General features: G+C 39.2%; 2 protein-coding genes across 5 annotated transcripts; one reads left to right on the top strand and one right to left on the bottom strand.

Annotated features, from left to right (window-relative positions):
* Positions 1-10,704: 10,704 nt before the first annotated feature.
* LOC131069599 (uncharacterized) lies at positions 10,705-92,569 on the bottom strand. 4 transcript variants are annotated; one of them, XM_058005121.2, is made up of 5 exons: positions 92,547-92,569; positions 92,397-92,418; positions 73,868-73,950; positions 53,785-54,107; positions 10,705-11,777 (listed from the first exon to the last, which is right to left on the bottom strand). In XM_058005121.2, exons 1-5 carry the CDS (start codon positions 92,552-92,554, stop codon positions 10,792-10,794), a joined length of 1,422 nt encoding a protein of 473 aa, XP_057861104.1. In that variant the 5' UTR covers positions 92,555-92,569; the 3' UTR covers positions 10,705-10,791. The 4 variants fall into 4 exon arrangements, with proteins under 4 accessions (XP_057861104.1, XP_057861107.1, XP_057861105.1 ...); XM_058005124.2 differs by lacking the exon at positions 92,547-92,569 and having other exon boundaries at positions 73,856-73,950; positions 92,306-92,479; XM_058005122.2 differs by lacking the exon at positions 92,547-92,569 and having other exon boundaries at positions 10,752-11,777; positions 92,306-92,484.
* On the top strand, positions 81,397-83,484 carry LOC131874677 (uncharacterized). Its single transcript, XM_059218579.1, has 4 exons — positions 81,397-81,638; positions 81,731-82,131; positions 82,245-82,653; positions 82,753-83,484. Exons 2-4 carry the CDS (start codon positions 81,742-81,744, stop codon positions 83,349-83,351), a joined length of 1,398 nt encoding a protein of 465 aa, XP_059074562.1. The 5' UTR covers positions 81,397-81,638; positions 81,731-81,741; the 3' UTR covers positions 83,352-83,484.
* Positions 92,570-126,263: the final 33,694 nt, after the last annotated feature.

Genomic DNA, 126,263 nt, shown 5'->3' with positions numbered 1-126,263 from the left:
GAATTGCATAAATTTTTCCAAAATATGTATCTATTGCAACTCATATTGCATTTCATCAAAGCCAACAAGTGCATTTCTCATTACAACCAACAAATGATGCTTTCTACTTAGTGCACCAGCCACCACATCAAACTTACCACTCATGTCTTGCACAACAAAGGAATAAGCCTACAAAAATGAAGCCCACTTTGCATATTTGTGGGACAACCTGCTCTAAGAATTAATGTACTTCAAAGCTTCATTATCAATAATCAAAATGAATTCCCTATGTAGAAGATAATGCCTCCAATATTTTAATGCTTGAACAACAACATAGAATTATTTATCATAAGTAGTAAACTTCTTTTTGGCATCATTTAACTTCTCACTAAAAAGGCTACAGGCTTAACTTCTTGGCTCAACACTCCACTGATTGTTGTTCTTAAAGCATCACACTCAACTATAAAAGGTTTCTCAAATTTTGGTATGGCAAGAATTGGAGCCTCGGTTATCTTTCTCTTGAGTTGTTCAAAACTCTAGCCAATTGCGTTGGTCCAACTAACTAGGCCTTTCCCCTTGTGCAATCAATAATAGGTGCACTTATTCCACTAAAATTCCTAATGAATCTCTTATACAAATTCATTATTTCATGGAAGCTTCTCACCTCCATGATTCTTTAATGAGGATGTCACTCAAGAACGGCCTTAACTTTTTCATGATCCATGCTCATTCCATTAGCTGAAATAACACTAACCAAGAAAACCAACTCATTTTTGCAAAATTCACTATTTTCAAGGTTGATGAACAGCCTTTCTGCTCAAAGTGTATCAAGCACCAACCTTAAATGTTCTACATGTTCTTCCTTGTTTTTACTGTAAATCAAAATAGACTAACAAATTTTCCAATGTATAGTCTAAATACCCGATTCACTGTTTGCATGGAGGTAGCTAGGACATTTGACAACCCAAATAGAATCACTACCCACTCATACAACTCATCCTTGGTTTTGAAGGCGGTCTTTCATTCATCTCCTTCGTGAACCCGAACCTAATGGTATTTGCTTCATAGGTCAATTTTGGAGAAGATTTTGGCATCCTCTAGGCAATCTAACAAGTCATCCATTCTTGGCAATGGATACTGGTATTTCACAATGATTTTGTTAACAACTCTAGAATCCATACATAACCTCCATTTCCCCCTTTCTTGGGTGAGAGTAAAGCAAGTGTAGCACATGGGCTCATGCTTTCCCTTATAAATCCTTTTCCTAATAACTCAATATTTTGTCTTCTCACTTCCTCATTTTCTAGAGGATTCATTCTTGAAGCAACCTAGTTTAGAAGTCTAGCACCCGAAATAAGATCAATTTAGTGGGCAATGCCTCTAGAAAGAGGTCGGCCTGTTGGTAGCTCTACTAGCATCAAGTTTGAATATTGGCTCAATATTTCTTGCACTTTGATTGGAACAACTTGTTGATTAGATTTTTATTTCCCTCTAGGGTATAATAGGTAGCGAATCTCATTTTTAGACTCCTTAAAAAAATCTCCCCAATTCATTGTAGACAACGATAGGGTTGTCATTCCAATTGAGCCTTCTTTGAGTGGTTTCAGAATATGGATTTTACGCCCATGTCGTAACTCATAGGTATTCTCCATGAACTACATGCATGTCATAGTACCAAGGTCTTCCCAATAATAAATGGCAAGCATCCATAGGTACACCATTATATAACACCTTATCTTCATAGGGCCTAATATTAAAGGTAACCAACCAATATTTATCAACCAACACACTTTGATCTTTCTTCAACCAAGAGATATACAGATCAAACTTTGGAATACAAAAAAGATTTAATTTTTGCACCATTTCAGTACTTACCAGGTTATCTATTGAACCACCATCAACGATTACTTTACATACCTTTCCTTGACACTTGCATCTAGTTCAGAAGACATTTTTTCTCTTCCAATCCTCATCTGCAGATTGTTTGTTCCCAACTACCAAAGTTTTTCAAAACATCATATTTTCTCCACATTTAGCTTCCAACTCCACCGCTTGAGCTCTTCCTCTACCATCATAGCTCAATTTGCAGACCTGGGATTGAGTGGGCAGTCTTGAGCTTTATGAGCTTCAAGTTACATATGAAACATCTTAAGGGTTTCCAATTCTCAAAATATTGTTGTCCACGTCCCCTTCCTCTAAACCCTCCTTTTCCATAGAAGTCAAGCTTCACACTTTCTTCAAGTTCTTCCCTTTTGGTAGATTTGGAGGAACTCCCTTTTCCTTAATCTGGGTTATTGTCACCCCTTTTACTCATCAACTTGTTTTTTGTTGCAATTTATCTTCTGCTTTTAAGGCATATCCATATGCTTCATCCACTATAAGTAACTTAACTAAGGATAGCTCATCTTGTAGTTGAAACCTTAATCCATTTAAATAGTGAGCAACAACTTGTTCTTCATCCTCTTGAATATCAGTTTGAATTTGAGGCCTCATAAATTATCCAGTATAAACTTGAACAAACTACTCTCTTTGTCTTAGATTTTGGAATTCTCTAAACAACTTTTGCTGATAGACAGAAGGCAGGAATCGATCTCATAAGTGCTTCATCATCTTGGGCCCATAGTCTGATTTTGTCCTTTACCTGTCTTCTTCTAGAACTTTATAAATTTTCCCACCATAAAGTAGCATGGAACTTTAACTTGGACACTACAATTTTTACTCTTTATAATTATCATCCTCAATATTCTCCGTCTCAAAATAACACTCCAACTCCTTAACCAAGTCTAAGAACAAATCTAGATTGAGTTCGCCTTTAAATTCTAAGATATCAACTTTCACCTTGGAGCCTTGTTTGGATATGGCTTCAATGAACCTTTCCATAGGGTCTGTTGCCCTAGCTACATTTTTTAAATGCTCTAGTTCCTCTTCAAAATCATCCAGATGCAGCTTGTCCTCAATGACTTCTAATCTTTTAAGCCAATCACCCTCATTTTTCCTTCGAAGACCAGCATTTCTCTTGCCTCTTCTTCCCTAATGCATATGGATCCCCCTCTAGGCCATTGAAGTTTGCTCTAATACTGAACTGATGCAAATTATCGTCATATTCTACAATTTGGTAATCTCTACTGTGTATGAACCAGAAAATAAGAAAATTGGAAACATAATAGAAACAAAAATTAACTAGAATATTGGGTTGTAATGTCCTACAAACTCTACTCTGTATTCTAACTAGAATCTGAAAAATTACAACATCCCCAAGCTGACTAATAAATTAACAACCATCCCTTGTATTTTAGTAAACAAGCCTAAAAGCCCTTTGACGTAGACTACTACCAGTTACAATTGATAAATTGGAAAATCATCTCCTTATTTAACTCCTACATGGACTGGAAATCAACACCTAATTTAACTCGGTCCACACCTAAATTAGCTCCTAAAGTTACTACTATGAGATAGTTGACCTCTATGTAGACTGTAAAGCCACAGCAGTTAAGACATTGTTGCATCAAAATTCCTTTGAGTAAATACCCAAATTCCATATGGAAGGTGATTAGTGCATGACCCTTCCATGATTATACATTATTATATTGAACATGATCTTGCATCCATGACAGCCCAAGCATTTATTTTCACTTTCTAATAAAGTTGGTAGTCAATGTTCGTACTCATAGCATTTAACAAGTTGATGATCTCAGTACTAACAAATTTCATACATTCGTTACTTTATTAACTTCTTAGTATAGATGATATTGATTGTACACAAAGTTGTTGTTGGTAGCATAAATTCCTCTTTAATTCATGGTTTGGTTTGATGATCTGTTTTCCAATCCACTTTAGGTTTTTTATGGCAATGTCTCTTGATATGAGATTTGTACATCTTTCACACATGCCTTCTACGTAGGGTCTCATATGTGGAGTCAAAGAGGACGATTGAATTGTGTGTACATATTGAATTGCATAATCAAGTGGGTAGGACAAAGCATCTTTCACACATGCCTTCTATGTAAAGTCTCATATGCGGAGTCAAGGGGTGGTTGAATTGTGTGTAAATATTGATTTGCATAATCACTTCAGCAAGACAACGCATCTTTCACACATGCCTTCTATGTAAGATCTTGTATGTGGAGTTGAAGGGAGTAGCTAAACTATGTGTACATATTGATTTACATAATCACTCAGGTGGGACAAAGCATCTTTCACACAGTCCTTCTATGTAAGGTCTCATATGTGGAGTCAAAGGGGGCGATTGAACACGGTACCTATTGATTTGCATAATTACGTGGGCAGGTCAAAGCATAGGTTCACTCGAGAATACTAAAAGGACCATTCTTGTGAGGTTCTTTTGAGCCATTGCTCATAAAAAATGAGTCAATGAGACAGATTTGGAAATTATGTAGTTGAAATTAGTTCATTCTAGTTCAATATTTACCACCATAGATAAACCAAGTTGTGGTTGGCTTTCTATAAATGGATAACTTGTGTATTCTTTATTTTGAGATTTCTCTAGGGTCTAAAATCTTAAAATTTAATTTTTTAGTTCTATGTGCATATTTATGTTGTAATTATTTAAGAAATTAGTGTCATCACATGCAAGTTACTTCTAGAGATTTATGCTTATCTATGATTCTTCTTTTGATATTATGTATGTCATATGTGATAATTTTCTTCTCATAAAGACTCTAAAATCCTTTTGAATCTTTCTAATGTAGTATTTTAACTATAATATAAAAAAATTCATGTTTTAGTTCAAAGATTATTAAGAATTTTATATTTCCAATGTTGTTATGAATTGGTAATGCATTTAACAAATATACAACCAAGCTTACATGAGTTTGAATGTTAAGACTAACGCTTTATTTATTTATGTAGACATCCAAAACTTACTATTAACTAGTCATTCTAACTATTTATTAACTAATCATCTTAATATTAATTGCATTATCATAATAATAATAATTTATTGACTAGCCATACTAACAATTTATTAACTAGTCTAAAGGATCTAGAGCTTCAATGTTCACCTCTTTTTTCTAGCCCACTGAAATGATAGGCAACATAATGATCTTCAAATATTACTACTCTGTATATCAAAGTAACATTATGCAACTCTTCTCTCATCACATCATTAATAATCAAATTCCCTAGCCTAATTGTTAGCACAACTAGACCCTATTCCAACATAGATCTATTTCTTATACCCCTCAAACCATAAGGGTAAATTCATATTACAAGCTTCTTTTCTACCATAGGAGCTACACCAACCTTGGATGTTAAAGGAGTTTCTAGATGAAGTGCTTTGATTCCTCCTAGTGTATCCTAGCATGGCCTTCAATATAATACCCCTACCTAGATAGTTTGACAGCTTAACAAATTTTCAATGTCAATATATAAATTCGAACACTTTTTTATAATTGAGATCTAAGGATGAGGAAGGTGATAGCATGCAATAGCTAGAAGGGAAACAATAATCAAATTTATTCCATTTACTTATAGCAAGTTGCATGGTTGTACAATCCATGCAATGGCAAATTATGAAGGATATGTGGGTAATGTCAGCAAATCCTTCCAAACACCAACTCAAATATAATATCAATAGAATAGCAATTTAGAACTAATAAAAACAATTCAAGTGTTGTTATCAAAAAATTGAAACTAGAAACTATAGAAGTCCTTTAATATTTAGTTGAATGATAATGAATACGAAAAACTTATAGCATACAACCCAAAATATTATCAAATATGAAAACAAAAACAAAAATCAAACAAGGAAACTCAAAGAAGTCAACCTCAATAGGTAGCAATTGATGGTTGGAGTGTTCAAACCCTACCAAAGGCTACACAAAATGCCACACCCAACAAATATGAATGTTACATGTCTAAAAGGTCCTCACAATGTATGATATGGATCACAATAGAAATCAACACCTCTAAAGATAGTACAACAAATAGAGATAGTTGTTATCGGTTGCAGGAGCCCTTTTAAAACCTGTTTTGTATAGGGTTTCGGGTCCCTTAAAAACCTGGTTTTACTTAATCAAAAACAAATAGGGATAGTTGTGAAGGAAGGTTTAGTAGGCTACAACAAGGTGGGAATGATATATTCTCTCTAGCTCCATGGCAACTTATTAAGGATTTAGTTTTGTTTTCTCTTCCATCATAGTTTTATCCATGCCTCAAGATCTTTTTGAAAATATTGCAAAGTTTGCATCATCTCTTATATGGATTCCTAAAATGTCTTCGTTTTTCTCTCTTCCATACTAACATGCACATAGAATGTAATCTATATCAAAAGTTAGCTTTCCTTATAGGGTGACAGAATCACAACTCTAATACCATTGTAATGTCTCAAACAAGGTATTTTGACAGCTTAACAAATTTTTAACATTAATGCACGAATCCCAACACTTCATAATTAGATCTTAGGATGGGAAAAATGTTAGCATACAATAGCTAGAATTCAAAAAATAATCAAATTTATTTTATTTAATTACAAGCTAGACAATTACAGTGAAAATTATGAAAGATTTGTGGACCTTGGTGGCAAAGCCTTCTAGACACCAAATCAAATACAATATCAATGTCCAAAACAATTTAGATCTAGATAACCACTATAATATTGTTCTCAAAATACTAAAACTAGAAATTGTAGAAATCCTTCAATATTTAGCTAAATGTAACGAATATTGAAAACTTATAGCATGCATCCCAATATATTGACAAATGTCAAAACAAGGAATCAATTATGAACGAGGAAAATTAGACAAATCAACCTTATTAGGTAATGGTTGGAGTGTTCAAACCTTGCCAAAGGTTGCATTGAATACCACACCCAATAGATATGAATGGTATGGCAAGTCTAAAAGGTCCTCACAAGGCTATGATTCTAAATCACAAAAGTAATTATCACCTCCAAAGATGATACAACGAACAAAGATTGTTGTGAAGGAAGGTTCAACAGGTTGTAACAAGCTTGGAATAATAATTGTGTCACTTTTCCGCAAACCCAATGGTGTGATGATCTCAAACTACGTGCAACAATGCTTTTGTATACTAATCCTTGACAAAAAATAGTGATGTGACTTTTGTATGTCACAAAACTCACCAAATAGTACAAAAGAAAACTAATCCTCTAATATTGACCTATGATAATAATAAGTGCACAAAAGACTTCTATAATGGTACAATAAGTTTCCAAATATAATTATGATAATAATTGGTGGTTGCAAGTGAAAGGATATAATATTGAAACACTTAAACAAATAAATTTAGAAACTTATAACAACGCTCTTCCAATATGCAATAAGCAATATTGATATTTTATTGAAAACATTACACACATCAAACATAATCCTTCTTCAAGCAAAATGCAATTGAAACCCTTTTTGAAATAAATAGATAACCTTTACCAACTATAAATCTACAAACCAAAACCCCCATTAATGGGGCCAGGAAAGTTGATGTTCATTCCAACCCCGTGAGAGAGTCAAGTGGGTTGCTCCTGCCCTAGGTTTGCTTAAAATAAATTTTGATGGTGCCTAAAAGGGCAACCCTAGTGTGAGTAGTGTTGGATGTATTGTCAAAGATCAACTGGGAAGGATCTCGGCCTAGGATTCAGTTAGTCAATTTAGGGTTGCTTTGATCGGTTTGGAGTGTGGTCGAGACCTTAATATCTTAAATGTGCACTTGGAGGGCGATTCTTTGGTTACAATTGCGTTTGGTTACAATCAACGCAATTAGGCAGAAACATGCCCCCAATTAGAGACTGCAGAAATGGATACGCTTGGTTTGGGATGTTGTGGGAAGCTTTGAAACTTATAGAATATCGCATGCATACAAGGAAGGTAGTATGGAGGTGAATGAGTTGGCCAATTTGGCCACGGTCACTCCCTAAGATGTTGACGTGGCTAATAGTGGCAGGGATTCGATGATGTTGGAGCATGATATGCTAAAATGGGACAGGCTCGCATGGCCATTATGCATGCATTTGGTGGTTTCGAGGTGGGACGCTACCTCACCAGATTTGACATCCCCATTTCCGAATTAACTGTGGACAAGTGATGGTTTTACGGGATCAATGATGAAATTAAAGCACATTTGAAAGACGGATGTTTGTATTTGGCCTAGGCGACGGCAATGCGAATTGGGAAATGGTCCTTAATGGACAATGCTATTTATGATTTGGGAGATTGGGGAATGATATATTCTCATGGTTATGTTCTAGGATTAAATTGTTGTCGTTGCTCAGGACTGCAAGAAATCAATGGTATTCATGTTTCAACTTTTAAATGGGAATTACAACTTGCCATTCTCAACATTTTGAATTCTGCTTTGCCTGACGATAGTGGTGCTAGGTGGGAATGAGCAGCAGATGGCCTCTCAGTGAGATTTCTGAGAGGAGGCCTAACGGTGTAATCAGATCGAACCACGACTTTGGTCGTCCATGCAATTAAAATGGTGTTATCTGATGAATTTCTCGTGACAAACCACCGCTATTGAGCTGACACTAATATTTTCTCCATGTTCTTGGCCTCCCTGCTCAACACGACTGAGACTACGGAGATGGTCAACTCAATTTGCCAAGATGTTATAAGCAAGCAATTTTGGGGAGAAATTGGAGATGCCATGGAGAATGTGGTAAATGAAAAAGAAATTCCACTTTCAAGGGATTTCTATGTGGTGTGGTGACAGAGCCGTGAGGTCAAGAAATTCCCGTTGATTTCCTCTATGAATCCTACCTCACTCTCGCAAGAGGCTTGCGATGGAAAGAAGTATTATATTTCTGAAGCAACTGTTGGACCTAGTCCCGAAGAAGGGCGATGGGTGGTTTCATAAATATTTGATGGATGAAAGATTGATAGAGCATGGTGTGGACAAAGATGTTTGCGGGGAGGTGACTAGCGAACCTGTGAATGTGAGCACCTTAAAAGAAGACTTCGAGGAGTTGGAGATGCATGCAGATTGTGAACCCTCATGCCCAATGAAAGTGAGGTTTGCGACCAAATCTGAGAAGCAGATGGGATAGCCAGTTACTGCACATTTCTATCTTTTTGATAGTATGGTTACGTAATTAGGTTTGGTCAATAGCATTGGTATATGTTGGGTATCGAATGTCTGTAAATGTATGGACTATAGATAATAGTATGTCTCCAACTGAATTATGAGGCATTTGTGTAGGGTATGTTTAGGGTTGGTTTTGTCAATAGGATTTTCGAAGACAGCCATGATTGGTGATACAATATACATGTAAAGATTTTTAATATTTTAATATAAATGGATGTAGCCCCTAAGCTGTTTTTTATTGATAAAAAAAAACTACAAACTAACAAAAATATGCAACTATTGTAGCGTGAAACTGTAGCAATACAAATTAATATAGCAATAGTACAAATCGCTATAGCTGAAAAATAGATTACTATAGAAAATTCACATCCGGAATTGGAACTCCTTCAAACTTTTCACAATTTAATAAATTATCTTTTTTCTGCACAACATTACTTTTATAGATTTATTCTCTCTTTCTCTTTTCCTTCCGGAGCTTCGAGAAAATTCTTAAAAAAAGCTTTTAATAAACCATTACTTTTGGTCCCCTTTCTTAATGACACTTACTAAGTCCACTTTTTAGCACTACATTGGACCTTTCCTTTTAAATAAAATAATATTAATTTATCTTTTTATAAAATAAAGTCACTTGTACATATGAAGATGCTATTTTAATTATTTCCTTAGCCTGATCAAAAAGGGGACATGACATTCCAAACTTAGATACCTGATGAGCATCGTCTCTTACAAAGACCAATGATGGCTTAGACAGCTCCTCCATTTCAGATATGAACAGGGATATTTGATGAGATTTCCTTCCAGCCTTTATTGGCACATACTTTTAGAGCTCTTTCACCCTTCATAGCCATTTGTATTGTTATTTGTTAGTGGTACAGTACTTTATCTTGTTGAATGTACTTTTATTGTTTTGGTTCTAGGATTCTCTCTTCCTCGACCTTTTAATTGTGAACTGCTGTAACCACTAGTCCCACTAGTCCCATTGACCTACCTTTGGTCATCTACAGACATCAGTATAATTGATTTCTTTCTTACAACTGTAAATATATTTCAACCTGCATTTCAATCAATTAAGTGGCCTATTAAATTACCAGTAACTAATTCAATTAGATATTGAATAGGACATATTAGCGCATTCTCATTATGTGAAAATTATTTGTAACCCACAATGAAAACACTTACATGTATATGTTATTGGAAAATACTTGAATTCTTGCTTATATAACACAGCCATTCTCACTGACATGGCAAATATCATCGATCCATTTAGTTTTACTACACTGAATTCTACTTGTTCTTGTCATCTTCTACTAGACCCTCTGCACTTCTCCACTTGTTAGTGCCACTAGGGGGTCACTAACACAGCCATTCTCACTGACATGGCAAATATCATCGGTCCATTTAGTTTTACTACACTGAATTCTACTTGTTCTTGTCATCTTCTACTAGAGCCTCTGCAATTCTCCACTTGTTAGTGCCACTAGGGGGTCACTCCATGACTTTCTAGCAATGAAAATAAATAATATATGGCGATAAACACAGAACTACTATAATTATTTAACATAATCCTAAAATTATCGTAAAAAAATAAAGATGCTAAAAGACAAGACTATAATTATTCAATATAACACTAAAAATCAAACTCTACCTGATGGAGAATGCAAAAACTAAAAAATATTAAACAATCCTAAAAAATATGTAATATTCGAAAGACAAGAAAAAACAATCGCTGGATTTCAGGACTATTAATAAGAACTAAATTGGACTATATACTGATACACAACTTGCATCTGACATAGGAATTTTGGGTTTCCAGATATGCAGTGCTTTGTCATAAAATGAGCAAGTAGCAACCAATGACTGTATTGTTCTTTGATGTGCACTATCTACGTTGGACGGCCAATTGGAATTTTCTCCAATCGTGCACTCATTCAAAGCAATACTTTGATCATCACATTGCCCAGAAGTTATAGATGAACGCTTTGTGTTGCTAAACTTGGAATCTCCACCATGCTGAAGGTGCTCTTCCTGGCCCAATCCATTCATACCACGTCTTATTTCTGGCACACATATCCCACATCTGTCTTTCTTAGATAAATCACCTTTGAACCAATCAGCACCATATGCCAGCGAATCATGTCCCTTGTATTCATCAACAATTTTCATACCATCATTTGTAAGCCTCACAACTGCAAAACCATTGTGCATGCATGCAGCCAAAACCAAGTTTCCAATAGAAGGATGGAATTTAAGCTTCCAAACTCCTCCACCTAAACCAATTGATTCCTGCATTACAGGTCTCTCCATCAGTCTGAGATCCCATAACCTCAAACATTCATCATAGCTCCCAGTGATGATAGAATTTTCCCACTGTTGACTCTTCTGAATGCTACAGACTCCCATCCGATGGCTCTTTGTATTTCTAAATACCGGATGATCAGTACTTTCTCGCAAGTCCCAACCACAGAAGTTACAATCATCAGCACCACTATACAACACATCTGGCCGGCAAGAGTCATAAGAAACAGACCAAACCTCAAACCCATGAGCTTGCCAAGTATGATCTGTTTGCATCTGTGCTTCTCCCAGTCTGACAACTGAGACCAAACCCTCTGAAAGACCTACTGCAATATTTGAAGACAAACCAAGATTTGCCTGATCCCAGTCCACTGTAAGGCACATGGAAGAGCAGCTAATGTTCACACTCACAAGTTCCTTTATCACCACTTCATCTTCCTGCACTGTATAACAATGTGAACTATAGATTATGCACCACAAAAACAAAGAAATGTCAGTAGTAACAATTTTGATCTTAAGGAAAGTAGCCTGTACGGTTGATTGATCGGTCAGATTTGACACTCCTCTTTCATTCAAAGTATTTTATCTCAAAAGATGAAAGAGGTGATCCTTGTATATTACAAATGGAAGTTTTTCTATTGTTTATTTTAAGCAAATAAGTTCAGCTTCCAAATTCGTAATAGCAAACCTGCCAATATTGATATTAGTAAAGCTTTTAAGTTTTTGTAACCAAAACTTTACCTGGAAAAGCTATAAATAAATATTCATTCAATTAAACTATGCAACCAATAGAAATTGGCACAATTTAGATGACATGTTGACTATCTAAAGAAAATGGGAACCATAAAGAACCTCAATCACTTTCACACTTATAACATATTTCAAGATAGAGGCCTTCGTAACAAAATGCTCAACTTCTGTAAGTTCTACCATTATCACACGTAATGTAACTTCCCTTGAGCCAATAAATGCATTGTTCCACGGCCGTTGGGGACGGGGAGACGGGGGGACGCGGGGACGGGCTTCATGGACGGGAGGATAAAGGGAAAAAGTTTCGGGGATGGGTTTCAAGGACGAGGGGGACTTGGGCTTGAGGGGGGGAAATGCGTTTCCGTGGAACACTGCTAATAAATGTTATAATCTCTCAAGACAAATTTCAATGGAACATTGCAGTTAGGCACATAAACAATAGACACGTACAGTGAATGTGTTACTTAGGAAAACTAAATAGATATAGAGGTATCTGCCATAATAAATGAGAATAAGTACATGAACTACTGGATGACCACCGAAGTCAGAGCAATAATTCACACTGTAATGAGAACATCAACCTCAAATGGGGAGCCTCTCATGCTAGTATGAGTTTCTCATGCGACTAAAAGAGTTTTAAGTAACCATTCTCCTAATACTCACAATCACTAGTCAAAGAGTTCATAATCATAGTGATATGGATATTAAACTGACATCATTCACAGCAATGATAGCATCACAAGAAGACTTGACTTTAATATTAAATGGGTCCATAGGGCATCCTCAATCCCATGCCTTGTTTCCCAAGGATGGCAAGATGGGAACGTGTTGACGTGCATTTTGTGACCACGCACAACACAAAATAAAGATTTCCAATGGTCACTTTACTCTCTCTTGATCAAAGTTCAATTGTATGCTAAGATTGAAATAAGTTCAAACAATTGACTCCAAGGTTCAAATTATGCAATGGATGTGACTCAGTTGGCTTGATGTGATATGTTGGTAATCCAAGGGGACTTACATTTGGATCATTCTTTCACTTCTTTGCTGTGGCTGGAACTTCGTCATCGGACATAGCAATTCTGTGATGCTTCTACTTCGAATAAATTGAACTAGAATGGACTGAAATTAAAGGGGAAAGGGTTAGAAGGATCTAGATCTACTCCTAAGGGCGGTGATATCAATAAATAATGCTCTAATGGGCGAATTCCAAATAAACCAAGTTCAACTTCGCCAAGATTAACTACAACTCCACAAGAACTGGTGCAATCTTCCATGGATGTAGAAGGATTTTCACATCGAGAAAGTGCATTTGAATACCCAAAACGGCGCAATCCAAACGACTATCCACAATCAAACTTAGCACAAATTTAGTGGCTCAGGCTAACTTTACAACTTATAATCAACAAGATGCAAAAAGTATGAACCATGGAAGTTCATCAAACACCATTACATTCTCCATTGAAATCAAAGCACTACTCTACTTCTACTCTTAAGTGAGGAAGGTGAAACCATGCAAGTTTTAAAAAATAACTTAAGTGGACACCATTAGAGAACAATGTTTCACTGTTATTATCTCGTACAAATCTCCCTGCTTTACAAATGAAGGGGTCACCCCCTTATATAGGCCTCTAGCCTTGATTACATGCAAACCCTAATTAGTGTTTGACCCAAAAGATTCCACACACATGATGCAACAAGGTAGGAATAAAAAATATTAAATGCCCATCATGCTCATTTACAATAAATTCTTTCTTGCCCAAAATGGCGTCCACTATGCATTAAATGCACTTCTTTCAAATTTGCCCTATGTGTAATAAATGCACCATCACCTCCAAAGCTGGTTACATGCAAAAGATGCTCCACCATTGCATTAAGTATGACGGCTGCCATGTAATGAATTAGCCGCCACCTTGATCAACTATTCTAGTTTTGAATGCGCCACTATGCCTTCATGTACTCAATAGACTCTCGCCTTGCAAATGGACCCCGCCGTCATTTATAATTTTCCTGGTTGTGCTTCATTAATACGGAATATCTCTTTGCATGTCGCCAACTCATCCTTTACAAGAATCTTTCCATTCCGAGCTCACAAAAGACATTTTGGAAGATTTTCCTACCTTAGAAGAATTTTAACAAATTCATCCACTCCTGCAAGAATCCTGCACATCTAGAATTCTCAGAGAGAGAAAATTCTTGAAGAGAGAATTTTCATCTTGAAGGAATTTTTCGCATTTTTGTGCCTATCTCGTTCTGAAGGGGATTTTTGACCAATCAATCACTTTTCCTATTTTTTAGGAATTTTTTGATTTTGAGCTCTAGAATGTTTACCTCACTGGGTAAACAGGAAGAATACAGAAACCGAACAGCAATGCACAATGCAATCACAAAGGAAGTACCAGAATAAGCTTGCCATTAATGTCAAAGGATGTTCATATTATAATCTGTCGTCCACCTTACATCTGACACTACTAACATGATCCCACTTCGAAGAAAAGGTACACAATATATAATACCCGAAGGGGTGCGACACAACCGTCGCGACTCCAACTACCTACCCGTCGGCCAACTAACTGACCGCCGTAACTCATTATTACTGACGACAACATAAACATAATATAATAACATAACATAATGATTATTCCCGTCAACATCATCCCCCCCAAGAAAAGAAGTCGACTCCGACGACTTAATACAAAATAGAGATGAACGACAGGAACTACTGACGCCAGTCGGGCCCGGATCTTATACACTTGCTGCGTCCTCGCCTGAAAACCCTTTTCTGCTACCATCTGATGCTCAAGTGCGGATTTCACCAATATTGCTTCCTTTGCCATCACAGTTCTCCTGGGCCTAACCCAAACTTGTCTGCAAAACACGTTTTTCAGTCTCAGCTTCCACCAACTGCTACTCAAATGATTCTGTCTCCCTAGCCAATTTGTCCTCGATAGCCACCCGTGCTGCTCTCTCGGCATCCAACTCCTGGGTACGCTGAACTAAGTCTCACGCGACTATTGCCTCCAACCTGGTGGTCAGCTCCTCCCGAGCCCTCTGTGCATCCACCAAGGCAACCTCACGTCCAGCCGAGACATACTCCGAGTTCCTCAAAGCGTACCAGTCATGCCTGGAGGTGGCCACAATCCGTTGGCACAAATGCTAGGAGCCACCTCAAATCCTCCATCACACTCCCCAAAGGCTAAAAACTGAACTGAATAACTCCCTGGTGTCATACAACTGCGCGGACCTGCAATGCCTTCCCTCAAACTCTGTTTGTTCGCAACCTCCAAATCCGTCTCCCTCTACGGCATATGGCTTCCCTGCCAATGCTTAGCTGTGGGCTTCTTTCGCACAATACGGACAACCACAACACTTCCCGTGGTCTTTTGTAGCTCAAAATAAACTGGGGGTCTGGGGGCAGCGCCCCAGCGGGGTCGAGGGGCAGCGCCCCCGCCGCCAACACCAATTTACAACCTTCAGAACCCCACGAAAGTCCATGGCGCGCATCATTTCTGTGATATTTTATGATGTCAAAACCCTTCTTCTACACTCCAAGGCTCCAGATGTCAGCAAATCATTTTAAATCTGGCCGTCGTTTTTTTTTGTTTTTTTTTTAAGGGCACTGTAATGTCCCCGATGGCTACCCGGCCATACAACCTCCCTATACGGTCAACAACAGCATTGGCACCTCCGATCGTGCGGCTGCTTGGTCTACCTGTGGCGGTCGGCCCATGCTTTACCCTTCGCATCACGTGGTGGCGTGCTGGTGCGGTGTTCGGCGTCTTCTTCCCTTTACCCCTTGCTGTGCGGTGATGGCGGTGTGCGGGGTTGTTTTGTTCTTCGTCGCGATGGTGTTGTGCGGCGTCTTTGATGTCTTGGCTTGGTGACCGCCTTCGGTGGCTCCCACCGCACGGTGTGACCACCGCACGATGGTGCCACCGTTGGTGGTTCCACCACACGGTGGTGTCACCGTCGGTGGTTCCACCGCACGATGGTGCCACTGCACGGTGGTGCCACCGTCGGTGCTTCCACCGCACGGTGGTGCACCGTCCACCGCACGGTGGTGTCACCTTGTCACCTTGGTCCCACCGTACGGTGGCCATTTTCCCCTTCTTTTTCTTTTTTTTTGACCGTACGGTCGCTGTCGTACGACCGTGCGATTTTTTTTTTTGAAGTTGTCTAGAGAGTCTTCGGCTCGGGTCCCCTGTCTCTGGGATCGCCCTTCATTCTTCTCGGTTTTTCTCGCCCAAAAGTCTCCTGCTTTTGTCCTGTGCCTCTCAAGTCGCTTGCCCGGCCTCTTAGGTCCCCTTCCATCCTCTTGGGTCCCCCTTCGGGCTCTCGGGTGTCTGTCCGGCCTCTCGGGTCCCCTGCGCGCTTCGCGTGATAGGGTTTCAATTTAAACCTATTGGTGGCAAGTTTATTTTCCATGGCCATCCGAAGACCTGGAACCACAAATTCTATAGGGACCACAGTCTCCTTCCCGTACATAAGAAGAAGGATAATAAAGATTTTGAAGGCTACGGCCTTCCACACAGGGTTCCAATCGTTGAAGACACTCTTCGGATTATTTACGTCGCCAAGGTTTGGGGCGTCTCCCTTCCAATATTCTCTGTATTCTGGAGGATATTGATCTGGCTCCTCTCCTTTGACGCTTAATACGTTACAGGAGGGTGAGAACATCTCATAGTCCTCCTGCTGCCAATGGAACAATCCATTTAGTGAATCTGTGTCATCCTCCGAACAGCAACCTCCGATTTTTAATATGCCTTCGGCATCTGGGTCCATCCCCTCTCTCCCTTCGTCTCGTGGGTCATTTTCCCTCTCGGATTCAGATCCCGAGGAAGAGGCAAGTTCCTCGCCCACCAACTGCGTCCGGAGATCAATAGTGAATTTCTTGCCTCCGCTCTCCATCGAGAGTGTATTTCGTTTCCAGTTGTGGTTTGCTTTCGCTGCCACCAACCATCCTCTTCCAAGTATGGCGTCATACCCTTTCTGTTTCAATGGAATGACCACGAAGTCGAGTACAAAAGGTTGTGCACCCACGGTGACTTGCTGTGCCATCAACATGCCGAGGGGTTTAATCCCGTGCTGGTCTGCACCTAGCAGATTAAACGTAGGTGGCCACAGAGTGGGCTTTCCTAGCTTTTTCCATGTGTCCTCCGAAAGGACATTTACTCCGGAACCACCGTCTACTATAGTATCTGTTAGGATGGTGCCTAGGATGCCCATCTCCACCACGGCTGGGTGTCGGCCATTGTTGACGGTAAGTACAACTGGATTTGTTGCCGAGCTTCCTAGTATGGGAGTGTCCATGTCTCTCGGTTTGGGTTTATCAACCTTTGTGCCCAACAACACTGTCCCCAATTGCGGTACGGTGTGTAGGAGGTCTTCCAGTTTCACAAGTACCTCCATTTGGAGCATCTGTCGTACAATGTTCCTCTCCGCGTCTGTGCAGTAGGGTCCAGATGACTCGTGTGTCTCTCCCCGTTGGGCTTTCATGGCCCTTTCTATTTCTTCCCTTGCCTCCGTCATTCTCTGCTTCTCGGTGCGGGGATGGGGGTATCGGGCTTCCTTTGCCTGCCCTCGGGTAAGAGCAAGGATGGCTTCTTTACCTCGTGTGTTGCCTTCGATATCAATCAGATTGGCCCCTACGCCAGACTTCGGACAATCGGCATCTTCATGGTCACCGGGGCCACACCACCGACATAGCTTTTGAGCGGTGTCATTGTTATTACACTCTCGTGCGTAATGACCCCATTGATTGCAAGCCCTACATTGAATCATCGGGCGTCCCTTCGCGTCGTATTGGACCCTGTTTCTGGTGGAATTATTATTATTCCCCCGTCCGCCTCGTTGGTTTCCTCGGTAGCCTCCGGAAGATGCATTATTGTTTGAATCCGATGTGGAGGGCTGCTCATGTGCAAAGAGCACTTGCTGGTTACATGCCTTCAGATTGTATGGGCATTCCTTCGTAGAATGTCCCATGATCTGGCAGATGTCATAGAATGCCTTCTTGGGACAGACACCCTTTGTGTGGCCGCTCTCCTTACAATCTGTGCACCACAGTTCATCATCCTTGCTTGTGGTCCCCTTCATTGTCTTAAACTCTTTTAACATCCATTCCATATCCTTCTGAAGGGCCGTGACTTTCTTCTTCGGCTTCTCATCACTGCTACTCTCTTCTTCCGACGTATCATCTTCAGAGGATGACGAAGATCTATTCTTCTTCTTTTTGGCCGTCTTATTTTCACTTTCCAAGTCCATGGCCCGGTTGTATGCATCATCGTAGGATGTCGGAGGCACAATTTTCATCTTTCGTCGTAGCTTAGGGTTCAGACCCTCGACAAACCACCGCTTCTTTAAGCCATTAGCCGGTTGGCTTTCCATCTTTCCGACTAATTCCTTTAGCCGACGGCCATATGCCCGTATGGTCTCCTTCTTTCCTTGCTTTGTTCCATAGATTTCCGAGACTATCTCATTATCATCTCGGAGAAGCCGAAATTCCTTCTCGAATGCTTTCTTCAATTCATCCCACGTAGTTACCCCGGTTTTATCCAAGTCTGAATACCAGTCAATAGCCACTCCTCTCAGTGTGGCGGGGAACTGCTTCATCCATTCATCCTGGTCAGTCACCCCGTTGGCTGTCCAGATGGTTTCGCAAGTACGGCAATGTCGTGCGGGATCATCCTTGCTATCCCCGTTGAATTTGGGCAACTTCTGTTTGGTTGCCATTGATGGAAGTCGTCCACTTGGAGGCGGTTGTGGCCGTGTCTGCCCTCCGACACTGCTCCCTCCGATGCCGCTGATGTCTCTTGTGGTGGTGACCAAAGGTACAGTGTTCTGCCTTGTACCTACCGTGCGGTTAGCTTCCCCTTCGCCGTCACCCGTGCCCGGCTCCCTTCGGTGATCCTCCCTTTGTGGCGTGAGAGCGACTACCGTGCGGTTAGCTTCCCCTTCGCCGGTGCCCGGCTCCCTTCGGTGATCCTCCCTTTGTGGCGTGAGAGCGACTACCGTGCGGTTAGCTCCCCCTTCGCCGTCACCTGTGCCCGGCTCCCTTCGGTGATCCTCCCTTTGTGGCGTGAGAGCGACTACCGTGCAGTTAGCTTCCCCTTCGCCGGTGCCCGGCTCCCTTCGGTGATCCTCCCTTCGGTGATCCTCCCTTTGTGGCGTGAGAGCGACTACCGTGCGGTTAGCTCCCCCTTCGCCGTCACCTGTGCCCGGCTCCCTTCGGTGATCCTCCCTTTGTGGCGTGAGAGATAAGTTTTTGAACCGATCTCGAGTCTCTTCAACTAGTTCTCTCCGTAACCTAGTTTCCTCCAGAAACTCTTCGAGGCTTCTTGCTCTACAGTAGTCCGACGACGCGTAGAAATTCCCCTCGGCTTCTGCACCTTCCGTGACACCTCCTTGGTTCCCTTCGGGCAACCCTTCGGCAGGTCGTCCTTCGGCAAGTTGCCTCAGCCTCCATCTACGTTCTACACGTTGTTCCAGAATCAAAACCTTTTGCGCAGCCTCCCACTCGTCGGTTTCTAATTTCTTATTTCTGTCTTTATTCAATAAATTGGGCATTAATTGTGGTACAATTTCATGTTTCACAACACATAAACCAAAACACAACAGTCTTTATTAATTCATTCTTTTGTATACAATCAACATAATTCTTCGCTTCCAACAGTGTTCTTTATTTCTCTCCCTTCACAATTTAAGGATTATTTGTCCGTCGTCGGTCCTCTCTACGTCCGTCATCCTGGCGCTCATGAAATTCTCGTAAGATGTGCTGTCGTCGGTTCTCACGGTAGGTGTCTTCTCTGCGGTTTTGAAGAGCCAAAAATGCTTGAGCCAGAAGGTTAGGCAAATTGCTCATTAACCGATTCACCGCCGGGCTTACACCAAGCGCGCTCCACACAGCATCCTCTGGAATAGCCTCAATGGTGGCTTCCCTCCGTACGTGTGTTTCGATGGCCGCTTGAAGGATGCAAGAGAAATCTTTTGTGAGTGCTCGTTCTCCTTCGAACAGTTCTTGGTGATCCTCGTCAGGTTTACTGCTCGTCCCCTCGGGCAATGGTTGTCCCATTATCCCTGTGCCATGTAGTATATTCCCGTCCCTCCCGAAATAATTTCGGCAACGGCGCCAAATGTTTACCTCACTGGGTAAACAGGAAGAATACAGAAACCGAACAGCAATGCACAATGCAATCACAAAGTAAGTACCAAAATAAGCTTGCCATTAATGTCAAAGGATGTTCATATTATAATCTGTCGTCCACCTTACATCTGACACTACTAACATGATCCCACTTCGAAGAAAAGGTACACAATATATAATACCCGAAGGGGTGCGACACAACCGTCGCGACTCCAACTACCTACCCGTCGGCCAACTAACTGACCGCCGTAACTCATTATTACCGACGACAACATAAACATAATATAACAACATAACATAATGATTATTCCCGTCAACATAGAATTCAAGAGAGAGAGAATTCTATTCCTTGGCAAATTTTTTCTTTGCCTTGAAATTTTTTCCTCTTTAGGCGAATTTCTACCTTGAGAGAGGAATTTTGATTTTCTTCCTTGACTTAATTTCCATGACCCTCTTCCAATACCAATTTCATCACGTGGAGGAATTCTTCACCCGAAAGGGAATTCCTTCCTTACCCCCGTCCAACGCTCCTCTCCTAAACTGGGCACCAATTTCACCCACCCTGAGCTAAGAAAATTGCACTTGAGGAAAAATTCCTCCACCTAGTTTTGGCACTTACCATTCTTCCTTTTCTAGGGCACATTTTCTCCATGGTGAAGGAATTTTCGATGTGGGGGATAAATTCCTCCTTAACCTCGTTTTGGTGCCCAATCTTGACCTTGGTTCTACTTTACCCTTGAGGAAGGAATTTCTTCAATCCTCAGCCAAATTTCACATTTTCTAATAACTTTGCCCTAAAGGAAGAAATTTCCAACACTCAATCAATTTTTTACTTTCCTGGAATTTTGTCCTGAAGGAAGGAATTTCCAACACTTAGTCAATTTTTTACTTTCCTGGAATTTTGTCCTGAAGGAAGGAATTTCCAACACTTAGTCAATTTTTCACTTTCCTGGAATTTAGTCAATTTTTCACTTTCCTAGAATTTTGTCTTGAAGGAAGGAATTTCCAACACTCAGTCAATTTTTTCACTATCCTAGAATTTTGTCTTGAAGGAAGGAATTTCTAACACTTAGTCAATTTTTCACTTTCCTGGAATTTTGTACTGAAGGAAGGAATTTCCAACACTCAATTTTTCACTTTTTTGGAGTTTCTTCACCTTGGGTGTAATTTTCTCCTTGGGAAGAAATTCTTGTTTTCTTCCTTGCCACGAATTCCAACTCATCCTTGGGCACAATTCTCATGTCATGGAGGAATTCTCCTTGGAAGGAAAATTCCTTCCCGACCCCTACCTAGCGCTCTTCACCTTGTTTGAGTGCTAATCTTGCCTTGTGGAGGATTCTTGTCCTAGCCTTACTTTCCTCCACTACCCTCATACAACACTCTATACCCCTAACTAGGCGCTAATTCCATGCCTTAAAGGAATTTCACTTTATCAACTTTTCCTTCCCACCTTCATTCTAGTGCCCTGAATTTGATTTGGGCGTAGATTTACCATGTGGAGGAAATTTCCTTGGGAGAAGAAAATCCTCCATCACCGTGTTCTAGCACTCCACACCATTCTTAGGCCCTATTTCACTACCTTGGAAGAATTTTGGTCAAGGAGGAAAATTCCTCCCGACCCTTAGTTTGGCGCTCATCACCTAACCTAGGCGCTGATTGCATGGTGTGCAAGAATTTGAGGGGTGGAAGAAAATTCCTCCACAACCCCACTTTGGCACCCATCCTTTGACTTGGGCGTTAAATCACTATGGTTGAGGAATTATGGTCAAGGAGGAAAATTCCTCCATGACCTCACTTTGGCGCTCCCTATCTTGACTTGGGCATGGATCATACCATGTGGAGGATTTTTCATTCTCTTGCTTTTCCTCCATGAGGTCACTTTAGCACCCAACCCATTCTTGGAATTCCTTCCACTTGGGGTGAAGGATTCTTGCTTTTCACCTTTCCAAACTTGGAATGCCATTTTTGGACTTTGAAGTGGATTCCTCTGCCCTAGGAGATTTTCATGCCTTTCCACTTCAAGAATGAATTCCACAGTCATTTTTTCGATCAATTGCCTGTGTTTATTGGCTTTCCGGATTTAGCCATGGATTTTCAAGAATGTTCAGTTTTCAGTGTCAAGACCCCCACCCGTGAAGAACCTGCCAAAAATAGACTTACTAAAAATAGTGAGTACTTCAAAACGTCAAACTTAGGGCAAACCAAGGCAAGATGAAACTAAAAATAGAAACTTACTAAAATAGAAAGTTCGATTTTTTGGCAAAATAAAGACAATCCGTAAGGCAATGAAATTCCCTAGAAAATAAGAACTTTCTCAGAAATCGCTCAAATTTCACTAGTAGCTTCGTTGGTCCTGATTCCAATGCAATGTTCAGCTTTTTCAAAACCCTAAGGAAAAAACCTCAAACCTAAATCTGAAGGGCAAAACCCTAAAATAGGCAAAACATGTTCCAAACTTAGCCAAATTTGCTCAAACAACTCACAGACTTGATCAAATTTCATCAAAACACTTGCAAACCGGGGAGACCAGAGAGATCGTTGCGGAAAGACCCAAAGAACCTATGTTACCCCGAGTTTTGGGGATGGGGGGATGGGGAAACGGGTTTCTGAGACGTTTTTTTTTTTTTTGCCTAGAACAAGGGATGACAAGGGACGGCTAGCTATATATATATATATATATGAATGATGAAATTTAATAATAGCAAGTAGCAACATAATAACATTTATAAATTAGAGTCTTGATTCTAATTCTAATTATTTGCAGATGATGTTTGATTTCAATGTTTTCAAAAAGATTTTCATTCATCAGCAAATTAAGTTAACTATTCTCACTTAGATGAATGATTAAGACTAAGCTATGAACATTCAGATCTAAGAACAGAGTGCACATGTTACAAATGAAACGCAGACTTTAATAATGGTAGAAGTTCATTGATTGATAACAATAATTCATGGCATCCATATATGATAGTTACAATATTAAAATCTCTTCCAGCATACATGGAAATAATTGCAGAGAAATCTGACCTTAATATTGAGCAGATAACAACATACCCAGTGCAGCAAATGAATGAAGAAATACTCAGATTTATGCATAGGTACTCAGAATGTGAACAGCAACAACAAGAATCTTATATCTGCTCAAAAAAAAAATTTAAAAAAAAATTATTGTTGTATGAGTCGGAAACGGCTAGCCATCCCCAGGACGGCTAGGGGACAGCTTGGGCATCCCCTGCCATCCCGAAGAGGGTTAATAGTCCCTAGGAAAAATGTTGACCATCCCCGAGTTTTCGGGACGGTTTCCGAAAATTTTCAGGGATCAGGGACGGCTGGGAAACGTTTTTGATCGTCCCTAAGTCTCCGAAACCGGAATGGTTTCCGAAACAGGTGCCTTGAAGCCGGAAATGTGTTTCCAGGTAACATAGCAAAGAACCAAAACCAAAAGACCAAGGGGACCTAAAAAGTAGGGGTCCCCATTTGCAATGGGGCGACATGTAAAAACATCACAACAAAACGAAACACACACTATCCTCATCGCCATGCCCAAGCCCTAACATGGGACACCCCACCATCCCCAAGAAGATCCAAGGAACATCCAAGCACCCCTTGACCATCTCTAGGATGTAGGGTGTTCCTATCATCTGAGGAAAAAAAAACATTTTAAAAAGAAAAAGATAAAGAACATGTTACTAAACCATAAAGCGTTCCCAAGTCACACTATCAATTCCAAAGAAAAAGAATAAAAGGAAGAAGAAAAAGAACATCACCACCAGCAACTCTTTGAAGCATGTTTCTGATTCCCCATTCATCATCCATCCTCCTATTTTCTCCTTCAAACTTCATCATTCATAAAGCTGTTTTACTCCTCTCTTTTTTAATTAATATTAGACAATGCTACCTCCCACTAATGGGGTAATTGATAAATCTTTAAGCAACTTTTATCCTCCTAGATATTGCTTAAAAGTGATTGTTATAAAATGAATTTCAATGGTGCAACTTGAGGAAACTTTGGGCTAGTGGAAGCAAGCGTAGTATTTTATTAATTTTCTAGTTTATTTGTGAAAGGGGTGTCTTTCTTTTTAGGTTACAAATCTAACAATCAAGCAAAAGCTTTGGCTGCTCTATAAGAAAAAAAAATAGTTACTGTGTGGGTTTAAAAATTGCAAGTTAAAGGTATTAGATTAATGCAGCTTCAACATTATAATGATACCTACAATGATTAGTTTTTTTTAGCATTATAAAGGCGTACATTTTTACATTGGTTATGTTTGTGCCCTCGTTAGCACATTGTTGTACGTAGAGGTTCACTTGTTATGAAGTTGCTCTACAAATTGTGTCCTCATTTCTAAGATATTAAATAATATCTTAAACATAGATACAAGACTCACCCGAACTTGGCAACTCCCAAGGTGGATAGCACAAAACAATTCCCAAAGACTCGAAACTCAAGCACCCAGAAAATCAAGTGAGACTCACCGAATCCAAATCCCATTGCTGAGACTTAACAAGTGTGAAATTAAGGAAAAGAATTGTTTAAAATGGAGAACACTCAAATATAAAAGCATGAAAGTCAAGAAATTTTTGAAGATTTGGAGGAATTTTGGAGGTTAGTTAAAAGCAATAAAACTATAAAAAAATTGCATGCACCATGAAGGTCTATGTGATCTCAAAGGCTTTAATTTAGTGATGGTGGTGGGGGCTCAACCCCTCAACCTTAACCTATATCACAACAAGAAGCACACCAAGACACTGACCCTCAACCTCACTAGGGCTGTGTTGACGTGTCTGAAATCGCATTGCTGCAAACTTCATACGGCCAACGCAGAATAGAATAGACTCACTGAGTATCCTACCCTCTCTTGAAATAAGGGAATCCCTAATGCTATTTTCTACGTTTTGATCAATGGGGATAACCTCAAGGTTTCTTTTGTCAGGTCTTGACTGCGGGATCTCTCAGTGGCTTGATGTGTTTTTGCTGGAAACACAAGGGGGCTTACGTTTGATTAGTAATTTCATATACGAATTCCCAGGGACCTCTTTTGGTTTTCTTTCAGGTGATGTTGGTTAATTTGAAGCTGATTTAGCAAGACTGCAGATTTCTAAAAAAAGAGGGGAATAAGATTGGGAGGAAAGAAAGGAAGGGTAGGGAGAAAGAGAATGGTAAATGTTAACTAGGACAACAGATTTACCCAAGCAGACAGACACCTCCGGGAAACCAAATTAAGCATCATCAGTCATTCAGACACAATGTTTGCATAAACTCAGTGCAATCTTCAAAGGAGAAACCAGATTTTCATATTATCAAATACAATATTAGAACTTCTACATTCATGATATGTGTACATTTGATAATCGAACTGAATCATAAAATAGCCCAGATTAACCATGCAGAAAGGAAAAAAGCAATCAGCTATCCTCTAATGGTATGGACTGTGAAGATTCTATCAGATGCTTGGTAAGAACTGCTGTGTAAAATGAACAGACATAATTTAAAAGCTTTCTAATTTAAATGAAGAAGGAGACCATGCACTCACAAGGAAATTTGAAGGTAATTTCAATCCATTGTATTAATTCCTGCAAAATTTCTTCAGAGCTTTCGCAACAATTCAAGAACTTCCTCCTAAATGAGGGAAAACCAGTCCCCTTAAATAGGTTTCAAAACTGGATGAACGGCCAAGATCTAATCTAAACTAGTGGCCTAGATTCATCCTTACAAAAAGAGGGACCCACACTCATAAATAGGGGGATAAATATCTACAACTACCCCAAAAGGAGCAATAACTACCAAAGGATAATTACAACTTTTGAAATAATCCAAAAAAGGGAGGTGCACCAAAAAACTTTACAATATGTTGACCAAAAGTCAACTGTCACCTTTTTGGGACAAAAGTGCACTTTTTAAGACTTGGAGGGAAAAAGGCATTTTTGAGAAACTACTTTCTCTATCCTGGTTTCACATTCCTTTTGCAGAAACTGGTCTTCGCCATGCAGGTACTCTCGCCATAAATCACGACCTGCTGCTCGTTCCTCGCGGACATATTCCTGAAACTTGATGCATAATTGGAAGAGGGGATTAAAAGGCGGCATGGGAGGGTGGCGAATTTTGTATTGCATGCCTTCGAGATACTGGTCCACGTGCCTTAAACCGTCCTTCCAGCTGGAGCGATTACGCTTGAAGCATAATATGTCTGAATGGAACTGACCACCAAAACTCAAGTCTTCAATGGAATAAGAAGCCTTATCTGCTCCCAATCTTTCCTCCCAATCCGGCCGGATTACACTGTCGAACTGGTCATTTATCCACCCCGAAACCATTGATCGGAGGATGGTCTTGCCTAGTTCTTGCATGTTCCCCAGAATTGCCTCACATGCGTCATTTTCTTTGTCAATAATTTCCTGGGCGTCGTTCTTCATGGTGACGGTCCAATACCATTCCTTGAGAACACTGATGCTATGGGGATTCAAGATGTCAGGCAGTGTGGGAATTTGTGTATGTGTCCAGAAAAGAGCTCTTAGGAGGGGAAGGGTAGAGGCCGCTACTTCATGCATGTGAAGGGATTCTCTCTTTACTTCCAACAGCCTGACTAGAGTGAGCTCTCGATGGAGAGCCATTTCTTTTACTTCTTTAAGGATCTGTTCTCCCTTTTTCTTGATGTCTTGCACCCATTCCTTAACGGCCTTTGCGGTATCCCGGATTCCTTCGAATTCAGTTGTGGTCCTCTGCGCCAATGCCATTGGGGGAATATGGGATTCAGAGGGGTTGTGTAGTGGCCGTAGGAGCTTATCGATGTATCCCTCGGCTTGTTCAGCACGGGCCCGATACATGTCCTTTTCAGCCGTGATTTCCTCGAGCTGTCTGAGTATGTTCTGCACTGAGTCCTTAAATTCCTCCTTTTCTTGCTCTTTTGTAGCTCGTCCGATGGGGACAGTCGTAATGCTATAATCTGCCAGGGTTATTTGATCTGCTAGCTTGTTTACGGGCGGGGTAGCAATATGAAGAGTGCGGTTCCTTTGCCCATCCTTGGTTATCTTAGAGTATGTTCTCGGTTTCTTCTTCCCTTTTGCTTTTGCTTGATCCATTCGTGAGAAGATGTCCTCTAGATCGATGGGTGCCTTGGTGGCGGCCCTGCGCTGAGCTCTGGCGATCAGCAACTCTTGAGGCACTGTCTGGGTTGAGGATAGGGTTAAGTTAGCACCTTGTGCTCCCATGCTTCCAACTGGCTGATCACAAATTAACAGCTGTCCCGCCATCGGAGGGGTGGAAGAAGGAGGAAGCTCTTTGTTTGCATCTGAGTTCTCCCCTATCTCACTGAATAATTGTCTGACATCTTCCTGTGATGGTGGCTCCTTGGTTCCCTCGAGCTCATGGATCTCGTCTGTTCTTTGTTCCCCTTCGACGGTTGAGTCGTCCTTGGCTGCATGGAGGAGTAGTAATTCATGGCGGCTCTGTTGGGTAGGTTCATGCACTTCGATCCCCTGGGTGGATGGGATTTCTCCTTCCTCTATCTGGTCACCCGGCTTAGTCGGATTGGGGCCCTTTTGCTCGGTGTCCGGCATATCTGGAGCAGGAGGATCATTGGCTTGGAATGCCTCTATGTCGCTCTGGGAAGGCGGAGCAGGTATGCAATCCAAATCTATGGCATCATCGGACGAACTGGGGTCTGAAGATGAAGCGGTCTCTGGCCTTCTTATGGGAATCTTCTCCCTTCTTGTTCTTTTGGACGTCCGAGTCCCTCTACAAGCCTTAGTTTTCTTCCTTTTCTCTGGTTTTTCAGCTGATGTCCTTTCATCTTCGGAAGACTGAGAGTCGAAATTGCCCATCAGATGGTAAGTAAACTGGACCCCTTCATGGACTAGCCTCTCGATCTGGTGTTGTAACCACTGATCTGTGTATCTTGCCGGGGCTGCCATGACTGCTTCGAAATCCGTGATTGGGTCTTGAGACCAATCAACGCCTGGCAAGAGATGCCTTACTGCTTCGAATTCCCGGACTTGGAGACAGTTCCCCGAGTCTGTGAGCTGATCCGGGACCCGATGGTACTCAAAGAGTCGCATTTGCTGCACACTCAATCTAGAATATTCCCGTCGCCTGACTTCGTAGTCATCGGAGCAATTTTTCCAGTAATCTTCAATTGACTCCTTTGCTCTGTAGCGCCTACCGTAAGCTCTCTTTGCCAAATTGTCATGATCAAAACATTTTCTCGGAAAATGTTCCTGTAGGCCATAGGAGGCTAGCTCTGCAAGGGACTCTTCTGCTAGGGTGGGAGTTCTCAATTGGACATCATGGTTGCCTATGATCATTGGAAATGCGAATCCAGCTTGCTTGCTCTCTCGTAACAATATGCCGGCAGGGCGTGATTGTCTCGCCACCTCCATGAGGACTACTTTATCGGTTGGATACCGCGGAAGTCGAAGGGGGGCACCTTCAAAGCCAGCAATTCGGAGGTAGGAGAATCTTGGGAACTGAATAAACCAGGCCCCATACCTCTGCACCAAAATGGTAGCTTGCTCTGAGAGCCTTATGTGTAACCCTCCTTGCATTAGCCTGACTAGGCGCATTGTGAAGGCGTCGTTGACACGTTCGTACTGTCCAACCGCGTAAGCCGGGCTGCTCTTTCCCCTTTGAGCTATATCCTGGTAGTGCAGCTGCGGGTAGCAATCATAAACTTTTACCTGACCAGGCCCATTCCCGATCTCACCTTTCATTATTAATCCTGGCAGTGGCTGGTTCTTTGCGAACATATAGACCAAATAGGAGGTCATGGTGAAATACTTCTTTGTCTCAAGCTCAATCAGCTGAGCGTGGGCCCAGTCAAACTTAGACTTTCCGGCAAAGACCTGTTCTGTAAAATAGAACATCCATTCTTCAAAGTAGTTGGACTTAGGAAGTCCCATGACTCGGCTAAGTAAGGTGACCATATCGCCATGTTCATTATGAAAGTCACTTCTGGGGGTCTTTTTCACAATCCTGGTGCTTGAAGGCCTTTTTTCTTTGAACCATTCTTCGTTAATCAATGCCCTGCATCGGGCTGGGTTCATATCATATGCCCCCTGTGCCTCATCCATTGTTGTAGCTATGGGATTATTTGGAAAGGGGATATCAAATGCATCACCGATAGCCTCCGGGGAGAAGTCGGCAATAGTGATATCTTCCAGAAGCACTAATCTGGACTTTGGCTCATAATGCCGAGCAGCTTCCACTACTAATTCATAGTTCTGGATTGCTGGAGGAAAACCTGCTGCTTGGGCGATGCCACTTTCTAGCATTTGCCTAGGCCTGCCATATGCATTGGGTGAGAAGACCCGATCCCTGAAATCCTGAATATCAATATGGCCAAGGTCGGTGTCACCAATGTTGTCCCAGATGCTCTGGACCTTTGACTCTCTTAACCCTCCTCTCTGATACTGATACTTCATTCTTTCAACTTTCCATGGGACGTCTGATTTGGATGCTCGTGAGGTTTCTGCTGCAGCGGGTGTTCTTGATGATTCTGCCGCTGATTTAGGCATTTATCCTGCACAGCCAGACACGGATTACAAGGTGATACGAGAATGACGATGCGGGTTAGATAATAACAGAAGTGTTTCAACAGACCGAGATTAGTTTAAATATCATTCTGGGCTAACAATCTGATTAACTTCAACAGCATCATATTCCTGAAGATTTATGACTAAGCGTTCTCACTTTCGAATTTTTTGATTAATTTTAACAAAGACAAAACATGAGAATTTTGAAAAGAGATGCAGTTTTCGGCCAAACTTCGGGAATAAGTCCTAAATTTTGGATGCTCGAATGATGGAGATGCAGACTCTAAGCATTTCAAATTTTGCGTATTTGCATATTTGATCCACACATTTTAAATGACCGTACGCGATAAGGCGTACTTACCTGATCGGAGCGAATGATGGGTGATTGCTCGACCTTGCGGTGGGGCGAGCGGATGACCCTGCAAAATTTGAATCCCAACGGTTATCCTTCCTGTTTAAATTTTCGCAGTTTGGAAGATGAAAGAGGATTTGTCAATTTCACATGGTTCTGTGCCTAGCAACCTGAATTTTAAATGGTTGATGGGAGGATGATGCAGTGTCTTACCTCCTTATTTTCGGATTTAAGAGTTCCTTTCGAATTTTGAATTGGAGGTTTTCGAATCTAACCTTCGCGGGTGTGCTCGTCCTGACCTCCGCGTTACACACTGTGTCTTCTGCGTTTAATGTTTTGCTTGCTTGTTGGACTTCGTTTTTACTTTCACCTTGGAATTTCGGATGCTTAGGGTCCGAAAACGCTGCTTGCCCGACCTTGTTGAAGCTCGAACGCAGGGGCTCGAAGTGCGTTTTGTAATGTGTTTTCTTTTGAAACCTTACTTCGCCCTTTTCATTCGGAGCTTGGGGTCCGAAGCATGCATTTCGATGTGTTTTTAAAACCTACACTTCGCCCTTGGTCATTCGGACGCGGGGGTCAGAAACGTCGTTTTTGATATGTTTTAAAAAACTTTAACTGTCCCTTTTCATTCGGAGCTTAGGGTCCGAAGTGTGTTTGATATGCGTTTTTTAAAAACTTACCTTTCGCCCTTGGTCATTCGGATGCGGGGGTCCGAAACGTTGTTTTTGATGTTGCTTTTAAAAACTTTAACTTCGCCCTTTTCGGAGCTTAGGGTCCGAAGTATGCATTTCGTATGTTTTTAAAACTTTAACTTCGCCCTTTTCGGAGCTTAGGGTCCGAAGCATGCATTTCGTATGTTTTTAAAACTTTAACTTCGCCCTTTTCGGAGCTTAGGGTCCGAAGTATGCATTTCGTATGTTTTTAAAACTTTAACTTCGCCCTTTTCGGAGCTTAGGGTCCGAAGTATGCATTTGATATGTTTTTAAAACTTTAACTTCGCCCTTTTCGGAGCTTAGGGTCCGAAGTATGCATTTCGTATGTTTTTAAAACTTTAACTTCGCCCTTTTCGGAGCTTAGGGTCCGAAGTATGCATTTTGCGCTACGTTTTAAATTTAACAGCTTGTGCTGTTCGGACACGGGGGGTCCGAAGTATGCTATTGCACTGTGTTTTAAACTTAACTTTCACTAAAGTTCGGACCTAAGGTCCGAAAACGTTGTTGGGCAGTGTTATGTTTTAAAATTTTAACTTTTTGGAAATTTCGGACCTAGGGTCCGGAATGCGATTGCCACCTTATGCTTTCAAATTTTGAATTTTCACCTTCGGACGCTTACATCCAAAAAGGGGGGGAGCGCATAACGTTTTAAACTTAACAGCTCAACTTGACTTTCGCCAAGTTCGGACCTGGAGTCCGAAAAAAAAATGCTTGCATTGCGTTAGGCTTTGGAATTTTGGAACAAACTTTCGGCATTTACGCCCGAAAGCCAAATCAGTCAAGAGGACTCATTGGTTCATTACTCCAACGTCGATCAGCTTACGAACTGATCACGAACTCGCTCGAGGAGACACGAGAAACTCTGCTTCGATTCTCGGGATGACGATCAAAAAACTCAAAACTGGAAAGGGGGACCCTGTCGGCGACAGGGGGCGTGTGCAACGCACAACAGGCTGCCACCCAAAACCTCCACTCTAGTTTTTAAACTAGAATAAAAAAGATTTAAAAAAAACATTTTGGGCCATGTCAGATGGAAAAGCAACATCTTTTTCATTCTTTCAATTTTTTCCAATTAAATCCCAACTAAATGAATTACATTTATATTGTTGGTTTGCTGAGTCAATCCCTATTCTAAGGAATGCTCCTATGGCTGTGGCAATGTTGCAAACTTGCTTGATGGCAACACTATCTGACCTAAGCAGCAATCCTAAGCTCATGGATGTACTAGCAAGGCAAGTAAGTCTAAAGCTTGCATTTATCCCAAAAGAAAAAGAACCCGAGGAAGATAGTAAGGGGAAAGGGATTAAGATAAGAAGGATACCAGAAAAATCAGCCATGATAAGGGAAACTCTCCCAAGAGCACAAGAAGAGAAGAGAACAAGATTTCAAATAAATATCAAGGGGAATAGAGAAGAGCTTAATAGCTATGAACCAGGTAGATGACCAACCCCTGAGTCAGATTCTGAAGGGTTTCATGTTGGTTTCCCTATCATAGAAAAACTTATTCAAAATAATAAGGGGCCAAGGTTTCAAGATTTAGACACACCCCCTCATCATGTGTTGTCCTTAACCCCTAAGGTCCAAAGAAGGAAACTATCTGTAGTAAGTAAACTTGGTTACAGATCCAGAGGGGTACATTCTTGAACAACCAGTAAATGATGATTCTTGCAAAAGTCTTCTTAGAAGAAGTCATTCTAAGGCTCGAAATTTAGGTAATATTCCAAGTTCAATTAACAAACCATATATTGACTATAATCCTGAAGAAGCCTCTACCTCATGTACATAATATCCCTTTAAACGACAACTCTCTCTTAGAAAATCCTTAAATCCTTATCCATCTAAGTCTTCTATGGCAACACTATTTGACCTGAGCAGCAATCTTAAGCTCATGGATGTACTAGCAAGGCAAGTAAGTCTAAAGCTTGCATTAACCCCAAAAGAAAAAGAACCTGAGGAAGATAGTAAGGGGAAAGGGATTAAGATAAGAAGGATTCCAGAAAAAACAACCATGATAAGGGAAACTCTCCCAAGAGCACAAGAAGAGAAGAGAACAAGATTTCAAATAAATATCAACGGGAATAGAGAAGAGCTTACTAGCTATGAACCAGGTAGATGGCCAACCCCTGAGTCATTCACCATAATTAATGAAGATTTTGAACTTTGGGGTAGATATGAGTCTAGGTTGCACACAAAAACTGGTCAACCACAGAAGAACTCTGAGGCTCAAAGAAATTGGCTTGCCCAATGGAACATATCAGTACAAGAAAATATTGATGACATAGCTCTTGATGTTTATAGGAATTTACAAATTTCTGAAAGCAACCATACTCAAATAAGTGCTATGTATGCAGAGTTTTCTTCAATACCCCATAGCCAACAAAGGACTGAACAAGACATATCAGAACATAAAGCATTGGTGGATTTAGTCTCCAGAAAGATAGATCAAATTAGAGCCTATGTCAAAAAGATCAAAGTAACTCAAGCCAAATATGATAGTTCTGAAGAAGAAGATAACAAGAAACCTCAAACTAAACCCCCAAGGAAAGTTATCATATAGAGAAGGAAAGGGCTTTCTGATGATGATGAACCTTAAAAGGTTCTTAGGTCCCATAACACAAAGGAACATACTAGTGCTATGGTAGAAATAGATTGGTTACAAGAAAATGGGATAACTGAACAAATTAGTGAACTTGTGTATGCTGAACAAGATAAAGATTTTGAAACAGATTCTATTCAAGAAACGACAGTAGAAATAGACATTACTGACGAAGATGCTTCGGATCCAGCATCAGAAAAAGAACCAATCATAGAACTCCAATCAGAAGATGAAGAATGGGAACAATTTGCGAAAATAATGCACTCAGCCCTATTACCCAGAATACCCATCCTGAACAACTAAGGCCACAAGCTACAAATGGGTATATATTGAATATTGATGAATTGATTGATCAGTATGATGCAATTGCAGAATGGTGTGACTTCTTAGAAAATTTCTTTGATACGAGGACTTCCTAAACAGAATCTCAAAAGTAGCATATGCAGTAAGACTATTTTCCGGGAAATTACGAGATTGGTCGGAAGGATTGCCAGATGAAGGACCTGTAGATGCTATAGGCAATCAAACTGAAGATTTTGAGGAAGCTCTTGTAAAAGATCTAAATCTTGGAAAACAAGATAAAATGACTGTTGGGTTTCCACAATTAAAATTTAAAAATGATTGATGAATTATGTATAGCCACCAAAAATAAGGCCAGGCAAAGCTACAAGGATCTTATATACATTAAAATTAAGAAATTTAAGCTTTGCTACATAGATATAATTTGGTCTTTGAAAAGTATCTTTTTCAAGCTCGCCTACAAAATAATAAATCAGCCAAAAGACATTATCTAAACTCTTTGCCTTGTCAATTGGGAAGTTGGGCAAAAGATTATGTGATGAACAAGAACGGTTTTCAAGTACAAAACTACACATTTGCTGAGCTAACAAGTTACAAAAACACTGTCTCCTAAAAGCAATTAAACAGAATGATAATGAGTTTAATTCTACATGTAATCTTAAAGAATTCTGCAATAAGCCTCCACATAAGGATTTCAAAGAGTTTGCTTTAGTTAAAGAATTTAAAAAGAAATGTTCATGCAATAAGCCTAAGAAGAAATCTTATTTTGCTCCTGACTTGTACTATACTGGTGAGATGAAATCTTTTCCTCGTCGTCGAAGAAAATATAGAGTTTCTCCAATCAAAAGAAATCAATTTAAAAGAAAAAAGGTTTAAACCTCCATCATATATGCTTAGAAGGAAGATTGCATCAAGAAAGGCTCCAAAACAGGTTAAATGCTTCAATTGTAATGGACCTCATTATGCAACGGATTGCAAAAGGAAATTGAGTGTAGCAGCTAAAGTATATGTAGTATTCCAACAACAAAATTCAGAATGGGATGTTATTCCAGGATATCAAGGATTTCTTGAGGAAGATGATTATTTTGAACTTCTCCCCACAGGACTAGAAACATATAATATGGTGAAAGAAAAAGGAAAACAAAAACTGATATATTCTGAAGAAAGCTCTTCTAATGAAGAAAAACAAGACTATGTAGTCAGCCTTCTGAGAGAAAAATTGAGTGAAACTTGGAAAAGATATGATACAAAAAAAAGTAGAGATCCATATAGAGAGACTGAATCTAGAGAAGAAAGAAGGTTTGCAGGAAGAAGACATTTAAAGAAATTAAATGATCTCAAAGAAGAAATGAAACATATAAATGAGGAATTATCAGCATATGGTAAGAAAATGGCTGGTTACAAAATTCCGCTATGGCAGTGGGAACATCAGAATAAGAAAAAGAACAGTACTAGCAAGTTTGTTGAACATGACAAAGATTCAAACTCGGAAGAAGAATCTGGTCCAAGGAATAGAATGATATTTAAAAAACAGAATAATGACCAAATTGTTGTCTTCAAAAAGCTAGATCTAATAAGAAATGATGTGGAAGAGATAGCCAGGTTGGTGAAGGAACAGAAAAAACAAATAAGAACACTCAATCAGTCTGTGGGAGAAATTAGAGATCTTATGCTCGAGGCTGAAATAAATAAAACCTACACAAAACCCGAAGGGAAAAAAAAAAAAATCTTCTATTGTTATGCTCTTAGCAAATAATATTGTATATATTAGAATTTCTTTATGTTTTGAAGGATACAAGCCCATTAAATTTGATGCATTCATTGACTCAGGATTAGCAAGGTCTTTTGCCAAAATAAAAGCAATTCCAAAAAAATTTTGGAAGCCAAAACCATAATTACCAAAAGGACATTCTATCATAGGAGAAAAATTGAAATGGGGTAGGTACGCACAAGATGTTCATATCAAGATTCATGGTAAAAAAAATTATTACAGATTTTGTAGAATTCAAAGATATGGATAGTGATATTTTACTAGGATATTTGTTCCTGGTCAAATATGAACCCTTCATTCTTAGAACACAAATCTCTTTACATCATAAAGATGAAGAAGTTAAAATTCCAATTCTGAAGGTAGTTACTTATAGATTGGAAGGACTAGGGAAGAATTCTACAAAAGAATGGGCAAAAGAGGTTTCAAAAGATAAGAATGAAAAAGAACTAGATGAAATTAGAGAAAGATTTGAGAAAGATTGTTGTAGCATGAACCCTCTAGAATTTTGGTTTGCAGAGCAAGAAGAATGTGAAATTAAGATAGACCAAAATGCATGTCCATCATACCCCATAAGCCTGCATATTTACTAAGCCCCATTAAAGTCAAAGAAATGGATGAACATCTAAATGAGTTACTAGAAGGAAATTTCATAAGAGAAAGTAAAAGTCCATTTGCATGCCCTACATTTTTAGTAAATAAAAGAGCTGAAAGAGAAAGAGGTACAAACAGATTTTGTATTAACTATAAAACTCTTAATGACATATTACCATTCAATTATCCTATACCATTCAGTTCAGACTTGATTAGAAGAGCAGCAAATAAACAGATTTTTTCGAAGTTTGACTGCAAAACAGGATTTTGGCAAATCAAGGTCAAGGAAGAAGACAGGTATAAAACAGCATTTTCAGTACAACAAGGTTTATTTGAATGGAATGTTATGCCATTTGGTTTATGTACTGAAACAGCATATTTTCAAAGAAGAATGGACCAAGCTCTCAAGCCCCTCAAAGATTTTTGTGCTATCTACATTGATGATATAATTGTTTTTTCCGATAATGTTTCTGACCATATTGAGCATTTGAGAAAATTGTATACAGCAATAAAGAAAAATGGAATTTTCGTATCAGCAAAGAAAATGGTGATTGGTCAAACAGAAATAGACTTTCTTGGGTTACACTTAGATAAGGGAGAGATAAAAACTCCAGCCTCATGTTCTTAAAAGGATCCAAGAATTTCCAGATGTATTGACAGATAAAAAACAAATTCAGAAGTTTCTTGGGTGTTTAAACTATGTAGCGCCATTCTATAAGGAATTGGCAAAAGACAAGAAAAGGATCCAAGATCAACTAAAGGAATCATCTTCTGGATGGAATCCCCAAACTACAAAGGCAGTTCAGCAAATCAAGACCAAATGCCAAAGCCTACCTAGTCTTCAGATTCTAGCCCCGAGTAATCCACTAATTTTATATACTAATGCTTCTGACACAACATGGTCTGCTTTTCTAATACAGGAATTTCCAGATAAAAGGACGGAGATTTGTGGCTACAAGTCTGGAACATTTATAGATACAGAATCTCAATATCACATTTATGAAAAAGAGATTCTTACTGTTAAAAAAGGAATTGAGAAATTCAAAATATTTCTCAAACCAAAGCATTTTCTAGTGAGGATAGACAGCCAAGCTATAAGGAGCCTTATGAAGAAAAAATCCAACAAAGATATTGCACAAGGGAAAATTGCCCGATGGTATTTTGAATTTCTTGGATATGATTTTGATATTGAATGGATAAAAGGGGAAAATAATCCACTTGACGATTCATTAACCAGAGAACTAGCAGCAACTATTCAGATTCAGGTTAGTAATTCAATACCCCAATGGGAATTATCAGATAGGAGAATTATAGAACTTCCACAATTTCCACTACAAATTATTACTTCGCTTGTCGAAGTATGGATTTTAGATAAATGCTGCGAGATCTCAGAAGACTCTTCCTAGAATATCATGACCAAAGGATTCATTCTCCAGAAGAAGAAGAAAAGTTCTTAGAAACATTTGGTTTATCATATGCTCCAATTGCTTTCACTTGCAGGAACCATTGTTCTATGGATATACACATTACAAGGTTTCAATCCTTATGGAGGACCAATCCAACAAAAATGAATTTCCTTAAATGTTGTAAGTTTGGATTTATTAATAGTATCACTCTCCTACAAAGTGAGTTTGAAGACTATGCAGATAATTTTACTCCAAACTTCCCACCTGATATGAGACAATTCTTTAATCTCATACACAGAAATTTGTTTCATGCCATTTTCGAAGGAATGGTTGATTATTTAGTTTCACCAGGAGGATATTGTCTCCTAAGGATTGGATTCTATCACCTCACATATCCATGGTTTCTAGAAGTAATGATTGAGGACAAAATGGGACGTTGTAAGAGGCGAAGAACAAGTCAGAATCATCCATGCTTTCCATCAGGGACCGGAAGATTGGGATGATGTTTTTGAACCTCTTCCAAATAATCTTTTACCACCTGGAGACCATCTCGACTAGCACAAGGGTTTGTCTGTGCCGTGAAGTCAGCCACGTTAAGATCTAACAGCAGGATGCAACCCTGTTTAAAAAAGCCATGATGTCGGTCATGTGAAGCCTGACAACGGGATGCAAAACTTGTGTAAAAAGCAAGATCCCTGTAGCCACTTATGGGTGTTAAGTGAACCGCTCTCACTTTTCGGGTATGCAAAAAGTGATAGTAAATAAATTAGTAAATAGTGGGTCAGTAGGAAAGTTGTAGAAATGATTAAATAAATTGTAAAGGGGCCTATATGAGCTTGCACATTGCAAAGTACGTACTCCACTATGATGAGATTCCATAGTACATACCACCACCTACCACTCCACTTCCACCACGCTCCAAAAGTTCCTCCTACTTTTTATCTACTTTTCTCATCTACCACTTACATCTACTAGTACAACTATCTACCACTTTCTCCATCTACCACCTACATCTTCCGGTTAAATCAATCTACTACTCACACCTACCGATCAAATCCATCTACCCCTTGGCCTCCAACTACTATAAATAGAGGCCTTGTGAGCTCATTGGAGGCACCGAGTCTACGAGTCTTAGATTGAATCTTGGTGTCCAAGTATTGAGTCTTGTGTGAAGTTAGAGTGTGGTGTGAAGAGTCTAATAGGAGCAAGTTGGAAGTATCCTCTACCCTTGCGCTTCCATGCGATCTGGGGATTATGAGAAACTGACTAGCATAGGTTAAGAAGTTTGTCTCATGTAATGAAGTCATCTCATGTAATGCAATCTTATGTAATGAAGTTTTATTAATGGAACGTTGACTCTAGCTTTGATGTTATGCAAAGGTTTTTACTCTCTTGAACATCAAAGGTTTGACCATGTAGATGATAACTGATTAAGTTCAATGAATCAATCGTGCCTTTACCATCCATACAGTATGAAATAGAACATCCATAGTTGGAAGCTTTAGAACTTGAATCCCATGAAAAAAACATAAATTGTGAATTGTCACTTGACAGCTTATGAAAATAGGCACAATAATCTTTGAGGTGCTTGAGAGCTTGGTCCATTCTTCTTTGAAAATACGCTGGTGCAGTACATAAACCGAATGGCATAACATTCCATATATATATAATGTTATGCCATTCGGTTTATGTACTGCACTAGCATATTTTCAAAGAAGAGTGGACCAAACTCTCAAGCACCTCAAAGATTATTGTGCTATCTACATTGACGAGAAAGAGAATTCCATAGAGAGAGAGAGAGAGAGCAATATTAGGCTAAGTGATAGAAGCTCCTCTCTACCATAGTTTAGGACTCCATATTGTGATTTTACTTTTTGATGCCACGGATATCATAATCCATGATTTTGTACGCCTAAAACATTAGACAATATTTGTATTTAAAAATGTTGTCATTTACCTAAAATCCACTTTGTAATCATATAAATAATGTATACTTGCATGTGATCAAAGTATGTTGAAACTTAGTAGCTTCGGTAAGATAAATGATTGAATGAGAGACTTCATTTATCTCTCATTCAATCATCTACCTTATCGATATAACTACAGTCTAAATGTAGACCTCATGATTAAAATAAATGAACTTGTTATAATCATCTTATATGCATAATCGTTCATACTATAATCATATTACTCATGCTGTGATTGTAATAAAATCATACCAATAATCATATTACTCATGTTGTGATTGTAATAAAATCATACCAGACTTATGATAACTATCAAAGCTATCATATGATAGCATCGATTGATGCTATCATATGATAACTATAATAGTTATCATCTTAATCTCACATTATATCGATTGGTTATCTGATGATTATATTATTTGACATAACCTGATTGTTTATCGGGTGATTATATTACTTGACGTGACCCGATTGTTTATCGGTGAATTATACTATTTGACGTGACCCGATTGGTAATCAATTTATTATGTTAAATGACGTAAACCGATAGTTATCGATATAACACTCAAATGAAGCGGTGCCTATGCACCGATCAAGACATGTCTTGATCAGGCATGTCAAAAGACATGTTCGGTCAAGGCATGCCTTGATCGGTGGGCATTGCCTATAAATATATATGTCAATGAAATGTTGTAGGGGCATAGAAATAATTAATGTTATCTTCAGCAACCTGACATAAGAAGCAACAAAAAATATCAGTAAAAGAATAACAATATTATACAACTTTAGACTTGAACATAAATTTGAATATCATTTACATGGTATCAGAGCCACGTTGATTGAACCTGAGGCATTCAAATTTGAGAAGTTCAAACAGAAGATATAAACATCATATTTCCCATGGCTAATGCTATTAGATTTGAGGACAAACTTGAAGGAGGCGACAATTTCTCAACATGGAAGTTTAGAATTAAAATGATTCTAAAAGAAAATAAAGTTGAATCATTCGTAAGAGTTGAATCTAAAGAACCAGAGAATGAACCTGACAAATCGACATGGATTGAGGGAAATGAAAAGGCCATGAAGATCATAGTCGATGGAGTGAGAAATCACATCATGCCAATAGTAACAAAGCATGAGACTGCTTACCATATGTTCAAAGCACTCGAAAGTGCATTTGAGATATACAATGCAAGTAAAACCCTGGCTCTAAAAAGGGAAATAAATCATATAAGTATGAACAAAGGAGAGTCAATCAATGCATACTTTATGCGGATATCAGCCCTAAGGGATGAACTGGCAACGCTTGGATATGAGATCCAGAGAAAAGAGCTAACGCTCATTGCTCTAGATGGGTTGCCTAGTACATGGGAAACATTCGTCCAAGGCATTAGTGCAAGAGCTAAATATCCAAAATTTGATAGGCTAAGAGCAGATTGTCTTCAAGAGGAGTCAAGGCTAAATAAGAAGGGGATCAAACAAAAGAACATAGATGAAGATCTCCATGTTCTGAATACCAACTCCAACAAAAAAAACAAAAAGAAACATTTCAAGAAGAGAAAGAACCGACATGAGAAAAGGTCATCTAAAAGAGACAACTCTCACATTCAGTGCTTTAGGTGTGATCAATATGGACACTATGCAGCAAGATGTCCGGATAGAATCAAACAACAAGCTACATTTGCAAAAGTTAAAAGGGAAGAATATGACTCTGAGAAGCATGTATTCTACTCTGCCCTCTCCAGTCAAGTATCCAATAAATCTAACACCTGGATCATTGACAGTGGGTCTTCAAGACACATCACTGGGTATAGAGAATTATTGGATTCCATGTTAGAAGAAACTGATGAGGAAATAACCATTGGTGATGACTCTACACATCCAGTGAAAGGCGTCGGTACCTGCACCATTAAGCTGAAGATAGGCATGTCTCTTCAACTCACCGGAGTTCTATTCGTTCTTGGCATCAAGAGGAACTTAATCTCCATATCTGCACTTGAAGATGATGGGTACAACTACAGAATAACATTCATGAATGGTAAAGTCCTAGTATGGTCACAAAACTCTTCCATCAAGAAGGCTACAACCCTAGGACATAGAAAAGGCTATTTATATGAGGTATGTACTGAATCTAACCTAGCCCTACTTCATGAGATTACAGATTCAAATGAAATTTGGCATAGAAGATTAGGTCATTTAAACTTTCGTGCTTTATGTTCAATGGAAAAATTAGTAATTGGTTTGCCTAAGTTAAAACAATACCACTCTGGTACATGTAAGGGGTGTGCCCTAGGCAAAATACTAAGAGTTCCTTTCAGAATAGTTCTAGGAAAACAAGCAATGTTTTAGAACTAGTTCACTCTGACCTATGTGGGCCAATGTTTGTACCATCATTAGGGGGGTTCCTTTACTATGTAATATTCATTGATGACTTCTCCAGGAAGACCTGGATCTATTTCCTTAAACATAAAGAATCTGAAGAGACTCTCAAGAGATTTAAGGAATTCAAATCTCTCTCTGAAAACTCTTCTGGAAGGAAAATAAAAACCTTAAGGATTGATAATGGGAGGGAATACACCTCAGACATTTTTAGGGAATTTTGTAAAGATGTTGGGATTAAGAGGGAGTTCATTGTCCCTTACAACCCCCAACAAAATGGGGTTGTTGAGAGGAAAAATAGAACCATTATAGAGGCAGCCAAAGCCATGCTTCTTGACCAAAACTTAGAAACTCATCTTTGGGCAGAAGCCTCCAACACTGTTGTATACATACAAAATAGATGCCCTCACTCCCACATTGAAGATAAAACTCTTGAAGAAGTTTTCACAAGTATAAAACCTGATATCACTCACTTTAGGATATTTGGATGCCCTGTCTACTTTCATATACCTAAAAAGAAAAGAACAAAACTAGAACCCTCTGGAAGAAAAGGAATCTTTGTTGGATATAGTGAAACCTCTAAAGCCTACAAAATATTTGTGCCTGGACATAGCAATATTGAACTTATCAGAGATGTAATATTTGAAGAAGACATAGCCTTCAAAAGAGCCAAATACTCTATCGAGTCAGAAGTCTATGTTCCATCTTCAAACATAGAAGAGGATTCCACTCCTGAGATTCAGAGGGAGTGCTCAGAAGAAAATGAAGAACAAATTCCTCCCCAAGAAATCGCTAAAAAAAGACCTCTGTGGGTTCACAAAACAATGGAATATGCAAGCGATTTTGCAGCTCCTTCAGGGACTTTTAGAGAAAGTAAGAGGCCCCGAAGATTCACTAGCTATGTAGCTCTAATGAATGATCTCTCTAAATCAGAACCTTCTAGTGTACCAAAAGCTCTTAAACATCAAGTTTGGAAAGATGCCATATTAGAAGAATATAAATCCATCCTCAACAATGATGTATGGGAAATTGTTCCTAGGCCAAAAGGGGAATCCGTTGTCTCATCCAAGTGGCTATTCAAAATCAAACATGCTACAGATGGTGGCATAGAGAAACATAAAGCCAGATTTGTTGCCCGAGGGTTCTCACAGAAAGAAGGAATAGACTATGATGAGACATTTGCTCCAATTGCTAGATACACCTCTGTCAAAACAATACTGGCCATTGCAGCAGCCAAAGGTTGGAAAGTCCATCAAATTGATGTGAAAACCGCTTTCTTGAATGGTGAGGAGGAAGTCTACTTAGAACAACCAGAAGGGTTTGAAATCCACAATACAGAGACACGTGTGCAGATTAAAGAAAGCTCTATGTGGTCTAAAACAGGCTCCCAGGGCCTGGTATGAAAGAATTGACAGCTATCTGCTAGGATTGGGATTCTCAAAGAATGATGCAGATCCAAATCTTTACTTCAAGAAAGTCAAAAGTGACATGTTGATATTGATCTTATATGTTGATGATCTTCTGATTACAAGAGAAGATCACCTTATTGGTCAATGTAAGAAAGACCTTGAAAAGAAGTTTGATATGAAGGATTTAGGCCTTCTACATTACTTCCTTGGATTAGAAGTTTGGCAAAACTCTAACAGCAATATACTTAATCAAGGAAAATACACCTTAGACATATTGAAGAGATTTGGTATGATGAACTGCAGGCCCATGACTTCTCCCATGGAAACTAATCTTCACAAACTGAAGGAGGCAGCAACTGAGTCCCCATTGGTAGATCCTACGCTCTACAAACAGTGATTGGATCATGAATGTACCTGGTCAATACTAGACCTGATATCTGTTATCCAGTAAATGCCTTGAGTCAATTCATGTGTGAACCTAAGGAGATTCATCTTATGGCAGTAAAACATATAATGAGATACCTTCAAGGCACTCTCAACTATGGACTCAAGTATGAGAATATTGATTTGAATCTTCACGGGTTCACTGATTCAGATTGGGCTGGAAGTGTGACTGACAAGAAAAGCACCTCAAGGTGCTGCTTCAGCTTGGGTTCAGCCATGATTTCTTGGATTAGCAGGAAACAGTCTTCAGTAGCTCAAAGCTCTACTGAAGCCGAATATATCGTAGCTTCCATGGCTGCACGAGAAGTTGTATGGCTGCACGAGAAGCTGTATGGCTACGGAAGCTACTTGTGGGATTATTCGGATAACCAATGAAGCCTACTATAATTCATTGTGACAATTAGAGTTGTATAAAACTCTCTGTGAACCCTGTATTTCATGATAGATCCAAACACATTGAGATCCCTTATCAACATGTGAGAGATATGGTGGATAGGAACGTGATTCAGTTGCAATATATCAGTACAGGAGACCAGACAGCAGACATACTGACCAAACCTCTAGCCAGAGTGAAAGTTGAACACTTTAGAAAAGGTCTTGGTATGATTGAGTTAGAATCGGTTTTGTACTTTGTACTAATATATGAAATGTTTAATGTGTAAACTTCTTTTGTCGTGTTATGACTTTATGGGCTCCACCCCCTGTGTACATTTCTAAAAGGTGACGATCTTTTAGACTATGAACACTTGTATTATACATTATGAGGTGACAATCTTGTAATGTTGATATCATGCTGACTTGATATCACTCTGACTCATGGATGTGCCATGATATGTTATGGTAGACATTATGTGACGTAATGTCAGAGCACATACCATAACCTAGAAATAAGGGAATTCAACATTCTCAAGTATTTTATATCCAAGGTATCGCGTGTTATGCGATACTGATATCACGTGTTATGTGATATCTATATCACGAGATGATGTGATATATTCCTGTGTCACTCATTACGTGATGCATCATGTCACGAGCATATGTGATATGATCCTTTGCATTACAAAGTCGTGCAACACATTTTATTATGAGAAATATGATGCTTATTTTTACATAGGTCTCCAGTTATCTTCCCTAGCTAAGAGGGAGTGTTGAAACTTAGTAGCTTCGGTAAGATAAATGATTGAATGAGAGACTTCATTTATCTCTCATTCAATCATCTACCTTATCGAAATAACTACAGTCTAAATGTAGACCTCATGATTAAAATAAATGAACTTGTAATAATCATCTTATATGCATAATCGATCATACTATAATCATATTACTCATGCTATGATTGTAATAAAATCAGACCAGACTTATGATAACCATCATAGCTATCATATGATAGAATCGATTGATGCTATCATATGATAACTATAATAGTTATCATCTTAATCTCACATTATATCGATCGGTTATATGATGATTATATTATTTGACATAAACCGATTGTTTATCGGGTGATTATATTACTTGACATGACCCGATTGTTAATCGGTTAATTATACTATTTGACGTGACCCGATTGGTAATCGGTTTATTATGTTAAATGACGTAAACCGATAGTTATCGGTATAACACTCAAATGAAGCGGTGCCTATGCACCGATCAAGACATGTCTTGATCGGGCATGTCAAAAGACATGTCCGGTCAAGGCATGCCTTGATCGGTGGGCATTGCCTATAAATATATATGTCAATGAAATGCTGTAGGGGCATAGAAATAATTAATGTTATCTTCAGCAACCTGTGACATAAGAAGCAACAGAAAATATCAGTAAAAGAATAACAATATTATACAACTTTAGACTTGAACATAAATTTGAATATCATTTACAAAGTAGATTCTATTCTATTATTGTATTGTGTTTTTAAAGTTTATTTAATGAAGGGTGCACAATAAAGCTTTAAATCCTAACATATATCTATATTTCATGGTTTTTTCAATTTTCCAAGTCTTGGCTTCGAGTCAAGTCAATTATCAACTTGCCGAATCTAAGCTGAGTCTGAGTCTTACACTGAATTCACATGAATCTTGGCTCTTGTTTAAACATTTTGATTTGGTTATTTTTGGTTAATGCTATCAGGAATGCAATAGGTTCATTGATGCATTGGCTAACACTAGTGTAGGCCAATCTACCTTCTCAACCAAGTTTGGTGATAATCTAGAGGAGTGAAACTAAGTCATGGCATGTGTTGGAAAAAGATTCCATGCATGGGAAAGAAATCATTTTTTCCAACTTTTTATCTTCCCCTAGATTTTAGCATCCGCAGATTAATCACACTTTGTGACAGCCAGTAGATGGGATAAAAGACTTGACTTGTTCAAGCTTGTCCTATGTGATATTTTGCACCTACATACACATAGCTCTCTTCACTCATGTCCCCCTTCGCATTTAATCCCAGCTTTGTTCCCTTTCTTCAAAGAAATCTAGATTTTGTCTCTTTTAATGGGAATTCTCTACATTCTTTTCTACAATGAAATCTAGGTTTCATTGTTTTCTCTATGTAGATTCTATTGGTTAGATTCTCTACTTTCTTATACATATATTGTCTCTCTCTTCCACTTAAGCACGACGTTCAATATTTTAGAATATAGATATCACAATCCTAAGTTGGCAGGGGAAGATGTGATTGCTAATTTAGGTGTTGTTGGAACTAGCACATCTATCACTAAGGATTTCGTCCAAGTCCAAGTGTTGATCAGATGGCTAGAGAATGGATTCTCAGTAATGTCATAATAGATGATGATTTCATTATGTTGTGAGACAATTTGAGGATAATAGCCATGTTGATCCTATTGGGTCAGCTCACCTCCAATAGGATGTGGAGCAATTGCAAGTGCTAGCGTAGGCCTTATTGAATTAGAATCCAAATTTGGCTTTGTATAGTCAAGACTTGGCATTATGTTTAGAAAATTTGCATGTGGTGATGTGTGTGGGAAGTCCAAAAATTTGTTGTTCCTACCACCTTGTGACTATTCCAAAAAATGGGATGTATTTAGCTATTCATAATTTCATAGATCTTCATTGGATCCAAGTGTCTTGGTGGTTCCTAGGGATGACGTAGCTCCAAGACTCTCTTGCTAAGCTGGCACACAAGAGAGTTTATTCATTAGTTTGTTAAGTTTTTTGTAGGTTTTGTCAGTTCTCTTTCTAGCAATCCATAACCTTTTTGAATATCTTGGTCTCTCTTGGTTTATCCAGCCATTATCATATGTAGTTTTCCTTTCCTAGGAGAGGGTCGCCATACAACCTTCATTTAACTTACCAAAAAAAATGAAAAAATGTTAAATTTAATGCTTTGAAAAAATTAGATGTATTGAGTTTTCTAACTCATCGTAGTATGTTCTTTTTATTTTTATGAATTGAAAGGGGATGCAGCTTATGAGTATCCTCTTCTTTGAACCTCATGCAAGCTAAAGTGAGATTAAAATTCTTTATGTTTGTAGCAACTAGTTATTGTTTTTATTTTTCAGTTGTAATGGACTAAGCAAATAATGTCATAAGAGTCTTCGATAACTCAAAAAAGAAACAACTTATGTGTATCCTCTACGTTTCTGTTTTGTGTGATCTGAAGTAAAAGAGAAGGAACATTGCTTGTGTTTGTAAGGACCACTAATTGTAGCTTTTATTTGTAATTGTAATGGGCTAATCAAATAATGTCTCGGGAGTCTTAAATAACTCAAAAAAAAGAACTTTTGTGTATCCTTTATTTCTGCACCTTGTTCAATCTTTTAGAAGAAAAACCAAAGGAAAATTTTACATTTCTAGCAACTAGTAATTGTTATTATTTCTTATGTGCAATGGGTTAATCAAATAATGTCTTAAGACTCAATGAGTCTTAGCTAAGTCAAATAAGAAACAACTTCTATGCATCCTCTACTCATGCAACTTCAATTAAGAAAAAAAAATCCTTTTGTAAACTAGAAATCAAGTCTTGAAGCACTTCTAAACAATGTAACAAACAGTGAGTTGAAATTTGTTATTGCAGCGCCAGTAGGAGTCCCTTTAGCCTAAGTGATAAGCACTTCTAAAATATTTAACAAATAGTAAGTTGTAATTTGTTATTGCAGCGCCAGTAGGAGTCCCTTTAGCTTATGTGATAATGAGGATATTAGCACGTTAAAAGTCAAGAATTTGAAAAAGTGGTGGAAGGGAAAAAAAGAGCCAAATAAAGCACTCAAAGTGATAGTTTAGTTGGAAGTGTCATGAATTTCGATTGTCCTTCCAAGTAGTTTGTAATGTCCCCATTTCAAGTTCTCTTGCACTACAGTTGGCACTGACCTCGGTGAGTATCAACATTATCAGTGGAATTATTCGATGTTGCCAGTGAGCTTAGTCAATTTTGAGGACACGCATGCCACTTTACGGGGTGATTTCTAGCTTTTGTTGTGTTCTCCAAGAATCCTGGTGAGGGCATCTATTCATAGCAGAGATTAGAAAATCGCCACAAACTCGCCAAACTCAACGAGTCCGAGCCCGAGACATGCTCGCCAAGTCTCTGGAGCTCGGACTCGGGCTCGGCCAAGTTTTGCTCGCCAAACTCACCGAGTTGGCGAGTTTGGCATAAACTCGCCAAACTCGGCGAGTCCAGTGCCTAAAACTCGGCTACTGCCTGGGTTAAGTAAAATGACAAAAAAAAAACATTTTAAAAAGTTTTTTTTTAAATGAATGGTCTCGTCTTTGTTCACTACAACCTCCGCCTGAGAATGAGAAAAATTAGGGTTACAACATGTCAGCCAATAGAAAAATAACACCTAACGCCTTTATTAAATAATAAGTTTTTTTGGCCTCACAAGGGGCGCTGCCCCCCAAACCCTCATCGAAAAATATGGGGGAACTGCATCAATAGAAGTAAGGAAAATTTAACCTCCGAGTCTGACACTGATTGGATCGACCAGGTAGATATAGAGGCCGAGACTGTAGCCATGGCATAGGAGGAGCAGAGAGTACGAGCACAGACGGGAGATTCGGAGGCAGATAGTGACACGAATGTTCCTAATGTTGGTGAGCATGGCATGGTGTCACGGGGAGAGGCTATGGCTGTCGAATGACTCGAATCATCCAGGACCTACCTTAGACACCTTCGCAGGGGGCCAGGGCCAGAGGGTGCAGCCGTGCAGGCTCCTCTGAGCCATAGGCTTGTAGTTGTATTTACCTTTGGTATTTGTATGAAACATTTGATGATGATCATATGATGACATGGATTTTTTATTCCATGAGTTTTGTAATATTGTATACATTTGACAATATTTATATATCTATGTTTGTTATTTCCTTCAGCTACAATTTGTGTTTATGCTTATGTGATTGATGTATACTTGTGTATGTAATCAGCTGAGCCGAGTTTGTTGATGTTATTGTGTCTTTAAGGTGTATTCAATAAAGGGTGCCTGAAACAAGTTTTAAATCTTTAAAAATCTCTAAATTTCTTGAGTTTTTCACTTTCCCGAGTCCAGCCAAGTCTGACTCCGAGTCCCGAGTCCAAGTCCGATTCGGCCTTGCCGAGTCCGAGCCGAGTCTGAGTCCCATTTCTTTGATTCATAGTAAGTCACTCGTTTGGCTACATTTCTCATCTTTCATCATCGAGGCCACTCCAGCACATTCAAATTTTGATTCCAATTTGTTTTGGCTGGTTACGCAAAATGGGTGCATTAATGGCTTAATTTTAATTTATTTTCTAAAGTTGCTTAATATGTTGGATTTGGGTGAAAAAATTTAAATCATGGACACATAAAACAAGGACCTTGTGTGTCAAATTATCATTATTTTAATAAAAAGATTTTTTTGGAGTTGAAAGGAATTTTCAGTTAGAAAGATGAATTTTTAGTTTCTGCCTAGAGTAGAAGCTTACGACAAGATACTAATGCATCCATTGGATCCAACTTTTTTATTAGTTCAACCAATCATTGTACAGTATTAAAAAAAATTGCGCAACAATTCTATAATCTATAATTACTTTTTTTATTTAAAAATTTTTAAAATGTCATTTATTTTTCTCTATTGGTTCATGTTGGGAATAGTCATTGCAAAAATCAAATTATTGTCTACCTTTTTTATATATTTTCTCAACTCAATTAATAACTTGAATGATATATACAATATTATATACACCATAATAAAGGTACATTGTTGACTTTAATATTATGTTGTCTCCTTGAATGACATCACAGATGTCATTCATATCTATCCAATTAAATATACAATTTTTAATAAATCTTAAGACACAATGTAATTTAAAAAATACCTACCTACTTTATATATTGTCTATCTAACAATTGATCCCATTTAATGTTTTGATTATTTTTTAATACTTTGTTCAACTTTTATGCATTTATTATTTATATAATATACAATACATTATTATTGTATTAAAATAAATAGATACAAATATTTAAAATCTTTGTACAAAAACTCTAAATAATAACTTTTTACTAATTATACTAAATTCACTTCAATAATTATTTTTACTTCAAAGACATTTCATATATGATATAAACAAGCTATTTATTGAAATCCATGGTTGTGAATTGTAAAGAAAGGTGCAAGATCCTACAAATAATCTCAACCATCCGTGTTTTTTAATTCTAATGTTACTGCATGAACGCAATTTTGAACCTATCCAAACACACTTGCAGAAAAGAAGCATTCAAGTAGACCAAATTGATTGAAAATAAGATGGACGAAGATTCTATGCTCAAGTTCCTTATTGCTAAAAACGTTTGTCTTCCTACACATCACCAAAAAAGGAAGCTAGAATGTGTAGAGAAAGTCATTTACTATATATTATTAACAACAGCTACCAATAAGCCATGTGACTATTATAGAGCATCACAAAGAGCAATCAGCTAGATGACTAATGGTGTACATGAATGCTCTATGTTTCCACTAATCCAACTACAATCATCAACTACTCTACCTAACAATAACTACTATGTGTAACACTTATAGGCAGGAACTTGACACAATGCATCTCTTGTTAAATGGTGCTTTCTGAAAGTTTGGCGGGAAAAAATATAAAAAGCTTTTTAGGGGGCTCATTAGGCATTATGCAGATTGTGTTATTTCTCTCTAGTTGAACCCTTCTAGAGAAGAATAATCATGGTGGTGAAAGATCCACCCTAGTTATTGCAATGTGGCTCATTCAAAGTTGCACCTAGTGCATAAAAAGTTTTCTTAAGATGAGGTGAAGTACTTTTTTACTGGGTGTCTACTATTATGATGGGCGATTAAGATTGAGGATACTTATCATATGGCCGCCTATCTTTTAAGTTTAAATTTCAAGTGTTGACTTCTGATTTAATAAGTACCATTTCTTGCTGAGTTGAGAATAAGACAAAGAAAAAGAAAAGTCAAGGTTTTGTGAAAGCCTTGTTGGACGCATCTTTTAGTTCCAACCAAGAACCTGACAAGATTAAGAAAAGGAATCAGATTGATATGGGCCCAGTAGGATGTGGCAGAGGCAATGGTAATAAGAAAAAAAGAAAGCTCTTTGCAGAGTCGTGTGGGAATCATAGAGTGCTGGACGTTTACCTTTGAAGACATATGATGAACTTTGTGGATTTGCTGGATGCCACAAGAAGACAAAAGTGCAAAAGACAAGTGAAGCGAATAACTTATCAAATCAGCTTATAGGGGATTTGGCTCCATTTGAAGTGACGTCCAAATAAGATTATGTCTTGGTCAGTGCTGGATTGAAAGTATATTGTGAGACGAATCTATGAGAAGAGGCGAATAGATGGGAATATGATGATATTGTGACTTGGCATGAGAAATTGAAGGGTAGAGTGGAGGGTTGGATGATTGCGTGGAGCAAGGAATGGTCAGCACTATAGCTTCCTAGTTGGGCGCAACTTGAGCAGACAAGGGTATGTGCATGCATTTCTTACTATGGCGTAGGAGTAACTTGCTATTCTCTACACTTGTTACAATCGACTTCCCACTTCATGCTTAGAATATCTGCTATAAATTACTTCACCATTGCCTGTACATTGGGTCTTTGTAAAGAAATAAGGATTGCTGAACCTTCAGAATGATTCTTATTAGCGGTCAGCAGGAAGTAATATATGACCAACTATGCTGAGCTTCCAAGGCCTATATACCAGCAGTTATTTCATTTCTGTGATTTAAAATTTAAATAGTGGAAAGACTTCAAAGGCTTGTGGAAGAATTGCTTCAGTAGTTGCTTTCATCTCATTGGAGCATTCTAAACAGTGAGTTAATCCATATTTGAATAATTTCAGAAGTTATTCTTGTCCTTGTCAATTGTTTGCAAAAATGTCCATGTGCTTCATTTAGAGGCCACTGTTGTCGACAAGTCAACTCAGACTCATGAGGTTAGATAAAATTCTTAGTATTCATTCTGAAATTGTAATTTATTACATTAGTCTGTAAATGAAGCATTACTATTAACATCATTTCCAGAAACTGTATTTTATTGTTCACAAATGTTCAAATGCAACTTATGACTGATATTGATGTCAAGTTTCTATTTAATTATCAAACTTCAAGCATCATTAAACTTAGCAAACAGAGACCCTTCGCAGTCCATGCATGCAAACTGTTCAGTGGAAAGTTGCAAAAAAAATTGATAGCAAACAGGGGTAATCATTACATAGCTAGCAAGGTATGCCATGAATCCATTCACTAAGAAGGCCCCTTTACAGAAATTCAGAACAAGAATAGATATGAACAAAACAAATAATTCAGAGTGGTCAACTATGAAAATGTCATTTTTCCCCTCCAATACTAGAGAAGCATTACTAGAATGAATGCACATCTCCAACAATCTTTGGTAAATACAAGCGGTCTATTTTTTGCCTGAAAATTTATAAGTTCTTTTGTAGCAGAAAATTTTCTTATGAACATCAAAAGATGTACTAGAATGAAGAGAAACAATAAAAAGGTGTAGAATGTCTAACTGCACTAAAGATTTATCAATTGATTGAAACAGTAAAGAGGGATCTTGCATGATAGTGATGACTATCAAGAAAGCATCTTGCCAAAGGACCTGGTAATCAATGACATAGTTGATACAAGAGTTAGACATTTTCCACCACATGAGATATGCTTGCCATTTATGAATTTTTTACTTTTGCTTCTCTGTTTATTAGCATTTCAACATGCAGTATGTACCCTTGACACTCCCTTGGCCTGTGGACCTTAAATGTTGTTGTGTTTAACTTTAAAATTTAACTGTTTATGTTATGATAATAATTTTAGACTAACAAATACCAATATAATGAATGTACGCTTTCATTGATATCTATTTTTTCACTATAAAACATTAGTTTCTTTATTTTTTAAGAATTTCAGATTTTTTACGTTGCAAGGACATTGTATAACAATTCTTTTTAAAAACTTAACTTCTACATTTATGTTTTAATATTTTTCTATTCTTTCAACCTCCAAGTATCCATCTCCCATTTTCTTGAAAAATGTAATTAAAACATAGCTCATATTTCTCACAGCCATAAAGTCTGCATGCATATTCAACATTTCACATCTCTGCCTGCAATTTGCTCTTTTGGATTTGCAAACCTCATCCTTGCATGTGTAATATGGAATTAAACAGCTGTTGGTTGAGAAATGTGCCTTTGTTGTCTATAAAAGATAGCCTTAGCCAACCCACACACCCTTGTCTAAGCCAAAAAAACAAATGAAGAAAACTCTCATTAAAGGCCCTATCTAAAAACAGACAACAAATATTGCATAGCAATATTAGAAGTTTTTGTAACAGTTTCCTTATCAAGCTTATCAGTCCCATGTTAGGCAATTCAATGTAATTTGAATATTGTTTATTCATTTTCCAAAGAAACAAATAGATCTTAATAGTACAAGAGGAAAGCCAGGGTCAATTCAAGTTATGATGGGCTACTACTTTCATTATGTTGGTGAAGGGTCAAATCAGATGAGGGAGATACTGAGCCCACAATCAACTGATGTAAATCCTACTGCTAAGTTACATATCATCTATATCAGAAACACTAAGCAATGTCAAAAAACAAAAGAAAATGAATAAAATTGAAACTAAAAGCAAAGTGAACTTTATAAGCACTGACCTTTATCTTCAGAGACAATCTCTGGATGTTCTAAACTGTACACTGTTAAGTTACCATCAGAATCAGCTTGTAGGAGATTTGATTGTGTGTTTCCTTTTCCAGGTCTCCATTTGATATCAAAAACTCCAGAAGTTTTGATCCGTTGAAGAAGCTTGAGGTGCATTTTGTCCTGAATTGAAAACAGAGATATGCTTCCAACTCGGTGCTGAGCACCTTCTTCTAAAGTGTAGGTGGCTGCTGCTAGAATGTGTTGAAATGGATAATCAGGACAGAATTCAGCAGCATCAGCATTACCATCCAGTTGAATCTGCACGACATCCATTCTGTAAAAAAACAGAAAAATACTCGATTAGCATTTGCATATGTGGTGCTAATAGTAATAAAAAATAGAATAGTAAGCTACAAGGTGTGTGCCCAGAATTTTATGAGTGTATGAAATAATTTAAATATTCACCTTGCAGATGATGTAAAAAAGAGGCATTTATCACAATTTAAAATAACAACTGTCTATCTGTCACTTTTTTTGCTACAAAGGTGAAATACAAAGAAACTACCCTGCTTCCTTTTCCAGAGATAAGATGATCCTCATATAATCAATTTAAGCAACTTGTTTGCAACCAAAATGGCAATATTACTCATTAACTTAGAGTGCAGATTTCAGTGAATGATATGCTTGATTGAGTCAGAATAGTTGCACATTTCTTTATCACTGAGCATTGTTTCCAGTAACTTAAGGCAGGATGTATGCTCTATAAATGAAAGATGAAGGGACTAGTTAACACTCTTTGAGAATGCAAAGAAGACTAATAAATAATACTTTTGCAAAATAATAACCAGTTTAAAGAGTACCATGGCTGAGAATTTTCAAATGTTCCGACAACTGGGATTTAGTTATTTAAATTTTGATACTCTAATGTTTGGTTTAATAACTGAAGAGCACACGGTTATACTGAGAGGGGGGGGTGAATCAGTATAACAACAATTTTTACCAATTTAAACTTTTTCAACTTCAATCACAAATATACAACTTATCTCATTAACATATTCATTGCATACCAACATTCATATGTGATTTAACTAATATGAACACAAGCAGAATACAAGATGTATACGTGGAAACACTTACAAGAGAAAACCACAACAAATCAATGCTTTTATATGAATATCTTCTTTTACACTGTTCGTAGGCACCAACCTACTAGAGGCACCAACCCCTATGTTTGTTTGTGAGCACCAACCCACTGGAAACACCAACTCCCAAGTCTGATTTTGTGAGCACCAACCTACTAGAAGCACCAACTCCCACTTCAGAATACATGATCACCAACCCACTTCACATAAATCTGATTTTCCACCTTGACAATGTTGCTTCTACAACAGATGATGGATTATATTCTTCTCAAATTTCCTTCTTCAAACTGTTATAATGTCTTCAACAAATCTGCTATAATTCTCTTCTTCAAATTGTTACAATCACCTTCTCAAAATGATCACAAATCTGCCACAAAACTCTCTTACATTATGTTCTCCAATCTGCACATAGTCTTTTCTATAACTCTGACATAAAAATCTACTCATAATCTGCCCATAAATTTGGGTCTAATTTCTTCACATAATCTTCATATTCTCCTTACAATTCTGCAGATAATCCTGTTAATTTATTCTTCATTGGCTAATGTATATGATCAGATATATCTTTTTATTCACCACACTTCGAAACTCTATTTTTAATCAATATTTGTATCTTTCTTCTATCGAAAGACATGTCTCTTCATATAGTCACAACTCTTTTATTAATGTTTCATTAACTTAATCGAGAGTACCTCTTTTTAAGAAACCACATCTCCTTACGATAAACAATGTATTGACTTTGACCTTTTAAAGTTGTTTCCTTGTATTAATTTTAATCACGATTGTCAATGCCTTTACAAATCTGTCCAGGACTATGAGTTGCTACAAGTCATTATCTTGATCGCTAAACAGATCACCACCTTTTAGAATGTTATCGCTACTTTAATCAAAATAAAGTTGCTGCTATAATAGTTTTTCTGTGCATCGTAATCCCTGTCTAATATTGTTTTAATTCCACACATGTTGCCTATTAACAAATCAAAGTCGCTGTTCAGTGTAGCCGCTTATACCCAAGTCAATAAACTTTCCGCCTCTTAATACTTCCACTCCATGGCATTTATGATTTGGTTGTCAATATTCATAGTTATTCAATTCCTTCTCATAGCTGCAATTATAGAATGTTGATCAATCATATTTTCCTCGTTACCGTCTCAATCATGAATGTTATTCAACTGTTTCATAAAGTTGACCATATATGCTATTTACTGTTTGTATATTGAGATCGCTTAATTCCTTGGAGAATCTGCCTTGCTATTATGAAGATCGCTGTCTCCTCAATTTGATAAATGTTCTTTGTATAAACAAGTCACTGCCATCTCTGTTATCAAATTTCTTTTATATCTTTGGAAACGAAACTACTGAAGATATCCATCATTTGTGGTCAGTTTTTTTTTCTTCATATCGCTTCAATACGATATGATACGATCTGTCATAATTATCATTTGCAGTCTGTATATCATATTCCTCACATCCAATATTCATATTGGATTCCTCATACTAGTTCTTACGCATATGCTTGAAAGAATAATTCTCACTGCTGGATGCTGCTGATACCCAAAGATCATTTAATACCGATGCTGTATTATATAAGTCACTGTAGTATTGGGCCACATTGCTGAATTTGAATCGCTTTTCTTTAATCGCTGTTTATATCTAATTTTTCTTATTTTCACGTCCCTGAGTCACTGCTCTTATTGCACCATAGTCACTATCTCTTTAATCGCTGTCAAGATCAGTATTATACAGAGATTTAAACACTTAATTAATATCAAAAACTTCTTTGGAGATAATCACTGTTTATCCATATAAGACGTATTATTAACTTGGCTGCATCTTTCATTAATCCCTGTCATTCACTATTTTATACAAAGTGCTGCATATATTTCCTTAATTATATCACACCATCTATCAAGAAAGGAAGATCGACTCCATAGAAGATCTTTTCCTGAATTATTTAATGCTTCCTTTCTCATTTAATCACTGCACTTTATACCGTATTTCACCAGCGTCTTTAGCAGATGTAAACGCCACTAACAGGGTGATGGACTTTACAACATAGATCGCTGTCCTTTAAATATTTCAATTAGAATCACCGGCCTTGTTCATCATGGAATCGCTGCTCCAACACGTTGCTGACCATGTATATTGAAGTCAACCATCTTAATGAGTATGCTGTTCATTTTATATCACTTTCATTAAGAAACCGAGTCATTGTCTTTCTAATTTCAATTGCTGCTACTTAATGATATTCATTGTTGACTTTAGTATCTTTTCCTTTTGATTATTCCATCCTATCGAAGATAGAATTTCTTAAAAATTATCAATGTATTTATGTTCTTTGCTGAAAGAACATATCTTATTTGGCAACACCTATTTCTCATGCCACCTTTGACATCAATGACAACTTGTTTATGACACTGTCTTCTTACTTGACATCAATGACAATATTTCCAACAATAAAATTCCTAAATAAATGATCAATGAGTTGAACACAATCAATGTTTTAGGTATTAAAAATCCATTCCGGCAGTTCATATCAATGTTGTGGAGCATGCAATATCTTAGTTTCTTACACTGTCTCGGACCGACCGATGGGCTCTTGAATTGTCTTTTAATTGCTATTTTTCGCCTTGTTATTTCCCAAGAGCTGCTGAACTTTCATATATTTCCATGACACTTTCCTAAGTTTATGTTAATATGAAGCACTAAACATAGTCGATAATGGTTTGATGAAATATTTACATATGTACAAGGTTGTTGATTAAGCTATGATGGAATAGTATGATTAATTATGATGAATAGGTGATTTTATTGAAAGACATGTTAGGAAATATGAGTTAGTGCTCCATGAATGTGGGTAATTATTATCATGTAAATGTTAACATTTGGTAATATTATTGTTATATTAACACTAATATATATTACAGTTTGGAGTTGTTTTAAGTTTTTTAAAACTCGTATGATTTGAGTTGTGTATTGTTACGTGGAGTAACAATCACAACTAAATAGGGATTTGTGGAGATAATCTCTCCTTGAACATAGGAGTAGACTCTCCTATATATGTGTAAATTATATTGAGTCGAAGAGATGAGGTGATTACAATTATTATTGTATCAAACCTCTGCCAAGCTCTGGTTTCTATTTCATTATGGTATCAGAGAGTAGGAATTTGTGGAAGTAATTTCTCATTCTGTTGTTTCGCCAAACTTCAGAATACTGAAATGAAAATTTGCTATTCCTAAATTTGTGCTCTGTTGTCTTCTAAGGAAGTCTTGTGTTGGATCAGACTCTTCACCATTTTGAGGGCATTGAATTGCAATATGGTGAATAGAATAACTATTTAGTATTTGCAGAGGATGTGGAGGAAACTATAAGGCGTAAGGATCTTTTTAAGGGCTTTCAATTAAGTTTGGCATTGTTAAAGCTCACGCGATGAGTCCAAATTGAGGCCCACAGGTTCTGTGAGTGTGGCACTTGGTAAATGTTTGTAATTGAGATTAAGGCAATCGACAAAAGGAAAACAGGCTAGGCTTTGTGTGTATCGCATTGTTGTGCGTTGCACATGCTCCCTGTCGCCGACAGGGTCCCCCTTCCTGTTTTTGAGCCTTTCGTTCACGCCCTGTTGAGTTTCGCGCAGAGTGTCTCGCGTCCTTTTGAGCGAGTCCGCGACTGGTCCATGAAGTGATGATGTTAGAGAAAAGAGTTGATAAATCCATCAGGCTAGTCTAGCCCTTGGGCACGAACGCCAAGAGTTTGTTCGAAATTTTGGGAATCGTCTTGGATAGACGTAAGGTGATAGAAGTTGGCGAAGCCCGCCAAAGCCAGAATGGTGCGTCTGAAGGTCGCATGAGGACCCAAAGTTGTCGTTTTTTGCACAAGAGCTATGAGATAGGTTGCATAAGGTTTGTCTCCGCGATGTTTGTAAAATTTGAATAAAGGATGATTTTCGCCTACTGGTGAAGGAACGAATTTCCTAGCCAAAATGCCAGGGTTGCGAAACTTGCCCAAGTGCCCAAGCTCGCGCTTCTCGAGGAGAAAGTCTAAATCGCCAACATCGCTCTAGGAGTAAAATTTTGGACTTTCAAGCCAGATTGAGAGAAAAATCCAAAATTTGCAAAAACTGAGCCCAAGGTCCGAAAATGCCTTAAGACTGTGAAAACTGGCCTAAAGTCCAAAATTTTGTTTAAGTTCCCAAAATTGCCTTATGAGCCGAATTTCGGACCCAGAGGCCAAGTGTTAAAACTTCACAAGGTTGAGAGATGCTAAAATCGCCCAGGGGGCCGAATTTCGGACCCTAGGGCGAAAATTTCAAAAATTCAAAATTTCCCATGGTCCGAAAATGCTTTTTCAATGTTGCAAAAAGCCCCTTATGGTCCGAAATTCACTTAAAACACCAATTTCAGACCCTGGGGGCTAAATTGGAGAATATGATGAAGTTGCAAAAAGCGATGGGGGGTCCGAAGTTTGCAAGAATGGGCAAAAGGTCCGAAGTTTTTTTTAAGTTGCAAAAGTGTGCTTAAACTCCGAAAATCTTCAAACTTGCGAAAGGCACCTTTTGGTCTGAAGTTTTTTTTAAAAGATAAAGTTGCGAAAACACCTAAACACTCCGGAATTTGCGAGATTGGCCTAGAGGTCCGAAGTTTTTTTAAACTTGCAAAAAGGCGTTCAAAGTTCGAAATTCGTCGAATTTGCGAGAATAGGGCTAAGCATCCGAAAGTTGCAAAAGCGTGAGAGGGTCCGAAGTTTGCTATAAATTTGCGAAAAGTATTAAATGCTCCAAAAATGTCTTCACTTCGCAAAATGTCTAAGCGCTCCGAAATTGGCTAGAAGGTTAGAAACCGCGAATTTGCAAAACATGCCAAATGGTCCGAAGTTATTTGAAAATCGCAAAGAAGCATTAAAAATCACGGAATTCCGAGGGGAGTAAATGGTCGGAAGTTATTTGAAAATTGCAAAGAAGCATTAAAAATCGCGGAATTCCGAGGGGAGTAAATGGTCCGAAGTTATTTGAAAATCGCAGAAGGAGGCATCTATATGGTCCAAAGTCTGCCCTTAGGGTTAGAATAACGCAGTTTAAAGTTTGTAGAACTTCTCAATGCTCCAAAATTCGCCATAAGGCCAAAACCGCAAGCCGGGGGAAGAACACGAAGAAGCAATACAAGGAATTTGAATTTCAAACCCCTCCATTCCTCTGAAGATAAGACGCCATTCAAATTTGTAAAACCCCCTCCATGCTGCCGCATTTCATGTGAAAAAAGATCACGTCCGATTTTGAAAGGGAAAAGAGCCAATTTCGCGTGATTCACATTCAAGGTAAAATGCTGCATAAACTATTCCAAATCATTCAAGTTCAGATTGCCAATTACCCAACGTAAAAACCGTTTAAAATGATAAATTCCTTTCAAACAGCAACCGCGAAAATTTGAATCAAGGAGATAACCGTTAGAATTCAAAATTTTGCACAATTGTCCATTCATCTTCACGCAGCAAGGTCAGACAATTTCTCGCCATCCACTCTCATCAGGTAAGTACGCTTTGTCTCTCATGATCATCTGAAATGCTTATAAATCAAATAGACGTATGTGCAAAATCTGATTAAAATGCTTAAATTTTCGAAATTCGCATCTTGTTCTGCTTGTAAAACATCGCATAAAGCAGTCAAAATTAGAATTTGCTCCTAAGGTTTAAACAGAAATTGCATTTTCAAACTTAGGAAAACTTTCCGAGCTTTGCCCCTGTTGAGAATTAATCCAAAAATGCTTAAGTATAAATCCGCGATTAAAAGCTTTATGAATACTGTGGTTAAAATCAATCGAGCTATTAGCTAGAAATGTCGCTCCATGTCCAATCTCAATTTTGAATTAATCCTTGAATGCTAGAGTATTCTCTATCTAACCCGCCTTACTTCTTTGTGTATCGCCTCGTAATCCACGTCCGGCTGTGCAGGATAAATGCCTAAATCGGCGGTAGAATCATCAAAGACGCCCACTGCAGCCGAGACATCGTGAGCATCCAAATCAGATATCCCGTGCAAGGTTGAAAAGATGAAGTATCAATATCAAAGAGGAGGATTGAGGGAGTCAAAAATTCAGAGCGTCTGGGACAATATCGGTGATACCAACCTAGGCCATATTGACATCCAGGACTTCAGGAATCGGGTCTTCTCCCCTAACCCATACAACAAGCCTAGACAGATGGTGGAAAGTGGCATCGCCCAAGCAGCAGGATTTCCTCTAGCAGTACAGAACTATGAGTTAGTGGTAGAGGCCGCCCGGCACTATCAGCCAAATTCTAGATTGGTGCTCCTTGAGAACATGACCATCGCCAACTTCACTCCTGAGGCCATCGGCGACACATTCAACATTCCCTTCCCAAAGAATCCCACAGCCACAACCATAGATGAAGCACAAGGGGCATATGATATGAATCCGGCCCGATGCAAAGCATTGATCAACGAAGAGTGGTACAAGGAGAGAAGGCTTCCAAGCGCCAAAATTGTGAAAAAGACCCCAAGAAGTGATTTTCATAATGAACATGGGGATATGGTCACATTATTCAGCCGAGTTATGGGACTTCCTAAATCCAACTACTTTGAAGAGTGGATGTTCTATTTCACAGAGCAAGTCTTCGTTGGGAAGTCTAAATTTGACTGGGCCCAGATCATAAGCGACAACATCCACACTCAGCTGATTGAGCTTGAAACAAATAAATATTTCACTTTGACCTCTTACTTGGTCTACATGTTCGCCAAGAACCAGCCGCTGCCAGGTTTGATAATGAAAGGTGAAATTAGGAATGGGCCTGGTCAGGTAAAGGTCTATGATTGTTACCCGCAGCTGCACTACCAAGATATTGCCCAGAGGGAAAAGAGAAGCCCAGCTTATGTAGTTGGCCAATATGAACGCGTCAATGACGCCTGCACAATGCGCCTGGTCAAGCTAATGCAGGGAGGATTACACATAAGGCTCTCAGAGCAAGCTACTATTCTAGTACAGAGGTATGGAGCCTGGTTTATTCAGTTCTCAAGGTTCTCCTATATCCGAATAGCAGGCTTTGATGGTGCCCCTCTTCGACTTCCACAGTACCCAACTGACAAAATAATTCTTATGGACGTCGCAGGGCAGTCACGTTCGGCCGGCATCTTACTCAGAGAAAGCAAGCAGGGTGGATTCGCATTCCCCATGATCATAGGCAACCATGATGTCCACCTGAAGACCCCTACCCTAGCAGAGGAATCCCTTCCAGAGCTGACCTCTTATGGTCTACAGGACCATTTTCCGAGAAAATATTTCGATCACGATAATCTGGCAAAGAGAGCCTATGGCAGGCGGTATAGAGCAAAGGAATCCGTTGAAGACTATTGGAAGAATTGCTCTGATGACTACGAGGTCCGAAGACGTGAGTATTCTAGGCTGAGTGTGCAGCAAATGCGACTCTTTGAATACCATCGGGTCCCAGATCAGCTCACAGATTCAGGGAATTGCCTCCACGTCCGAGAGTTTGAAGCAGTAAGGCATCTCTTGCCAAGCGTTGATTGGTCCCAGGACCCAATCACTGATTTTAAGGCAGTCATGGCAGCCCCAACAAGGTACACAGATCAATGGTTACATCAACAGACTGAGAGGCTAATTCACGAAGGAGTCCAATTCACCTACCACCTAATGGGTAGCCTTGATTCTTAGTCCTCCGAAGATGAGGGAACGTCCAGCCCACCCAGGGAAGAAATTGAGAAACCTGAGAAGAGAAAGAAAGCTAAGGCTTGCAAAGGGACTCGGACGTCCAAGAGAACAAGAAGGTAGAAGATTCCTATAAGGAGACCAAAGGTCACGTCATCATCAAAGGACCCTAGTTCGTCTAATGATGTAGTAGAATTGGATTATATACCTACTCCGCCTTCCCAGAGTGACGTCGACGCGTTTGAAGCTAAGATCCTCTCGCGCCCGACATGCTAGAAGTTGAGCTAAGAGCCCTTGAATCAACCGAACCGGGCAACCAAATAGAGGAAGGAGAGATTCCATCCATCCAGGGGGTCAAAGTGCATGAACCCACTCAGCAGAGCCGCCACGAGTTGCTGCTCCACAATACAGCCAAAGATGACTCTACCGTCGAAGGAGAGCAAAGGATAGATGAGACTAATGAACTCGAAAGGACTGAAGAACAACCATCACATGAAAATACCAAACAATTGTTCAGTGAAATAGGAGAAAATTCAGCTGCAAGCAAAGAACTCTGCACCTCTTCCACCCCTCCGGTAGCAGAGCAGCTGCGAATCTGTGATGAGTCTACTGAAAACGTCAAAGAACAGAATGCAGACTTAACCTTATCATCAGCCCAGACAATGCCTCAAGAGTGGTTGATTGCCAAAGCCCAGTGCAAGGCCGCCACCAAACCACCTATTGATCTAGAGGATATCTTCTCACGCATAGACCAAGCAAAAGCTAAGGGAAAGAAAAAGCCCAAGGCATATTCTAGAGTGACCAAAGACGAGCAAAGGAACCGCACTCTTCACATTGCCACCCCACCTGTAGACAAGCCAGTAGATCATATTACACTGGCAGATTATAACATCACAACTATCCCCATTGGACGAGCCACTAAGGAGCAAGAAAAAGAAGAATTCAAGGATTCAGTGCAGAATATACTCAGGCAGCTCGAAGAGATAACAGCTGAAAAGGACATGTATCGGGCTCGTGCTGAGCAAGCCGAGGGATAAATCGATCAGTTCCTAAGGCCACTTCACAATGCCTCTGAATCCCATATTCCCCCGACGGCATTGGCGCAAAGGACCACAACAAAATTTGAGGGAGTACAGGACACCACAAGGGCCATCAAGGAATGGATACAAGACATCAAGAAAAGGGGAGAGCGAATCCTTGAGGAAGTAAAAGAGATGGCCCACCATCGAGAACTCACTCTAGTTAAGTTATTAGAGGTAAAGAGGGAATCCCTCCACATGCACGAAGTGGCTGCCACAACTCTCCCCCTTATGAGGGCTCTCTTCTGGACCCACGCGCAGATTCCTACATTGTCCGCCATCCTAGATCCTCATAGCATCAGCACTCTTAAGGAATGGTACTAGACTATCACCATGAAAAATGACACCAGAGAAATTATTGACAAAGAAAATGACGCATGCGAGGTGATTCTGGGAAACATGCAAGAACTAGGTAAGACAATCCTCCAATCAATGGTTTCGGGATGGGTAACGACTTGTCCGATGATGCGATCCAGCCGGACTGGGAAGAAAGATTGGGAACGGATAGGATTACCTATTCCGCTAAAGACTTGAGTTTTGCTGGTCAGTTCCATTCAGACATGTTATGCTTTGAGCGTAATCTCTCCAGCTGGAAGGATGGTCTGAAGCACGTAGACCAGTACCTCGAAGGCATGCAATATAAAATTCGCCATCCTCCCATGCCTCCATTCAGTCTCCTTTTCAAATTATGCACTAGGTTCCAAGAATATGTTCGTGAGGAACGTACAGCAGGTTGTGATCTGTGGCAAGAATATTTGCATGGCGAAGATCAATTTCTAGAAAAGGAGTGTGAGGCTGAAATAGAGAAAGTGATTTCTCAAAAGTGTTTTTTTCTCTCTAAGTCTTAAAAGTGCACTTTTGCACCAAAAGGTGACATTTGACTTTTAGTCAACGAAATGTAAAACTTTATGTGGGCACCTTTTTGGATTATTTCTGAAATTGTTGTAATTACCTTTTTAGGTAGTTATTGCTCCTTTGGGGGTGGTTGTTGATATTTGCCTCCCATTTATGGGTATGGGCAGCCATGTTTTATGGATGAATCTAGGCCACTTGTTTAGATTAAATCTAGGTCATTCATCCTTTTTTGAAGACTATTTAAAAGGGACTGGTTTTCCCTCATTTTGTAAGAAGTTCTTGGATTGTTGCAAAAGCTCTGGCGAAATTTACAGGAATTAATGCAAAGATTAAGATTGTTTTCAAGTTTCCTTGTGAGTGCATGGTCTCCTTCTTCACTTAATTTAGAAATCTTTCCGTTATGTTTATTTCCTTTACATAGCATTTTCAAGCAAACATCTGATAGAATCCTCGCAGTCCACACCATTGGGGAACCGCTGATTGCCTTTCTCTCTGCATGGTTAATTTGGACCTTTCGTGCTTAGTTCGGTTATTGAATACTCACTATGAATGTAAAAGTTCTGATGTTGTATGTGATAACATGAAAAATCTTATATTCCTTTGAAGATTGCACTAGATTTATGCAAACACTATGCTTGAGTAGCTGGTAATGCTTAGTCTTGTTATTTGGAGGCTTCCGTCTGTTTGATGAAACTGCTATATTAGTTAAAATTTACATTTCATGTATCTCTCTCTCCCTATCCTTCCCTCCTTTTTCCCCTTTTTTTATCCAGAAAATCTGTAGTCCCATCAAAACAGTATCAACTTAACCGAAATCATTTGATAGAAAGATTATAAAAGTTCCAGGGAATTTATCTATAAATTGCCTATCTCAACGTAAGTCCCCCCTGTGTTTCCAGCATAAACACATCAAACCACTGAGAAATCCCGCAGTCAAGACCTGACAAAAGAAACCTTGAGGTTATCCCCTTTGATCAAATATAAAAAATAGCATTAGGGACTTCCTTATCTCAAGAGAGGATAGGATACTCAGCTAGTTATTTTATTCTGCGTTGGCCGTATGGAGTTTGCAGCAATGCGATTTCAAACACGTCAACACGCACCTGGTATATGGTATGTGAGAAGGTTGGTACCAAGTTTAAGGGACAGTGATAGGCGAGCAATATTTTCACATGAGATATCATCTACCTTCTCACAATTAACAAGGTATGCTCATCCATCTTGATATTCAAAGATCCTTCATATTTAACGACGTCACACATCTAAACAATATAATTCAAAGTGAGATTGAAGATCTTAGATGATGAAATGTTTGAGGTGGATCAGGTTGTGGCATATCAGTTTCAAACAATAAAGTTATCGAAGGCTTTGTGGGCTATCATGCGTGTAAAGTAACTCTGACTCTTATCTTGGGTTAAAAATCTACCACAACAAAGTGGTTTAAAGAATGGATGTCTAATGTCCTAGTCAATTTCTAGTGTGAGTATTTAGTATTGTCTTCAACTAGTCTTCTTTATAGAACTATTGCATGTTGTCAAAACTGCGCTTCTCCATCATCATATAGGTGTCAAGGTATCGATATAATTTTTAATAATAGCTTGTAACTATATTAGAAATTAAATCTAAGCCAGGTATCTTCGAGTGGAACAAATCATTTAGCTTTTGGTGAAGAAGAATAAGAGAAGGAGCACAATATTATTTTTGTAAAATATTTTGTATGCTTCTATTATTTTGCCTTACGAACACATTTTCGGCGGTGACTGATGTTCGATTAAGGTTTGTATATATGAGCCTCATAGTCAAATTTGGCTGAGCTAGAAACAGATAAATGGAGGACGGAGGCATCGGAGGTTAGAGATTAATCGGCAACCTCTCGTTAGTCATCAACAATACGCTGCACGCATGATATGGTGACAAATGTACAATATGCAGTGTGTGTATTTTTTTTGTTTTTCAGCCTTTCAGTATGGTGTGTGAATGCTGGAAAATGATTGTATTGGAGAGCAAATGACTGTAGAGGTCCTATGACTGCGATGATCCTATGGATTCTATACTTCATTGGAAGATGATTGTTCAATGAACAGTCATTGGCAATGGTGATCATGTGCAGCAAGATCTAGACAAAAAGATCCTGACAGTAGTATGCAGCATGATATGATTCACTTTTCAGTGTTCTTGGTTGTGTGAATAAGTGGAAATTTCACATTATGGGGGGGAATAATAACCAATGTTTCATTACCATTTCGTCCCAAAATGACTAAAGTCAAGAGCAGCTTCCAGTGGCAGTGGCAATTGTCTATGTTGTTCGAGATCGAGTGACAGCGATCGATAACAGTGACTACAATTAAGAACATTGTGTTCTTATGGAATGTAATGTGAAACCTTTTCTAGTATGAGTTTTTCAGATTTGTGATATGTATGTTGATTTCTATCAGGCATAGTGGCGAACAAAAGCACCAAAGTAACTCAATTCATGGATCTTGAAAGGGTTTGTGGGAGGATCCAGAAAACCACACAAGATGGACAATTGATGGGCTCTCGTTCACGTCAAGCTTTGTGGTAAGCCTGTTTAAAACCATTGAAGGAGAAAGACTTTCTTTTGTATCAAGGTCATGGACCACGAGAATGGGCATGCCACAGGGGTGAGCATACCTGCAAAGGAGTGAGTGAATGTTTTTCTACCATGTTCACACTAAAGGGGGGAATGTTAGGAAATAAGAGTTAGTGCTCCATGCATGTGGGTAAATAATAATTATCTGAGTAATTATTATCATGTAAATGTTAATATTTAGTAATATTATTGTTATATTAACAATAATATATATTATGATTTGGAGTTGTTTTAACAACTCATATGATTTGAGTTGTGTATTGTTACGTGGAGTAACAATCACAACTAAATAGGGATTTGTGGAGATAATCTCTCCTTGAACATAAGAGTAGACTCTCCTATATATGTGTAAATTATATTGAGTCGAAGAGATGAGGTGATTACGATTTTTATTGTATTAAACCTGTGCCAAGCTCTGGTATCAAACTTATTCTGCAACAAGGAAAGAGGAAATGAAACAATCATTGATAGGTAGCACGGGAGTTCCCAACAACCGAGGGATCTACAGCAATACCAAGAGAATGAGTTCGTGCAGTTGAGACAACATAGGGTCTGGAATATCATGCATCAGGCAATTAGTGTTGAGCTAGCCACGACTAAGAGAGATTGAGTAGCTGCACTAAACTTCCACAATCAACAAATGACTATTGAATCAAGGGCTCTAACATTCTATTTAATGCCAATGTTTTTCTATTGCATGGTTCCACTATTATGGGGGCATAATTGGTAAAAAATTATTGTTGTATTTACGAATGATCATGAAGATCATTATAAAGAATTATAAAGAAATACAAAATAGAAAGTTTCTAATAAGAAACTAAAATTACAATATATTACATTATTGAGCATTAATAACTTAGGAAAATATAATATTAATACCCTCCCTTAATGCTCAACCTATCAACTACACCAATAGACCCCTTGAATTTTACAAACTTATCTAAACTGAGGAGCTTGGTGAGAATATCGGCTTACTGCTCCGTTGTAGGAACATACAGCAACTAAATGGATCCATCTTCAACCAATTGTCGAATGTAATGGCAATGAAGCTCTACATGTTTGGTTCTTTCATGGAAGACTAGATTCTTGGCAAGTTTGAGAACTCCCTAATTGTCAGAGAACAAGGGAGTCAGACCTGCTTGAGATATTTGCATATCTACAAGCATCCGGCAAAGCCAAACTGCCTCACAAGCTGCCTTAATTGCTCCCCGATATTCTGCTTCTGTCGAGGAGAGAGCCACTGCCTGCTGCTTCTTACTAGTCCAAGTGACTTCACCGGATCCCAAATTGAACACATATCCAAAGGTTGATTTCCTGTCATCAACCGAGCCTGCCTAATCTGAATCTATGAGCCCACTGAGTCTAGGATCATGACTCCTAGTGTAAAGAAGTCCATAATCAGAGGTGCCTTTCACATAACGTAGCACACGCTTCGCTGCTACCCAATGATCAGCCTTGGGGGCTGTCATGAAGCGTGAAATGTAACTCACTGCAAAACTGAGATAAGGTCTAGTAGCAGTAAGATAGATGAGACTGCCCACTAGTTGCCTGAATTGAGTTTCATCTATAGGATGAGAATCAGACTTGGCTGACAACTTCAAGCCAGTCTCCATAGGTGTGGAAGTAGGTTTGCAATCCTGCATTCGAAACCTGTCAAGCAAGTTCCAAGCATACTTAGACTAAGAAATAAAAATGCTACCATCAGTCTGCCAAACCTCAACACCTAAACAATAATGGAGAAGCCCCAAAACTGTCATATCAAAATCCTTGCACAGATCCAGTTTGATTTCTGCAATCAAATGTACTGAACTGCCAGTAATGATCAAGTCATCCACATAGACAACAAGAAAGAGAATATCATCACCAGAGTGTTTGATATACAGATTACTATCAGAAGGGCAACATTGAAAACCATGAGCAACCAAGTACTAATCAATCTTAATGTACCACGCTTGAGGAGCTTGTTTAAGCCCATAGAGTGCTTTAACAAGTCTACATACTTGATGTTCTTTGCCGGCAGCCTTGAAACCGAGAGGCTGCATCATGTAGACTTCTTCCTACAACTGACCATTGAGGAAGGCACTCTTAACATCCATCTGATGGACTTTCCATCCAAACTGAGCTGCAATAGTGAGAAGAAGACGAATGGTACTCATCATGGCAATAAGAGAAAATGTCTCCTCATAATCAATGCCCTCCCGCTGTGTGAATCCTCCAACAACTAATTTGGCCTTGTACTTATCCAAGGTACCATTTGCATGATGCTTGACCTTATACACCCATTTGCAACTAATGGGTTTCTTCCCTAGAGGAAGATCAAAGAGAACCCAGGTGTTGTTCTTCAGAAGGCTCTGGTATTCTGCGTCCATTGCCTGTTCCCACTCTGGAATCCCTTTTGCTTCAGTATAAGTCTGAGGCTCATAAATACTATGAATGTTGGCCATGAGAGCAAAGTTAGTTGTATGTTATTGCCTGCCCTTATTTCTAGAAGATCTACCCTCAATGAGCTCATCAAGACGAAGATCACTGATGGTCTTAGCCCACCACTTAGGTCGGACAGTAGATGTGCCAACATCAGATGGAGGAGGAATAAGTGGAACTGGAGGTGGAAGAGGATCAGGAACAAGTGGAAGATTAGCATCATCCGGAGGAAATTCAGGTAGTGCATCATCAAATACAAAATTTGCATCATCCCTCCCATCAGGGGAACCAAATGGAAGACAAACACCTAAATCAGAAGCCTTCAAAGGCGGAACCTCATAATTTTGCTCAGACAAGGAAAGTTGAAATGGTCCTCGATCTTCATCAAAGACAACATCGCGACTGAAGATGAGACAATCAGTGTCTACATCAATCAGTCGGTAGGCCTTATGGTTGTCATTGTATCTATAAACATGAGCTTCTGACTCTTGGAATCCAACTTAGAGCGCTTGGCATCTGGAATCCAAACATATGCAAGAGAGCCAAAAACTTTTAGATGGCTGATCCTGGGTTTGCGACCAGTCCAGGCTTCCTCAGGAGTCTTCCCTTTAACAGCATGAGTGGGAGAGCTATTAAGGAGATAGACTGCAGTAAACACTGCTTCTACCCAGTACTTCTTAGGAACATTTTTGTGTTCCAACATAGACCTAGCCATTTCTGTAACGGTGCAATTACGACGTTCTACAACGTCGTTCTGCTGAGGAGTGTATGGTGTGGTTAACTGACGTTTTATGCCATATGTATCATAGAAAGTGGAGAAAGCAGTAGAACAAAACTCCCCCCCATTATCAGACCTAAGAATAATAACCCAAGGCTAAAAGGCACTAAATTATTGCCAAGCTAAAAAACTAAGCTAAAACACCAATGCCACAAAGCAAAAAAAAGTGGGGTCCCATTTGCAATGGGGCGATGTGTGAAGACATCACAACAGTTGGGAAAGGCAATGCTTTCTCATTTTGATGGAAGTGACAAGTAGTTCTCATGCATGGGTCCAAAAGTTGGACAACTATTTGTCTTTGAAGTCAATGCAAGAAGAAGCGATTAAATTTGCCACCTTAACCTGGATGGAGCAGCTCATTAATGGTGGTACCATGGGTTAATAACCCAAGGCTGCCGTCTCATTACCACCTATGATAAGTTTTACAATAAACTATAATGTCCCCATTTGGGATTTCCCTTAATTTAGTCCTAAAGCAGCAATTCCAAATTAAAGTGAGAATTGTAATACATTTATACATAATTTCATCAATTCGGAAGACATTTTTCTTAATATTTAACTCATAATGCTATGAATAGTTTAGAAGATAGAGCTTATCTTAGTTAGCTTCCTCTGATTTGACAATGGGGGTGTAATGTCCCCTTCCATGCCACCAAGAACAAGATGCTACTGCCTGTAACTTAATAACAGTTCTGATCTGATCAAATCGATGGTGATTCCTTGGATGCTTTTGATTCTTTTCCTTTGTATCTCTCAATTTGAGAGAGAGGTCACACCTCTTCATCATGCATGCCCTTTGGTAAGAGACACCATTTCACCATTAGGACCCTTTTGAAAGAGTGCAACTCTTTATTATTTCTGCCCTATGAAAGGGACACAACTTTTCACACTCAGATCTGCACTTCTGATTCCCAAAATCATCTCCCTCCCAAATGAGGTTCTCTTCTCCCTTTTATATCTCATGTTTGAGGGAGTCACAACTTTTCATTCCATTTCTTTTGACTATTCATTAACTTAATCAAATTTTAATTATATTTAATTATATTCTTTTACATTTTTATTTTTATTTTTATTTTATTCTTTTGAATTTTAATTTTTATTATTATTATTTACTATTAAATTTTATTTCAAAGTGGGGACATTACAGTATGCCCTTCCCAAATTTGCTTGTACTCAAGCAATAGCTTTTTATGTAGTTAAATGAGGATTAGAAACATGACACACATCCAAGACCTCAAATGTATATTATATCTTTCTAGCTATTCATATATCAAGTATGAATCAAACACAGAGCATACATGATTACGGACTATATGCAAGCACAGAGTATACAAACAAATACACTTGTTGTCAATCCTTGTTTGAAATCCTGCAATATGTTAGGAAACCATTGGAACTAATAATATAAATCTCTAAAGAAAGATAATTAAGCATAAATTAACCTAACCAGGGTCTGGTCCAACTCCCTATAGGAGCTCAATCATAGGAGGGTGGGAGTAAGAGGAATGATGATGTGTCCAAGAGACCCTCTACCCTAGGCCCAAGAACAGAGTGAAAGCCAGAGCCTTCTTGGCCTCATGGGACCATCGATCAACTACCATGAGGAGGGGTACCTAGTGAGGTATCCTATCACTGTTCCCCTTCATCACTTCCATCCTTATCCCTTTGTCAATAATCAATTATGATAGAGTTTGGAAAGATACAATAGGGTGTCCTAAATGTCCTTCCCTATGTCCAAGAGCGGTGGACTCCATCTTACACTCCCTTGGCCTCATGGGACCATCGGTCAACTACCATGAGGTGGGCTACCTAGAGGAGGACCTCATCACCGTTATCCCTCTTTGTACTACCTTATATTACTATCATGGCAGTTTGCTCACTAAATTCATCATGGATTACTTATACATTTATAGTTGTGTAATTTAAGACAAGTTTTCTCTCTTCCTTTCTTACTCATTGCTGTTGGAGCTAGTTAGGTGTATGTATTTGTGATCACTAAATCTGTTCTTTCACAAAACTCCATTTGTTTGTTGTCTCGTCCTCTCTTGGTTGAAGGAATTTAAGATTTCCTTCATCGTATCTTGTTTTCTTGCAAAGGTTTTCTCCTTCCTTGGGTTTCCATTTAGTATATTTCACAAGATGGCAGGAAAGATGCTCTAATACCATTGTAATGTCCCCATTTGGAATTTACCTTAATTTAGTCCAGAAGCAGCAATTCCAACTTAAAGTGAGAATTGTAATACATATATATATATATATATATATATATATATATATTTCATCAGTTCAGTAGACATTTTTTCTTAATATTTAACTCAATGCTATGAATAGTTTAGAAGATAGAGCTTATTTTTGTTAGCTTCCTCTAATTTAACAATGGGCGTGTAATGTTAATGTCCCCTTGCATGCCACCAAGGACAAGATGCTACTGCCTGTAACTTAATAATAGTTCTGATCTGATCTAATCGATGGTGATTCCTTGGATGCTTTTAATTCTTTTCCTTTCTATCTCTCAATGTGAGGGAGAGGTCACATCATGCATGCCCTTTGGTAAGAGACACCCTTTCACCATTAGGACCCTTTTGAAAGAGTGCAACTCTTTATTATTTCTGCCCTATGAAAGGGACACAACTTTTCGAACTCAGATCTGCACTTCTTACTTAATCAGATCTGCACTTCTGATTCCCAAAATCATTCCCCTCCCAAATGAGGTTCTCTTCTCCCTTTTATATCTCATGTTTGAGGGAGTCACAACTTTTCATTCCATGTCTTTTGACATTCATTAACTTAATCAAATTTTAATTATATTTAATTATATTCTTTTACATTTTAATTTAAATTTTATTTTTATTCTTTTGAATTTTAATTTTTATTATTATTATTTACTATTCAATTTTATTTCAAAGTGGGGACATTACATAAACTCGTTGAAAGATTTGACAAAGACCCAAAATGTCTGCATAACTGGGGTAGCATAGGACAGTTGATGCCTACATTACTGAATTTTAAAGTCTTTCTATAATGGTGCAAAATATTTCAAAGAGAAGACTTGTTGTGTTGTTCATTGAAGGACTAATTAAGCTTCTCATGGGTGGGTGAAAGCTTTTGACCTGCCAACACTACAAGATGCAATCAAGAAAGCAAGAAACATGGAGTTTGTTGTTCCCGGAGTAAATATCAACCTAAGACCTGTTACCTATTTTTCGCTTCTAACTGAAAAATAGGTTAGGTTATGCTTGTTTTTACAAAATGGAACAAAGATACATATTACTTCTGCTATATTGCATTCCAAGTGCATTAAGGAAGAGTGAACTAAAGATTACATTTCAATGCTTCTAGTTCGTAACAGCAAAGGAGAGAGACATCTCATCTAAAAAAAGAAGTATTTTTATTGATATTCAAACACATGCATCTCACACAAAGAGTCGTGAGACTAGCTATACACAACTGGTGCAAGAAAGAAATACATAGGCATGTATACATGAGTATAAAAGAAAAGAGAGCATGTTGAGAGTGGAACCAATCATATTGCCTGAATGACTGGTACGGTTGGAGTAGCCTTGATGTTGTCTTTATATTGCTGCTCTGTCCTTGTCTGTGTCTGCCTTCTAGTATCTGCAAAAGAATAAAATATACAATGAGTTAGAACATTTTGTTCTAAACAATGGCTGATTACATTCCTAACATTTATACTAACACATGCATGTATATGTAGTTCTTACATGCATCAAGTGCATATAATCAGCATCACAGAAGAATCTCAGAAGGGGAAATATCAAATCAGAGGAAATCAAGGAAATCATCATACATAGGCATATAGTTTCTAACATCTTTGCTTCATGTGCAGCTACAGATCTGATTATGTTCATTTTCAGCATGTGGGTTTAAATGTGGCTCCCACAAGGGTTGAGCCCGGCATGCTGTTAAGGATAAGTGCAGGTACCTTAGCAGAATACGGTGATTATTATTATAAAAGGATTGTGCAGCAAAAGACAATGCATTCAAATGATAGTTCATATGAGATGAAGATCGGGTCATACAACTAAAAAGTAATACAATAGTCTGTGAACAGAGATAGGCATCAAGGTTTGAGAATGCGTTAAAGAGTCTTATACACCAATGATAAATCCTCAGGGCAGCACTTTACCAATAGAGAACAACGTGATGCAGCCATAGGCAATTACAGTAAGGAGTAATGATTGGCAAAATCAAACAAGTACTTAAAGAGCCATGGTGATTAGAGTCTGTACTGGTTATATTTCGGTTTCCGCTAAGTGTAATAGACATGTCAGTTGCAGCAGAAAGCAATGCAGTCAAAAGGGCAGTATCTTCAAGACATGAAGTTTTCAAGACAAGGTATGAAGAAATGAAACCTTCAGTTTGCAAGTCCACAGTGTTCAACCACAGTGAGAAGTTCATAAACAGCCATGAATGATAGTACATTAAGCATTATTACAGTCCCCTTTCACAATATCATAAGGAAACCAAAGTATGAAGATATAGCGCATATCCCTTTCTACAAGTCAAAAGATTCAAGAGCAGTGAAGCTTTCAAAGGATGATAGTAGACAATGCTATGAAATAAGAAAGTGCAGCAATACATATAGGCAGCCATAAACACAAAAGAGTTATGACAGCAAATCATGAGAACATCCATAACCCAAAGCAGGGGCAGTCCCTTAACAAGATCACAATGACAGTCCCTCAACAAGTTCATGACCAGCTCACCAAAAGACCAATACAAGAAGTCTAGAATAAATTGGATGTTGGAGACACCTAGTGACATGCTCAAGGTAGAGAGTAAGCATGCACAGCCAAGTGGTGGTATTGGTATTTTTCAGGGTCACTGTTAAGGATATTTTCATGCAGGCAAAAGACAGTCTCAAAAAGTGAAGAAACGCATACATGTGATGAACAATATAAGCCATAGATACAAAGATGACAGTCACCACAAAACTGACAGTCTGAAAGGCCAAATGCTCAGTGAACAGATTGATAGCAGCCAATGCTATGAAATAAGAAAAAAAGCATGAGAAAACGCAAGAGGGACGTCAATCTTTCCAGTTTTCAAAAGACATCAAGCACTATGTACCAGAACATAGAAATGTTTAATGAACCTGAAAAGATTGCAAAGGGGAATATGCATCTGAAAATATTTATTGTTTTCCAGAAATTCGAGGAAATAAAAGATCCAAAGAGGAGAAGCTCTCATGACGGCACCCAGCACTCAGAAAATCGCGCCTAGCAGCAAGAGAAACGAACAAATCATGCCAGTTTACTATAAGACAAAAAAATGTGCAAGTAGGAAACAGTTCGTGTAATGCATAGAGGGATAAAATCACAGAAAAGAGCTTTACCTATGACAGCATATAGAATGGCGGATTTCTGCACTTCAAATACCACAAAAAAAAAGAGAAGAAATCTGCTAATCGTTGCCATAAAGCTTCATAAAGACCTACAAACTCCCCCATGGCAGCCAGAGAAAATCACGCCAGCAGCAAGAGAGCCTAGCTTCACGCCACAGCAGAAGGTGGGAATCTCGGGTGCCAAAAGGATGCAAAGAAGTTCGCAATTTTGGCTGCTAGCAGTTCAATCATGCCCAGTGACAAAGAGTGTGCAGAATATCGCCACGAATGCCCTTCATTCTTCCTCAAACCCTAGCTTCATGGGGGCAGCAGGAAAAGAAGAAAATATCGAATGTTGAGAGGAGAAGAACATGGATGAAAATGAAGTGAAGGACTTTAGTGTTTCTTTCCCTAAAAGAAAGAAAAATGCATCGAAATATCTAAGGCATTTTTTGCCTTTGTCTTTATTTTATCTCCTTCCTTGCTATGCCACGTGAAAATGCAAGGGGGTTAAAATTTCTTTATTTTCCCATGTTTATTAAGTGACTTATTTTATCACTTAATAATGTATGTTTTAAGTGATGTATATATTTATTAAGTGATAAAATAAGTCACTTAATAAATATGTTTTTTTTAAAAGCATGGGTTTATTAAATAAGATAAATTTTGATTAAAATGATTTAAATTCATTACTTAACACTTTGTTTTATTTAATATTTACATTGAAAGTCAAAACATTTAAATGAAAGTAATAAAAGTATATATTTTCTTATTGCATTTATGAAATGTTATAAAGAAAATAATAAAATTAATTGTTAAGTGGATTAATCACTTTAATAAATAACTTTATTATTTTCACGTAATTTTGACTTTACGTGTAAAAATGAAATTAAACAAAGGTTTAATTAAGTGGTGAATTTTAAAATCACTTTATGAGATTTATTTTCATTTAATAGGCAAGGCAAAGATATTTTTTGCATTAAGGAAGGCTTGCAGGCCTGTCAGAAGATATTTTGGGGCCATTTATGATGCATTTAAGAGCTTTTATGGTAGCAGCACGAGCTGGCTTGACTTTTACTCAAGTATGTTGCCGAGAATAATCATTATGTTATGTTGTCATACTATGTTTATGTTGTCGTCGGTAATAATGAGTTACGGCAATCAATTAGTTAGTCGTCCCGAAGGGCAGTTGGACGTGACGGTTGGTCGCACCCCTTCGGGTATTATATATTGCATACCGTTCCTTCTTAGTATGATCATGATAGTTGTGTCTGATGTAATGTTATAAGCACTTGATGTACATGGACTATTGAATTAATACAAAGACTGGTTATTTAATATATTTCCATTATGTTCTATGCATTTACTTTCTGCATTTAATCGTTTACCCGTATGTGGTAAACATTTGGCGCTGTTGCCTAGACATACTCGGGAAGACACACATGGCGCACGAACACGATGGGCCTACCCATTGGTGAGATAAACCCAGAGGTCGACGACACGCAAACAGAGCTCTACAATGGAGAAGACACTGCAATGAGGGAATTTTCAATTCTGCTCTAGGTAGCCATCGAGACCTACGTCCGACGAGAGGCCACGGAGGCAGAAATCCCACCAAGTGTCGTGTGGACAGCGTTGGAGGTTAGCCCGACAGTAAATCGGTTGATGAACCACCTTCCCCGGTTGCTTGCACAAGCATCGTTGGCACAACAAGCTCGTCTGGAGGAGATTGCCCAGGAAGAGCGACACCAACAAATCCTTCAACAGTATGAAGAAAGTAGCCGTCAAGAAGCGGAGCGGGATGGTGCGAGGCCAGGAAGGAATTGAACCCTGAATCCCATAGGGATAAAGGAACATTCTATATTCAAATAAAGGTGTCATAATATTGACATGAGTTGTATTGACGAAATGAATTAGTAAAGGCGTGTTCTGGTTTATGTGTTGTGAATAATGGAAAATTAATGCCCAACCTATTAAATAAAGATAGAAATAAGAAAGCAGAAACGGATGAGTGGGAGGCCATGCAGAGGGCCTTGATTCTGGAATAGCAAGTAGAACGTAGACGGAGGTTGAGGCAACTTGCCGAAGGACGACCTGCCGAAGGGTGGCCCGAAGGGAACCAAGGAGGTGTCACGGAGGGTGCAGAAGCCAAGGGAAATTTCTACGCGTCGTCGGAACACCGTAGGGTGAGAAGCCACGAAGAGTTTCTGGAGGAAACAAGATTACGGAGGAATCAGTTTAGAAACTTATCCCTTACGCCACGAAGTGAGGATTACCAAAGGGAGCCAGGAGTGGGTGCGGGTGAGAACGGAGGGGAGGACAACCGTACGGTTGTAGGTGCCACACACAGCAGGCAAAACACCGTACCTCCAGTCACCCACGCAGGACACACCACTGGCACCGGAGGGAGCGACACACAGACACAGCCACAGCCACCTCCAGGAAGACGACCCCCATCAATGGCGAGCAAACAGAAGTTGCCTAAATTCAACGAAGATGGCAACGATGACCCTGTACGGCACTGTCGTACATGTGAGACAATATGGTCAGCCAACGGGGTAGTTGACAAAGCGGATTGGGTGGTGCAGTTCCCTGCCACCCTGAGAGGAGTAGCCATTGATTGGTACTGTGATGTGGATAAAACAGAGGTGGGAACATGGGATGACCTACAAAAAGCTTTCGAGAAGGAGTTTCGACTCCTTCGAGATGATAATGAAACCGTGGTGGAGATATTAAGCACAAAACGGGGAAAGCACGAGACAGTGCGAACATACAGCCGACGGTTAAAGGAGTTACTGGGGAAGATGGAGAACCAGCCGCCAGAAGGGTTAAAGAAAAGATGGTTCGTGGAAGGCTTGCGGTCATCCCTGAGGAGAAAGATGAAAATTGTACCGCCCACCTCATACGATGACGCATACAACCGCGCGATGGATTTGGAAAGTGAAGGCAAAACATCGCGGAAGAAAAAGGACAAGTCCTCTGCAGAAGAGGAGTCCTCGGGAGAAAGCAACAATGATGAATCATCAAGTAAGAAGGAGCAAGCTCTTCAAAAGGATATGCACCGAATGTTGAAGGAATTTAAGAACATGAAAGGAAGCACGAGTAAAAATGAAGAGGTGTGGTGCACTGATTGTAAAAAAGAAGGCCACACAAAAGGCACCTGCCCGAAGAAGGCCTTTTGTGAGATTTGCCAAGTGATGGGACACTCCATCAAGGAATGCCCATACAACATGAAAACCCGAAGTACGCAAATGAGCCAAGTGTTGCTCACTGAGCAGGTCACAACATCCGCAGCAGCGGGTACGACCCAGCAAACCAACACAACGGCATCATCTGGAGGTTACCGGGACAACAGACGCGACGACGGAAGGAATAACAACAATAACAATAACGGAAGCCGTATCCAGTATGATGCCAAGGGTTGGCCAATGATCCAATGTAGGGCTTGTAATCAGTGGGGCCACTTCGCCCGTGATTGCACGAAGGAAGCCACCCCTCAGCACCTCTACCGATGGTGTGGGCCAGGCGACCATGAGGACGCAAATTGCCCAAAGGCAGGGGTTAATCTCCTCAACATTGAGAAGGCTGAGAAGACTGGTGAGAAAGAAGTACTGGCGATCACCCGCGCTCAGACGAAAAAGGCCACTTATCCCGACCCCTGTACGGAGGAGAGATTATGAGACGCAAAGGCCAATATTGAACGTGAGATGACGGCCGAACGACGGAACATCGAGGTGGTGAGTACATCATCCCGTACGAAAGCTGAAAATAACATCATTGGGCAAGTACTGCAGATGGAAGTACCTATAAGGGTAAAGGACCTTCTAGAAACAATGCCACAGTTAAGAACCGCCATTTTTAGTTCCATACAAACCACTGTGCAGGCACCTTTGCGTGCCACACGGGCGGAAGTTCTGGTCAGCCCCTCGACCAGAGAAACGAAAATCGCCTAAAATCGCCAAGACTCGGCGAGTCCGAGTGCGAGTCACCCTCGCCGAGTCCTGGGGACTCGGACTCGGACTCGGCCAAACTCGCCAGACTCGCCAGACTCGCCGAGTTTGGCGAGTTTGGCGAGTTTGGCCGAGTCCCGTGCCTGGGACTCGGCCGGCAGCGATGGGAAAGAAAAGTTAAAAAAAAAACAATTTAAAATGGTTTTTTTGACTCTTTTTTTTTGTGTTTTTTTTGTTTTATACCTAAAAGTGACTTTCATTTCATTCATTTGCAAAAATAGGAGGAGTAAAGTGAGATAAAAAGAATAACAAGGGTGCATTGAAGAAAAACCAGCAAGGAAGATTTCTTCAATTTCTTCAATTTTCTTCAAGAGTTCTAAGAGGTAAGTTGGTAACATTGTTTTTTTGAGATTTTTTTGTTTCTTATATGCAAAAATTCATTTTTCTATTCTTTTTTTTTTGAAAGTTTTACATTTTATTCCAAAATCTTTTCTATGTTACTATGTAGGCCCAGGGTTTGTAATTTTTTTTTTTTTAAAGTAGGGTTTGAGTCTTTGACAAACCCTACAATTTAAAAAAAATAAAATTGCAAACCCTAGTTACCCTACTTTAGCTTTTTTGAAAAAAATGTTCAATGAGAATGAAATTATGAATGCACAACATAGAATGAATGTCTTAATTTATTTTTGCATTTGTAATGTTTTATTGCAGCAACCTTCACATTCTTATTTGCCTCAAGTTTCACAAAACAATCATACAATGTCCTCTTCTAGACCTCCCATTAGAAAGGACCCTGCTTGGAAATATCATGAGGATTTTCCAGGGCAAAGAAAAGGGCAAACAAAGTGTATATTTTGCAAAACAATATTCCATGGAGGCATATATAGATTGAAATACCATATTGCTGGTGTGCGTGGGCATGATGCCGACCCATGCACAAAAGCAGTCATTGAGGCCGTACGTGATTGCTATGTAATGGTTGAAGAAATTGAAAGGAAAAGGAAAGAAAAAGAGGATCTCACAGTCATTGGGAGACATGCACCTTTAGGAACAGGGACACAATTAGGTTGTGTTGGAGGGCCTTCTTCCTTACCTTCATATCGTCCCACTCATTTTGCTACTACTCATGCTTCCGGTTCTGCTTCTATAAGTGCCAGTGCTAGTGCCAGTGCCTCTGCCCCTTCTCATGTTCCTAGCACTGGCAGTGGTAGTGGGAATGTTAGCATTGGACCTAGGATTCGTAAATCTAGGTTGGATACCTTTTTTGCACCTCGCACTACTCCTGGGTCCCAACAGTCACTTGAGAGCATGGGTTGGAACAAGGAGGTCCATGATGCTGCTAAAATGGCAGTTGGCAGATTTTGGATCTATGGCAGTATTCCATTCTTCACAGCCAGGTAAATGTTTTATGTTTGATTGTTTTAATTTTTATAATTTGATTGTTCGTATTAATTTTTGTTGTATATAGTTCATTATACATAGTACATAGTACATACTTATCTCATTAAAATTATTTGTGACAGGTCACCTTATTGGCAAGAAATGGTTGATGCCCTTACCATTTGTGGGGCCGGGTTCAAAGCCCCTTCTGAGTTTGATTTGAGCGGACCCATTTTGACTGAATTGGTGAATGATGTGAAGAAAGAATTGGGTGATCAACGCCAAATATGGAGCACTAAAGGTTGCACCATCATGACTGATGGTTGGACAGACAGGAGAAATAGAACTCTCCTTAATTTTCTTGTTTCTTCCGCAGGTGATTGATTAATTTTAGTTTCATTTAGGCATTAATTTTTTATTTTTCATTTAATGATTTATTGAATGATCATTGATCTTGCTTTATTTTTTTATTTCAGGGGGCACCGTTTTCATCAAGTCTATTGATGCCTCCGCCCATTGCAAGAATGCCACCTACCTATGTGAGCAGATAGAGGAGGTGATTAATGAGGTGGGTGAAGAGAACGTGATACAGGTGGTGACTGACAATGCACCAAATTATGTTGCTGCAGGTAAACTTTTGATTGCAAACTAATTTTGTTTGCAAATTAATTTCTATTTTGTAACCTCATTAATTACAATGCAACAAATTATGTTGTTGCAGGCAGACTATTGATGGAGAGGCACCCATCTATAGTTTGGACTCCATGTGCCGCCCATTGCATTGACCTCATGTTAGAGGATATTGGAAAACTTCCATGGGTCAAGACATGTGTAGAAAAGGCAAGAAATGTGTGCAAATTTGTATATAATCATTCATGGGTGTTGGCTCTTATGAGACAATACACAGAGCATAAGGAGTTAGCTCGTCCAGGAATCACAAGATTTGCCACAAACTTCATCACATTGCAGTCCATGCTTCGTTGTAAGATGGCCTTGAGACGTATGATTGTTGGTGAGGAGTGGTCTTCCTCATCCTATGCTGCCACCCCAGCAGGAAAAGATATGGCAGACTGCATTTTTGATGAGCGAGGCTTTTGGAGCCCTTGTGATGAGATAGTGAAGGTAATTTTTTTATAAATCCTACAATTTTTATTTAACTTTTTGTTTTATAACTTATTCATCATATTCTCTTATTTGCTCATGTTTTAAATTACACAATATTTTCAATTTTACAGTTTGTTAAGCCCTTGGTGGTTTTGTTGCGAGTTGCGGATGGAGAAAAGCCCGCAATGGGCTACATATATGAGGGCATGGATAGGGCGAAAGAGGGCATCAAATCTATCTATGCAGGAGATGAGAGCAAGTATGGTCCCATTTGGCAGATCATTGATAAGAGATGGCATCATCAGCTTCATAGGCCCATCCATGCAGCAGCCTATTATTTGAATCCGGCATTCCATTTTAGCCCTACTTTCAGGGCTGATGCGGAGGTCCTTGATGGGCTATACTCAGTCATGGACAAGATGGCACCTGTTGGTTGTACTCAGACAGATCTTATGCGAGAGCTACAGTTGTTCTCAAATGCACAAGGGGAGACCTTTTCTCGTCCTATCGCCAAAGAAAGTAGGACAACTATGATGCCAGGTAAAAATAAATTGTAAGGCTTAATTTTAGTTTTATTGTATATTGTTAAATGAGTTTATGAGAGACTGATTTTATTTATTTTTCTCATTTCAAACTCAGATAATTGGTGGAACTTTTTTGGCCCAACGACACCAAATCTTCAGAAGTTGGCCATTCGCATCTTGAGCCAACCATGCAGTGCATCTGGTTGTGAGCGCAATTGGAGTATGTTTGAGCACATACACTCCAAGAGGCGCAATAGATTATCCGTGGAGAAGATGAATGATCTTATCTTTGTTCACTATAACCTCCGCCTGAGAATGAGAAAGAATGCATTAGCTGACATCTCTCCTATCATTCTAGATGAGGTTGATCCTGAGGCAGAGTGGGCCATTGAGACAGATCCTATGGCTGTCTTTAGTGATGATGACACTGATTGGATCGACCAGGTAGATATAGAGGCTGAGGCTGTAGCCATGGCAGAGGAGGAGCAGAGAGCACGAGCAGAGAGAGGAGATTCAGAGGCAGATGGTGATAGTGACAGAGATGGTGACAGTGACACAGATGTTCCTGATGTTGGTGAGCATGGCGTGGTGTCACGAGGAGCGGCTATGGCTGCCCAATCATCTATGACCTACCTTAGACGCCTTCGTAGGCGGGCGGGGCCTTCATCGGAGCCGACGTCGGGGCCGGAGGGTGCAGACTCCTCTGCGCCATAGGCTTGTAGATGTATTTACCTTTGTTATTTGTATGGAACATTTGATGATGATCATATGATGACATGGATTTTTTATTCCATGAGTTTTGTAATATTGTATACATTTGACAATATTTATATATCTATGTTTGTTATTTCCTTCAGCTACAATTTGCGTTTATGCTTATGTGATAGATCATAGATGTATACTTGTGTATGTATTATGTAATGAAATGAGCCAAGTTTGATGATGTTATTGTGTCTTATTCAATAAAGGGTGCATGAAACAAGTTTTAAATCTTAAAAAATCTCTAAATTTTTTGAGTTTTTCACTTTCCCGAGTCCAGCCGAGTCTGGAGCCGAGTCTGGCGCCGAGTCCCGAGTCCGAGTCCGATTTAGCCTTGCCGAGTCCGAGCCGAGTCCGAGTTTCGTTTCTTTGCCCTCGACTGACCCAATGTTGTTGGCCTTAAATAGTGGTCAGCATCCTGCTGTAGTAGAGATGGGAATTCTCGGGGCTATCCTCAAGGGATTCTCAAACTAGGAGAGTGCTCCAAGGATGAGACAGGATCATTGAACAGGCTCTTCCACTGGCAGATGGAGGATTACGAAATGTTACAGAGCTACAGGCTTGAAGTAGAGGAACCAGAGCAAGTAACAGAGGAGGTGTACCTGCCAGAATACAGAGAATATTGGAAGGGAGACGCCTCAAACCTCGGTGACGTAGATAATCCGAAGATCATTCATGTCGACAACAATTGGAACCATGTGTGGAAGGTCACAGCCTTCAAAATCTTTATTATTCTTCTTCTTCTTATGTACGGGAAGGAGACCGTGGTCCCTGTAGAATTTGTGGTTCCAGGTCTTCGGATGGCCATTGAAAATAGACTTGCCACCAACGGGTCCAAATTGAAACCCTACCACGAGAAGCGCACAGGGGACCCGAGAGGCCGGAAGGACACCCGAGAGTCCGGAGGGGAACCTGATAGGATGGAAGGGGACCTGAGAGGCCGGGCAGGCGACTCGAGAGGCACGGGACCAAAGCGGAAGACTCTTGGGTGAGGCAAACCAAGAAAGGGCGATCCCAGAGGCACGAAACCCGAGCCAAATCTGGAAACTTAGAAAAAAAAAACGGAAAAAGAAAACCACGGTGGAACCACCATGCAGTGGCAACACCGACGGTGGGACCACCTTGTGGTGGGAACACCGATAGTGGAACCACCGTGCAGTGGCAACACCGACGGTGGGACCACTGTATGATGGCAACACCGACGGTGGAACCACTGCAGCCGCAAGGAATAAAGGCGCCATAGACATAAAGTCATCGCACAAACAAACACATAGCCGTACGGTGGAGGGGTGTTGACCGCACAGGAAGGTGGTCGTACGCTTGGAGGTGTCAGTGTTGTTGTTGACCATACGGGGAGGTTGTATGGCCGAGGTGCCATCGGGGACATTACAGTGGAATTTAAAAAAAGAAAAACGACGACCAAATTGAAAAATCATTCAATGACATCTAGAGCTAGGATGCTGAAAATATTAAAGTGGAGAAGAAGGGTTTTGACATCTTAAAATATCACAGAAATGATGCGCGCCATGGACTTTCGTGTGGTTCTGAGGGTTGTAAATTGGTGTTGGCGACAGGGGCGCTACCCCTCGACCCCACCCTGTACTGCGACAGGGAGCGCACTTGGGGCGCTACCCCAGGACCCCGCGAGGGGTGCTGCCCCTCGACCCCGCTGGGGCTCTGCCCCAAACCCCCAGTTTATTTTTGAGCTACAATACACTTTTTGAGTTGGGCGAAGGCATCAGAGAAGTCACGATAAGTAATGGGTTGTTTCGTACTGTGAGAAAGAAGCCTGAAGCTAAGCATTGGCAGGGAAGCCATAAGCAGAAGAGGGAGACGGATTTGGAGGTTGCGAACAAACAGAGTCTGAGGGAAGGCATTGTAGGCACGCGAATTCATACGGCACCAGGGAGTTATTCAGTTCAATTATCAACCTTTGGGGAGTGTGATGGAGGATTTGAGGTGTCTCATAGCCTTTGTGCCAAAAGGTTTTCGCCACTTCCAGGCATGCATGGTACGCTTTGCGGCACTCGGAGTATGTCTCGACTGGACGTGAGGTTGCCTTGGTGGATGCACAGAGGGCTCGGGAGGAGCTGACCACCAAGTTGGAGGCAGGAGTAGCGTGAGACTTAGCTCAGCGTACCCAGGAGTCGGATGCCAAGAGGGAAGCGCGGGTGGCTATCGAGGACAAATTGGCTAGGGAGACAGTATCATTTGAGTAGCAGTTGGTGGAGGTTGAGACCGAAAAGCGTGTTTTGCAGACAAGTTTGGTTTAGGCACAGGAGGACTGTGATGTCAAAGGAAGCACTAATGGTGAAATCCGCACTTGAGCATCGGATGGTAGCAGAAAAGGGTTTTCAGGCGAGGACGCAGCAGGTGTATGAGTTCCACGCTCGACTAGCGATAGCAGTTTCTGTAGTTCTCTACCTTGGTTTTGTTTAATGTCATCTCTATTTTGTACTAAGTCGTCCGGAGACGACTTCTTTTCTTGGGGGGGATGATGTTGTCAGGAATAATCATTATGTTGTCATATTATGTTTATGTTGTCATCGGTAATAATGAGTTACGGCAGTCAGTTAGTTAGTCGTCCCGAAGGGCAGTTGGACGTGACGGTTGGTCGCACCCCTTCGAGTATTATATATTGCATACCGTTCCTTCTTAGTATGATCATGATAGTTGTGTCTGATGTAATGTTATAAGCACTTGATGTACACGGACTGTTGAATTAATACAAAGACTGGTTATTTAATATATTTCCATTATGTTCTGTACATTTACTTTCTGCATTTAATCGTTTACCTGTATGTGGTAAACAAAGTATGTTCCCTTTCAGACCTGTTTTAGGTCTTCAAAAGGGGTTTTTTTGGTTCTACTCGCCCAAGAGGAGGTGGATTATTTTATTCATTATCTGCCTTTTGAAAAAGCAAATATACTACAGGACTTCACTATTTTAGGGCTTCTTACCTTTTGCTTCTAGCAGACTATAATTTTCTGAGTTCTCTATGAAGAAAGGAAGGAGTTTGTAACTCAGTCTCAGAGAATTTGACAGCATTGTAACACCTTTTTGACAGTAATACAATATTTTGCCTCCTCAGATTTCTTGTTTTTGTGTGCTTGGTGTTAATGCAATTTCAAGTGATGTCTTTTATCCTTGTGATTGTGTTGTTGTTAGCACCTTTATGCATGAGTTTTTTCTAATTAGTTGCAGGTCATAGGTTGTGCCAATTGTAAGAGTAACCTCAGGTTGTGAGAAAACATCTTTTCTCCTATTGAGATTATTGTTTTTATAGCCTTCTTATGAAGTGTTGATGCAGAGGTTATGAATTTTCTGAGTTGTGCAAGGTTTCTTTTATTACTGGTTATTTTCGTGTGTTAATCAGTTTGTCCAGGTTTTCAAGTATTCATTTTGGTGTATCACCTTAGGGTTAGATTTTAGTTTTATATGTCCTCCTCTTCACTCTTTTATCTGAAGAAATTGTTAGTTTAAGTGAAGATTTCAAAAAGAACCAGTTTACTCTGGAGGTTCACTTCAGTTTTAGGTTACCCACAACCTTGAAGTGTTCCCATGTTTCAATAGGCAGCTGAAGTTCACAGCTTTAGTAAGGGTGCAAGCTTCACTGATAATAGGACCTTTCAACACAAAAAAGATAAGAAGCATTTTCACAAGGAGACAACTCAATCCAAAATTTTCCCTTCAAGAAAAGATGGTGATCTCAAAATGAGCTAAGGAGGGGAAACTTGTGCTTTACATGTAAGGAGTTGTGGGCCCCAAGCTAGAGGTTTATTCAACTAATGAATCTAAATCATAAAATTCAAAACAGCAAGCTGATTTGGAATAAAATGAAGAGGAATAAGCAACAGAAGAACCTAAAAAAGAAAGGGAAAATGAAGGCACTTTTGCCCAACTTTCGAGTTATCAAAATAATGACACTTTTAGGGTTTGTGAGTGTTGTGTGGGCAACAAATTGTTGCTCTCATTGATACAAGTGCTATACACAACTTCATTTGAAGGAGTTGTAGCACGAAGCAACCTTAAGATAGAAGATTTTGAAGGTTTCAAAGTCATGATTGCTACTTAGTTTACTCTTTCATGCTCAAGATAAATCCTACAATTGGGCAAATATGAAGTCAAAGATGATTTTTATGTGATGAGCAATGGAGACACCAATGCATATATATGTGTATGTGTGTGTGTGTGTGTGTGGATATAAGTAATCTTTATGGATTTTATATGGAAGGGATTGAACCCATAGTATCTTATCAACAAGAATGTCGCCACTCGGATTTGAACCGAGATGCTCTAGCACTGCTTTCTAAGAGCAACATGTCTACCAATTTCACCATGGTGGCTTGGTATTGCTTAGTTACTATATTAGACTATTTTCCCAAAATTGTCAATGCAAATATTTAAAGAACAGTATTTTCTCTATTCAATGTCCAAATTGACATTAAATAGAGAAAAGCAATGTTGGTCATTATAACGGAGTATGGCGCAGTTTGGTAGCATGCCATCTTGGGGTGGTGGAGGTCATGGGTTCAAATACTGCTGCTCTAAAACAAACGGTAAACAAGATCGTGTAAATCTAATAAATTTTGTCATTGAACATTAATAGTTTCTTATACTCTGTTCTTTAGGGGAGATCACCCTGAATTTGCAAACAATGGAGTTGAAATTCCAAGCAAATGGGAAGAAGGTTGTAATGAGAGGAATGTCAAATGGAGGACCTCGTGTTGTCATGTGCAAGAGGATGGAGAAAACGCTTCACCGTGGGAAAGTTGAGTGGGCAGCCCAATGTGTCACTATGCCTACCATTTCCCAAGAAGAAAAAAGAGAATAGCATCCAAACGTGTAACCATTGTTGACCAAGAATAGCAAGGTTTTTAGTGGTATACCACCTACAAGGCCTCTTGAAATAGGGATTGAGCATGTGATAGAATTGGAAGAGGGAGTCAAGCCTATTATCATCACTCCCTATAGACTGAAGAAACACACACACTTATACTAAGAGGGGGGGAAATCTGTATAACAACAAACTTTTAATTTTTCAAAACTTAAATAACTACAACTAAAATATTTCAAAAACCTAATCATCCATAGCAATAAGGAACACGACAATCACATGATTTACATGGAAATCTTTGCGGGAAAAAACCACAACAAAATATTTTCTTATATAAATATTGTTAGGGTTTCAAGCAGATCCGAAGCAAATATGAACTAACAATTATATGCAGATTTAAATACAAAAGATAAAGAAATAAAACAGGACACGAATAACACAAAGATTTAACGTGGTTCACCCAAAATGGGTTACGTCCACCATACACAGTCGTCCAATCTTTCTTATTATCCAGCAAAAACAGTACATCAACCTTACAATGCCTTAAGCATCCCAGCCGCTTATAACATGCATTTTTAGGGCAACAAACAAAGTCAGCCTTTTTAGGGTTTTATTACAATGTCGGTTTTCATCAACGAAAAACGGCAAAAACAAATTTCTTAGGGGCTCCCGCCCCCGAACCCCCGCTTTTCTCGAGGGCTGCCACCCCCGAAACCCTGCCCGGCCCGGTCCGGCCCCGGACCCTGGCGAGGATACGTGCTGAGTGTACAATACTTTGCTGATCAGTCACCACATTTCAACAAATATATCTTAAAAACTTCATAGGCACCAACCCACAAGAGACACCAATCCCCTCAATTCATAAACACCAACCTACTGAAGGTACCAACCCCCATAGCTAAGCACCAACTTAGCGAGAGACACCAATCGCTCCTTTAGGAAGAACCAACTTCCAAAATCTTCAATGGATGATATTGTCTTCACAAAATCTGAAAGTAGACATACTTTCCTTCACAAATCTGCTTGTAGATGAACCAATGGTTATCATACAAATGCTCTTCTTCACAAATCTACTTGATAATGATGCAATACATTCCTCCACAAATCTGAATGTGATGCTTTCAAATATATTTCTGCCATAGACTCCTCTTTTAAATATTGCATATACTCTTCTTTACAAATCTGCCATTGATCGCTTCTTTATATTGTTTTCTTTACAAATCTACTATATATTCCTCTTATAAATTTGCATAAACTACTGTATATTGATCTGCCTTATATAATCTTATAAATCTGCTCACAGTCTTCTCATAACTTCTTCATGAATCTACTCACAAATCCTCCATAAATCTAGTCATAATCACTCAAGTATGTCTCATAAACTTGCTCCAATATGCTTCAAAATAAATCTGAAATACTCTTCATATTTCTCTACTCTAAGACTGCTCTAACTCTGATCTTACTCAATATAGTATTCAATTGATTGCTTGTTTGAAAACCTTCTTAGCATCTTCTATTTATATCTTACAATGTACCCCTTCACCAAATGATGTACCCCTCCAAAAGGGATCAACCAAGTCGGCAAGGAAAAATATCTCTTTCATTTAAAATACCCTTGCAAGTTGGGTGCCAACTTCAAAAGTCATCGGCCATATATAATTAAGTTCATATTCCATGTGTGTGGTCAGCCAAGCAATAGGTATTTATGTAATCTTCAAATGAGTCGACCAACAATATGTATTATATTGTACAAGGGCTTCAAAGGAATTTGGCCAACATGTCTTAAAATAATAATGATTGCTGCATATATTAATCTTATTAACAAAGGTGATCATTGCTGCCCTTCTTAAATGACAAACTATGCCTTTATACTCATTTACAACTGCTCTATAAAATGGCAATATAATTGCTGCTCACATGAAGATTAATATCATTCAACTTTAATCATCCGCTCATCTTTAATCTTTCACTCATGTTATTCTTGGCCAATCTAAAACAAATAAATATATGTATCGATTAGTGGCCTTTGGCCCTTATCCTTCATTGACAATTTCCTTCAATATTAATGACAACAATCTTGGACAACTAATGTATACTTGACATCAATGATAAACTTGTCCATGCCCCTTTGACATCAATGACAATATTTCCAACAATCCCCGCCTTTGTCATTGATGTCGACCTTGCAATCAAACCATCTGTGAATGTAGCATGAATACAATGCTCCCCTGCCTCTGTTTCTCTCACTTTCTAACTCTCCCCCTTTGACATCAATGGCAAAGAAATGCCCAATACTCTCACAAAGAATCTCCCTCTTTTTCTAATATTTCCTCTTGACATCAATAACATCTTTTTCCTTTTTCCAAGAACTCTTCCCCCTTTCTGAATCAATGATAGTGAGATACTTATTACATTTATATATAATATGCATCGATTGATCTATCTTTGAATTGTCTTTTCTACAAAGCTCGTAAGATATTGCAATGATTAGCTCCCCCTACATTCATGTTTCTCATTCTTCTCTTTATCTTGCTCTTGTTTCTTTCTCCATACTTTTGTAAACTTTCCCTTTTGTTTGTTCACGGTATCCTTCTTGTTTTGTCTAGGTTCTATAAGACAACTACCAAATCTTGCTTTATGCCCACAATTGTTGCATTTGTAGCATATGACATTATAATCTATCAATGAAACCAAATAATTATAGTTCCTTCGTGAAAACCCATAAGGACTACTATATTTGTTCTAACCAAAATCTCTTGTACGAGTCCCACAATCTCTTGCTTTATGACCAAGGTGATTACATGAATAACAATAACCATAAAAGAAACCTTGGAACCTCATCATATGTCATTGTCTTGCTGTGAAGGACTTTCTGAACTTCTTGTTAACTTTTGGAAGAATATTGATCTTATTTGGATCCTGATCCTCCTTCTTCTTGCTTTTACTTTTGATAGGACTTTTTTAGGGCTTCAACATACCTCTTTGGTTGTTCTTTATTTGGCTTCTTTGGTACATTATTAGAGTCTTCTTTATTGGCAATTTGATTTTCTTTAAAACCAAGTCTTGTCTTATTGAATTGTGACCTTTGTTCATTTAATATATCATCCAAAATCTCAGTACTCTTATGACTTATCAAACTTGAGGCTCTTGTTCAACTTGGAGGATGTCTTACGTACTTTCTTTCTCAAAGAAACAATCTCAGACTCTAACCTTTCACAATCTTCTTCCTTTATTTTCAATTGATTTCGCATCTCTTCTTCAATCCTCCCTCCTCCTTCAATTTCAACTTTTAGATCAATGTCACCTTTTTATCCAACGGTTACATCCCTCCATGCTAGGTCAGCTAAGGCACCCAAAAAAAAAAAATTTTTTATTTTGTTTGCATCCCAAGATAGGCGCACCACACAAACTGAGTGCAGGGTTATGAAAACGTTTATAATTCCTCCTGTTACTACTGAAATCCTCAGGAAGAGATTAACATATTAAGATTTTACTGTTCACGGGACTTGAGTAAGTCCTATAACTAGAGCAAACCCTAGGTTACCACTTTCACCGGCCACAGGTGATCTGTACCTATACCTTCCTGGATAAAATCAAGGATACCTTCTCAATACCAACCTAATTTTGAATTTGGGAAAACCCCAGGCTACCAGTTTTGAACAGCTACAGACGACCAATGCCTACGCCTTGGTGGATAAATTTGGTGACGCCTAGTTTGGGAATTTCTTCTCAAAAAATTTCCAACCAACCTAATTTTAAACTTGGGCAACCCGCTCTGCTAAAATAAGTGTGGGCTAACCATCTGGGATTGGAAGCAAGAATGTTATACATATTGCTAGGGTGTCTTACCACCAAAAAAATATTCATCCCTTTACGGTTCTTTATAAAGACTTCAAACACTTGAAAAACTGTTATTTAGACCAAGTGAACATTGGGGCATTGTAAGTGAGTTTCATTTACCAACCATTATTCATAATATCGATTTCAACAAGCCCACCAAAATCAAATTCACTAATAAAAATTGTCATCAGTAAAAATCCCAAATGGGTCTCTAAATCAACTTAAACTTACAAAGTATTGTTATTTGTTGGGCTCCTTATTGCCAAGAAACCTTACAGAAGATTTGCCTTTTATATGGTTTCCTGTACGAATGGAATTATACCTTAGCTTTCTCTTGAAACCGCCTGTTTCAGATTAAAAAAATTGAAGATTAATACCGTAGCATAGCATTGCTAATTAGATACAAATATATAGGCGAATGTAAAAGACTCTTTTATAGGAAATGGGTTATGTGCTTATTTTTAAGCCTTGCCTTGCCATGAGTGCGACTAGGATTTAAATTTGGCGTTCGACCGTGCGTTCCAACCAATTTTTTCGTTATGGTTTATCCCTTTATAGTTCGTCCTCCAAATGCTAGTCATATCTTATTGAAAAGTAAATAGAACTTTCCTAATCAAATGTTTGTAACTTAGCATACTTTTATGTGTATTTTGAAATAATAAATGTTAGTGTAGTCATTTGAGAAAAAATATTTAATTTAGCATACATTAAATTAATATTTAATTGTGGGTAAGCGATGGGTGACTAATGGCTAGGGTTTTGGAGGTACTTGTAGGGAAGAGGAATGTAGAAATCTCGTTCTAGAAATTAGTTTCAGCAGAGAGCTTGGCGTCCCCCAGCTAGAGTTTGGGAGGATTCTTCCTTTAGGTTTTCTAAGAGAACCTCGAAAAAGTTTCTCAAGGATCAAAATGGAGCTAGGGTTCCTCACACTCAGAGTCAGAAATGGCACCTAGAGAATCAAAACCCGAAGACTTTCAAGGAGATTGAAAAGAAGTTTTGGCAGGTGAGAGAACATGGAGCAACTAAACAGGTAAGTGTTTCGGATACCCCAACCTGTACGCTTGCAGTTCAAATAGAAAATGTAGAGTGGAAGGAGGCGGTGAGCTCCATGAATGAGAAAGCCTTTTTCATGAAATGGTCTAGAGAATGGTCGACTTATGTTAGAGTTCGTAAATGGTGTAATGAACACTAGAGTAAAGATTTCACTATTAACACGCTGCCAAATGGTTTCTATCTTATTATTTACAAAATGGCAAAGGAGAAACAAGATATTTTGAGTGGAGGGCTATATATTGTGGGGGTATGGGATTTTTAATCAAAGATTGGACTCCGAATTTTGACCCTCTGGCGGCAAATATGGAGGAGATCCATGTCTGGTTCAGATTATACAACTTGTCGAGTGAATATAAGCATCCAGAAACTTTGAAACTCATTGGAAACAAGATTGGACGTTTTATTTGTGTTGAAGATGAGGTGGAGAAGAAAGACTTCAGTCTATACACTATGATTTGTGTTCATTGGAGGCCATTACCCCCGATTCCTAAAGACATAGAGCTCATTTCTCTACAAGGAATCTGAAAAACAAAAGATTGAGATTGAGGAGGTGATTGAAAATTGTAAGAAGTGTAAAAGTTCCAGGTGTATGATAGAAGATTGTTTAGTTGTGGAGAAAGGGAAGGGTTTAACTGAGAATAGGGTTCAAAAAAAGTTACAGGATATGATGGACAGATTAGATGAACCATGTCGAGAGGTGAATGTTTTAGTTGGGGAGCATGATGAGTGGATAGATACTATTGATTTTATCATGGAAAAGGAGATTGGGTTTTCTCATCGAAAGGGGGTGATAGATGCTAATGATGATTTAACTAGCAAGAATGATGATGAGACTAAAGATGGAAAGACCTAGAATCTCAACATTGGGAATGGTGTGGATCCTGCGACTGGCAAAATGGGTTCAAGGAGTAACCGCACTTCGTTTACATATCCGGATGAATTTGAGAACTGGATTAAAGGTGGACATACTTTTTACAGCCCAAATGAAGCAAATGATGAGAGAGGTTGCCCAAAAACTGATGCTGGCAATCCATCTAGTAAAGATAGTGAACATATTGATTTGGAAGGTAAGATGGTGAGGAGCAATGACAGTAGAAGAGCTAAGCTATCGATTATGGTTCAGGATTTGAAACAAGATAGGGTGCAAATTCATGTGTTGGATAGAGGAGATGAAGATCATGGAGAGGAAACTGATAAGGTATTGTTCAAAGATATTCAAATCTCTCCTATCCAAAACCTAGAGAGCTCTTTTGAGGCCAAGCAAGGTAATGGAGAGACTTCAGACGAGTCTGAAGAAATAGAAGATCTGGAGATAGACAACGGGGAGCAGGATCCCTTTGGATTAAATGATTTAATAGGTATAAAGGATAAACAAAATCTTGGATAGAAAATGACACTAACTTCTAAGGTGAAGAATGGTGAAAAAAAAGAGAAAAGGCCCAAAATCTGCCAGGGATAAGCTGCAGATGGCACGCAGTGCAAAAGGGAAAAGAAAATTTAGATCGAGAAAAGGCTATGCATTTTCCTAGAAGCAATGAAGCTCCTTTCGTCGAATGTTAGGGGCTGCAATGCCCTTGAAAACCTCCATTTGATCAAAAGATGCCTTGGTCAAAAGAGACCTGATATATGTATGTTGCAAGAAACAAAATTATGTGGTGAGGATTTTGATAGCTTCTTCAAAAAAAAAATTAGGTGGAAGGGGCACTTGGTTGCAACCGAAGGTGCTTCTGGTGGACTGGGGATTTTTGGAATGAAAACAATATTGAAGTGACGGGGCCTCCAAGGAATTTTTCCTGGCTTTGCACACTCGTCATACCTCTGTAGGGATTAAGAAAATCAAAGAGGGGCATGTTGTTCTCACAAAGCGGCTTGATATTCTGCAAGCTTTTGTCTATCATTATGAGAAGGTGTTCATAGCACAAGGAAACTCTTTGGCCAGAGCCCTTGAGCTTTACAAGATTGCTTAGTTGTTGTTCCCAAAAGGTTTTCTGAGTCTCAGCAGACCTTTTGTGAACTCTTATTGACCATTGATGATCTCAAGGAAGTCATTTTTTCTATGGTGGACGATAAAGCCCCTAGGTGTGATGGTTTCCCTTCCAAGTTACACAAAGCCCTTTGGCCTTGTGTTGGTCCTGGCCTACATAAGGTCTACCTTGAAGCTTTTCACTCCCAGTCCTTGGGAAAGATGCTTAACTAGGGTAACATCAAATTTATCCCTAAGGCTGGGGATCCGAAGGACATTTGCAATTGGAGGCCTATTACCTTGTTCAATGTCTCGTATAAGATCATTGCCAAAGCCTTGATTCTCAAGATTCGTCATCTCCTACCTTTGATTGTTCGTCCGGAGCAGACTAAATTTATCAAGTCTAGGTTTATTTTGGATAATATTAAGGTTGTTTGGGAAGGGATGGACTAGGTCTGACGCTCCAAACAGTGAGCAATCTTCCTTAAGATTGACTTCGCTAAAGTGTATGATCGCATTGAGTAGCCATTTATTTTGGCTATGCTCAAAGCTCTTGGCTTCGGCCCCAGATTCATTTAGTTTGTCTAGATGTTATTTGGAGATGCCTTGACCTGCATCACCATCAATGGTCGTTAGTATGAGGCTTTTGGTCTTTTCAGATCCATTTGCCAGGGCTATCCTCTGGCTCCTGCTTTATATATTCTTGTGGCGGAGGGTTTTGGGTACTAACTTGCTAACACCATCTCTGTTAGGCGTGTTCGTGGAATCTCCCTACCTAAGTCACCTTCTCAACTTGTCAATGGCCATTTTGCGGATGACTTCTTTCTCACTCTCATTGAGGAAGAAGATAATGTTCAGGTTGCTCTTCAATGTCTGGACACTTTTTGCTTGGCTTCCAACTCGGCCATTCAATGGCACAAGACGCAATGTTATAGGCAGTCTTTTCTTCCTGCCCCACCTTGGATTCTTCAATATGGCTAGAAATGGCTTCATCATGGTGAGACTTTTCACTTTCTGGGCATTCATTTTGCCTTTCAAGCTTCACCTGTGGATCTTTGGAATGTTGTTTTAGCTAGGATTGAGAAAAAATTATCCTATTGGATTACCAAGCCTCTCTCTCTAGCTGGCAAATTTCAAATTTGTTCGAAGGTTTTGGCGGCCATTCATGTTGGACTCCTTCCAAGGCCTCTTACATGAAGTTGTAAAGACTTTTGCGGGCTTTTCTTTGGGCCTCTGGTTCCGACCATTAAGGTTTTCACAAAGTCGCTTGCGAGTATTGTTGCCTTCCCAAGGATTTCAGAGGGCTCGACCTTATTTCTACCCAGAAACAAGGGCTTTCTTTATGTGCTAAATGGATCATCAGAGACTTATCTGGCGACGAGGCTTGGAAAATCCTTCTTTGGGGTTTACTGCCAATAGGCCCACTTGGAAGGGGATTGGTTTTCAAACCCTTCTCATTATGAAAGACCCAGTTCAGATCCAGGGTACTTTTGTTGTTAAAAGCATCTGGCATGCTTGGGAAGCTATTGAGCCTTAGCTTCGGTGGGAGGGTGATGGTTTTCATGATAGGATCTTCATGAATCAACACAACCTCTGGTGGTCACCTCTTTTTCAGGTGCAAGGGTTACCGTAGGCCAAAATCCAAGGTGTTAGTGCTCTGTGTTTTCACAAATGTGACATTCGAACACCTAAGGACTTGTTTTCTAGAGTTTCTATGAGTCTTCGGTCATGGGATGACCTCTAGGTCCAGTTTCATCTATCTCGACCTAATCGAGAGACTTATGACCTTATGGTTTTGGCCTTACTCTCACACCTATTACATAAGATTGGCATTCAGTATGTCAGACCTTGGTGGAAGGATTGGAAGTGGTATCCTTAGACTCTTTTCACTAGCTACAAACCCAAAATGGGTTATCTCTGGTTGGTGCCCCATTTGCCTATGGTCCATATTCTTAACCAACGATGGCATTTGCAGTCTTCTCAGAAATCCTGGAGACTCGGTTTTCTTGTTGTTTGGTCTGCCACCACTGAACCCAAGATTGCACACTTTGCTTGGTGTGTTCTTTTTCAAGGGTTACCTTTGGGTTCCAGACTTAAGCAATTGGGGGTTCCTGATCCTTGATGCCCTTTTAGTGATCATCCAGAAACCTTTATTCATATTTTTTGGTTATGTAGAAGAGCTCAACAGTATTGGAGTTGGATCCATGATTTCTTTCGACATTTTCAGCCTGAGCCCTTTTCTTGGCATATGGCTCTTCTAGAAGATTCGCCTAGAATCCCCTTCAAGTTTTCCTAGATATGGCATGCTTTTAGAATGGAGATCCTATTTACTCTTTGGAAAGATAGAAATGTTGTTCTTTTTACTCACATCTCTTTGGATATTAATGTCTTGCTTTATGCTAAAGCTTGCATTTGTAGTAATGTTTTAATGTTGATTCAGGTACAAACCGATAAAGTGGCTCTTGAGGTGGGCCACTTATAGGAGCTCCTTCAGCATTGGGGTAATTCCCCTTGTGTGATTGCCAGAGTGCCACCGGATTCTGTTTCTGTCGACCGCACTTCGCCCCGTGGTCGCCATTGTGGCCAAAGCTCTTCCCCGCACTCTCAGACCCCACAGTCCCAGGTTCCTCGCCACTCCTCTAATGGGGGAGACAATGCATGGAGGCATCGCTTGGCTTCTCCTTCACATCTTGGCTCTACCTCGAGGTGGCCTTTTACTGCTCCTGTTACTTTGGTTCCTTTTGTCGGTGATGGTTATGGGTGGTCTACTGCCACCACCTCTAAATTTCCTCACCTAGCTCTGGCTATTTCAATTCCCAGGCAGGAGGAAGGAGAAGAATAAAAAGACCTAGAAGATGGATGGTCTATGTCGGACCCGACTCCTGGCCCCGCTGATGTATGGGGCAAGAAAGATAATCAAGATCCTCCCCTCTCGACTGCCACTACTTTGGCTACTTGAGGAAGTTTTTTGATGAATAGCTTTGTTTTTTTGTTCTGGCTTCTTGCTGTGTGACTCTCGCAAGGTGATCTTGTATCCCCTGACCTTTTTTTGTGAATATGTACTTTAATATTATTATCTAATAGAGAAGGCCTATTCATCAAAAAATATTGTGAAATAGGAATTTAATTGGATTTGTGCTAAGAATTATTCCAAAACTATGAACTGCTCTTTCTTTCTACTGGATGTATATGGTCCAACTAGTATGGAATGGAAAAGGAACTCGTGGTTTCAATTGGGGGTTAGGATGGTTGAAGATAAGGATAATGTTTTTCTAGTAGGTGGTGATTTTAATGCTATTCTTCGTCCATCAAACAAGCATTGGGGTCTTGGATGGGCCAGGCAATCTTAGAAAGATTTCAATGATTTTATGGTCAACAATGGGTTAATGGAAATTGTATTCAAAAGAGGGGATTTCACTTGGAATAATAGGCATGCTAGCTTTCTCAATATTGCAGAAAAGCTTGATCAATTCTTTCTGGGCGAAGATTGGTCTAGCAATAACTGGATTTTGGAGGTAGAGATTCTTCCATTTTCTGGTTCTGATCATTATCTAATTAGTGTCATTGTGCTGGAGGATGATCCTCCATTTAGATGTCCCTTTATGTTTGAGAAAATGTGGATGATACATTGAGGTTTGAAGGTTTTTATAGCACATTGGTGGAATCAACCACATTTGTGGATAGGGAAGAAAACTTTCATTTTTTTCAAAAAGTTGCAGTTTTCAAGGAGAATTATAAAGGGTGGAATAGGGAAACCTTCAAGAATGTTTTTTTGGAAAGGAATACAATTGAAATGAATCTAGAAGCACTTCATGCCAGAATTATTGAAAATGGTATGTCGGAGATGGATTTTAAGGAGGAAAAAATTCTTAAAAAGGAATATGCAGAGATTTTGGCAAGACAAGAAACCTTTTGGAGACAAAAGTCAAGAGAGATGTGGTTGAAAGAGGGTGACCGAAACACAAAAAAAATTCACAATTCGGTCAAAGAAAGATGATCACTTAATAAAATTTTCTCCATAACGAGTCAGGGGGGCAGGGTTTTAGAGGATTAGAAGGAGATTAATAAGGAAGATGTTGAGTATTTTTCAAACTTTCTTAAGGAATCAGTGTGTCCAAATGGGGTAGATGAGGATGTGCTGGTGGTTATCCCCAAATGTGTCTTAGAGAGCCAGAATAGAATGTTAATGGAACCTTTCTCTCTGGCAGAGCTTAGATCGATGCTTTTTTTAATAGGGGGAGAGAGAGCTGCTGGGTCGAATGGCTTTCCAACCATATTTTTTCAAAAATATTGGGATAGTTTCATAAAAGACATCTGGGAAGTGGTTGAGGAGTCCAAAATTGATAAGTTTGTACTGAGAGACTTGAACAATACATTTATTGCGCTTATCCCTAAAAAGGAGAAAATTTGCTCTTTTGATGATTTTAGGTTGATTTCATTATGCAATACTCTGTATAAGATTATCTCTGAGGTCATGGTTAACAGGTTTAAAAAGACTTTGCCCTCTATTATTTCTAAAGATGAAAGTGGCTTCTCACCACAAAGATCAATTGTAGAAGGAAGTATCGTGGCGCCTGAAACTATTCATTCCATTTGAAGCACTCGCACTGATCGTATGTTGGTAAAACCAAATATTAGGAAAGCTTATGATGAGGTAAATCGAAGTTTCCTTTTGAAGGTTCTTGTTGCTTTTGGTTTTTGTAATGATTGGATTAAATGTGTACATAGTTCCATTAATACCCTCAGATTCTTAGTTTTGGTTAATGGTAGTCCTCGAGGTTTCTTTGAGTCAGGGAAAGGGATTAGATAGGGGGATCCATTATCGCCTTTTCTATTTATCAAATGGCAAAGGTGCTCGGGCGATTGATCAGGGATAGAAAAAGGGATGGAGCTTGGAGAGGAGTTAAAGTTAATAGGGGGGGGAACCATTTTCTCACCTTCAGTTTGCTCATGACACACTATTGATGGGAGAATCATCTTTTAGAGAAGCTAGGGTAATGAGAGCAATAATTGATTTATACAGTTGAGATCCAAGTCAGTGTGTGAATTGAAGGAAATTAGACGTCTATTTCTTTAATACCCCGGTTCAAAAACAATTGGAAATAGGGAAAATTTTGGGTATGAAGATGTGCCTTCTCCCTAGAAAGTATCTGGGAACTCCTCTGTTTGGGGAGGCTTGTAAATAGAGTTTATGAAAAGTTTGGTGGATGTTTGCTTAAAAATAATGCATGGGTGGAAAAGCCATTGGCTCTCATCGGTTGGTAGTATCCTAATGCTTAAATTTGTCATTTTGGCCATCCCAATTTTTCTATGATGTGCTCGAGGATTTCATCAAAGGTAATTAAAGTTGTGAATCAAAAAATGAGAAAATTCTTTTAGAATGGGACCGGAGAATAGGATAAGATTCCTTTCTTAGCTTGGAATAGAATTTGTAGAACAAAAAGGGAAGGTGGAGCGGGTTTAAGGGACTAGCAAATTATGAACGAAGCAATGGGGGTGAAACTTGTTTGGAGTATATACTCAAATCCAAATCAGTTATGAGTGAAGATTTTGAAGGCCAAATATATTGATTCTAACGAAAATCATTAGATCTTCATGATTCATAATTCAATGAAGGGGTCGGTAATCTGGAACTTTATTCTCTCTTGCAGAGGAGTTAGTATGGACCATATCTCTTGGAAAATTGGTGATGGGACTACTGCTAAGTTTGGGGATGATTCATGGGATGGTTCAGAGACTTTGGGCAACATGGAAGATCTAGTTGATTTGAAGTTCTTATTCTTTTAGAGATGGGGGAGTAAAGTCAGAGACTATCTGGAATCGGGGTAGGGTTTTTTTTGCCCAAGAGTGGAAATGGAGATCTTTGGAAGGTGTAAATCTTACCCCGGAACAAAAAGAAAGAAGGTTGGCAATTTCCAAGAGTAGGAAAATCCTTATAACATCAGAAAAGGACAAGGTGGTATGATGTGGATCAAGGAGTGGAGATTATGTGGTCTAGATTGGATATCAGTCGCTAGATAGCAGGGAGGAAAGAGAAGAATGGCCAATGAGACTATGTTGGGGCGAGGCTTGTCTCCCTAAAGGAGGAACTTTTGCATGGCTTTCTATTAGGGGGAGGTGAAGATTGGGAATTGCACGAAATGTGTTATTTGTAACAAGCATGAAGAGAATGTGGATCATCTACTGCTACATTGTGAGGTATCTTTTCATTGTTGGTCAATGATCCAAAATAAATTGGAGTGGCATGGCCCCTTCTCGAACAATTTGAAGTAACTTTTTTGGGATGGCCAAAGATGAACAACTAATCTTTATTATCTTTAGTCTAGGATGTATGTCCTTCATTGGTGGTGTCGGAGATTTGGAAGGAACGTAACAGAAGAATATTCCAGGAAAAACAAGAATCAAAAGAAAGGTTGTGCTTCTGGATCAATCATTTAATTGAAGAGATATCAGGTGTGGCAGTTTCACAAATGCTACATCCCAATGTGGTTATGTCAAGCTTTGATGAGAAAATTCAAAGGGCATGGTCGGGTATCAAATTGAGGCCCGTGAATGGGCTTTGTCGGGTGAATCTGAGTATTGATAATCAAAAAAAGGAAGAGTGGTGTAAACCAGAGGAGGGATGGATCAAAATAAACTTTAACTAAGCTTCAAGGGGCAATCTGGGACCATTGAGGATTGGGTTTGTGGCTCGGGATTGGCAGGGTAATATATTGGCATTTGGTGCAAAATGTATTGACAATGAAACTAATAATATAGCGGAGGCAATGACAACATTAATGGCAATTCGTTTTGCGAAGCATTTGGGATTTTCCTAGCTTCATGTGGAAGGCGACTCACTAATCATCATAAATGCAATACTAGCAGACGAATGTCACACATCGAATCTGAGCAAGATTATATCAATAATTAGGGATGGTTTGGCAACAGTTTGAAGCTTCCAGGTGGGTCATGTTCGGGGTTAGCGAATGACATAGCTGATGTGTGTGTGAAAAGTGGACCTATATCTGCAAGACACAACACTTCAATTAAGTCATTACATGTATGGTTAGACAGATATAAGCATGAATATGAAAACCATAACAAATTGACCCATTGCCTTCTAAAAGATGGGAGTATAAGATTGCTCTAAGATTATTAGCAATACCAGTGACTAGACAACATCAAGACGAAGGATTTAAACTATATGAGCATGATGAATGCTAGATGGATGCAATATTGATCTAACAAGATTTAAGCAATATTAAGCTAAATGATTTAATCAATATGAAATAATTAATATGCAATATATCAATGAGTCTAGAGAAAAAATAGTATAATAACGATGTATTCTCCAGCCTCTCTTGAATGAGAGATGAGCCTGAATTTATAGAAAATTTAGAAAGAAACCAACGACTAAGATCAAATTATGATGAGCGGTCAAGATTTTCCAAGAGGAAGCACAATCCAAGTGAATTGATGTGATTGGATGCTTTTCTCAGTTTTAAAGGAAATTGAACTAAAATTAAGATAAAATCAAGAAAAACTGATTTATTCTCTATTTCATTCAATTTTAATATTTAATTGATTTAATTGCTTTCTTTGAGATTTATTCATCAATTTTTAATCTGTTTTTCAGAATTGTCTTTAATTGATTTCTTTTCTCAATTAATTCCTTTTTGGTCAATCAATTTCTTTTTTTGATTTATTTCCATTTTTGAAGATTTGTGCTCAATTGATTTATTTAATTAAAATTAATTCCTCAAAATGATTTAATGGCAAATTGATTTATTTAATTAAATATGCTAGGATATTTAATAAAATAAATAAGATAATTGTTTAAAATGATTTACTTGGAATGATTTAATTAATTAAATAAATATTTAATTAACATTGGTTGATTAATTTGCCATGTGACATTTGATGATTAAAGAATTAATTGTCTGCTCAAGATTTATTTAATTGCCTTTGGTTAGGACCTTGGTGATGTTGTCGAGATTAGAGGCTCATGGTTTAGATGACCATTTTAGGGTAAAACATTTGCTCCTCTTTGAATTAATGTGCGAGCAGCGCGTTGGTTCAAAGAAAATTTGATGTCTAGGAGATGCTAGTTCTGAACTTGATTGATCATGAACTAGATGAAAAGCGAGGTGTTAAGCTTGATTCAAAGTGACAAAGCTTAATGAAGTTTGATTAAAGCGATACCAATCTCGAAATTGATTAAACTTAGATACAACGAGTGATGATAAAAATTGATCTTGAACTTGATTGATCAAGATACGATAAAGATAAACTGTTCAGCTTGATCAAGAAATGAATACTGAACACCTGCTTAGATTTAGTGTGATCGAAGAAACTCCTTGACAAATATCAGTTTGATATGAAGCGATGGAACTGATATGCCCCTAGTGATTGATTTGATTCAGAAATCTCAACTTGATATAAAGCGATGAAGTTGAGATGCCCCTAGCGATGAGGTCTTATTTGATTTTCTTTAGTTGAAAAAGATTTTTTGCTTGACTTTCGATGAAGATTTGAAAATTTTCTCGACATTGAAGAATGTGAGGTCATAAGGTCACGAGTATGCCCCCTCGGGAGTGAAATCGAAAGATAGCGAGGGTGCATGATTATAGGCAATTTTGAGAGATGATAATGATTTGAGCAGAAATTGATTCAAAGGAATTTTTGAAAATTTTGCAAGAAATTGAGCTCAAAGTTGACTTGCAGAAATTAAATTGAGATTCGGCGTTGATTAACGAGAAATTGAACGCAATTAGAAGAAAGAATAAGCTTTGATGAAAAGAGCGCTAAGTGGTCCAAATTCTGAAATTGACTAGCAGAATGATCTCGAATTTAAATTTCGATCCTAAAAATGGAATCAGGACAGACAAATTAGCTAAGGGTACAATTTTTGTGTCCATCAGAGCAAGTTGAAAAATTAGGTTTTTGGCTATATATGGGACAAAAGTGTCATTTTCAATTCATTTTGACCCTCCAAGTTTGAAAATTCAAAAAGCCTTCTGCGAATAAAATGGTGGTCCCTACTCGTCAACATCGATTTGAGCACTAGAGGAGACATAATCGACCTTGAAACTATGGGCCAGTGGTAATTGATCGATCTTAAGCCTGTTTGTGTTTCCAATTTTGATTTTTTTAATACATTTTTCAATTTTTTCACGAGTTTTGGGTCTGGTTTCTTGGTTTATCGTGCGAGACAGGATCCTGTCTCGTACGAGAAACTGGTAAAAAATCTTTTGTCATTTGAGCCCATTAGTTTTGTCGTTTTAGGGCCACCCATGTCCCATACGAGAGGTCTATAACAAGACCATTTGGTCGTGCGGAGTCTAATAAATTATTGTTTGAGCTTGTTTTGTCATACGACACCTATTCTTGACTCGTACGAGATGCTACTTCTCTGTGTTTTGTAGTATGAAAGACAGTGAGCATTTTTTAGGGTGTAAACGTGAAAATTTAATTTTGCATTTGACTTAGTTGGATTTGTGTGATGTTTTTCCTCTCATGTAGGCTCATTTGGAATGTTTTCTGATGCTTCATTGTTGGATTGTTGTAGGTGCGGTTACCTCCTGTGCTCTTTAGATGCGTGTATCCTTCGACTATGGCACTAGTTCGAGATTTATCTGAGGTTGATCAAGCTCATGTTGATATGTGCGGCTTGACTCATTTGCTGAGGTTACCTGATATCTGTGTGAACCATGGGATGCTCACGGCGTTGGTAGAGCGATTTCATTCAGAGCATAATACATTTCATTTGCCAGTTGGGGAGTTGACTATCACTCCCAATGATGTGTACAGGATCCTTCGTATCCCTTTTGTTGGGGATAAGGTGGATTATGATACCACGTTGTTACCTGGACTGCAGGCAGTCAGACATGTCTTTGGGGATCCAGACATTTTGACTCGTTCCATGAGTTGAGACATACTTATGAGCAGATACAGTGAGGAGTATCCCCTGGCATGTGTTCTAGCAGGGTTCATTGGTTGCTTTTTGATGCCGGACAGGGGACAGCAGGGTTTCCAGAGAGGTTGATAGAGACCCCTTAGAAACTTGGTTGGGGATCTTGTTTATTGGCCCACATGTATCAGGAGATGCATGAGATTGTATACAAAGATGGGCAGAGCATGGCCGCAGGTGTGTAAATTTTACAGGTGTGGGCTTGGGAGCACCTTCCTGTTTGTTGGCCCATAGTAGCAGACAACATAGAGCTTGGGCAATCGATCATTTACAGGTATGTCGGATATATCACACAACCCCATCTGGGCAAGACAGGCTTCTGGAGATGGCAGCTCAATGACTTGATAGTGGTCGTATGGAGACCATACAGAGGGTTGGAGCCATGAGATGACTGGCGGCTAGTTTGCAGGGACCTGTTTATTACACGCCCACTGATTGGGAGGTCATAGATTGTTGTGGAGCGATTCATCGTTTCGCGAGTGATGAGGCAGTATGGCCAGCCCCAGGGGATCTCGCAGGAGTATACAATGTATGCTCAATATGAAGATGAGGAGAGACAGGGATGGTCTCCACGGTTATCATACGTGTTGGCGATGTAGGAGTTGACAGGGTTGCACCGCCTGAGGTGGGATTACCTGGATGATGTAGTAGATGCAGGGGTATTTCCCCAGTACAGAGATCATTTTCAGTAGCATCCGTTCCCACATTTTACAGACCTGGACGAGCAGGCTCCTCATATTGAGGATGTTGAGGAGGATGCCCCCGCACCAGCATAGAGACATGGCCAGAGGCAGGGTTAGGCACAGAGAGATGAGGTTCCGCGATGAGGTAGTGGTGATCCAGGTGCTAGCAGTAGTAGGGTACCAGCTGAGGGTGGGCAGCAAAGGGGTGAGGGTGGATCCCTAGGGCGAGTGGGTGGGACGGAGGAGGAGTGAGCAACTCCTAGATAGGTGTGACAACAGAGAGAGGAGCAGGGTGGAGGTGGCGGTGGAGGTGGAGATGGGGGTGGAGATGGCGGGTCTACGAGAGAGCAGGGGACAGATACTGGATGGTCGATGAGGGCACATCTTGTAGAGCTATAGTCACAGTTGACAATGGCGCAAACTCAGCTGGCAGAGCGAGACCGACAGCTGGTCGAGGTGAGGGTCGAGCATGATTGCTAGATCACAGCATTAAGAGTAGAGTCGAAAGCAGAGATAGAGTCTCTACGACAGGAGGTCCTTCTCTAGAGCAGTAGGGTAGCATATAGTGTTGTAGTTCCTGTTGCTCAACAGGTGCAACCCTATTCGCGGTATATGGCCCGATCAGAGGGAGCATGAGCACCTCGACAGGATCCTAAGAATCAGGCTCCTCCTCCTCCACCAGGCGATGAGGGAGAGGGTGCAAGCTAGATTATTCCTTTTTGTGTAGCTCGGATATTTTTTTGTAGACACACCCATTTTTTTGTAGCCTATATGATTCTTGCTCCGATGGGAGTTTGTATATGTCTTTTGACATCACTTTGTACTCTAATACTTGACATGATATATATACGAGATCCGATTTGACTTCATCATACTTGTGTTGATCCGCTTATGAGATGTCTTTTATATGCTTTATTCTATATGTATGCATTTATTTTCAGCATAAATGTATGAATGCAAATGGAACATGAATGTCTATTTTTCTTTCTTTTCAGATGCAAATAAATGGTGATGTAAATGAGTAACTAGAATGAACAGTGCAATTTTTCTTTATTTTTCTATGCAATAAGATGAATGTAAATGAGTCATAGTGAATGATGCAATGTTTTCATTTTTTTGTGCAATAGTATGGATGCAAATGAATGATAATGAATGCATGAATCTATATTAAATGCTCATGTATGCAACTAACATCTCAAAAAACAAGTACTCGATCGGAGAAATGATGAAAAGAGACCACTTAATGAAGAAATGATGATGCTCCAACTTTCATTCAAAAGAGAAAGAAATCATTGTTATTATACTGAAATCACTCCAAATGCACAAAATGAAGAATGAAATTCAAAATGAGATGCAACCTAAACCTAGTCACTGGATTTGAATAGCTTAATTTTCATCATTGAGCGTTTTACAATTATAGCAGGCAGAATAGAGTTCATTTCTTTTCATGTGCAATATTAATTATCTTGTCCGCAATGACCCTTTTTTCGTTCATATCCTTGGACAAATTATGCATGGACCCGAATTGCACAATAAAGAAATGCCCTCAAAACAGACAAAGAAATGATGGGAACCTCCCTGTAGCATTCAAATAAGCGGAGTCGAGGTATGTGAGGCGATTTCACCTTGATGTGAAGGCTCTTATCATAGACACCCAGCTAATTTAGATGTTTCCAGGTCATTGGGATCATTCCTTCAAGCAGAAAACAAAGAAGATATTATGCCCCCAATCCTTGCTCCTCTTAGTCAAGATAGACTTCCTCGAGTTACTCAGAGGGATAATAATCGAAAACCAATATAAAAGACAACACACAAAGAAAATTTTCATTCATAGCTCAAACTATTTAGTGATTGTTTTTCTGGTATGTTGTTTTGCTTGTTAACTCAGTGATAAAACTCTTTAGTAGTCAGGAGATAGGTAACTGACTCAGAGTGGACGACCAGGTTTCACTGACGTAAGGTTGACTTAGTTGATACTGCTTAGGACATGTAATGTGCTATGTTGATTACATAAGACTAGGACATTGATCAGTTTCAAGCCACGAGGGTTCCAACGAACCAGGATGTCACAAAAGTGACCGAAAGTTATGTACAAATGAAAGCAAAGATGAATGAAAGTGAGAATGTCAACGTTGCGTTGATAGATGGAGCACTTGAGTACAAGAGGCACCTATTTACCAGGTTTTCACCTACTTGGCAGAGATTCATATATATATATATATATATATATTTAACCAAGGTGCCTGTTTTACCAGGGTTTCACTAGGGCATTTTCTCTCTTTTTTCCTTTTTTTCTTCTGTTTTTCTTTTTCCTTTTTTTTTTTGAATTTCTTCAGGACTTTTTCTGATTTTTATGACTTCTTAAGGACTTTTTTGCCATATAGGCTGCTGGAGCAGAGAATATTTAAGTAAAGAATTTCTTCAGATGGATGGTGTTGATCGGCTCACAGAGCTGTTCTTCTTCTGATGTTGAGAGTTGATAGGCATCTGAGCCAAAAATTGTAGTAACGATATAGGGACCCAACCAGTTGGGTTCAAACTTCCCTTTGTTATCTCGAAACTATTGATTTTTAGGATTCTCTCTTAGAACTAAGTCACCAACCTAAAATTCTCGGTGTCGAACTTTCTTGTTATATCCTCTAGACATTCTCTTTTGATACACTCTGAGATGATCAAATGCCACTTGTCGACGCTCATCCAACAATTCGAGCTCTTGCAATCTAGATATTTTATAGTCTTCATCAGTAACAAGACCTTGCAAGGAAACTCTTAGAGATGGTATTTCTACTTCAATGGGTAATACTGCTTCGGACCCATACACTAAAGAAAAAGGTGTAGCCCCAATAGGTGTTCTGATACTTGTTCTATAAGCCCACAGTGCAGGATTGAGCTGCAGATGTCAATCCTTCCCAGATTTGTTCACTATTTTGTGCAAGATAGTCAATAGGTTTTTGTTAGATGCCTCTGCTTTTCCATTACCTTGAGGGTAATACTTAAGACCAGTGTTGTTTGATTTTAAACTTCTCACGGAGTTTATCTAGGTCTTTGTTCTTAAACTATCCTCCATTGTCTGTTATAATTGATGAAGGCATACCATACCTGCAAATGATATAGTTAAGAATAAACAGAGCTACTTATTTTCTGGTTGCCTTGATGAGCGGAACCTCTTCTACCCACTTAGTGAAGTACTCAGTGGATGTGATAATACATTTATGTCCATTAGATGACGCAGGATATATTTGGCCTATCAGATCGAATGCCCACTGTTGGAAGGGCCAGTGTGTCACAAAGGGTATGAGATCCCTTGCTGGAGTGTGTATAAGGTGCCCATGCAACTGACACTTTTCACAGGTTTTAGCAAATTTTATAGCTTCCTTATCCATGTCTGGCCAATAGTAGCCAACCCTCAGTAGTTTGCATGCTAAAGTCAGACCGTTCAAATGAGATCCGCAAACACCTTCATGAACTTCGGATAATGCACATTGAGACTCAGTTTCTAGACATCTAAGCAAAGTATTATCTAAACCTCGCCTGAATAGGTCATTAGCAATGATGACGTACTGTGATGCATTTTGGATTAGGTTCCTTTTTTCATTTCAGGAAAGATTAGCAGGGACGACTTGGTCACGCAGGTAAGAGAAAATGTGGCTATAACGAGATGAGTCATGTCCAATAATAGAACAAACTACTTGGGGCTTGGGAGAATCATAGGCAGGGTAATGTAACTTTTCCACCAGGAATTCAAAGTGAAAATTAGACTCCTGTAGCTGTGGTATAGATGCCAGAGTGGCCATTGCATCTGCTGCTCTATTTGTTGTTCTGGGGATCTGCTGAAATGATACAGAGGTAAAATATTTCTTAAGGTTATCCACCATCCTCTTGTAAGGCATCAGTTTCTCATCTTTTGTCTGATATAGGTCATTAATCTGGTTGATAATGAGTTGAGAATCTCCATAGATGTGTAATTCCATGATCTTCCACTCGATGGCCAGCTTTATCCCATTTACCAAAGCTTAATATTCTACAATCTTGTTTGTGCAAGGGAAGAGAAGTTTGTAAGCTTTTGGAATTGAGTATTTCTGGGGAGTAATAAATAGTATCCCGGCACCAGAACCATGTTGAGTGGAAGACCCATCAAAGAACATGTTCCATGATTGTTTAGTAAGGTGCATGATTGAATCATCTGGGAATTCTATATGCAGAGGTTGATCATCTTCAAGTGGAGCTTCAGCAAGTTGGTCTGCAATAACCTGTCCTTTGATGGTTGTACGTTCCACATATTCAATGTCAAATTTTGTAAGGACCATGACCCATTTGGCCAGTCTTCCTGTAAGTGTTGCTTTACTCAGAATATACTTGAGTGGATCAATCTTGGCTATCAGCTTAATAGAGTGTGCCAACATATAATGTCTTAATTTTTGTGATGCAAAGACCAAAGCTAAGCATGCTTTCTCTATTATAGTATAATTCATTTCATATGACACCAATGTTCTGCTGATGTAATAGATAGCTCATTCCTTTTTATCATCATCCTGTTGTGCCAGAAGTGCCCCCAGTGAAGTATATGTAGCTGATATGTACAGGATCAGTGGCTTACCTTGAATCGGTGGCATTAGTATGGGTGGATTAGAGAGATATTCTTTGATCTGTTGTAAGTGTCGTTCACAATCTTTATCCCAGTTGTATTGAATCCCTTTCCTTAATACCTTCATGAATGGTTGAGCTTTGTCAGCTAGCTAAGATATAAAATGCCTTATGGACTGAAGACGACCTTGTAGACTTCTCATCTGGCTAATATTCTTGGGTGGAGGCATGTCCATTATAGCTTGGACCTTTTCAGGATCAACCTCAATTCCCTTTTTTGAAATTATGTAACCAAGCAATTTTCCTGATGTGACTCCAAATGCACACTTTTTAGGATTTAATCAGAGCTTGAATCTTTCCATTCTATCTAATATGAGCCCGAGTTCTTGAATATGCATAGATCTCTTCATAGTCTTTACTAGAGTGTCATCAACATAATCTTCCATGTTTTTATGCATCATATCATGGAAGATGGTGGTTTCTTCTCTTTGGTAAGTTGTTCTCACGTTCTTTAGACCAAACAGCATAACATTCCAGCAGAAGGTTCCCCATGCACATGTGAAAGTTGTCTTTTCCTGATCTTCAGGTGCTATCTTGATTTGATTGTAACTAGAGAATCCATCCATTAATGAATACATCTCATATCCAACAGTCATATCTACTGTCATGTCAATGTTGGGCAATGGAAATCATCTTTCAGACACTCCTTGTTGAGATCCCTGAAATCTATGCAAACTCTAATAGATTTGTCTGCTTTTGATACATGCACTATATTTGATATCCATTTTGCGTAATCTATAGCTCTGATAAACCCAGCTTTTAGCAACTTCTCTAATTCAACCTTGACTAGCAGTGCCACATGGGGATGCATCTTTCGGAGTTTTTGCTTGACTGGTTAACTCCTGGTGTAATAGAGAGATGATGTATGATGAGATCAGGATCGAGTCCTGGCATATCTGAGTATGTCCATGCAAAGTTGATCTTCTTTTCTAGAAAAAGGTTGCTGAAATCTTTTAATTCTTTTGTCGAGAGTGATTGGGCTAAATGAATGATATGTGATGTCTCTTGACTCCCAATGTTCACTGGCTGAGTTGGTTCAATCAATATGGAAGATCTCTCCTGGAAGTGACTCGACAGTATATTAAGTATCTCACCTTCAAGTGCCTCAGAGAGGTTTTCACCTTTAGGTACATCCTTTATTTTCTATTTTTTAGAGTCTGACACCGCCACAATGTGGTTTTCGCCATCAAATCTTTTATTCTTATTTTTCTTTTTTTTGTGACTAAGATACTTGATATCCGCTTCAGTCATGTTCTTATTCTGTTCGCTGGTGGAAGAGCACATGGGTTCAACTGCATTGAGATAGTAGGCTAATGTATAGTCATTGGAAAAGGTAGGGACATTCAAGGGTTGGTTATAAAGAGTACAATCAATCAGTTCTGGATTTATTAAAGATAAGGTTGGAACAGGCTCAAGGGAGTGCACGGTACTATCATCATGACTTCGGACTGATCAGTCGAGTTCTAGAAGACTACCTTGCGTACGTGTCTCGAGACCAGTAAGAGTTACGACACAATTATCAAAATTCATGTTAGTATTTATTGGACCTAACCCAACCGACCTACTTCTAGCATCATCACCTACTTCAGACTGGACTACATACCGTGGTGTGACAGTAGACAGTATCTCATCATTCATGACAGAGTAGTCATAATGCATTGTTGAATAGTTGTTGTTATAAATAGAGCTCCTGTCCGAGTCATCAGGAGTCATAGGATGAAGTTGCTGACTCATCTTCAATAGGCTTAGTAAAGGTATATATAGTATTAACACCCACATCTTTGATGCTGCAAGTCCCTTCATGATTTGGTTCATTGATTGCTTGTATTTGACACACTTGTGAACATAGCTTTGATGGTTCTATTAATCCATGTCGTCTGTTCCATTCAGCTTCTTCTGGACTAATGACTGGTTCCATTGATGTAGCCTCTAGTTCTTCTTGTGTAGTTATGTACCTGACTTGTCTTATTTCATTAGAAGGGTTGGTAGGTGAAGGACTTGCTTGTGTCCGATCTTTCTCTAGCTGTCATTCATAGTCTTCTTGTCTCCTTAGTCTAATTTCTTCTATCTCCTTTTGCATTCTTAGGTGTATCAACTCTTGTGCATCATCTGTGATATCATTAGATTCTACAAGGGTTTATGTAGTAGATGTATCATAAATATGGTTTGGACCCCACTCATACTCATTTGAATCAGTTTCTGAATCCTCGGTTAGTTGTCTGCCAGTATATGTGACTGGAACTTTTAGTGGTGCAAACAAATCTTTTATCCTATATACTTCGTCTCTCATATCCTCTGGGATTTCTACTGCCTATGGTACTACAACCGATACAACTGGATCTCGACCATCATCTATTTCCTCTTTCTAGGTGAGCAATCCTTTCTGTTCATCGTCACACTCTTCCTGAGTTTGTTGAGTATTGATCTCTTGTATTGTTAAAGGTAGTACCTTTTTCTTCCACTTACACTAATGGTGATGTGTGTGCTCCTGATCTGATTGCCTTCTTGGATCATATCCCAATCCAACTTTATCATTGACAGACTTAGTTTGTAGCTGAATGGGTTCAACAATACCTTGTTGACGCTTGCCTAGAGGACCAGTACCTGAATATCCCATGCATTGAAGCATCTTGTATCGTGGACCATATTGTGTCAGAGAAATCTCACAATGTCGTATTTCTTTGCTTGCACTGTCTTCTTTGAAGAGTGATTTGAGAACATCATCCTCTTCTATTTCACCTGCAAGAGAAGTAGAGGACTGTATAAAGGTGTCATCATAAATGACTTTTGGAGCTGAATTTTGTGCCTTCATAACCTCTGATGGTTTTCCCGACTGTCTTGGTGATGGAGGAAGAGACGTTAGTGAGAGTATAGGCTCTATCTTGTAGCCATCCATGCCAATGTTTGTGATTTTTAATTTCTTTTCTAAATCTCTCAGCAAAGATTCTGAACTTTCAACTGCTCTATTGTTAGGAACAAAAGCATCAACACCCTGCGTTAATGCATTGCAGGTATAGCTTGCATCGGTTGGAATACTGACTTCAACTCCATTATGAGGAAATTTCAGGCATTGATGATACGTAGATGGTACTGCTTTCATGTCATGAATCCATGGCCTACTTAGTAAGATGTTGTAGGAAAGAGGAAGATCCAAGACCTGAAAAATGACATCTCTTTCCAGAGGTCCTACTCTGATTGGTAATAGTACTAGACCCTTATAAGTTCTTTCTTCTTCATCATAAGCCTTGAATGTTATCTTCTTTGTTGGATCAAAAACATTTTTAGAGAATCCCAGCTGTGTCAATAGATTCTAGGTACAAATATTCAACCTAGCGCCTCCATCTATCAAAACATGTTTAACACGGTGTTTATGAATCATGGCTTCTATGTGTAATGGCTGGTTATGCGAGTGACTCAGTGAGTTATCGTCTTCTTCAGAGAAAGTGAGGTAATGAGGTGAGGTCAAGTGACCCACCATAGATTGAAACTGATCTATGTCTAAATCTTTAGGGACACTGGTGGTAAGTAGAGCCTTGTCCAGAACCTCTTTATGAGCAAAAGAGATCTTAAGTAATTCCAAAATGGAGATTTGAGCATTGGTTCTCTTCAATTGTTTGACAATACTGTAACTAGGAGAAGATGATGAAGCTAGTTGTTTTGATTTGGTTGCGATTGTGTCTGTTTGTCTATTTGGTAGATTTAACGTTGTTTGATCGAACGTTGAGGAATTAGCTCATGGGAGTGTAATTTTCCTTTGAGCGTGAGTCACAACATTAGCGGTTTGTGCTTGATTTTGGTGATCTTGGACTATGATCACATTGCAATGTTCAGTGTTAACAGATTCAATCATGTTGATCACGTTATCGTTGCTACTGTAGGTATAATTGACTCTAGCTCCTCCTTTGGATTTTGAGGAATCTCCTTGTTCATACGTTGGTAAGGGATCTTTAAAGGCCTTATGATCAACATTTGTCATGTGATTCCAACAATGATCTTGCCTGCATCAATGAGATCTTGTATTTCATGTCAGAGTTTCATGCAGTTGTTTATGTTATGCCCTTTGTTCCGATGGTAGTCACAGTATTCGTTTTCTCTCCACCACTTGGTCTAATTTCTGGGTCATATGGTCTCGAATTGTCTGGTAATGTTATCAGATTATTTGCCAATAAGGTTTTGAAAGATGATTCATATGACTCATCTAGAGGAGTAAAATCACGGTTAGGCTTTGAGACCCAAGGTTTGTCTTTAAACCATTCTCTTATTTTCTTTGGGGGATTCTTTGTTGTAGTTTCGGCTGCCTTGAGTGCTTGCGTGCCACTAGCCAAGTTAAATATTGTGGGTTTTGTTTTTGTTTGGACAATATCTACCACTCCATCATTAACAACGTTCTTGTTGTTGTCTTTTCCATATTTCCAGTATTTGCTCTTTTCTTTAGAGCTAGAACCTTGTTGTGTTTCTTTCCATAGCGAGATATCTCCCTTTTTGATAAGCATGTCTTCCATTTTGAGGGCGTTATCTACCATTTTGTTGAATGAGGGGTGTACCTACATCTGGACACTGTACTTCAGTTCAGGGACAAAGTTGTTGACAAAGATATCCATTTTCTCAAGATCTGGGATAGTCCGTGAATATCTAGAGAACATCTTTCTCCATCGTTGGAGGAAAGTGAGAAAGGGTTCTCCTGTCTTTTGTCTGGTATTGCAAAGCTCTATCATGGTGACTGGGTGACGAATGTTGTACGAGTATTGTTGCAAAAATAGTTGGATTAGTTCTTCAAAATTTTGTATCCCTTTGGGTAGGCTTGCAAACCATTCTATTGCTTGACCCCCTAAACTTCTTGGGAAAAGACGCATGAGATACGCTTGATCATGCATGAACTCCATACAGGCGGCACAAAACTCTCTGACATGATCTTGAGGGTCAGAGGTACCATCATATTTTTCAAATTTTGGTATCTCGACGCGTGAAGGAAATGGAGACATGTAAAGGTTTTTGTCAAATGGGAATGGGCATATTGTGTCTAGAGAGTATTGTTTTGGCATTTTATCTCTATCTTCTATTCTTGTGACCGCAGTTTGTAATGCTTGCATTTGTTTGCTTATTTTTCTCCATGGTGTTTCTTCTTCTTTAGCAATGAGGTTCTCCACATTATAACAAGTAGGGAGTTTGGCACCTTGCTTTGCCAATTCTAGGAAATAGTCTTCTTTTTCCCTAGCCATGATGACCTTCATTATTTTCCGAAACTCTTTATCATTCTGACACTTAAGTATTTCATCTTCGAGAGGTTCAGGGAGCTCTGATTCAATTGAGGAATCACTGTCAGTGGCATGATTACTGAAATCATTGTGAGTATCTCATTTACTAGCTTCTCTTTCTTGCGTTTCTCCATACATGGTGTGAGATTTGGGCTAGCCAAATATTGGTATGTCGTAAACTGGTATTTGTGACGAGGACGGTTTACTTTGAAAGAGGTTTCCTGTGAAGAATGGATTCTTGTTAAGTGAAAAGGGTGTTTCTTTCTCTTTGTCTGTTTTACTACGTGAGTGTCTGGTTTGAATAGGCATTTGTAATTGATAGGACCGAGAGCAAGATGTGTTGCAGAAGTCAAGATCAAATTGTAGCTAGTAGTTCGTTTAACGTAGTGATTTGAGGGAAGTAACTTAAGATCTGGTCTAGTTTCAGGAATTATCTATCCTGTGTAAGACATTATCTAAGTTATCTTAGGTTTGGTAAGATGTTTGTTTGGACTAGCTTAAAGATGATCAACAAAATCGTGCAACGCAACGGCAGAGGTACACTATCAAGGTTGTTTTATGCTCAGGAAGATGATAACCAGTTTTAGGCTCGCTGTAAAACTGTTTTGGACAAGTTTTGACTATTATGGACTGACAGAATCAAAGAATTGTATGATTGTATTTCTGGAACCGTACGACAGTATAACAGGTTTAGGATGACAATAGTTCTATTTTGTACAAGTTGCTACCTAGTACCGTACGACAAATGGGTAGGTCCTGGACAACAAATGATTATGTTCAGTTCTGTCTCGTATGACATAGTATATGGCTCAAGATGACAGACTACTGGGTCTCGTACAACAGGGGATTGGACTTAGGATGACAATATAGTATACTCGTACGACACAGGATTTGGTGAAGCACGACAATTCAGCAGACTCGTACGACTGTTCACAGATCAGAGACTAAAAATTTTGGGTTTTTCAATGACTGGATAAGGCAACTGAACATGACCAATTCTGAGGTGGACTGATTGCTGACCAAGATAGACTAGTTTGTGACATAGACAGAGTTTTGATCACTGAGTTTGTTGATATGTGTTCTCCATTTTTAGTATTCCAGTTTCAGTTTAGGGGATGAAAACACAGAAAACACGCAGTATGAATAGCAACTCTAATCACAACATGCAAACCCTATGGAAGTTGGCTTAGAGAAGAAAACCTTTGCTTGTTGACTTAGGTACACACCCAATAGCTAATCAAAATACGACCGCTGAGTCTCACGCAATGGATTCTCAATGCTGTATTAGCCGACTCCAAACGCTAATGGGGGCACGATATGGTGAGTGTCTTGGGAGAGTTACTATCTCTCTTGCACAAAGATTATCAACCTTTCGGGGGTGAATCAGGTAGCTTCTATTTTTTATCGGATCTAGTAAGGGTTCCGTTCGGCGCGTCGAGGTATAAACTCAATTAAGAGGTCTTCCAGCCTTGAAAACCAAGGTTTAATATACCTGAAGGTACTGAGGAGAGCTATTTTCGAGCACTGTTGTTGACTTGATTTTCATCAAATCACGTTTATTTTATAGTGGGTTGGAATACTTGGTGTTTAGCCATTCCCACTTAGGTCGTTCCCCTCTCACCAACCATAAAGGCTATAGAGTTATTAGCTCCTCGGGAGGGCAGGCCTGCTAAAGATGTACAAATCTCAAACAAAGAAAAAGCCTCAAGGGTCTAGATTTCTGATTGTCTTAGAAAGACAAGAGCATACTCTCCTACCTCTCGGAATTTTCCAAAAAGACACAAAAGACAAATTTGTTCATTTACCCAGATAGCAAGTTAAGTGCCTAGAAAAATTAAGGAATACACAATGTTTGATTGATTTCTCCTTAGGCAACCTGCAAAAACAACGCATCAGTAGTCATGTTTTTTTTTTTTTCTTCTTTTTTCTTTGTCAGGCATATGTTTGGTCGATAAATTCTTTGACAAACATCCTGCAAGAATTGGTTAGGCTGTGAAAATATCAAGCAGACAGAAAACAGTTCAGGGTTAGCGTTAGCATGATCAAAATTTAATCCAAAAAATCCTGAAAGGTAGTCTATTTTTAATCTGTCAGAAAAATCGTATGACAATCTTCATAAAGCAGAACGACAGAAATCTTTTATCATATGAGTTATAAATCAGCATAGAACGACAAAAGATAAAACAAGTAGTATGTCGTATGAGTTAGGAATTAGCATAGAACACCATAGTATAAAAGAATCAGTATGTCGTACGAATGACAATCCTGATTCGTATGATAATTTAAAGGATATGATCTTGTTTCGTACAATAAACTGCAGGTGTCAATATAATGTTGTACGATGCAGTGAAATTGCTCGTACGATATTTCGCAGAGGCTGTATAGACGAAACCTGCAAGATAAAAAAAAATGATGATTTTGAGGCTGAAAAAGTAGTTTTCTGCCCCACGGTGGGCGCCATAAATGTGTGTGTGAAAAGTGGACCTGTATCTGCAAAACACAACACTTCAATTAAGTCATTGCATGCATGGTTAGACAAATATAAGCATGAATATGAAAACCATAACAAATCGACCCATTGCCTTCTAAAAGATGCAAATATAAGATTGCTCTCAGATTATTAGCAATACCAGTGACTAGACAACATCAAGATGAAGGATTTAATCTATATGAGCATGATGAATGCTAGATGGATGCAATATTGATCTAACAAGATTTAAGCAATATTAAGCTAAATGATTTAATCAATATGAAATAATTAATATGCAATATATCAATGAGTCTAGAGCAAAAATAGTATAATAACGATGTATTCTCCAGCCTCTCTTGAATGAGAGATGAGCTTGAATTTATAGAAAAATCAGAAAGAAACCAACGATTAAGATCAAATTATGATGAGCGGTCAAGATTTTCCAAGAGGAAGCACAATCCAAGTGAATTGATGTGATTGGATGCTTTTCTCAGTTTTAAAGGAAATTGAACTAAAATTAAGATAAAATCAAGAAAAAACTGATTTATTCTCTATTTCATTCAATTTTAATACTTAATTGATTTAATTGCTTTCTTTGAGATTTATTCATAAATTCTTAATTTGTTTTTAAGAATTGTCTTTAATTGATTTCTTTTCTCAATTAATTCCTTTTTGGTCAATCAATTTTTTTTTTTTGATTTATTTCCATTTTTGAAGATTTGTGCTCAATTGATTTATTTAATTAATATTTTTTCCTCAAAATGATTTAATGGCAAATTGATTTATTTAATTAAATATGCTAGGATATTTAATAAAATAAATAAGATAATTGTTTAAAATGATTTACTTGGAATGATTTAATTAATTAAATAAATATTTAATTAGCATTGGTTGATTAATTTGCCATGTGACATTTGATGATTAAAGAATTAATTGTGTGCTCAAGATTTATTTAATTGCCTTTGGTTAGGACCTTGGTGATGTTGTCGAGATTAGGGGCTCATGGTTTAGATGACCATTTTAGGGTATTACAGCTGACACCCTATTGAAGTGGGTGGTTGGGTTTGATGAGATTGGAGATATACGTTTTGAAGATTTGCGTACCTTGGTTTTTGATGATTTTTAAGCTAGTGCTTGCTTTCATGACGAAATATTGATGAAGTGGTAAGGCAAGTTAATGCGTTATGGGACATCACATGTGTGTGGGACAATAAATTGGTGGTCGATGGTTATCATGTCACTACCAACTTCTTTTCTTCTTGCAACAATCTTGATAAAATCTGAAAAGATTATAAACCCAGAAAACTAGTGCAAATGAATAGATATCTAAACTATGAATGCAAATGATACGAAATCAAAGTAGCAACACAGAGTTAGTCTCCAAGAGAGTAATGCAAATGCTAGAAGCAAAATAGCATTAAGAGGATGCAAAATTGAGAGATGCCAAATACAAGCCAGGTAGCATGCTTTTATAGACCAGGGAGAGGGAAGAGGTGGCAATACCGACCAATCAAGAGCAACCATCTCTTGGACTAAAGATAGCAAGTATCTTCCCAAGATAGAAAATGGATGCACACATGTAGGAAGGTGACACCTCATAACCACTCACCTAATTACGCATGGTTTATTAACCTAAGCGAGATTAAAAAAAGTGTAGAAAAAACCTAGGAATATAGGGAAAAAATAAATAACCTACTAGGAAATAAAAACCTACACTAACACCCCCCCATAATTGAAGCTTAGGTGGATGTAGAAATGGGTCTCGACAAATCAAGCATGATGAGGTACTCATGTACATAAAAATCCCCCAAAAAGAGAGAGAAAAGAGACCCCCCCAAGAGTAGAGAGAGTCAGGACTCCGAGTGAGAGGAAGAAGCCCCCCCAGAAGATGAAGCATCCCGCACCCCCAACAAAGCTCAGAAATGAAGGAACTTGCTCTCAGTGAAGGGTTTGGTGAAGATATCAGCAACCTGCTTGGAAGTCAGACAGTAGCGAAGGTTGATGGCGTGGCCATGGATGAGCTCTCGGATGTAGTGCATGTGGATCTCGATGTGTTTGGTCGGTTGATGATGGATCGGATTTCGTGAGATATGAATGGCACTCTGGTTGTCACAAAATATGACTGATGGCCGTTTGATCTGGATACCAAACTCAGTGAGGAGATTTTGAAGCCAAATGGCCTCAGTGGTGGCATTTACAGCCCCCGATACTCGGCCTCAGTAGAAGATAGAGCAATAGCAGACTGCTTCTTGCTCGACCAACAAACAAGACCTGAACCAAGTGAGAAGCTATAACCTGAAGTAGACTTGCGATCTTGAGAATCGCCCACCCAAACTGAATCTGTGTAGCCCACCAAGTCAAGCTCAATGCCCGTTGCATAGTGAATCCCAAAACTGTGAGTACCCTGAATGTAGTGAAGGATTCTCTTGGTTGTTTTCCAGTGCAGCTCATGAGGCTCCTGCATGAATCGAGAGACCATGCCTACAACATATGAAATGTCAGGTCTCGTATGAGTCAGATAAATAAGACTCCCAACAAGTTGTCGGTACAAAGTGCCATCAACAAGTGGAGAAGAACATTGAGCCTCAAGTTTGACTCCAGAAAGAAAGGGAGTCGGAGTAGGCTTACAATCAGCCATATGAAACCTCGAGAGCAAATCTAGAGCATACTTGGACTGGTTGATGGTGATCCCAGAAGAAGACTGGTAGATCTCAATCCCAAGAAAGTAATGCAACAAGCCCAAGTCAGTCATCAAAAACCTATCATGAAGGGCAGTTTTGACAGCCCCAATAGTGGATGAAGAACTCCCTGTGATCAACAAGTCATCAACATACAGAACCAAAAATAGGAGTGAATCATCTTGTTGTAGAATGTAGAAAATGGGATCAGAATGGCACCGAGTGAACCCAACTGATAGAAGGAAGGAGTCCATCTTGGCATACCAGGCCCAAGGAGCCTATTTGAGGCCATAGAGAGACTTCTGAAGACGACACACAAGTGAAGAATCCTGAAGGAACCCCTATGGTTGCTCCATGTAGATCTCCTCCTGAAGGTCACTATGAAGAAAAGAACTCTTCACGTGCATCTGGTGCACTTCCCAATGATTAGTTGTAGCAATGACAAGAACAAGTCGGATGGAATTCATTCGAGCAATTGGCGCAAAAGTCTCAGAGTAGTCAATCCCAGGAACCTGGGAGAATCCTTTGGCGACCAAGTGAGCCTTATACTTGTCAACCAACCCATCTGGTGCAAATTTTGTTTGATAGATACACTTACATCAAACAAGTTTTCTTCCCTTAGGAAGAGGGATGGGATCCCAAGTGTGGTTCCTCATTAAGGAACTATACTTCTCCTGCATAGCTGTATCACACTTAGGAATACCATAAGCCTCATGAAAAGACTGTGGATCTGAGGTAGTAGAAATGAAGACATGTGGAGCACCTTGGAACTGTGAATGAGTCTGCCTGGTGTCTGATGTATCCCCAACCCAATCACCTAGAGATTGCAAGGTCTGCCTAGCCCAAAGTTGACCGAAAGATGGAGAATCATCAACCTTTGAATGATGACTAGGAGAGGAAGGAGGTGAGTCCTCTGAATCACTTTCTGCATTAGAAGTGGAGGTAGAAGACTGCTCAGGTGAATCTGACTCATCAGAGGAGTTGTCATGTATCCCAAGTGACTCCAATGCCAAAGTAGAAGGAGTTGGAGAAGTGGCAGAAAGTGAGCTCGAGGAGCCCTCCTCAAACTGAACACTCCTCTCAATGAACAACTCATGTGTAGTAGGGTGGAGCAACCGATAACCCTTCACACCATCAGGATAACCTACAAATATGCAAGGTTTGCTCTGCAGATCCAAGGCCTTGCATTTCTCTACAGGAATGTGGGCCCATGCAGGAGAACCAAAAACTCGGAAGTGCTTAACTGATAGTTTATGACCGCTCCAAGCTTCAAAAGGAGTGACTCCCTTCAAGGCTCGGTGAGGAACACGGTTCTGGATATAACAAGCACAATTAATGGCCTCTGCCCAATACTGTGGTGCGAGAGAGCTGGAGTGAATTATGCAGTTAGCCATTTCCTTCAAGGACCTATTCTTTCGTTCTGCCACACCGTTCTGCTGAGGATTGTATGGAACTGAATGTTGCGAATCAATTCCCTCTGAAGTGCAAAAGCTCTCAACCTGATGGTTGGCATACTCACCACCATTGTCAATGCACAAAACTTTGATGGCTTTCCCGGATTGCTTCTCTACAAAAGTTTTGAAGTCCTGAAACTGATCAAATACCTCAAACTTCGGTTTGAGAAAGTACACCCAAGTATATCGAGAAAAGTCATCAATGAATGTGAGGACATATCTGGCCCTGCTGAATAAAGGATGCGAACTAACTCCAGTATTTGTGAAGCTCTCCATGCCTTTCCTTTATCAAACTTTTCCTTAGGATGCTTACCAAGTATGCAACCTTGGCAAACACCACTTGAAAACTGAACTGAAGGCAACCCTGTGACCATACTCTGTTGGTTGAGTTGCTGCAAGTAGCGGAAGTTAAGATGGCCAAACCGCTCATGCCATAATCTACTCACATCATTTGAATGAGTGAGAAAAACAGTCGAAGGAGGATCAAAAGCAAAGTGAGAAAACAGATAGAGTCGTGACTGATGATCTGCTCTCCCAACTGCAACTGTAGAATCACTGTGCAACTCACGAATCTCCACTGAATCAGGAGTGAACTCAACCCGCTTGCTTGAACCTGTGTGAGTGGTCTGGTATACTGATAGGAGATTAGTTGATAATGAGGGCACACAAAGAACATCATCAAATGTGCCATCCCTCACATCAACAGACCCTCTCCCACACACCTCAACAAGAGTGTCATCACCCATCAAAATAGAAGGCATAGTACACGGCTCCAAAGATGCAAATTCTTCCTTAGATGAAGCAATGTGGTGTGAAGCACCTGAATCAAGAACCCAAGTGGATGGTGAAGAAGAAAATGCAACAAGGGCCTTGCTCTTTCCTTTCCCCTTGTTGTTTTCTTTTGCCTTGTTAGACCCCTCACTAGAACTCTGTTTAATTGACTCAGGAACACTGATATTATTCTTCTCAAGTATAAAAGTGATCAATTTGTTTCTTCAGACATTTATGTTCATCTTGACCAGGTCTTTTACAGTAGGCACATTGGACCCTCTCCTTCTTAGGCTTGTCGCCCTTGGAAGATTGGGTCTCATTAGTTGCTTTTAAAGCAAGTGATGTCTGATCCTTCTTCTCCTTGCTATTCTTCTGTTTCTTATCCTTACTATTGTTATTACTACTTTGTCCTTTCTGTTCTTTTGTGCCTTGGTTGGCAGCCAGGGCATGTGACTTAGAGGACTTAAGAGTGCCCATCTAAATTAGCTTATCCTGTTCCCGAGTGAGAGAGATAGCAAAATCATCTAGAGATGGCATGGTAAATTGTGTACCAAGTGCACCTTTAGTAGCATAGAAGGTAGAAACAAACACAAAATATTCAGAATTTAGCTTAGAGAGAATACTAAGAATCAATTGTTCATCTTTCTTTTCAATTCCACATTGTTTTAACTACAGCCTTAGTGATTTCAATTTAGTGAAGAAATCCTAGATTGTGTTGAAATTGCCTGGACTTAACTAATTAGTTCATTTTCCAACATATGACCCCTCATTGAATCTTGTGTGCCAAATAGTGCTTCTAACTTTTTCCAGATTTCATTTGGCGAATTTAAAGACTCAATGTGAAAGAGCAAGTCGGGAGAAACAGACAAACACAATATTCCATATGCCTCATCATATTTGTTAAACCACTTAGGCTTATCTTCATCTTTAGCAGGTTCAGTTTCAAGCCCCATAGTTATCCTATGTAATCCAACTTTCCTTAAGTATATTGTCATGCACGACTTCCACTCAAAGTAGTTATATGGAGTTAGGATAGGCACTATTGTTTGATCCATGATGAAGAAGTGCAAAAAAAAAATGCCGAAAGGAAGAGAACACAATCAAGACAACCCCCCCTTTTCACTCAATCAAAGACCCCCCCAATAAATTATGATTTGGAACTTTATATTAGTGCGTTTACAACTACCACTAGCAAGAAATAATAAGTGGTCTTGATTTCAATGCATTACAAAATCCTCATGAAAGGCATATGTTGAGAATGAACTTTTGGCACAATATCTAGAAAAAATAAACAACACCACTGCAATCTACATGAAAAATCATGCACTTTCAAACAAAGAATCACCTTGATACGAGGTCATATGTGAAAGTTATGATCCTCTGAAGTTCACAAAATGAGAACTGTGTAGTGTCACGACTGAGAATCTGCAATTTCGGAAAAATCTCTGCATCAAAATAAAAAACCGGCTGCACTAGTGCATAGAGCACAAAAAAATATCCAAAATCAAAAAACATTTCGTGGAAAATGGAGTCTGTATGAGCAATAACAAAACATTTGAAAATGGCCTTCAAAACTACAACAGCCAACGGAGAGGGGTCCTGCTGTAACTTTCTGAGTGCATTTCTACAAAATATACAGTCTGCATGCAAAAACTAAAAGATACCTAGATGGTTTTTTTGTGCTGTGAACAAAACCTAGAAGGCGTTTTTCTTTTTGATGTATAGAAGATGTAGATCCAGTGTAAATAGAATGACTTTAGATACAAAAAATGACCCCAACAACCAAAAAATAGCATGCAAAGGTTGAATCAGCTACCAAAGTCAAGAGAAGGAATGCTGGAACCTGCAATATTGATTGAAAACACCAAATTTGCAAGATGGTTGTCAGATTTGATCTTGAAACCCCAGTTTTGCAACTGTGTATGACGATCTCTGATTTCGGTGAAACGAAAGCCAGATTTGACTTTCTCAAGCCTCTTGGACACGTTGGAATAGCCACATAAAACACATGTGCAAACCCCAGTGATAAATTTTTTTTGTCAAACTTTTCTGATTCTCAAGATCATCCAAAGATGCGAGAGAAGAGCATACTGGGTTTTTCGAAAAACTATAATAAGATTTATTAGCCCCCCCTGAATCTCTTAAATATGGAAAATAAAATCTACTCTTGCACATAGAATAGCTCTGATACCATGATAAAATCTGAAAAGATTATAAACCCAGAAAACTAGTGCAAATGAATAGATATCTAAACTGTGAATGCAAATGATACGAAATCAAAGTAGCAACACAGAGTTAGTCTCCAAGAGATTAATGCAAATGCTAGAAGAAAAATAGCATTAAGAGGATGCAAAATCAAGAGATGCCAAATACAAGCCAGGTAGCATGCTTTTATAGACCAGGGAGAGGGAAGAGGTGGCAATACCGACCAATCAAGAGCAACCATCTCTTGGACTAAAGATATCAAGTATCTTCCCAAGATAGAAAATGGATGCACACATGTAGGAAGGTGACACCTCATAACCACTCACCTAATTAAGCATGATTTATTAACCTAAGCGAGATTAAAAGAAGCGTAGAAAAAACCTAGGAATATAGGGAAAAAATAAATAACCCACTAGAAAATAAAAACCTACACTAACAAATCTACGATGGTAGGCGGATATGGAGGTGAATTTCCCTCTATATACTGACTGACAAGAGGCTGCCCATTTTGGGCTCATTACGTCACTAAGAATGAAGCAGCTTTTCAAGGTGAAGGATGATGAATTCATCCATCAAATGGAGTTGTTGTTTGGTGAGGTTTTCTTCGATACGAGGCACGTATTTTGGTCGAATATGGATGTGGTGACCATGGTGGTGGCTTGGGGTCTTGAATTGGGGCTATGGGTGGTGAGGTCAATTTTGGATGATGAGTGGTTAGTGGGTCTGGACTCGGTTCTGGAATGGGCTATTCTAGGCATGGGGTTTGATGTGAGTGAGTGCTTTTGCATACCAGAGGATGGTGGACCTCCATGAACTTATTCCCTTCATGAGATGGCCAACCAGGTATAACAGAGACGAGAGGTGTGCAAAGGCGGTTATTACGTGGGACTCATTGAAAAACATCTTATGACAAAGGATGGTTGTGAGTGGTAGAGTGGTGGTTCTAGTGGCCATTGCGAATGGACAAAGGGGTAGGCGTTGTGGTAGGCGAGCTCAAGGTCACTAAGTCGGTATGATGCATGGATGGTGGTTTGGTGGTGGTTTTGGTTATTGGCCACCTG

The sequence above is a fragment of the Cryptomeria japonica genome, chromosome 3, assembly GCF_030272615.1.
Source record: "Cryptomeria japonica chromosome 3, Sugi_1.0, whole genome shotgun sequence".
Taxonomy (NCBI): domain Eukaryota; kingdom Viridiplantae; phylum Streptophyta; class Pinopsida; order Cupressales; family Cupressaceae; genus Cryptomeria; species Cryptomeria japonica.
Note: the sequence above shows the minus strand (reverse complement) of the source record. Positions and strands in the feature narration are given on the sequence as shown.

What these genes read in the sequence shown, in the direction of transcription:
- LOC131874677 (XM_059218579.1), top strand. Translation starts at nt 81,742, where the DNA reads ATGGAGAGGCACCCATCTATAGTTTGGACTCCATGTGCCGCCCATTGC. An exon ending in CTTGTGATGAGATAGTGAAG is followed by an intron (nt 82,132 to 82,244) that starts GTAATTTTTTTA and finishes TCAATTTTACAG; the next exon opens with TTTGTTAAGCCCTTGGTGGT. An exon ending in TAGGACAACTATGATGCCAG is followed by an intron (nt 82,654 to 82,752) that starts GTAAAAATAAAT and finishes TTTCAAACTCAG; the next exon opens with ATAATTGGTGGAACTTTTTT.
- LOC131069599 (XM_058005121.2), bottom strand. An exon ending in GGTTTCAAGAGAAAGCTAAG is followed by an intron (nt 73,951 to 92,396) that starts GTATAATTCCAT and finishes ATTCTTTTGCAG; the next exon opens with ATACTAGAAGGCAGACACAG. An exon ending in CAACCGTACCAGTCATTCAG is followed by an intron (nt 54,108 to 73,867) that starts GCAATATGATTG and finishes GTTTTTTTACAG; the next exon opens with AATGGATGTCGTGCAGATTC.